The sequence below is a fragment of the Amphiprion ocellaris genome, chromosome 5, assembly GCF_022539595.1.
Source record: "Amphiprion ocellaris isolate individual 3 ecotype Okinawa chromosome 5, ASM2253959v1, whole genome shotgun sequence".
NCBI classification, from domain to species: Eukaryota; Metazoa; Chordata; class Actinopteri; family Pomacentridae; genus Amphiprion; species Amphiprion ocellaris.
In genome coordinates, this window is record NC_072770.1 from 17180326 (window position 1) to 17318749 (window position 138424).

The 138424-nt window shown below is 41.5% G+C and overlaps 12 protein-coding genes and 2 long non-coding RNA genes across 17 annotated transcripts; 6 read left to right on the plus strand and 8 right to left on the minus strand.

The window, feature by feature from the left end:
• Positions 1-417: 417 nt before the first annotated feature.
• Positions 418-4373, minus strand: opn1sw2 (opsin 1 (cone pigments), short-wave-sensitive 2). The gene is made up of 5 exons (XM_023278323.3): positions 3900-4373; positions 3196-3364; positions 2865-3030; positions 2387-2626; positions 418-973 (listed from the first exon to the last, which is right to left on the minus strand). Exons 1-5 carry the CDS (start codon positions 4282-4284, stop codon positions 872-874), a joined length of 1062 nt encoding a protein of 353 aa, XP_023134091.2. The 5' UTR covers positions 4285-4373; the 3' UTR covers positions 418-871.
• Positions 4374-12413: 8040 nt separating this feature from the next.
• LOC129348997 (host cell factor 2-like) lies at positions 12414-14657 on the plus strand. 2 transcript variants are annotated; one of them, XM_055010914.1, is made up of 3 exons: positions 12414-12568; positions 13737-13937; positions 14479-14657. In XM_055010914.1, the coding sequence occupies exons 2-3, from the start codon at positions 13742-13744 to the stop codon at positions 14640-14642; spliced, it is 360 nt and encodes a 119-aa protein (XP_054866889.1). In that variant the 5' UTR covers positions 12414-12568; positions 13737-13741; the 3' UTR covers positions 14643-14657. The 2 variants fall into 2 exon arrangements, with proteins under 2 accessions (XP_054866889.1, XP_054866890.1); XM_055010915.1 differs by lacking the exon at positions 12414-12568 and adding an exon at positions 13261-13409.
• A 5516-nt stretch (positions 14658-20173) lies between these two features.
• hcfc1a (host cell factor C1a) lies at positions 20174-33174 on the plus strand. The gene is made up of 28 exons (XM_023278325.3): positions 20174-20328; positions 21497-21697; positions 22239-22387; positions 23357-23517; positions 23609-23817; positions 24090-24174; positions 24294-24400; positions 24501-24680; positions 24768-25010; positions 25120-25268; positions 25374-25556; positions 25637-25858; positions 26243-26347; positions 26459-26675; positions 26987-27123; positions 27216-27363; positions 27494-27714; positions 27966-28791; positions 29050-29195; positions 29370-29504; positions 29621-29828; positions 30055-30330; positions 30418-30524; positions 30621-30755; positions 30848-31033; positions 31143-31440; positions 31523-31586; positions 31683-33174. The coding sequence occupies exons 2-28, from the start codon at positions 21502-21504 to the stop codon at positions 31720-31722; spliced, it is 5133 nt and encodes a 1710-aa protein (XP_023134093.1). The 5' UTR covers positions 20174-20328; positions 21497-21501; the 3' UTR covers positions 31723-33174.
• A 147-nt stretch (positions 33175-33321) lies between these two features.
• On the minus strand, positions 33322-37786 carry si:dkey-13a21.4 (uncharacterized protein LOC494576 homolog). Its single transcript, XM_023278330.3, has 5 exons — positions 37671-37786; positions 36672-36798; positions 36335-36553; positions 34225-34350; positions 33322-34117 (listed from the first exon to the last, which is right to left on the minus strand). The coding sequence occupies exons 1-5, from the start codon at positions 37775-37777 to the stop codon at positions 34031-34033; spliced, it is 666 nt and encodes a 221-aa protein (XP_023134098.1). The 5' UTR covers positions 37778-37786; the 3' UTR covers positions 33322-34030.
• Positions 37787-41203: 3417 nt separating this feature from the next.
• gata1a (GATA binding protein 1a) lies at positions 41204-45489 on the plus strand. The gene is made up of 6 exons (XM_023278329.3): positions 41204-41351; positions 43060-43287; positions 43373-43870; positions 44336-44481; positions 44580-44705; positions 44794-45489. The coding sequence occupies exons 2-6, from the start codon at positions 43074-43076 to the stop codon at positions 45079-45081; spliced, it is 1272 nt and encodes a 423-aa protein (XP_023134097.1). The 5' UTR covers positions 41204-41351; positions 43060-43073; the 3' UTR covers positions 45082-45489.
• A 4216-nt stretch (positions 45490-49705) lies between these two features.
• On the minus strand, positions 49706-53040 carry LOC111573969 (bcl-2-like protein 1). The gene is made up of 3 exons (XM_023278332.3): positions 52887-53040; positions 51522-52123; positions 49706-50353 (listed from the first exon to the last, which is right to left on the minus strand). Exons 2-3 carry the CDS (start codon positions 52005-52007, stop codon positions 50213-50215), a joined length of 627 nt encoding a protein of 208 aa, XP_023134100.1. The 5' UTR covers positions 52008-52123; positions 52887-53040; the 3' UTR covers positions 49706-50212.
• Positions 53041-53521: 481 nt separating this feature from the next.
• adnpa (activity-dependent neuroprotector homeobox a) lies at positions 53522-58329 on the minus strand. Its single transcript, XM_023278326.3, has 4 exons — positions 57973-58329; positions 57215-57327; positions 56396-56488; positions 53522-56298 (listed from the first exon to the last, which is right to left on the minus strand). Exons 2-4 carry the CDS (start codon positions 57320-57322, stop codon positions 53956-53958), a joined length of 2544 nt encoding a protein of 847 aa, XP_023134094.2. The 5' UTR covers positions 57323-57327; positions 57973-58329; the 3' UTR covers positions 53522-53955.
• A 97-nt stretch (positions 58330-58426) lies between these two features.
• Positions 58427-62233, minus strand: si:dkeyp-97e7.9 (DEP domain-containing mTOR-interacting protein). Its single transcript, XM_023278334.3, has 9 exons — positions 62142-62233; positions 61860-62038; positions 61633-61756; positions 61203-61381; positions 60826-61038; positions 60588-60710; positions 60434-60504; positions 60168-60272; positions 58427-60056 (listed from the first exon to the last, which is right to left on the minus strand). The coding sequence occupies exons 1-9, from the start codon at positions 62222-62224 to the stop codon at positions 59931-59933; spliced, it is 1203 nt and encodes a 400-aa protein (XP_023134102.1). The 5' UTR covers positions 62225-62233; the 3' UTR covers positions 58427-59930.
• Positions 59887-60828, plus strand: LOC111573971 (uncharacterized). The gene is made up of 3 exons (XR_004848040.2): positions 59887-60011; positions 60182-60282; positions 60597-60828. It is a non-coding gene; the product is annotated as an uncharacterized LOC111573971 (long non-coding RNA).
• Positions 62234-64657: 2424 nt separating the features above from the next.
• mafbb (v-maf avian musculoaponeurotic fibrosarcoma oncogene homolog Bb) lies at positions 64658-66517 on the plus strand. The gene has a single exon (XM_023278337.3). It carries the CDS (start codon positions 64957-64959, stop codon positions 65923-65925), a length of 969 nt encoding a protein of 322 aa, XP_023134105.1. The 5' UTR covers positions 64658-64956; the 3' UTR covers positions 65926-66517.
• An 18647-nt stretch (positions 66518-85164) lies between these two features.
• Positions 85165-91568, minus strand: fam83d (family with sequence similarity 83 member D). The gene is made up of 5 exons (XM_023278351.3): positions 91431-91568; positions 88568-89425; positions 86891-87058; positions 86671-86795; positions 85165-86494 (listed from the first exon to the last, which is right to left on the minus strand). Exons 2-5 carry the CDS (start codon positions 89051-89053, stop codon positions 85627-85629), a joined length of 1647 nt encoding a protein of 548 aa, XP_023134119.2. The 5' UTR covers positions 89054-89425; positions 91431-91568; the 3' UTR covers positions 85165-85626.
• On the plus strand, positions 88738-104942 carry zhx3a (zinc fingers and homeoboxes 3a). 3 transcript variants are annotated; one of them, XM_055010500.1, is made up of 3 exons: positions 88738-89022; positions 99945-102852; positions 103376-104942. In XM_055010500.1, exons 2-3 carry the CDS (start codon positions 100142-100144, stop codon positions 103407-103409), a joined length of 2745 nt encoding a protein of 914 aa, XP_054866475.1. In that variant the 5' UTR covers positions 88738-89022; positions 99945-100141; the 3' UTR covers positions 103410-104942. The 3 variants fall into 3 exon arrangements, with proteins under 3 accessions (XP_054866475.1, XP_035807868.2, XP_023134124.2); XM_035951975.2 differs by lacking the exon at positions 88738-89022 and adding an exon at positions 91257-91411; XM_023278356.3 differs by lacking the exon at positions 88738-89022 and adding an exon at positions 91459-91599.
• An 801-nt stretch (positions 104943-105743) lies between these two features.
• top1a (DNA topoisomerase Ia) lies at positions 105744-116174 on the minus strand. The gene is made up of 21 exons (XM_023278352.3): positions 116034-116174; positions 115510-115534; positions 113315-113411; positions 113036-113156; positions 112592-112644; positions 112408-112500; positions 112234-112306; positions 111934-112025; positions 111662-111777; positions 111425-111546; positions 111199-111321; positions 110726-110913; positions 110494-110638; positions 109979-110122; positions 109604-109789; positions 109454-109522; positions 109151-109265; positions 108810-108937; positions 107469-107563; positions 107221-107370; positions 105744-107083 (listed from the first exon to the last, which is right to left on the minus strand). Exons 1-21 carry the CDS (start codon positions 116064-116066, stop codon positions 106981-106983), a joined length of 2271 nt encoding a protein of 756 aa, XP_023134120.2. The 5' UTR covers positions 116067-116174; the 3' UTR covers positions 105744-106980.
• Positions 116175-127067: 10893 nt separating this feature from the next.
• LOC129348995 (uncharacterized) lies at positions 127068-130442 on the minus strand. Its single transcript, XR_008601776.1, has 2 exons — positions 129866-130442; positions 127068-127594 (listed from the first exon to the last, which is right to left on the minus strand). It is a non-coding gene; the product is annotated as an uncharacterized LOC129348995 (long non-coding RNA).
• Between the last annotated feature and the right edge of the window lie 7982 nt (positions 130443-138424).

Consider the following 138424-nt stretch of genomic DNA (forward strand, 5'->3'; position numbering starts at 1 on the left):
GTACCATCAGTTTTGTCCAGGCCTATTTCATGAGTTTATTTTTTTAAATAATTCTGTTAAACCGCAGTTCAAAAGCAATGTCTGATTTTCATTGGTTAATTTTCATAGAATTTTTATTTATTATTACTTTTGTCAGATTCAAATTATTTCTGTGACTATTGTGGGTTTTTCTTTTGTCCACGTGTGTACGAGAGAGAGAGACACACAGGAGACAGACAGATGACAGAAACAGGAAGGAAGGACAAGGAGGGAGAGGAACAGGGGCTGGAACAGGGATCATAACATGTTGTCCTCAAAATACATTTTCACCACAAATTGTCTCTCTGTCTCACTGCTGAAGTTTGGAAACAGAACTGTGATTTGCGTAGCATTTCAAAATATCCACATTTGTCACAAAGCAACATTCTCACGCAGATATTGGCTGTAAAGTTGTTGGCTGTTTATTAATCTTCTAGTAAAACTGCAGGTTATATATACATATACATATATACAGGCACGTATGTGCCCTCACAAAATAACTGGAGTACAACTTGTCAAACTCATACAGAGATGTGATAAGTATTTCCTTGGAAAAGTTGAAGACGATGGGTTTGGTGACCTTTATCTTTATTTCTTTGACAAGAAAAGCAACAATTTAGGACACAATATGAGACTAAAAGAACATGTACCCATTTCATTTTCCTCATCATGGGTAGTAGCCTTTTAAAGACACAAATAATCACTTAATTATTGGAACCATTTATTTATCTCTCCATTTTTTTAAACATTTTTTGTTGCATAAAAATCTCTATTTATAAAAGGATCCAGAGCCATTTGCCATGTGATTTGTATATTCTCGATTCGTAATCCTTCAAAATTAAGTGTGAACAGCCTAAGCAGGTTCAACTTTAGAGACTTCAGTGGTTGATTGACTGGTTGATTCCTCATCGCCGGCTCCACTCATCCCCAACATCTGCTTCATACATGAGCGGAACTAATAAAGAGAACAAAGATAAATACATTAGTAGGTTTACTTTATTCAGTGTACTTCAGCCTTCTTTCTGATAGTGTCTCCTCGAATAAAAAAAAATATATAAACTGTTTTTACCCTTGCACATTCTCTCTGCTTTTATGAGTATGCTCTTTATTTGTTATAGTTCAGGCTAACCAGAACCTGTTTGTGAAGCCAGGAGAAAGATTACAATAAATACAAGCTTGTGCCTGACTATGCAGAGGAGGCGTGAGATCATCATTCTCCAATTAACTGAATTCGCAAGTATAGAAAATGTTATAACGTGTTGTTCTATACCGCATGGATCTCTGAACTTAACATTTTCATTAGCCTGCTTGAAAATGCTTGAATAAGGTGTTGATTGACAGATTTCCACCACTGGTGCAACATATTGTGGAGATGTGGCCTCACAGGGTGTGATACGTAGGATCAGTGAACCTGAGTGAGACCAACTGAGCAACATTCAGTTTAGCATTAGCATGTTAGCTGCAGCTATGTATAAGAGGCACAAACTGGCACAGCCAACAAAAATGTAAAATGTGATTTTGAATACAGCACATAAAAATGACTTAGTCTCTGTTTAAAACAAAGCACTTCTTCTTAACTCTCTTAATTGACTGCTGAAAACCTCCAAGAGCCAAAACTGCATTCCCAAAAAAGCATACAGATTACATATGTGGATGAACCTGCAATTGCAATTGCAGAATTTCCACAAAACACGCAAATTAAGGCAAAGAGGAAAGGTTGAGATCAGTAAATAATCATGTTAATAATAAATTTACTGCAGACTACAGTACAATATACAAATACAGTCTGCCATTAAGCCTCCAGAATCCATGCATCATGAATGTGTGTTCATATTACATGTATACATTCATACTACATAAATTTTGGATTTGGAATGCTACCCATCTATGATTCTTGCTTCTATATGTTGTTGAATGTTGCTATTTGATGGAGTGAAGTCTTGTAATTCATTATCCTCCTATACTATGTGTTAATTGGTTGCAAAGTTGCAGCTACTTCCTATTTAAGATGGCTTCTCTTTGTACTAAACCATTTGCCAGATAAGGGTGTAGCACAGAACAATCTGAAATAAATGTATTTTCACAAGTCAGATAGTGTGATGGAATCTCTGAAACTTCTGGAGTCTTTCTTAAATAGCAGTAACTTATGGTTGATCCATTTGTTCAAATCAATAAAGCATTAAAAAATATTGGGTATGGGCTTAATTGCGTATCAGGTGTTCTGGGTTTTGGAACTTTTGTTTTCCAAAATCCACCACTAGAGGGCATTAGTGGCCTGGTCAGTGCTATGTTGAATTTAGTACAACTTCAGCACAGTTGCATGAATGCAAAGTTAATCTCCTGACTGAGTGCTTGACAGTGAGCCCACCTGTTTATTTAAGAGCACGTAGATAACAGGGTTGTAGACTGTGGAGGCTTTAGAGAGGGCGGAGGGGATGGTGGCCAGTCGTAGGTCAAACTCTTGCCCGCGATTGTTCATAACCCAAAGAGCAAAGGAGGCGTAAGGCATATAGCAAACCAGGAAGCCCAGCACCATGACCACCACCATCCTGGTCACCTCCCGCTCAGCCTTCTGGGTGCTGACAGACTCGGCCTGGGCCTTTGCTACCTGTTGAGCAAAACAACAAATTGTAAATTTGGAACTTTTCTTTCCCTCCCTCTTACTGATAATATTCTTTTTAATATTCTCCTTCTAACTGCTTTTGCTTACTTGCATTCTTTATTTATAAAGAACTAGTAAAAAATACAATACCAAATAAGCTGAGTTATTGCTTCAAATATTTTTCTACACACAAGCAACCTAAACCAAATAGATGACAAAGGATAACTCATGAAATGTTGCTTACCGCTTTCACCGCAAAAAGCAGCTGTGAGTAGCAGAAGACGATGGTCGTGAAAGGGACAGCAAAGCAGAAGCAGAAGAGGAACATCACAAAGGACTCATTGTTAAACTTGTTGTTTGTTGTGTACCAGTCCGGACCACAGGCACATTGCATGCCCTCTGGGATGTACCTGGAGACACACACCACGACAGACCAATCAATATTCTGCATGTATGGTTTCTTTGCAGTGCTTGTATTTGAAAAATGGAACAAGGGAAATGGGGAGCTTATATCCTGGACTCTGCTATATGAAAAACTCTGTTAAAAAATCAATTAAACTGTTTCATGCACTGACCTACTCCATCCAACTAGCGGAGGAACTGCTGCGAACAAAGCAAAGACCCAAGTCAATGCACAGAGGCCGATAGCGTGGTTGGGCTGGAAGGAGAAGTTTCCAAGCGGCTTGCAGACAACCAGCCATCTCTCAACTGCTATTACAGCGAGCGACCACAGGCTAACCATGCCTGCAAAGAGACAAAAATCATAACAATAAAATACTGATAACCAGCAGTGTTTTGAATGACACAATGTTTACATTTTCACAGAAAAAGATGTTTCTAATTGTGTAACATTAAAAATTCTATGACTCTAAATTTAGTATGAAACGTATTTAAAATAAAAAAACAACAGAAACTAGATTTTCAGCTGCATAAAGAGAGAAAAGGGTCACTAACATATCCCTCACCTAGAAAGCAGGCAGTACAAAGGTGATGAACTAAGATTCTTTTTTTTTTTAAACTGCAGTTGCTGAACACAAATCACAGTTCTAAGTAAAGACATAAAAACCTGAAGATTTCTTCTGTTAAAATTACATGTTGGTTAGTTGCCTTCTTAGCAACTATTAGCGCTAATCACTGATTGTGTTTTCCATGCAAATTGTTGTGTATTTTTAAGCTGAAATTTGTTGCAGTTAACATAAGTATATATCTCCCGCATGTAAAAATGTTTTATCTGTATTGTATTGCATGTAATCCAGTTTGGATTTCTCTCTGTCCTTACCACCAAGAGTTGCCGTAAATCCTTCGACCTTGCACCCCACTGGACCCAGAATCATGTATCTGAAGGCGAAGCAGATGAAGCAGGTGGAGGATCCCATAGAGGAGACAATCAGGTTTGCCACAGCCAAGTTCACCAGGATGTAGTTCAGATGAGAGCGGAGCTTCTTGTATTGAATAGTACAGACGATAGTGAGAACGTTGATGGCTGTACCTGCCACAGACAAGAACAACATAAATGCTGACAATGAATAAAAGAGCCCTGTGCTTCCTAAATGGTCCTGAGGAACCAGGTACGGGCTGAGAGATGTGATGTTTTTGGTGTCCAGAGCAATGGGGATCCAGAAGTCCTCTGGAATCTCATTGGAAGTATACCCTCTCATTTTCATCTGGTTGTGTGTCAAATAAAAATTGTCTAAAATTTATTAGGTGATAGTAACTGCAAAGATTGCAAACAGTTACTAAGTCCGGTGGAGTTGTGCATCTCTGAGCTGCATTTATAGGAGCTTTGAATACTGGTCAGGCTCAACTTAACTGGCTCAAGAACAGGATTTAGTGCTTTCCATGAATCACGAACAACTACGTATGCCACCTCCGAGCTAATACAGAGATTAGCGTCGCATTATCAGAGTAGGCAAAGATATCTCATTACATGCCAACGTAAGGCCCCTGTAAGCCACATAATCTGATCCTCAGTGATGTCCTTTAGTTTCATGTTGTGTTTCTTGGCACCATTTCTGCAAAAAGACATGTTTTCTAAAAAGTATCTTGATCTGTTGGAGATGATTAGTAGTAATAGTAGTTCACAGTATATGTAAGATGACAAAAACACTGGCTAACAACATGGTAAAAAGATTCAATAGATAACAACCATATTAACTAAAGGCCAAAATATTAAAATTAACAAAACTAATATTATCAACATTTTCCAACTGAATGCACTCTAAATGACTTGCTTACAGCTAAGTGCTTAACAAAACACATCAGAACAATGCATACAGTATCAGCTTCACAAATGGCTGAATGTTTTCCATGATTAACAATACACGGACTAAATAAAAATGTTTGCACCTTTTTAATCTTTTCATTTTGCAAATTTCTTGCTTGAATTGTGACAATGACAAGACATGTGTACTTCCATTGTTGTTTACAATTCACAAATGATTAATGATAAAGTCAGTAAAAGTGAGCAAGTGTTTTGGTCCCTGGTGATGCTCCACCAGGCCTCTGCTGCTTCAGTTCCTTTCTCTCTCATGGGTTTGATTGGATTTTTCAGCCCAATGATGGCTTGCTTCACTGATAGCGACAGCTCTTTGGACTTCATATTGAGACTTGACCTCATCAGATTCCAAACACAAATACCACACTTGAAACGTAATCAAGACCTTAAGTCTGCTCCTTCTAAATGGAATTGTGAGAGAATAACACACACTTGGCCATGGAACAGCTGAGCAGTCAATTGTCCAATTACTTTTGGTCCCTTAAAAAGGTGGAGGGCACATATAAAATGTGTTGTAATTCCTGGACCGTTCACCTGATTTGGATGTACATACCCTGAAATTAAAGTTGAAAATATGCACTTATTCACATCTTGATTGTTTCATTTTAGACTTATTGTGGTGGTGAAAAGCACCAAAATGCTGTAGCTCCTTATTCAAGATTTATCTTTATCATGTACAAACATACAATGACTGAAAGAATGTTGCACAAATGTAGCTTTAAAGTCAATGTAAAGGAAATTTAGAGATTTGTTTGTAAGCAGTATACATGTCAGAAAATAACTGCTGAAAATGTGTCGTGCTGAGCTGAATGCTTTTCAGCCTTTTTTGGGTGGGCCCACTTGTAAAAACTAGAGTATATAAACATCAGTGGTTTTCATGCTCGACTGCATGTTAATACATCAGGTTATCTGGTACAGATCAGGGGGGCTAATCAATTATCTTCCTCCTTCATCCTCCCAGGAAACTCAGGCGATCAGTGCATACATCCAAGGTGAAAGGACAGCAGGTAAAGCATGGTTAGAATTGAAAACAAGATTACCAAGTGGCTTGCAGATTACCAGTCATTTTTCAGAACCTGTTGCAGCAGGAGACCATGGGATTACCAAATGTGGAACAGCAGACAATTTAATTCCCCTTTTGAATCATAAATTAGTCCAGTAAAAGAACGTTAACCTCAAATTGAATTTGTTTATTGCTTGTGTGAAGCCATCCAACCATAAAAGCCGAAACACTTCACGCTCGTACTGCACATACAAAAACACACACTTAATATAATTTACCACTTCAAACAACACAGTCCTGGTTTATTAAGCATTTGTTGAAGTACTTTAGTTGTATTTGGAATGTCCCCGTTTAGTTAATGTTTGTATGTTCAACATTATGTTTTAAGTTGTACTAGTCTTTTCTTTGTTTTACTGGTTCTTCAGTATTCAGGCTTCTGTTTCTGTGATCATCTGGCAGAATTTGGTCAAAACATGGCTTTAGGTGAGCAGCAGGCTTTAATATCAGAGCTGCCAATCAGGCAATACCAAGAACCTGCAACTTCAAGGGTTTATTTTGCTTAAATATCACATTATTCATTTGACTTGTGTTGGGTGTTTAGATATTTTTTGAGTTGTTTAATAATATATTTTTTGATTAAGTAGACAAATTGTGCTGTTTTGCGGTATTTGTATTTAGTTTAAGTGTTGGTATTCATATAGTGTTCATATAGACTGATCATTCATTTATTCACTATATTTATCCCCTTTGTTCACAACTCGTCAGGTTACTTATGAGTTTCGTCTGGTCACTCATCCCCTTTGCTGTGGGCCCAGAATTTAGTATTTGCTTTTATAACATTGTTGTTGTTTTTGGGGGATGGAATAAAAACTCAATTTTGAATCCACCTGTAAGTCCTCGACCATAACAGCTTCTAATCTACAACTTGAATCTTACCAATAACTGTCTATTGCCATTAAACATCTTTAAGGTCTCGCATGCTCATGGTTCAAAGAGACAATATCTGGATGCAAGGAGCAGAAGGAAGTAAAGGACACAGGACACAAGAAGGTTTTCCAAGATGTAGTGGAGGTGGGGCTGTAGCCTGTTGTACTGGGTGATGCATACAATGATGAGGGCCAATTACAAATATGACAAACATGAATCCTGCCATGTAACTTAAACTACATGTCAAATAGTGATAGACGATCAAAATAAAGTTTGAGGAAGCTGACATGAATTCTACAATGCCAGGATCTCTACCATTTTGCTCTTGTGGTTTATTGATGTTTAAAAGATGCACCAGGATGACACTTATCCAGAAATTCATTGATTCTATAATTGGCTAATTCATTGATGGCATCACTGCTTGTATGACTGATTGAGGACAAGCTGTGTTTTTTTTTCCTGAAAATTGCTAAATATTGTAGATGTTAGTTATAAAACAGATAGCATAGCTGTGTGTTCCAATGACTTGAAAGCACGTGCTGATGACTAACTGCTGCCTCAAAGATAAAGTAGATCTTTGTCAGATGGTAAATTACAATGATGTAAATTATGAACGTAAATAGTAGAAGTTACCCACAACCGCACCAATTACAATTAAGTTATGACCGGAAACTTGATCTGAAAGAGCTGCAGACATCAGACAAGCATGGCTGACGCTTGACAGGAGGAGGAATAAGCACCTCACAAATAATAATGTATGTTGATTGTAGCCTAATCAATTTGCACTCAGCATAATTCTAACAATTCAAAATGATGATAATTTAAGTTATTCTGAAAATATTTCACAACTGTAAAGTCCAGGATGTTATTAAAGTTCAGTGTCCATTCCAATGGACATCAGGTGTTGGGCGATATTAGCCAACTCATTATTTAGTGTCCCTGTGCAAATTTATGGAATATCTGTGAGCATTTCATAGTTAAACTTTGACAGCTTAATTATTTATTTATTTGAAGTGCAGTTTGACATAGATGACCACACGCCAAATTATGATGATGACGGAGAGGCTCTACTGCACGTGAAAAACATGTCTTTTGTGACACATGCAACATCCACCTGTGCTTTGTGCCACAGAGAAACTGCTTCAAGGTTGCTCATCGAAAATGAGTGACTAGATAAAAGCATCCACAAGCTGATGTCAGTTCCATTTGTTTGTGAGATCAGTTGCTACATGTAGCCTGCTATGTTAAGAAAGTAGGGCAATGCGTTCATGATATTCTACAGACAAAGACATCAAAATTGATGTCTTGATTTTATATTACCTAAAATCATACACATGTAAAGTTGTTCATGTTCAGACTTGCACACAGTCATACACACACGCAGACATCCACTTCCATATGTTAAAAGCATATCCTGTTTTTCTTAAGTTTTAATGGCCCTTCATGCCCAGTCAGTCGTGGTGTAAATTGCAATGAACATGTAAAAATACTAGTAAAAAACTGACTTGGCAAAAATGTCTTTTTCCCACTGCATTTCTATATTGGAGAGGAGTAAAAAGCAATTGGATACTTTTTTTTTCACAGCAAAATAATTTAAAAAAAAACACTGGTCTGAAGTCGTTATAGGTTAATCCCAATTTCTCAAGCAGGTTATCGGCAGGTCTTTGCCCACTAATCCAGTTTACAGTAACATTATGCTGGATAATCTCATGCAATGTAGAGTCTAATCCCCTGTACTGATCTAACTCAAGGTTAATGTTAAAACTTTAGCCTTTTGTCTCCTTCATTTAGCTTGTAGGGTTGATGGCGTCAGTGGAATTACAGAAGTTGCTCATTATAACTGTTATTGGAAATACTCAACGGAGAAGTCAACGGAAAAGTGCATTAGTACGGAGGGGGCGAATATATAAAAAAAATTAACATAAAGCTTTTCAAAGTATTTTTTACTTAAACTTTTAAAGTTTGCGGTGCAAAAAAAAACACCCGATACAGGAACAATATGCAGTAACTATGCAATTTATCACAGCGAATGAACCCACTCAAGACCCAAGACGGTTCACCAGGATGTAGTTGAGTGAAGCTTTTTGTGCTGGGTGGAATGTACAGCAGTAAGTGCAGTAATACAAGCACCTACAGAAAAAACAAAAATCATATACATGATCATTGCATAGCAGGTGCCTGAGTCTGCTAAATAGTCTTGAGATATCAGGAAGAGATTAAGAGCTGCGATGTTATCTGCATGTGGGGGAATGAGGATCCACATATCCTCCGGAAGTTCTGTGCCATAGCTATGCTATGCTTTGAGCATCTAATTAAATAATTGAATAATTAATTGCTTAATTTACTCAGCTAAAAGAACTTCCAGCCTCAATAAAGAAAATTAGCACACGACAGCAAGTACACAGTACATAAACAGAAAGCGGTAGATAGTTCATAGGGTATTATCTGCCATATCCTGCTTTTATTTCATTACTGAAACATTATTTTGGATCAAAAGGCATGATACACAGCACACCAAGACACGCATATAGACAAATAATGGAGATGCGCTGGCATAAACATCTGTGCACCAGGTCTGTGAAAGGATTATCCTGTGTGAAGCGTGGGTCTCTGTGCAGAACAGTGACTGCATTTTTTTTTTTTTTTTTTTTAACGTCAGAGTCAAAGATTGTAGGACAGTGTTGTGGGGAAGATCCCTTCAACCAGATAGGCAGGTACTGAAACAGATAAATCAAAGGAGCTGATGAATATTGTCATGAAATCTGCTGAAATGAGGAATAAATAACTTAATATTATGGAGGTGGATCCTCATATATGCCTATAAGTCTGCATTTTCTGTTTAAAAATAGGAAAAGCTTTACATTTTCAGAGCAAAAGCATTTTACATGCTCAATAACAAATCTAAAATGCCATCATTGGTTTCTACATTCCTAACTAAATTTCTATGTGGATTGTAATCACACAGGTGGTACAGGTGTGCTAGGAATTTGCCCAGATGTGGTTATAACAAAACACAGATTCTGGAGCCAAATTATTGTCTTCCACATACAGTTGAATATCTTGCAAAGAGTGGCTCAAGAACTCTTCCAATGAATGTCTGCTTTTAGGAGGGTGATCAGTGAATTAGAATCAGGTGAGCGTGAATGCTGAATGCAGCACAGCTGAGGAACCAGGGAGCCAGAAAGTAGAAACTTCCAATTTGGTTGTGCGTCTTGTTTTTGGTAATGATGCACCTAATGAATGTCCAGTATTTCAGTCTTTAATGAGTCTTATATGACAGCGGTTCTCAAATGGGGGTACGTGAGATTTTAAAAAAAATTTTCAAAACTAGCAACAATTCAAAAATCTTTTAGAAAACATATTTATTCAATAAAACTTCAACAAAATATGAATGAAAGTTCATAAACTGAATTTCATATCAAGTAGGCCATTCCATTTTATTACCATAAGCCCAGAGTCTCCCCCATACCATGATGGTTTGACCCTACCTGGCGCGTGCCACACGGCATCAACTGTCAATGTAGAAAGCAATGGAGTCCTGGTTAAAGCATAGCAGAAATGCAGCTGAAAACATGGAGGAACAGGTACCAAAGAAGGCCAAACCAGAGCCGGCAAAATTAAGACAGTATTCCGAAGAATATGTGTTAATGGGATTTAGGGCTACAAGCTGTACCATTCCCCCCACGCCACCTTGTTCCAGGACACAGACTGGCTTTCTAAGCTGGGTTATCTGGCAGATATTTTTGGCAAACTCAATGAACTGACTATGTCCATACAGGGCAAGGACACCAACATTTTAAACCTTTATGACAAGGTGGGTGGTTTTCAGAAGAAAGCTGAGCTGTGGAAAACGACCTGTGCACGGGGAAATTTCACCTGCTTTCCTCAAGTGGATGATTTTCTCTCAAGGCAGGATGTGGACAGAGCTGGGACATTTGACCGACTTGATTCAAGATTTTCATTCCTACTTTCCGGACCTGGAGGACAAATCTGCACAGCTGGATTGGGTGAGAGATCCATTTCTGTTGCTTGAAGCAAACAGAAGCAAGCTACCTGTCACTTATCAGGAAAAACTCCTGGAAGTGTCATCTGACCGTGGCTTCCAGATGAAGTTTTCCACCTCCACACTCACAGTTCTGGGCGTTTGTGAAGCAGGCGCACCCTGACCTGGGGCAGAAACCTTTGGAGCAGCTGTTGCTCTTTGCCTCCACATATTTATGTGAGACCTCCTTTTCTGCAATGACTGTGATCAAATCAAAACAAAGAAACAGACTGTGCCTGGAGAAGAGCTTGATCACAGCAGTTGCCTCCCTGCCACCAAGACTGACAAAGATCCTCAGTGAAGCACAAGCTCAGGTTTCTCACTAAAATGTCCATAAAAGAACTCACTTAAATGTCTGTGAAGTTTCTCATTCATCCAGGTCATGGATCCTTTAGGATCTTCAACAAACACCAGAGTCCTGTCTTTTTTAAGCCAAATAACACCCTCAGACAAAGACTGGTCCACCCAAAAGACCACACACCACACAGTCAGAAGAGCAACCTGGTGTATGCAGTTAAATGCAGCGAGGAATGCTCAGATCTCTACATAGGGGAAACCAAACAGCCACTTAACAAGCGTATGGCTCAACACAGAAGAGCCAGTTCCTCAGGACAGGATTCGGCGGTCTTCCTTCACCTCAAGGAAGAGGGACACTCATTTCAGGACACCGATGTCCAGATTTTGGACAGGGAGGACAGATGGTCTGAGAGAGGTGTGAAAGAAGCCATCCATGTCAAAGTGGAGAAGCCATCTCTGAATGGGGGGGGGGGGGGGGGGGGGGGGGGGGGGCGCAAATGATTTTAAAAAATGTAATAAAAAATCTTAAAAAGTTCTTTCTTTCCCTCTTAGTATAATATAATTTTATTTCATTTCATTTCATTTTACTAGGGCAGTTGTCTTAGAAATTCAGAGGTATCCTAAAAGATTCTATTTGAATACATGAAAATCCTATAAGAGTTTTTGACTACAGATTTTGCTGTCCTGGAGGTTGCAATTTAAGTTTTATATTTCTGAGCATTTCTCGTCTTTTTCAGTTTACCTCCAGTATTGGATGAGGCTTAGTCAGAAAAAGGGGGACGGTTTTGTTATTGGTGTGGATGTCATTGTAGTAATGCAGTATTTGTATCAGAGGAGGGCGCACTAATGGTGGACGTGGGCGTGTCAACTTTAGTATATGTAAGCGCTAAATCTCTAAATTGGTGCTTCTATACTATTGTTGTGCAAGTATGGGCCCATCTAAGTAAGTTTAGAGACGAATAAAATCAGCATCGCCCACAATATTAAAATAAAAGGGGTTCCACTACGTATGTCGCCATCTTTACTAAGGGACAATAACCCTATTGCTATAACACAACTTGTTTGAATTTGCCAAAACTCGGAATATCGTCACTTTATATTGGTTTCGAGTGTTCATGAAAGCACATTCCTATTCAGAGCATCATATGCCGACTTAAAATGGCAAATATCAAAACCTCCATATACGTTTCTGTCACAAACGGTTAGTGACCGGGTCTCCGTCGCCATGTTTACTTTGGGTGACGCCAACTCTCTTCCATTTTCCTCCGCCTCTGGTTGTCAAGAAGATGGCAGCTTCCAGGCAGGCATGAGAGGAAATACTTCTTCACAAATCGAATGAATTTGGATTATTGCCTCAAGATTAGAGCACATACCGGTGTTTTTGCAATTACTGCATCGAAATAAGTAAGTAAAATTCAGAAGTATTTGTGCCTTTTTCGGTTTGTTGTGTTTTGTTGTAGCAAACCGCCCGGCCATTTTTCTTGTGGGAGCTGTAGAAGTAGGCCGATTGTCGAAAATATGGCTGCTTCCAGAGACGGCATGAAACATAATAACACCGTGTTTATGCTGATTACCTCAGTTTAGCTACGTTTTAAGAGTCTTGTTGCAACTACATTTGTATCAGGTAAACGATGCATTGGAAAAGAATTTGAGATTACGTTGAATTTAATTGTGAAATTAGGCGACGCTTTGACAGAAGCCAACCCTGCAGCTAACGCTGTTAGCTCGAGCAAATTAGGTTGAGCAACTAGCCGCTACCGCTAACGGAGCACAGCTAACGCTAGAACCCTTTTGGATGCTGCGATTGCATTTTAAAATGTAATATATTTCAGTAAATCGTTCGATTCACGTTGAGACGCGTGATTTCCTCAATACACGTGGTTGTTAAAGTAGGCTTGGTTTATGTTTTAAATGTTAATAACTGCGTTTAAGGGGTTGCAAAGAATGCTAAGCTTGCTAGCTACAATATGGCGACTCCCAGAGAAGCATGAAAATAGCCGACTCTTGCTAACGATTCTAACTGTTAATTAAATCTGTGTTGCGGCTGTGTATTGTTCTGCTTGCCCGGCTTACGATTATTCTGTTGAACGTGTGTTTACCGTGGTGTGTTTGTTTGCCGGTACAGTGGGATAGCTCTCGTGTATTTTTCTTTTTCATTCGCTTCCGCCATTTTTCAGACGGGCAGTAGCGTTAGCGGGGGTTTGTTTGGCTGCAAGATGGCTGCTTCCATGGATTGAATTCAATGGTTAGAAACAACTAAGAAAAAACTTGGGTGATGAAAAGATTTTTCATGTATTTCTTAACACAACAGCGACATCAAATCTGTACGAAGGATTTTAAACAAGGAGTTGGTGGAAAGGTGCTGTGCGGATTTAGTTTCTTCGGACTGAGTGTATTCATTAACCGGAGCTAGCCGCTAACGTTTCAGCTGATCTGACCGCAGTAGCACTTGTAGAAGTTAGCCACAGCGCTCGGTCGGATGCCGCTGTTGAATTTCTTTTGTTATTGTTGTAAATATGGCGCCATTCGTTGGGCAGGTAAGACAAATGCTGATTTATCGTTCTCCCGGCAGAAGTCATGTCTGCCCCTGGCTCCGCGGTGTCTGGGACCACGACGTCGGTTCTGCAGCCGCGATGGAAACGGGTCCTCGGATGGTCCGGTCCAGTTCCCCGGCCCAGACATGGACACAGAGCTGTGGCCATAAAGGAGCTTATGGTCGTCTTTGGCGGTGGAAACGAAGGGATTGTGGATGAGTTACATGTATACAACACAGGTAAGATTAACTTTGCATGTGGGACTTTACCGATTATTTTGTACGGAGCGGATAATGTTTCACTTAACAAATATATAAATACGAAAAGTGATGATACGAAGCGGTTTTATACAATTTTTTGCTTAAAACTGCTCCATTTAATATGTATTCGTGATCTGCAAAACTAAATAGCGTGCAGGCCGCAGTAGGCCGAACAGAGCCGTGTCTGATTAAATTTGGCCCCCTCTGCCGGGTAAAGGCTTCTAATGCACGTTAAAAAAGGCGGGCTAAAATAAAATGGATGATGCTGGTTGGTTTAAGCGTATCCTCTGCCCCAGTTTCCTGCACATAAACCAATAAGGACAGACAAACTTAGCAAATGTGGTTTGTGTGTGTTCCCATCCTTAAGTGCCGATATTGGTTTGATAAAAGGGCTGACCACTGCTTACACTGTTTAGAAAAAACAGCTGTGTTTTGATCCTAACCTCCTTCATAATATGAGTGAATTGATAGCGGTTGACTTCCAAAGATAACCCAGTTGTTGTTGTGTTTTCTTTCTCAGCAACAAACCAGTGGTTTATCCCGGCAGTTCGTGGTGATATTCCTCCCGGTTGTGCTGCATATGGTTTTGTCTGCGATGGCACAAGGTTGCTGGTATTTGGTGGAATGGTGGAGTATGGAAAGTACAGCAACGATCTCTATGAACTACAGGTAATCTTTCTATAGAAAATCATTTGATTTCTGAATTAAACTCGCACTTTAAGGTAATAAAAATGCTTTGCAACTAAGTGTTTGATGCATTTAGTTAATTAAAATATTGTTTAATTCAAAATAAAATTTTCCAGACATGTTAGTTATTTAAAATAATTGTTATTCTAGCTCAAGGATGAACGCATGGAAAGGAGATGGTTGGGTTTACGAAACAGTGTTCATATGCAAGGAATCATACTACAACATCACCAACTAGATACCGTGCACATTTCTGCAGCTACATATCAGACTTGTCTGTCTGCATCAGAGACTACTGATGCAGGACAGTCAGAAGAGCAACCTGGTGTATGCAGTTAAATGCAGCGAGGAATGCTCAGATCTCTATATAGGGGAAACCAAACAGCCACTTAACAAGCGTATGGCTCAACACAGAAGAGCCAGTTCCTCAGGACAGGATTCGGCGGTCTTCCTTCACCTCAAGGAAGAGAGATACTCATTTCAGGACACCGATGTTCAGATTTTGGACAGGGAGGACAGATGGTTTGAGAGAGGTGTGAAAGAAGCCATCCATGTCAAAGTGGAGAAGCCATCTCTGAACGGGGGGGGGGGGGGGGGGGGACGACGACAACATCTTTCGCCAATTTACAATCAGGTCCTTTCAAAACTCCCCAAAAGAACTACTCGGCAGAATGACTCAGGTGAGGTGGCTCATGCTAACGACCACTATTAGCATACGAGGGCTCGGTGAAACTTGCATTTCAACGACCCCCTTTGTGTCACTCCCTGGCTCCCAACGACCATCACTGAGGAGCCAGGTGGGCCTTGGCAATGGTCGTCGGAATGTGAATAACACTGACCACACCTCACAGAGGTTATAAGCTGAGGCACCAGAACTGAAGAAACCTCTTGGATGACAGGTGAAACGTCTTCAAGGAACCTTTTTAAAGTCCAGCTGGATTGATTTAAACAACTTTGGATAACTCACCTAAATGCAACAATGCAATATTCAATGTTGACAGTTAGATTTTTTGCAAAGATTTAACAAAAACATTGATGTTAAGGACTTTTTTTGTGAGGAAATGTTTATTGTTCATGAATCCAGATGGAGAGCAGATCTCTATTATAATCCCATAAGAGGACACTTTACGTTGATGATTATTTCTGTGTAGAAATCTTTATTTACAATTGAATCAATTATTTACTTTTCAACAAGTTTTAAATTATTTTTTTCCAAATAGTTGAAGAAAGACCACTACAAATGAGCAAGTTTTTGCACTGTTATAAAATTTAATATATCAGAAACTGATGACATAGTGCTGTATTTTATGTCTTTGTCTCTGTTTTTAGCCAAAAATGCTTTGCCTTTGTTGGGGGGGTACTTGAATGAAAAAATAGTTCACAGGGGGTACGTCACTGAAAAAAGGTTGAGAACCACTGTTATATGACATAATAATGTTCCTGCAGTACACATTACAAACTCCCTGACATGCTTCCACAATCTTACTTTGACTTTTCTCACTTCCTCTTACATCAAAAACTTTTTTTCGGTGAACTTTTCACAGACTCTGTCAGTAGATCAGTTTGTGGTTGAATCCACCTGCTGCAAAAAAAAGAGAAACACTGAAACTAAATGGTGGTACTGAAGTTTGTCTTTTCTTTTTTTTGTCATTTCTACGGTTGCTGCGGGGAGACAGATGGATCGTTTTCTGAAATGAGAAACCAAAGCAGCAGTCCACAAAGGAAAGGTGATAGTTTCATGTGTGTGAATACAGAAAAGTATGTTGCAAAGAACAACACAGAACTATAATTTAAACAGCATGTTCTTAGAGAAAAGGTAAAAATCTGTTTTTTATGGGAAAAAAGAAAAAATTTCAGCTGCTCATCCAGTGCCAAATTCTCATTAAGTTAATCCAAACTGTAGTCAAGTGTGGCTTTAAATGCAAATGACCAGACAGTGTTGGTACACAGACACTCCTTCAACCAGTGACTACAAAACGTCACCCTAAAATTCCAGCTGTTGGAGCACCAAACACTTATGTTTATGCTTTTAAAAAAATATATAGAATTCAAGAAACTATTACAATGTTTGTATTTTTGTTCAGTATACACATCTTAAAGGCCTTTCTGTCCAAAAAGGCATTTAAATCTGCTGGAACAGGCTAATAATAATAAATAATAATGCCTTTAATTTATAATGCACTTTGCATACAAAATCTCAAAGTGCTACAATAGTGAAAGTACAAAATACATCTAAAAGAAACATTTCAAAAACAAATAGAGTTGTTTCAGGCTTCTGACTTTGTATTGTGTGCTTTTTATTTTTGTTGTTTTTGTGATTTGATGTTGATATTTGTGATTATTCTTAGGAGCTTCAGTAAAAAGCACTTGGACCTCTCTTTTTATTAACCTTTTACTATCAAACATACTAACCAAAAATCACATACAAAAAAAACAGTTTAACAATTCTGCCATCTACTGGATCAAAAGTATATTGCAAAAATATTAAGCATCGAAACAGAAGTAAATGTTTGAGCAACACGTACAGTAAAATACGCTGCGTATATTCATTTTATTTGTTTTGAATAGATGCTTTATTTGTTTTTGTTTTTTTCTCTCTGTGTTTTGGAAAATGGTCACAGGTTGGGTTCATCTGAAGCCAAGGTTTAAAGTGTTTGGTGTATAGGAACATCTAAAGCATCCCACATGTTTCAGAAATTAAAACTATGTTAAAGTTACTAACATACTCACAGACTACTCAGAACATCAGTAATACCAAGAAGTTAATAGATCATAAAAAGAAAACCTGATCAAGAGGAAAAACAAATGTATGCAAGCAGACCAGAATTGTAGGGTTTTTTAGCAGCATCCTGGTCTGTAGCTAATTTTAGCCTTGCAAATGTTAATGTAAGACACTGACATGTCCAATTATATAAATCTTTTTGTCTTTATGGTTTTAACCTGCAAGAAATGGTGATCACAGGAAACGCCAGCGAGAAAACTGTCAATCAACTTCATCCACTGTGTCCAGATGAGCTCTGCTGTCATTTTATTTCAGTTCATTCTATTGCAGTCGAGGTGCTTCACATATTCAATAGATGCTACTTTAATGTCCATCCCTTGAATTATTCCCATCAACTGTTCTGTCTTTGTAATTCACTGTAAACTGTCCTGTACCACTACAGACAGCTTCAGTGGGAAATTCAGGATGAACAGGAAGATTGTCAGTGACAGGGTAAGGAAAGACTGCATGTTATGTGAGCTTGAAATACAATAAACTGAAAATAATATGAATTCAAATACTCTTTTAACACCATTAAGATAAATTTGATTTGTTTTTATCTTTGTATATCAGCAAGAAGAGTACAGTCCATAGGCCAGCTGCTTTAATTTTAGAAATATACCTAAAAGACATGAATATTCACTGTGTTCAATAACCTGATGGTGGCCAGTGTCAAATAATTTATTGCGCAAATATTGGTTTGCACATAAATGCCAAAAAGATTGATTCTGTGTCATTTAAGGTCAACACAGACAAACAAATAATGACCAGAAAAGGAGAAATTATTTCATGGGTTGAGGACTTCAAGTACCCGGCATCGTGAATCAGCTCTCCAAAGCAAGACATCAAGGTCAGAACAGCATTAGCATGGAAAGTATGTCACAAATTAAAAAGCATCTGGAAAACAAACATTGATGGAGACAGCAAAATCTGTGTCTTCATTGCATCAGTAAAGTCAGTTCTACTGTATGAATGACACTTACAAATGCTGAGGACAAATCACTCGATGGTACATACACAAGATTGTCATGTATGGCCCTGAACATCTCCTGGAGAGACCACATGACAAACAGCGAGCTGTATGGAAGACTGCAAAAATTCAAGATGAGAAGGCTTCCAAACTGGTCTTATGGGAGTCTACCAGTGGAAAAACTGACAGAGGAAGACGGCCTATAAATTACACAGACTGCCTACGTAAAGACACTGGTGTCCTGACGACAAATGAGATCAAGTCATTAATGACAGACCGCATAGTCCGGGGAGGGATTGTTAATTCTGCTCGGACTAACGTCCATCCAAACTGAAGTTAATTTAGGATTTTTTGTTGTCAGTACCAGCTAATTATTCCTGCTCTTTTACAGTTTCTAAAAACTTCTACAGTTTTTAAAACAACTGCATTAACATGGTGTGTTCTCTAAGCAAAGTATTGTTTGGGTATTTTGCTTCACTCATTGTTTATTTAGCAAGTCAGTGCTGTGATATTCTATATGCAATACAATTAATTAACTAAAATTTTGTGAGCAAAGATTATGTACAAGTTCCCTGATTTTTTGGCGTAAAACTTTTAAAAACTTTTATACACATGTTGACATCAATACAATATTGTAAAAATGTTGTATAAATAAAGAATGTCATTGAAGCTTTCTAGCAGTTATCAGTATGACACCAATATATCAAAAATAAACTAAAACTGAATCATGATGACCTTTTACAACATTGAACTTAATACCGGCTTTCACTTTATTTCCGGTGCTAGGCATTAACATGTAGCTTTGTTATTTCTGCCTGACAATCCTGATTTTATCAAATGTATAAAAATATCACTGCTGCCAATAACTGATGATTGTCATCATTAATCTAATTAATTAATTTGTGATTAATCGGTTAGTTGTTTGGTCTTTAAAATGTCAGAAAATTGCTGTTCAGCTTTTCCTGACATTAAATGCAATGCACAGAAATCCGCAGTTCACACATTTGCACACACATTGTTTACACATTTGAGAGGCTGGAATGATTTTAAAAAATGTAATAAAAAATCTTAAAAAGTTCTTTCTTTCCCTCTTAGTATAATATAATATAATTTTATTTCATTTCATTTCATTTTACTAGGGCGGTTGTCTTAGAAATTCAGAGGTATCCTAAAAGATTCTATTTGAATACATGAAAATCCTATAAGAGTTTTTGACTACAGATTTTGCTGTCCTGGAGGTTGCAATTTAAGTTTTATATTTCTGAGCATTTCTCGTCTTTTTCAGTTTACCTCCAGTATTGGATGAGGCTTAGTCAGAAAAAGGGGGACGGTTTTGTTATTGGTGTGGATGTCATTGTAGTAATGCAGTATTTGTATCAGAGGAGGGCGCACTAATGGTGGACGTGGGCGTGTCAACTTTAGTATATGTAAGCGCTAAATCTCTAAATTGGTGCTTCTATACTATTGTTGTGCAAGTATGGGCCCATCTAAGTAAGTTTAGAGACGAATAAAATCAGCATCGCCCACAATATTAAAATAAAAGGGGTTCCACTACGTATGTCGCCATCTTTACTAAGGGACAATAACCCTATTGCTATAACACAACTTGTTTGAATTTGCCAAAACTCGGAATATCGTTACTTTATATTGGTTTCGAGTGTTCATGAAAGCACATTCCTATTCAGAGCATTATATGCCGACTTAAAATGGCAAATATCAAAACCTCCATATACGTTTCTGTCACAAACGGTTAGTGACCGGGTCTCCGTCGCCATGTTTACTTTGGGTGACGCCAACTCTCTTCCATTTTCCTCCGCCTCTGGTTGTCAAGAAGATGGCAGCTTCCAGGCAGGCATGAGAGGAAATACTTCTTCACAAATCGAATGAATTTGGATTATTGCCTCAAGATTAGAGCACATACCGGTGTTTTTGCAATTACTGCATCGAAATAAGTAAGTAAAATTCAGAAGTATTTGTGCCTTTTTCGGTTTGTTGTGTTTTGTTGTAGCAAACCGCCCGGCCATTTTTCTTGTGGGAGCTGTAGAAGTAGGCCGATTGTCGAAAATATGGCTGCTTCCAGAGACGGCATGAAACATAATAACACCGTGTTTATGCTGATTACCTCAGTTTAGCTACGTTTTAAGAGTCTTGTTGCAACTACATCTGTATCAGGTAAACGATGCATTGGAAAAGAATTTGAGATTACGTTGAATTTAATTGTGAAATTAGGCGACGCTTTGACAGAAGCCAACCCTGCAGCTAACGCTGTTAGCTCGAGCAAATTAGGTTGAGCAACTAGCCGCTACCGCTAACGGAGCACAGCTAACGCTAGAACCCTTTTGGATGCTGCGATTGCATTTTAAAATGTAATATATTTCAGTAAATCGTTCGATTCACGTTGAGACGCGTGATTTCCTCAATACACGTGGTTGTTAAAGTAGGCTTGGGTTATGTTTTAAATGTTAATAACTGCGTTTAAGGGGTTGCAAAGAATGCTAAGCTTGCTAGCTACAATATGGCGACTCCCAGAGAAGCATGAAAATAGCCGACTCTTGCTAACGATTCTAACTGTTAATTAAATCTGTGTTGCGGCTGTGTATTGTTCTGCTTGCCCGGCTTACGATTATTCTGTTGAACGTGTGTTTACCGTGGTGTGTTTGTTTGCCGGTACAGTGGGATAGCGCTCATGTATTTTTCTTTTTCATTCGCTTCCGCCATTTTTCAGACGGGCAGTAGCGTTAGCGGGGGTTTGTTTGGCTGCAAGATGGCTGCTTCCATGGATTGAATTCAATGGTTAGAAACAACTAAGAAAAAACTTGGGTGATGAAAAGATTTTTCATGTATTTCTTAACAAAACAGCGACATCAAATCTGTACGAAGGATTTTAAACAAGGAGTTGGTGGAAAGGTGCTGTGCGGATTTAGTTTCTTCGGACTGAGTGTATTCATTAACCGGAGCTAGCCGCTAACGGTTCAGCTGATCTGACCGCAGTAGCACTTGTAGAAGTTAGCCACAGCGCTCGGTCGGATGCCGCTGTTGAATTTCTTTTGTTATTGTTGTAAATATGGCGCCATTCGTTGGGCAGGTAAGACAAATGCTGATTTATCGTTCTCCCGGCAGAAGTCATGTCTGCCCCTGGCTCCGCGGTGTCTGGGACCACGACGTCGGTTCTGCAGCCGCGATGGAAACGGGTCCTCGGATGGTCCGGTCCAGTTCCCCGGCCCAGACATGGACACAGAGCTGTGGCCATAAAGGAGCTTATGGTCGTCTTTGGCGGTGGAAACGAAGGGATTGTGGATGAGTTACATGTATACAACACAGGTAAGATTAACTTTGCATGTGGGACTTTACCGATTATTTTGTACGGAGCGGATAATGTTTCACTTAACAAATATATAAATACGAAAAGTGATGATACGAAGCGGTTTTATACAATTTTTTGCTTAAAACTGCTCCATTTAATATGTATTCGTGATCTGCAAAACTAAATAGCGTGCAGGCCGCAGTAGGCCGAACAGAGCCGTGTCTGATTAAATTTGGCCCCCTCTGCCGGGTAAAGGCTTCTAATGCACGTTAAAAAAGGCGGGCTAAAATAAAATGGATGATGCTGGTTGGTTTAAGCGTATCCTCTGCCCCAGTTTCCTGCACATAAACCAATAAGGACAGACAAACTTAGCAAATGTGGTTTGTGTGTGTTCCCATCCTTAAGTGCCGATATTGGTTTGATAAAAGGGCTGACCACTGCTTACACTGTTTAGAAAAAACAGCTGTGTTTTGATCCTAACCTCCTTCATAATATGAGTGAATTGATAGCGGTTGACTTCCAAAGATAACCCAGTTGTTGTTGTGTTTTCTTTCTCAGCAACAAACCAGTGGTTTATCCCGGCAGTTCGTGGTGATATTCCTCCCGGTTGTGCTGCATATGGTTTTGTCTGCGATGGCACAAGGTTGCTGGTATTTGGTGGAATGGTGGAGTATGGAAAGTACAGCAACGATCTCTATGAACTACAGGTAATCTTTCTATAGAAAATCATTTGATTTCTGAATTAAACTCGCACTTTAAGGTAATAAAAATGCTTTGCAACTAAGTGTTTGATGCATTTAGTTAATTAAAATATTGTTTAATTCAAAATAAAATTTTCCAGACATGTTAGTTATTTAAAATAATTGTTATTCTAGCTCAAGGATGAACGCATGGAAAGGAGATGGTTGGGTTTACGAAACAGTGTTCATATGCAAGGAATCATACTACAACATCACCAACTAGATACCGTGCACATTTCTGCAGCTACATATCAGACTTGTCTGTCTGCATCAGAGACTACTGATGCAGGAAAAGTTAGTGAAAGTGCAAGGCAAAGCTGAGTCTTCCAGTGTCCATTGCAACTAAGTTATATTTTTTGCATGTATTTTATGCTCAGCTACAGTCAGTCTCTGGTCAGCATGTTTGAAACTGAATTCTCTTTTGTGAACCAAGAGAAGTGCATTGCAATGCCTGCTGATGCCATTGAGTCTGTGAATCCTGACTGCACTTCAGAGGATTAATTGAGAAATGCAGTTCATCCACAGTTTTAACTATATAACTGCTAGGAGTTCGAACAATAATATTAAATAACAGTAATTTTTTGATGCATGTGATTGTTGAATGGTTTAGCTCCATTTTATATTTTTAAAACTACAGTGAAGTCACATTTTTAGGAGGAGTGGGAAGCTAAAGAATTAAGGCCCTCAGTTATGTTTAATTAACCTGACAAGTGCCCACTGTCTTTATTATCAGATTTGCTAAATTAGTTTTCTTAACCAGTTTCCAATTGCATTTATTCACACTGAAAAAATGAAAACAACATAAAATTAATATGCAGCGTACACCTAAGTAAAAATTAATGTCGACATTTAAAATGGGATTAGTAGACGGAACACAATATTACTTATTCTTCAACGTAATTAACTGATGTGTTTTGACCGTTGTTTCTGTTGCAGGCCAGCAGATGGGAGTGGAAAAAGTTGAAAGCAAAAAACCCGAAGAATGGCCCCCCTCCTTGTCCTCGTCTTGGTCACAGCTTTTCACTGGTTGGCAACAAATGCTACCTGTTTGGTGGACTAGCCAATGACAGTGAAGACCCAAAAAACAACATTCCCAGGTACAGACCTTTTCCCACCTTTAGCTGTTTGGGCCCTCTGAGGCTTGTTAATTTGCTATTCTACTTCACCAACAACTGTTTTGTTTCTCAGATACCTGAATGATTTGTACACACTGGAGCTCCGTGCGGGTTCCAGTGTGGTTGGATGGGATATTCCAATCACATACGGAGTTCTGCCTCCTCCTCGTGAGAGCCACACTGCTGTGGTATACACAGAAAAGACGAGCAGGAAGTCTCGCTTGATAATCTATGGAGGAATGAGCGGTTGTCGTCTTGGCGATCTATGGACGCTTGATATCGGTAGGTTTCTAAAGTGTAAATGGATAAATGACAGTGCTAAAATTATAAATGCCCTGCTGTCAGCCCTTAGAGATAGCTGCTATTCACGCCCAGAACAAAGAGAGTCAAATATTTTACCATTAGAGTTCCACACTACCAGGAAGGGATATAAAAAGTTGAGGTTTGACAGTCGTGTGAATTTCCCTTACATGATGTTCTTTGATTCTTCTGGTAGCATTTAATAATACATTGATGCTTTTGTTTAACATCCTGCTGCTTGCCATTGTCTCCAGATACCCTGACATGGAACAAACCATCAGTAAGCGGCACAGCGCCACTTCCCAGAAGTCTTCACTCTGCCACCACCATCACAAACAAGTGAGACAACTGCTGCACATTTGAATAACACTGAATTTTGGTTTCAGGCATTGTTGGATTTCCCTGTAGAAAAGGCTGTGTCTGTCAGCAGGATCTCACTTCATTTTCTCTCTGTGCAGGATGTATGTTTTTGGAGGATGGGTTCCTCTGGTAATGGATGACGTCAAAGTGGCCACACATGAGAAAGAGTGGAAATGCACAAACACTCTTGCCTGCCTAAATCTTGGTTTGTCTAACTCTATATTTTAAATGCCTTAATTTAATATAGGAAATTTTTGAGTAAAATAGACTGCGCCAGTGTTAACTTTTGTGTAATGTTTCTGTAGACACCATGTGTTGGGAAACAGTGTTGATGGATACTCTTGAAGACAACATCCCCAGGGCCCGTGCAGGCCACTGTGCTGTGGCCATCAACTCTAGACTGTATGTTTGGAGTGGCCGTGACGGTTATCGTAAAGCTTGGAACAACCAAGTCTGTTGTAAAGACCTCTGGTACTTGGAAACAGGTAGGAGCTGTGTAACATTGCAGTTTTGAATTTCATCAGTGCCTCACATTGTGTCGGTGTTATTAAATGTGTCATTTTCCAACACAGAGCGGCCACACGCCCCAGCCAGGGTGCAGTTAGTCCGTGCCAACACAAATTCGCTGGAGGTGAGTTGGGGTGCAGTGTCCACAGCTGACACGTACTTACTGCAGCTACAGAAGTATGACATCCCTGCGACTCCAGCTGCAGCGTCACCAGCCATGAGCGCAACCCCGTCGCAGCCCGTTAACTCTCCAAAGAGCCCAGCACCGGCTGCAGCAGCTCCCTCTGCTCAGAGCCTACCACAGACAGGTATTACACGAGTGACAAATGATTTGTACTCATCATGTCTAGCGTTGTCACTACACCAACAACAGCAAAAGCACACAGCTTCTAATTGCGTGGTTCCCTTATTTTACAGCTGTTTTGAAAGTAGCAGCCCAACAGTCTGCCACAGGCGCATCTGTTGTCACAGTTCGTCCCAGCCAGCCAGGGAAGTCCCCCGTCACTGTGACATCCCTTCCTCCAGGTGTTCGAATGGTGGTGCCTGCACAGGCTACCCAAGGATCGGTATGAGCAATTTTTCACACCATTTTAACGTGTTTCAGATTTGGCATGAAGTGTATTGTCATATGAACAAATGTGCTCATTAATATTTTATGTTTTAATTTTTAGCCAATTGGAAGTAGCCCTCAGATGAGTGGCATGGCAGCTTTAGCTGCTGCAGCTGCAGCAACACAGAAGATCCCGCCCTCTTCTGCAGGCACTGTCCTCAATGTTCCTGCAGGTGCCACCATTCTCAAAACAGTTGCAGTTTCTCCTGGCACAACCACAGTGAAAATGGCTTCTCCAGTCATGGTACACATCTCAGTAGTTGTTCTTGTTTCCAACATTCTGACAGTCACAGGTCAGTTTCTAAGATCATTTTCTGCTTCTAGGTCAGTAACCCGGCCACCCGGATGTTGAAGACAGCTGCAGCCCAGGTGGGCACAGCAACCGCATCCTCTCCCACCACCACCAGACCCATCATCACTGTGCACAAGTCTGGCGCAGTCACAGTAGCTCAGCAGGCCCAGGTGGTCACCACTGTGGTGGGAGGAGTCACCAAGACCATCACCCTGGTCAAGAGTCCCCTTACCATGGGCAGCAGTGGCACTCTGGTAAGAAAACAGGAATTCTGTAGCACAATGTTAATACAGAAACACTACTCTACACACCCTTTGGTGCTTTCACTGGCATGCTGTAAATCATGGATTCTGTAAATTGCTTTTTCACACTCGGTGTGTGTTTTAGTCACAAGATGGTGACAACATGAGTTTGAAACAGTAGGAGAGGCTGTAAAAGTTGGCCTGCAGTGACTGTTGGAGAACTCTACTAAGAAAACAGGGAGCATGATGTTAATGATCTGCATGACTGTTGGTCAGTTAGGGCTGGAATGAATCATAGAGCCACAAGTTGAGTGGTCCACCTCGCCACTGACCTCCCTGTGCTGTCCGATGTTTTCTGGTGACTCATGAACTTGAGTCTCTCTCCTATGTCGGCAGATCTCCAACCTTGGCAAGATGATGTCTGTGGTACAAACCAAGCCAGTGCAGACATCAGCTGTCACAGGCCAGGCTTCCACTAACCCTCTCACACAGATCATACAGGTCAGCTATCTGCATGAGTGCAGGAAAAAACAGGAGGTAGCTTAAACTCCTGAGACAGGCACCAGATGTCTTTCTTCAAATGGTTTGCGTAACGTTTGCTTCTTTTCCCAGACAAAGGGTCCCCTCCCAGCCGGCACCATCCTGAAGCTGGTGACTTCTGCAGATGGAAAACCCACAACCATTATCACCACTTCCCAGGCAGGAGGCACAGGAAACAAGCCCACTATCCTCAACATCAGCGGCGTCTCTCCTACCACAACTAAGCAGGGCACCACCATCATTAAGACCATCCCCATGTCAGCCATCATGACCCAACCTGGAGCTACAGGTCAAAACTTATTCAAGTTTACAGTATTGAAGCTACATAACTGGGCAGTCTACACATTAAGATCCGTACTATAAAACAGTACTTACAAGGAATGTTAATGCAGTTTTTGAATTGTTTGTTGTCACCTGATCGATGCATGGAGATTCTGTGCCACAACTGTAATATAAATTTGCCGTTTTTAAAATTGAATTGTGTAGCAATGCATTTTGATAAAAACAATTATTTGCAGGTCTGAATCAATCATTGAGTAGTCAGTAGTGTGTCTTCAGTTGACATTATCAGTTTCAGGCATACATGTTTTGTCCTTATAGGTGTGACAAGCAGTGCTGGCATGAAAACACCGATCACAATCCTTACCACCAAGGTGATGACCACTGGAACTCCTGGTAAAATTATCACTGCAGTGCCCAAGCTTGCCACTGCGGCCGGCCAACAGGGACTGACACAGGTAAGCTGACTCTTCATGTACAAATCTTTGTAGATGGTGTTTTTATTTTACTATATTGTGCCTAAGACTAAACTTGCATCTCCTGTCTCTAGGTGGTTTTGAAGGGTGCTCCTGGGCAACCTGGCACTATTTTGCGCACTGTGCCCATGAGCACGGTGGGTGGGGTTCGTCTCGTTACACCTGTGACAGTGTCTGCTGTTAAGCCCACTGTCACCACTCTGGTTGTCAAGGGGACTACTGGTAAGGATAACTGTTGTTGAGATTTTGTTTTTAAGTGATTAGTTATTGGCTGACATAAATATGTCCTCACAGATTTAGTACTTTGTACAATGTTCTTTGTTTTAATTTTTCAACGTCTTCCCCCTTCCAGGTGTCACCACTCTTGGCACAGTCACTGGTACAGTCTCAACTAGCTTGGCAGGAGGCACAGTTGATAGTTCCAATGCTTCTCTAGTTACCCCCATCACCACACTGGGAACCATCGCCACCCTGTCCAGCCAGGTCATCAACCCAACTGCCATAACTGTGTCAGCTGCTCAGACTAGCCTGACTTCTGCCTCCACACTGCCCTCTTCTACTATCACAGTGCAGGTAAAACCCAGCAGCTGTTGTTTCATCAGTGTTAGTTAATTTGCATTATAGTTGTTAAGCTATGAAGTTATTGCAGGGGTTTGCGTCATTGCTTTAATTAATGTATTACAACCCAAGGAAAAGACTGCAATGAAATATTTTACTGCTTATTCCTCTTATCACAGAACAACCACAGAGCTGCTGCAAAGGAAATAATAAAGCAAACTTACTGTATGCCTTGAAGCTGTCTAAATTAGCTTTCTTCTCTCCAGAACCAGCCCACCCAGGTGACTCTGATCACAACTCCCAGCGGCGTAGAGGCTCAGCCAGTACAGGATCTACCTGTGTCGATCTTGGCTTCACCAACCTCCGAGCAGCCCAGCTCCACCGAGGCTGGAGCAGGCGGAGAAGGATCTGGCACCGTCACCCTGGTCTGCTCTAACCCACCCTGCGAGACCCACGAGACCGGAACAACCAACACAGCCACCACTTCTTCTGCCACCATCGGAGCAGGACAGGTGTGCTCTAACCCTCCCTGCGAGACCCACGAGACCGGAACAACCAACACAGCCACCACCTCTTCTGCCGCAATGGGAGCAGGGCAGGTGTGCTCCAACCCACCATGCGAGACCCATGAAACCGGCACCACCAACACAGCCACAACTGCATCCTCAAACATGTCGACGTTACGCGTGTGCTCCAACCCCCCTTGCGAGACCCACGAAACGGGGACAACTAACACAGCTACCACAGCATCGTCTAACATGGGAGGAGTCCAACAGCTTTGCTCCAACCCGCCCTGCGAGACCCACGTGACGGGCACCACCAACACGGCCACTCAGGCTTCATCTAACATGAACGCAGGCCAGACGGGCACCGTGCAGAGAGTGTGCTCCAATCCACCCTGCGAAACCCACGAGACGGGGACCACCAACACTCCGTCCACAGCCACCTCCAGCATGGGAGGAGACCAGACCAGCACGGCAACGGGAATGGTCCAGAGGGTTTGTTCCAACCCACCCTGTGAAACACACGAGACCGGGACCACCAACACAGCCACCACTGCCACCTGCAGCATGGAGACAGGCGAAGGCACAGGTATACAAACATACTACTTACACTGGAAAATAAACAAATAAGGGATTCAGCTGCTGAACTGTTTGTACATTAAACATCCTTGGAATTCAATTTTTGATGTAATTTCAAGTATGTTCTTGCTTTTTTGTACTTACAGAAAGAGCAAAATTACAGCCAAAATATCCAGTTTGCCATGTGGTTGATGTTTCTGTTGCACCTAACGAGTAAAATAAATGTATTGAGAAGGCAAACTGAAATATTTTTCTTTGTCATGAGCAGCCCAGCAGACAGAGGAAGGAGCAGAAGGTACCAGCAGCACGGAGGTGGCTTCCACTACTGCAGCAACTGGCATGGCCGCCACCACCCAGGGCAGGGCCATCACAACTGTTACTCAGTCTACTCCAGCTCCTGGACCCTCTGTACCTGTAAGAATACCAAACAATTCCTAAGAAACTGGTGATATTCTTCCCAGTAGATGAGTATCTTTATGCTGCATGTCTAAATTTGATACCATAATGGAAGAGAAATGTGTTATTTTCAAAATGTTCTGTTTTTTCTCATTGTGGCTGATGCACACGTTTTATCTTTGTTCCATCTAGTCGATCTCATCAATCACTGAGGGGGCGAGTACTGCTGCCAGCTCCACAGAGGAGCCCATGCAGACAGATGAGGCAGCATCAGCAGAAGCTGCACCTGCTGAGGAGGGAGCCACTGCTATGGAGACACAAGCTGAGGTGAATAATGTATAATGTCACACAAAGCCGATGCTAGGCTTGCATTCTGAGGTTCCATTCAGTCATGCAGTTTTTTTGCAGTAATTTGATGGAACTGCTCTAATGTGTTCCTCCAGGGAGAAGCAGCAGCAGCGACAGCGTTAAACCTGCCTTCAGAGCTGATGTCTGAGGGCCAGGGAGCCACACTAATGGTGACGGGACTGTCGGACGAGGAACTGGCTGTAACTGCAGCAGCAGAGGCAGCTGCTCAGGCAGCAGCGACTGAGGAGGCCCAGGCCCTGGCGATCCAGGCTGTTCTCCAGGCAGCTCAGCAAGCCGTAATGAGTGAGTATAAGCATCGCTTTGTATTCCCTTAGTTAAGATTTACTTTGAACTGTAACATCATAGATCAAGGCCTGGTTCTAGCTATGGGAGGAAAAGACAAGGGAACATGAAAATATTATTTTATTTTTAAACGTTTAACAACAAGATGATGCTTAGCAGACGTTTGCTCTAAGTCTCCAACAACTAAAGCCTCCTTATGGTTGCATTTGCTAATTATTATTAACAGATGAAAGTGATGCTGCTGGAGAGAGCCAGCAAGCGACCAACATCCCCATCATGCTGACCCAGCAAGAGCTTGCAGCGCTGGTCCAACAGCAGCAGCAGCTGCAGGAGGCTCAGGCTGCAGCCCAGCAGGCCGCCGTGGACACAAGCTTACCCACCGAGGGCCTTGCTCCTGCTGACAGCCTCAACGACCCCTCTGTCGAGAGCAATGGACACAATGAAATGGCTACTGCAGTCACTGGTGCTGTGGCTTCTCTTCTGCCACGCACCACTGCTGAGAGTAAGTCTTGGTGCTGTATTTTTTAACGTCATGGGGATGTTGTTTTGTACAGTAGGTTGATCTTTTTGTTTCTTTTTCACTACTCAGCACTCGCTCCATCAAGTACATTTGCACCCTCTGTAGCTGTGGCAAGTCCAGCCAAGCTGCAAGCAGCAGCTGCTCTAGCAGAGGTCGCCAATGGCATCGAGGGGGAGGTCAGTCATTGTCATAATGCTAAGCATCTGGTGGGTTAAATCAGGATGTTTTTTTTTTTTTTTTTATTGACTTTATATTTTTTTGTTTCCACACAGAAACAAGCCCCTCAACCAACTCCAGTGAAGCCTGTTGTAAAAAAAGAAAACCAGTGGTTTGATGTCGGAATTGTTAAAGTGACAAACATGGTTGTCACCCACTTCTATGTGCCAGCAGATGATTCTCAAGGAGATGTAAGTGTCTCAAGGGGCTCCTTTCATGCTTCGCTGGCTATGCGTTATTGTGCTCGGCGCATCTCTAATCGCTTATTATTTTTGTTTGGTAGGATGATTCTGGCATCATGCCAGACTACAGCCAGATGAAGAAAATGGAGCTTCAGCCTGGAACAGCTTACAAGTTCCGTGTTGCTGGAATCAACGCTTGTGGTCGCGGAGCCTTCTCAGAGATATCTGCGTTTAAGACTTGCCTACCAGGTTTCCCAGGGGCACCTTGCGCCATCAAAATCAGCAAGGTAAACACACCTGTGAAACTATTTCCCTTGCTATGCTGTGGATTTTACATTGTGGTGGGAAAACCATGAGCAAGGTATTGAGTAGGTTCTGTTCTTTGTCACTCTCCAGAGCCCAGATGGTGCCCACCTGACCTGGGAGCCCCCCTCGGTGACATCAGGGAAGATCATTGAGTACTCCGTGTACCTGGCCATCCAGAGCAACCAGACAGCTGAGGCCAAGGCCTCCACCCCGGCCCAGCTAGCCTTCATGCGTGTGTATTGTGGACCCAACCCCTCTTGCTTGGTGCAGTCGTCCAGCCTCTCCAACGCCCACATTGACTACACCACCAAGCCAGCCATCATTTTCCGCATCGCCGCCCGCAACGAGAAGGGCTACGGCCCCGCCACCCAAGTTCGATGGCTGCAAGGTGAGCAAGCAGATTCACAAACTCGCTGAGCAATTCATTAATGAATTAATTGACATATTCTAACCATGTTCCTGCTTTGCAGAATCTGGCAAAGATGCGGCCTCTGCAAAACCGGCCCCCAAAAGACCAGGCACCTCTCCTGATACGTAAGTACAGTAAAGATGTTTCACACAGGCAGACATGATCATGGCACCAATGCATAAAACGTGCAATACTTATTCTGGTTTTGTGTCCTCCTGCAGTAAGACTACTGGTCCAAAGAAAGCAAGGACGGACCAGTGAGGTTGCCCAGAGACCCCTCCCAGTCTTTTGTCCTTTTTCCACTCGCTGTCCTTTTTATCAGGAAGACTGACCTTCACCCCTCCTTCACCACCTCATCCTAATCTCATCCTCCACCCCCACCGTCTCAGATCACGGCAGCAATGGAGGCAGAACAACCATATGAAGCCAAGATGAAAGTCAAATCTGAGAGATGTTTCTGTAGATAAAACCCTCCTTCCTCCTCGTTCTGTTGGTCGTACTATTTTTAGAGCAACACAAACCTAGAAGCACATTATCTTTTTCAGTCACATCCCCTTCCATCCTTTAACATCTATTTTTGGCTTGTTTCAGTAGTTGAACAGTATAGAGAAGCATTTACATCTTTCAAACTGGGAGCCAGCCTGAGCGCAATGTTACCTTTTTTTTTTTTTTTTTGGTCTGTGTTTCGTGAATTCTGGGGGGATGTAGAGAGAGACTACATGAAATGATGTACAGTGTTGAAAAAAAAGGCTGTGGAGGCATTAGTTTAGATGAGAGGAAAAATCGGTATGGAAACAAATAAAGCACTTGTCCTCAACCAATGAGGACATCATTTTTTTTTTCCCCTTTCTCATTTTTTTGCTCAAAACAAATTTGCTTCATCGAGAACCAAGTCTGTACAGTCATCGTACTGGACTCCCGTCTCCTGGTAATGTCATCACTGTGCGCTTTTTACCCCAAGATGAGGACCGGTGGCTGACACTTCGAAGTGGACAAAAATGAATGGCAAAGGAAGAGATTTGTAGAGAACGAATGACAGACTTTGCTAGGACTGAGACTTGCAGCACACACACGAAAAAAAAACCTTGCAAAATCTTCCCAAAAAATTAGCAAGCAATGACGCAGAAGATCTTTTGTGTAGTTTATTTTTGTATTTTTTAAGCTTTTTTTCCTCCTGTGTGTATGTGTATGTTGTGTGCATTTTTAAAAACATCACTTTTTTTAACTGTTGTTCATCCCAATAGTTTGTGTTCGTGGGAAGATGGGTGGCTGTGTTGAGGTTGCCACTATATTTTTAAAAAATCTTCTTTCAGTTGGTTGTATGTTCTTGTTGTTAACAGATGGTATTGATGGAGAGAAAGACTTTTGTATCTGTTCCAAGTAGAACCGCAGAGGTTATAGGACTGAAGGGAACTTTGAAGTGGACCCAGGGAGAGGAGAGTTTTTACTTTGTTTACTACTCAATGCTTGTGTTGCTTCGTTTGCCAAACATGGAATTTCACGGGGTATAAGGAAAGTTTAACATCGGATCTTTTCATACCTTTACCCCTGTTAATATCCCGATCAGTTGTCCTACGCTTTTTATGCTCATGAATGTGGTGTCTCACCCTCTTCTTTAATTTTTAGAATGGCAAATTATATTAGTAGACATATTTTCCCTACCCTATTGATGTATGTGAATCCATTTAATAAATTTTAATTTTTTTCCTTCCACGGCTCTGTATTTCAGACTACAGATGGTGTGCAAGCTAACTGTGACATGTTCAACCCATGTGTCTTTGAATGGGGATGTCTTGGGAAAGAAAAGCTTACATAGCCGGAGTGTACTCACTTGTAAATTAGTTCGTTCATAGAGCAAGAATAAAACAAACAAAAAAAAAACATCTTGGCCTTTTATATAATTACCTGTAACAAACTGTTTTTACATGTTGGTCATCTCTTGATTGCCTTTTGTGTCTTTACTTATAAAAGAAACAAATATATATATAAATATATATAGTCTCCCTGATTGTTCTAATTTGCTTCTGTCAAGCTGATTCACTGTAGGAGTCTGAATCACTGCTTAGGTTCATTACAGTACAAACTTGTACAGGGAGGAGGTTTCTGACTGGACATGAGTGTATATCTACTTTGTAAGGGCGGATTCAGTTGTGATGGTAACGGCCAGGAAGAGCAGAGCCAAGGTTTACCGCTTGCCACCTTTTCTCCGGCTCGCACCTCGGCTTCAGTTTGCGATTTCTCCCGAGTTTCTTTCTAGAAATGAACTTTCTCTTCATATGCATTCATAATTTTGTGCGTGTCAGTGTGTCTGTTGAACAAAACTAGACATGCATGCAAAAGCAGTGTATTTTAGTAGTGATGCCTTAAGTTAGACCATAAGCTGAAGGTTCTCAAAAAAAGAAAAAACATTTAATGAGTTTGTTCCTCTCTCCATGTGGTATACAATTGTGTCCTTTCCTTCCACAGTACCTTTGCTGGGTCACTATTTTTGCACCCTCGTTAGATTGGTCATCATCAGCAGTGCCGAGGTCTCTGAACTTTCCCTCCCACACTGGGACAAGTGCTCCTCTCAGCACTCACAGGTGTTGCGAGTTTCTCTCGGCTGTTTGCAGGTTATCTGGAAATGTCCTGTATTTTCCAATGTGTGTTTTTTGTACTGTAGGGAGTAATGTATCTTTTATCATCAAAAAATAAACATGTTAAACATAGAGAGAGATCTTGGTGTCTTTTTTCTCTTAGATGCAAAGAAGCCGACGTAATCACCTGCCGTAAGCCGCTCAGAGCCGCTCTCAGAAACGGTTTCTCCACGTCGAGGTCCTCCTTGGCGCTTCCTTCAAAGTACTCTGCTCCTATTTCTTCACACCACTGCAGGGCTTTTCCACGAGACACCTGCAAGGAAACAAACACATGACAGAACAGAGGATTCACACGCACTAAATCCAACACAATCTCAAGAGGAGATACTACAGGTACTCAAAGAAGTCTACTTCATGTATTAGAGGTTTTCTGAAATTTTATGTTCAAATGTTTGCATACATTTCCAGAATCTGAACATTGGATTAAGTCTAGTTCAAAATTCTTGTTGCATTTTGCTGACCTATTAAGAGTCAAAGGTTTTTACAGAGAAGATTTCTGTAAACCAGGAGCATCGCGGGCCAAAACCAGAGGGTCCAATCTGGCCCACAGGATGGCTTGTGGAAAAATTACAGAGAGCGCATTAACTGCAAATTGTGAATTTGTAAAACTGTAAATTTAAAATAATTTCTAGACCTTGACAAGTTGTTTTGATCATAAAATAAAATAGTATATCTTCATTTCCAGATCCTTGTGACAAAATGTTTTGTGCCTTTGTAGACACACTGAGTTGTAACGCACATGCGTAAACAATAAACTGAGGCGTAATATTGTTCAATTTGCACTTAATTTTCTGAAGAAATTTCATGTCATTTATCATGTTTTATAAAAAGATGATTCATTAAATGTCAACATTTTCAGAATGTACTTTTTTTTTTTTTTTTTTTTTTTTACGAAAACAAAGGTAAAAAGTTGGAGTTGTGGTTATTTGCAGGTTATTATGTTGCGATTTTACTGGTCAATTGAGATCAAATTTGTCCGTATGTGGCCCCTGAACTAAAATGAGTTTGACAGCCCTGCCGTAAACACATCATCTGTCAAACATCTGTCAGTGAGATGGGATGAATCCTGAAGAGTAAAAAGCTTCACGTTTTGCTCAGATTCAGTCAAATGCTAATAGCGCTTCACAGCAGAGATGGATATTCACCCAAAACATACCGTCAAAGCAACTCTAGAACTTCTCAAGGCAAAGAAATTAATTCAATTCAATCCAATTCAGCTGCTTTTATCTTACTAAGATAAAAACTGAGGTAAGAAAACCCCACAAACAAGCAGCAACTGAGGGAAGCTGAAATAAAGACTTACTGTTTGGTCCACAGGTTTCTGACTTCAGACATTTATTGACTGCAAAAGATTTGTATCCAATTATTAAAAATGGTCCTTATTTTTATTATCATTTTTGTCCAATTACTTCTGAGCCTGTAAAAATAGAGGGACAATGTAAAAAAAATGGATGATGCTCCTCAGTGGTTAATGCAATTTTTTTTTATTAACCCCTTGTTTTCAAGCTGACAGTGACTTTAATCACATCTTAATTGCTTCATTTCAAGTCTGCTGATGTGGTGCACAGAGGCAAAACTCTAAAAAACTGTTTCACCGTTCAAATATTTGTAGATGTGACTCTACAGCCACTCGATCTGTGTCAGAATTCTTATATTTTCGTTCACAAAAGAGCCATTTATAAAGTTCAGGGTTTTTTTGTAATTTAGTATACAGTCGTTGTAGCTGTTACAGTCACATTTTAAAACCCTCATATTCATTTAGAAATGATTTCCTCTCACATTTTATTAGTTTACTTATTACTTAATTCTTAAGTAAGAAAAAGAACCATTGATCTAGAGCTGAAATGATTAGTTGATTAGTAAACAGATCAGTTGGTTCGTGGTATGAAATCTGATTAATCATTTAAGTTATTTTTATGCAAAAACACCAATAATCCCTTTTCAAATGTGAATATTTGCCAGTTTTCCTATTGATTTTTTGACTACGCAAAGAAGATACATAACACAACGATTTTCCATGTTGTTGGACATTTGAAACGCTAAAGCCAATATTTTTTTCTGTGTGCATTAACTATTTGATACACACACAAAATTCAAGCTGCAAGAGCAGGACCAAATTATCAACAAACTACCAGTAAATCAAACTATGCAGAACCAAACAATACAAAGAAAAGTAGTTGATTTTCACTGCATCTCTCTTAAAAGCTGCTGGTTGGCAGGAGAAGACTTTGACTGACCTCTCGGTCGCTCAGGTCAGTTTTGTTGCCGACGACAATAAAAGGAAAATCAGCTGGATCCTGGGGTTCAGCCTGGAACAGAAACTCCTTCCTCCAGACATCCAGAGCTGAGAAACTAGCCTTGGACGTGACGTCGAACACCAGCATGCAGCAGTGAGCTTCTCTGTACAGAAGTGGACCCAGAGACTGAAACCTCTCTGAGCCTGCAGTGTCCCAGATCTGACTCACAACAAAAACAATAAAAACCATGATGCTGTGGATTCACTGCCCCATATTAAATCAGTTTCAGTGTTTCTAGCGGCTGTCAGGTTGTGTTTCAGTGCAACAGGTGAGCTACCTGCAGGGTGACGGTGTCTTTGTCTATAGTGACGGTTTTAGAGAGGAAGTCCGTCCCTATCGTGGCCCGGTACATGTTGGTGAAGCGGTGGTTCACATATCTGTTCATGACGGAGGATTTTCCCACCCTAAGTAAACACACAAACACACGCTGTAAAACATCCCAAAGAAATTCAGTCCAATCAACTCATCTTTTCTAGTTTACTGAAAATAAAAATGCGATTTTTACTATTTTCTAGTTATTGAAGCTTAAAAATGTCTCATTATTTTTAATTTTCAGACCACTTCAGAAACATGATTTCTTATAACTTGAAGCGTTTTGATTTAAAATGATGAGTTGAATGAATGAACAGCCGAGAGTTCACTCAATTCAATAAGCTAAATTCAGCTATAAGAAAATAAACTAGAATAAAAGCAGATTTCGCAGGATGCACTGTTAGACAATGAAAAATTCTTTAAACCTAGAAAATGTAAAAGAAAAACATAGTCTGTAATCATTGTCTATGGGACTAGTTGATTCAACATAAAATCTTAAGTTTATTGAACTCTTTTTAAAGTTCAGTTAATTTGGGAATTTTATGAGCAACAAACATGGAAAACTTGCTGTTTTACACTATCTAAGACTAGATGTTGTACACTTTCACCACTCATAAAATACCTTTCAACTAATTAATCAACCAAAGTGCTGTTAATTTACATGTTTAAGGCAGCAGGAGAACTTGTTTCTAAGCAGAATGAACTTAAAATGTTTTACAGTGCTTATTAATCAGCTAAACGTGCAACAACGTCAGTTATCTTCCTCTTATTCTAGATACAGTTAGTCTTCATTTTGTCTTACTCCGCCCTAGACACCAAATTTCACATTTAAATAATAATCTTGAGGAATTGTTAGGCTCAGTCTTGCAGTAAATCAGGAAGCGGCAGTAAATGAAAGTGAAACACTGTCATTGGAGCAGAAAATCAAAACGATCAAACGAGTGAAATAAGATGTTAAAGTTACCCCGAGTCTCCTATGAGGATTATTTTCAGAGTGACTGGCTCCTTTTTGAAACTCATGTTAACGTGTTTGTTCCACCGGAGCTTCACCTGCCGTGATCTACTGTACATATTATTGGATCATTTCTTTGTTCTCCACTAGAGGGTGCTGTAGGCCTCAGGTGATTCACCTTTCCTCCTGGCAGTTGGAGCCATCAGGTAGTTTTATTTACAGTCTACTAATCCTTTGCTTTTCAACTGAATGTGAAGCTTTATCATTTAATTAAATTTAGAATATGCTCAATAGTTTAAGTAAATGCACAGATATGCTGTTATTAAAAATGAAGAAACAGAACACCAGAGGTTAAAATACTGATGTTTACTCACATTTTACATTGCAATGTTTCACTCTTTCTTCTTATTTGAGGAATAAATGGCAGAATTAAGTTAATCTGCCTAAACTACATTTAACTTTATGCATTCAGCACGAGAATTATCACAACCTAATGATAAAATCCTGCTGCAGCCAAATACTTCTAAAACCTGCAGAATTTTATTTTAAAATCCTGTGATGATGCCAAATCTGTACAAAATAATCTATATATCTTATATAGTGTTTCAATTTGTTGTGATGCTGACATAAATAAACAAATACAGTCTTTGGTTTGAGTGTTTTACTTTTTGTAAACTTTAATGGAAAGCAGAAACCAGCAAAAAATACACAATGTGAGGTATGTAATGTTTTCAGCATCAAAGCTACTTAATAACCCTTAAATAGGGCCTAAATTGGAGAGAGTATCTCAAGGGGTTAATATAATTTCATCAGGCATAATAGGGATTCTGCTGACAAACAAATACATGGACACAAACTAATTTTATACATAATAGAAATATTGAATTTCTGTAAGTGGTAACTAAGGAGAAAAGAAAAAAAATCTTCAGTAAAATATTCTGAAGTTTTGCAGCAAATCAGAATAAGCAGCAGAACAACAAACCAATATGAAAGTATAAAAAAAAGAAGTAAATGAGATAATGCCACAATCCTGGCATATCTGCATCCTGTTGAGACTGTCAGAGGTGCAGCAGAACACTGACACAAAATCAGCAATGAAAGAAAACCACGATATCTCAGTTAGTGATACTGGAGTGCCAAACTTTATTAGTCACTGCAGGGAAACATGCACTCATTACACACTGCTGCTGCACTAAAATCACGTGCAGACCTAAAGCCAAGTCACGTGCCAAAAAAGAGCTACTAAAAAAGTAGTTAAACTACTAAAAATGTAACGCCGGAGAGGACAGAGTGTGTTTTATGTGTGTCAGAGAGAAACAGCTCTCTGGGGTTTAGCACTGTTGCTGCAGAGCTGCATTGCAGAGATAAGAACCACCGCCTTCACAGAAGTCTGTTTCTTGGGAATTAGGAGGCTGTCCTCACAGTCCACCGGTGACACATGATGCCATCCGTCACCCGGCTACAACGGGTTCACACTTCCACAAGGAGATGCTGCAGTGGCTTCTGTCGACATATTGCCAGTCTGTCGCTGCATGTGTGTGTCCAGAGGGTTGTGTTAGTTAAGCAGGAGGATGCAACCGCCGACGTGCTGTAGGGTCCTGTAGGTCTGTGTGTCAGTGAGCTCTGCAATTCCTGGCCTCCTCCTTCCATCTTGATAACCTCTTATCAGAGCAGAGCAGCAGCCACGTCCCTGCCCAGCTGTCCACACAGAGACCTCGTCTCACTCTAAAGACGGCACCCATTCACACACACTGGTGTTCCTTCACTTCATTCTCTTTTGATTCTGACATTGTTATCCTTGGAAGGAAATCCAAGGGGGGGAAAAGGAATCAACTGTAGTAGATTACACAATAAACTCCCAATGCTAAGTAGTATTAATGATAAGCTGGAGCCTACCCAGCATGCAGAGGAGAGTTAGCATCCACAAACCAGAACCTCTGTCCCCACATTTTCTGCTGCTAGTTTTAATTAGCAAAAATGCACTGCAGTGTAAAAACAGTACTGCTTACCTACAGTATTTATAAATGCAATCATAGTGGTCATTATGGCCCATAGTTTGTACAGTACTGATGTTGTTTTTATGCTTTTAAGCTCTGCTATTTACTGAAGAGTGTGTGTACATGTATGTGTAGTGTTTTTTTTTAAGTGTGCACAGCAAATCTTGTTGTACTGTTTGGTACAACAAAGCTTTCTGATTCTGAAGAGCCTCTGGGTAACCATATAATCAGTAAGTTAGGGAGAGTTGATAAAGAAATTCCTGGAAGAATCTGAAACCAACGAGAACTGAGTGAATTGAATCCTGTGTGAGACTTTTTCAGTTAAATGTTTGTGGTTTTTTTTGTAAAACTAATTAACAAGTAGCTGATTGTGTCTGTTGGCACATCCTAAAAAGTACGTTTCTTATCTTATCCTGATCTTTTTTCCCCCCACAAAAAACTCAGTTGAACACCTGAAAAATGTTTTTACTTCCTTCTACGTTTCCCCAAAACTGAGACAACATGACCTCAGTATGGCTCAAAACAGGACTCAAAAGTTCTGTGGAATTGATCGTATGTTTATTTCTGTTGGTGCAGGATTTAGTAAGAAGTAACTGTAGCAAGTGTGGGAAATATACGGGGTGTCTCAGTTACAATTTTGCACCAGAATTAATGTATTGATTTGCATCCAGCCTAACTGATGCAGGTCATCTGGTACCACATGACCTCATGAGGATGGATTAACTCCTTTGGCTTCTCTAAAGGCAGAGGAAAAAAATAGTCCCAGTGTTATATAAAATTCTTCTCAACTGTTTTTCTCAACTGATTTCCCTGAAAACTGTAAATGAACAAAGAGAGAGGAAAGTTGGGGAGCTGCTTTGAATATCAAATGACAGGGACAGTGTCGGGCTTGTGCAGCGCCAGGCCGTGTCCAGACCATATCTCATCCGTATGATTGCAGCTACTTTTCCCCGATTTGCATTACTGTGTTCCACTCTAAGCTTTGCTCGGACCACAAAGAAATTGCGTCTTTGCATTTTATATTTGCTTTGTTCAAATGTCTGTCAAACTCTTTTCCATGTGGGCTCGGCCTTATCAGGGGCTGTATGCACATTTCATCAACAGACAAAAAGCACCCATGGAGCTGCTGGATGATGCCTATTATGTTGTATTTATGTGTCTATTGTGTATTAATGAGGACCTATCACATAAACTACTCTTATTTCTGCCCATCAGCTGTGTCAAACTATGTACTAATGGCCTTGGTTTGGTGCTAATGTGCTTTTTCTACGCAGTGCTTCCTCTGTGGAAATCATCAGAGATACACTCATGTTATCAATACTACACAAGCAGCCATAAAGGAAGAGCAGAGGAACTAAGATTTGAAGCCGATACCTTCACCTTGCTCTTCAAACCTCTGATAACACAAACATTGTTTGTGTTTGTAGATAAATGACTCGGTTCAAATATGATTTAGAAATTTATGGCTGTAAATATGTCACACTTGCCCTCATACAACTTTTTTCTCTCTGGACCAAAGAGGTGTGTCTTTGAAATAAGTTGTCCCCGACCCCTCCCACGGACTCTCGTAGCCCTAAACTTTGCTGGTGGTTGGAGAAGTTGTTCTTCTAGCTCCAGCCTACACTGAGGTAGACAGTTTGAGCTGTTCCACCGTCCACCTGTACGACCCTGTTGCTCATCTGTGACCTCCACTCAGGTAGGCGACCTCTCGGCTGCTGGTCACACATCCTTCAGGAGACACCGCTAATATAATCTGCTTGATTTGTTAACAATAACTGATTGATTGGTTGAGTGTAACTATGCATTTGAAAGTCAGTTTAGGCCATTTATTACTGTGACTTGTAGGTAGATGTGAGTTTTGCATTGGGTCGACGGAGTTTCCTTTTTGAACTTTTATTTAGATTTCTCATATTTTTTAAAACCATTTTTCCAACATAATACCACATGTTTATATAATTACATAACTGATTCAGTCATTACATAACTTGGAATTGAATTAATTTACATGCAAATAAAACATTTCTTCTATTTTATGTTTTACATTGTATACTGTAATATAAATAGCTGTACAAAATGCTAATTTGTTAAGTCAGGAGAACTTAATTAACTGTCTTCTTGTGTGTGAGGGATTGTGTTTGAAATAATCATAGCAAACCTCCTGTTTTTACTCTTAGTTTTGATCCACAACATGCCACCTTACATTTTTTTCTCATCTAACAGATTTCTATTAATCAGATTCGATTAGGGGTCACATTGTATCAGTGGAGCTGGATATATTTAGTGTTATAATAATGCCGCGTATCAGATTTTCTCAGACTTTATCAGACACTATCAGCCTCTTCTCTTTCCTCTTCTCTATTCTGTGAAGATACCGAGTGAGAGAGTGGCCTTGGCTGTTATTACTGTTCACACCATTTTGCTGTAACATTGTGCAGTGTCATGGCTGTGTGTTGAGTTGTAGCACTATTCGGAAGCAGAAATTTTCGTTTTCTTTTTTTCATGTCAAGGCTGCAGGCATTGCGATGATAAATTTGAGTTATTATGAATAAAAAATTGTAAATTTGTCAAAAAACAAAACATAACTGAACAGCTACTTAATTAAACCCAGCACTAATTTAGAAGTCTGATGTGAAAATCGCACAAAATCCTGCGAGCAGGCTGTTGCTGTCAACTCTTTCACTTCAAAACCAGCCAGCGAACACATCTGTTTAGCTCGTGTTGTGCTGTTTGTCCACCCAGCAGGGCGTCCCTGAGGGGCTCGTCTTTTGCTTTTGCTTTTTTTACCTTTTCTTCTAACTGGCACACCTTCTGCCGTTCGGTCACTGGCTGCATCGCCACATTTATAGACCCATTTATTTTTAGTTTTTACTTTCAGCCACAGTCAAATGAGGATCCTAGAAAAGGAAGTTTGAAAAACCGGCTGTCGAGAGATCTTGTCCCTGATAACTTAAAGTCACACCGGTTGTTGTGAAGTGAAGAGCTTGGCGATAAAGCATCTGCTTGAATCAAAGCCAGAGATTCTCTCACACTCATCTCTATTAACAGAGCTGAGCTGGCAGAGCTGTTCTCAGAGCACTTAGACACGATTTCAGAGGGCAGTTTTCACAAAGACCAACAAAGACAACAAACCAGAATAGATGCAAATATAACATACATTTAAAAGCAGGAATGAGCACCAACAATAAATGTATACATATAAAGGTCAAACAGTCAGTTTTAAACACAAATAGCTTGAAGGTGTAGAGTGCTAAAAAAAAAAAATTAAGAATGACTTTATATTCATGCCATAATACAAGAACACAGTTCCAGTGTGACAACAACATAAAATAAAAGTTTTTGTAAAATAATCCTGGGAAGATGCAACTATATATTATTCTAACATGTATATTATGGTCTTGTCCCAGCCTCTCCTGTCACTATGGATGATTCTTCAGAGCAGTCCCACTGGGTGTCTCCGTCTCTGCTCAGCTCAGACCCTCTGGCCAGTTTCTCCTCTGATCCTGGCCTGCTGCCTCCAGGAGAGGAGGCCGAGTCCTTCTTCTCCAGCCAAGACACCGACTACAACAGCCTGCCCTCTTTCTTCTCCAACCCCAACCACAGTCGAGCTCCATCCGCCTACAGGCACAGCTCGGGTCGGTGCCTCCGTCCACCAACAAATCCTCCACCTCGCCCTCTAAATTATGATCTGACCTTCTCTTTCTTGCCTCTTTTTTTCAGTTCGGCAGGTGTTCACCTCACCGAGTCTCCTCAGCAACCTCCAGCTGCTGGACACTCCGCCCACCCACTCCCTCAGCTCCCCCTACAACCCTCCGGCCTCCACCTGGAGCCCTCTGACCAAAACCTTGCTGCACTCGCACACCCCGACCTCCCTCTACACCCCCGGACTCTCGTCGTCGTTCACCAACTCCAGAGATGGATACTCGTCTCCGAGCAGGGAGGGCAGGGAGGAGAGTCCACGGCTTCAGGAGGCCCTGAAGGCGGAGCGTCTGAGCCCTCTGGGTGGGTCGGGGGCCAGCAGCAGCTTCCTGAACCTGACTCCTGCAGCCGGAAGTGTGTACACTCCATCATCTCACCCACACATGTTGGGCCCCTACAGCTCATACATGAGCAGTCCGCAGGATTATGGCTCTACTGGCCTTTACTCGAGCCCCGGAGCCTGGATCAGCCCCTCGTACTCCCCGAAACTCCGCAACAAGATGAGGATATCCACTCCAGGTGAGGAAACACTGAGAATCATTTTAACCACATGACACGTACTCTGAAAGCTCATTGTTTATAACAGCTGCTCTGGATCTTTTGATCATGCTGCATGCTGGGAAATTATCACAAAAACTAAATTTCAGACTTAAAAGTCCTACAACAGTCTATCAATGACACCTGGGCATCTGCAAATGAATGCAAAAAAAAATGACTAAAAGTGTGTGTGTGTGTGTGTGTGTGTGTGTGTGTGTGTGTGTGTGTGTGTGTGTGTGTGTGTGTGTGTGTGTGTGTGTGTGGGTGGGTGGGGGTGTTGGTCAAATACAGAATTTAGTTCTGTAATAAAATGTTAACTTTTCCATTATTTAAAGCACTTCAACCCATTTTAAGATTAAATATATCTGACAACAAAATTTGCTTCCATATGCAGCACTTTGTAATGAATGATAACTATTAATAACTGCATCTTTAATAACTGAACAGAGGCCAGAGAGTGTGTAAACTGTGGAGCCACAGCTACCCCTCTGTGGCGTCGGGATGGTACCGGCCACTACCTGTGTAACGCCTGCGGACTGTACCACAAGATGAACGGCCAGAACCGACCCCTGATCCGGCCCAAGAAGAGACTGGTATGACACACAGACATGGCTCTTTATAATAAACCGTTCAGTCAATAGTTTGTCAGAGTAGTTTAGAATCCTTGATTATTTTCTTTTCCTTGCTGTAGATTGTCAGCAAGCGTGCAGGTACATTGTGTGCCAACTGTCACACAAGCACAACAACACTGTGGAGACGCAACGCCAGTGGAGAGCCGGTGTGCAACGCCTGTGGACTCTACTTTAAACTGCACAATGTGAGTGTGGATGAAACTCATGATTATACTTTTGCAGACCATTTTATCCAACATCTTCTAACCTAATTCCCCTCCTGTGTTTTCTCAGGTCAACCGGCCTCTCACCATGAAGAAGGACGGCATTCAAACACGCAACAGGAAGGTCTCCAACAAGAACAAGAAGAGCAAGAAGGCCGCCTTGTTGGAGTCGTACTCGGAGGCGACCCAGCCGACCTCCCTGGACGACAACACCGGGCCCTTTTCCCTCGGCCCCGGGACTCTGCTGACCTACAGCCACATGCCTCACCTCGTCCCTACACCATCCCCCCTCCACCCCTCAGCCAGTCTACCCTACACACACCACCTCAACACCGGCATGGTGCCCACTCTGGTCTGACAGAACAGGCACCTGCTTACACTCAGGAATCTGCATATTTACTTGCTCGTTTGCCATTTTTTTTGTGTTTTTAATATGGATTTGTACATATGGGTCTCTTCACTGGATGTCAGTTTGTGTTTATTCTCACTGTATTTTATTAGAAAACATATTGTGTTCATATTATCCTTGTTTGAAGCCAAATAAAATCACTCCGCTGAGGTTGCCGCACTGATGGGGGAGTTCTTTCAGCTGTAAATACAAACACAAATCAGATGTGACTGTGTGGTGATCCCTCTTTAATGACTGAAAATGTGAAACTTTAGCTTTGTGTTGTGTTTTGCAGGTCTGTTTTGTATTTGCATAAGCGATATTACCGTATTGAAACGCTACAGAGAAAACAATAAAATGTGTTTTGTGACTTCTGAAGGCTTGTATTTCAAGTCATTTGAATTCTCACCTCATGTGTTGGGCTCAGTGACCTGACCACAATGTGTGCTGTTATTGTCGTGCCCTGCTCAGGTAGAATGGTGTCTTTGTGCAGCCAGCGCTCCACTTTGACAGTGTAATTGTACATGGGGGGCATGCAAATCTTCTGTTCCGCAGAGGTGACAAACACAAAGTGCAACACTTAGGCCTGGTTTTGTATTTAAACTAGCTCTGTCTGTTTTTGAACAACTGAGCTGCTCACGCTCACACAAAAGGTCATGTTTGTATCTGTTATTACTCATCTTTGGTTAGAATACTTAGAAGGGTTTTTTCCCCGGCATTAATTTTCCATTTTTACATCATGAATCATCTTTGAATGGAAAATTCAGAGAAAACTGAGGACATATTTTGTAATCATAGTCACAATATGTTTTATGATATTACAGCTCTTCTTCCTGCAAATTGTGTGTATGCAAACGATCAGATTGTAACAGTGAAGTACCTTTACCACAGTACTGTTTCAGTACAATTCTGAGTCCCTATTATTTACTGCGTTGTACTTATGATCCATTATAATTCAGAGGTAAATTTTATACTTTTTATTCTACTACATTTACTTTGACAACTTTATTTCATACTTTTCAGATTTAGCATAATAACACAAAATATAACTAACATACACATTATGATGTAATATTGTAGATCAAAATAAAAGTAGTTCAGTCATAGTAATGCATCAATAATTACAATCCAATAATATACATTATCTGAAATGGTAAATTCCGCATGATAAGCTCTTTCACTTTTGAAATTTTAAGTATATTTTCATGCAAATACTCTTTAACCTGCACTTAAATCAAAATTTAACGACACATATAAATTTAAGTGCAGGACCTTTACTTGTTACACTTTGTTTTTACACTGTGGTATTGGTTCTTTTATTTAAGTACAAGATCTGAGTGCTTCTTCCATGTCAGAGTAGAAGAGGCAAAACCATCACAAAATTTCATACCACACAGTAAAAATACTCCATTACAAATAATAATAAAACTATTCTCAGGCCGTTTTACTTAAAGGGCCAAAAGGAAAAGTTTTAAATAATGAAGGCAATGACCCATGCCAGAGTTAGAGCATTTTATATATACACACACACACACACACACACACACACACACACACACACACACACACACACGTGTATATATATATATATATATATATATATATATATATATATATATATATGTATATATATACATATATATATATATATGTATATATATATATATATATATATATATATATATATATATATATATATATATATATATGTTTGAAAAATCTTTATCTGAAAAGAAATTTTAGCCAAAAATATATACGCTGGATTAAACCGTGCAAGTTTTTCCTATAAATATAGTAAAATAGAAGCACAAAGTAGCAAAAAATAGAAAACTTAAAATACAAATGCATTAAAATTATTATAAGGGACTTGAATAAGTGTATTCACTCAAATAGCATGTGTCTTATTATAATGAAATGTTATATAGATGTAAGCAGCACTGTGTAGGACATATATTGAATTTTCACACATGTTGAGCTACTGTGATTGTTTTTATAGAGGAATCCTGCTCAATAAACCAAAGAAGGCCATTTCATATCGATCACACTTGTGGTCATGTCTTAGTAGATTAGATTAGACTACGCTGGCTAACTTTCTGACTGAAATTTGTTGCCAAAAACAAAGAGAAAATTCACAAATGCAAAGAAACACGTTGAATTTAGCCTCCTCCAATTGCAGCTGTGTATTTAAGATGCCATGCAGTAAACACAGAGCAGTGGCATGCATGTGTAGAATATTTTTTATGCTGAGCAGCAGGGCTGGGGTTGCTCGCTCAGGACTGGTGGATGACTGATAAGTTATCACTGAGGCCACAGACCCCAAACCATCCACCTGCTGCCGGCACCGCCAACTCTCACACTCCCTGTCAGTTAGTCAGCGAAGGCCACAGCCTGCACTTTAGCTAACCAGTATACCACTGGCATCATCCACAAAAGGTCTATTGTGTGCCAGCGTGGCCTTGGGTTTACTAAAAAACTGCTCTGCTTTCAAAACCAGTGTCATGTTGAGGTCAAATGAATCCTGCAATGCTTAATAATCTGTGGGCACAAACAGAAAACCTCCCGTGAGACAGATCTATAAATTATCACTCACACATCGCCCAGTGTGTGTTTTCATAGCTGATTTGTGCATGCTTCGCTGCAGGCGTCAAGGAGAAATAAGACTTTCATTTATGCATTTGGTTTCATGTTGGTGAATACGACCCTGTGAACATCTGGACACGCCACCCACTCATGACACTGCATGACACGCACCGCTGAGTGTATTGCTGATAAAACCAACTCCGAAACAGAAATTTAGATTTTTTAGATTTTGTTGCCTGCTACTTATCAAACGCCAAAGCAGAAAGAAAAAAAATAATAAGATAGTTTTTAGTGCATTAGCAGTCAACCGTTACAACACATCACCTGCCTGATTCCCCGAGGACCTCGGTGATGGGAATGAATAGTGATATAGTATAATAGTTACAGACATGAGGAGGTTTCTATTTGAATCAATTTATCACATCTACTTAAATTTTACCCTAAACCGCACTAGAGTAGAGAAATATCCAGTCTTCCCTTACCAGGAACTATCATGAGTAAAACAAGCACTAGAATGCCAAGAAAGAAGAAAAAAAAAGTGCATAATGTGAAAAAAATTAGGATGATTAGGCAAGCACATCCATAATTTATACTCTTTTCCTCAACTGTCTCTATCTGCTGTTTATCTGCTGCAGCTGTCAGCTCGGCTCTGGGGAAATGGCAGCAAATGACAGGGATAGATTAGCAACCACAGGCCTGCTCCAGCTCACTCACAAGGCCATCCGTTAGTGGCCTTCTCTCTGCTCCTACTTCACTGCTTGTCTGTTACATCCTCCAAAGCTGCACAATGTCCTTGAAGCAGCTATTATAACATGATAGTGACTTATCTGATTAGAAGTTGTGTTGTGCGATCAGTTTTAGAAGACAGATTACACCCATTATCAGGCTAATTTGTGTTTTTTTTTTTTTTTTGACGGTATCTAATTTAGCTTTCAGGAAGGATGAACGGAGTAACATCACCAATATTGTGACAGAATAGCATGCACATGAATAGTACCTAAATGCAGCTACCACAGCTTGATGTGTAGCTGCTGCCTTTGAAGTATGTGGTACACAAGCACCCCCAGATGGTAAAAGCTCAACACTGCTGCATCAGTTTCTTTTTTCGAGGCTGTGCACAGGATGTCAAACCCTGAACACTGCAGTTTAGAGATAACAGTGTGCAGCTCATTTTTCATCTACTTCAGCTGATGCACAATACAGTGGTACTGAACTGAATAACCGAACGGCACGTTCTTCTATAAACTGTGACACCAAGAGGACTGAATAAAAAAGAAAGCCTGTCTTGTAAAGTACCTTAGGTATATGTAGGTGTATATTCCCCATGATAACATAGATACATGTTAGAGAGAATATGATGTAAATTCAGAATTCAGATATTTTCAGTCTAATCAATCATATTTTACTTTCACCTAACTTCAAATTAATAAAAATATTTTATATTCTTCCTATATATCCGTTTAATGCATCTATCAATTTCCTTTGTATGTAAGCCTGTTGGTATATATAGCATACAGGCTTGTTTGCCACTTTTTTGTGTCAGCATCCATGAGTTACTGTTTTTATTGACTGTTGAATATGAACTGATGCATGAGAAAACATAAAAAATAGATAACAGAGGTTTTGAGCCAATCATAATAAAATGCTGAAAAGGATTTACACCTTCTGTTAAAATGTCATAATTTTAAAAAACAATATAAAATCAGCTTCTTCTGTATGTGTTAATAAAGATTTATCAGCATAAGACACAATTTTGATTCAAAACTAAGCTACCGTGGTAAGTCATGACTGCAATTTCATTTCACAATTGTATGAATTTGAATCACTCGGTAAATCTGGGACCCGGGCATTGATTCAAAGGTTTGGAAGAAGGTAAGTAAACAGGAACACAGGACACTGCTGTGCGCCATATGGGAGTCACAACACACAGTTTTTTGGATATGGACTATAGTTGTACGCATATTTTCACATGAATTTTCTGGACGATCTGCAAAAGAAAAAAAAAAGACACAAGAAAAACATAAATATATTTATTCTCGAAGCATGCCTAAAACTCCAGTACAGCCAACAAAAGGAGCTGAGCATTACACAGTGAAAAGGAAATATAACTTATACTCTCTGTAAGCTGTCAGTTTATAAGTCATAAAAATTGGTCCTTGGATAATACACAAAAGGAAAAAACAAAAAAATAAAAATAAGCAGGCTCATCAAACCAGCCGCTTCACTCTTAGCTTATCAGGTTCATGTGAAGCACTTCCAGTCTGGAGAGTAACACCCTTCAACAACTCACATGCTGTGCCGTGTGATAAAAAAATAAAAGACACTGGACAAAGCGGGGTGAGAAGTATAACAGCTCACCAAGCTACATATTATGGATGCTCCCACAAACTGCTTCGGCCTATCCACATTCTGTCAGTGCACAAGCAGACTGGGCTTTTTTTGTAAACATTAACTATTTAGTTTTATTTCTGTTGGCGTAGCATTACACTGGGTGTGCTGCCATGAGCGGGATGCAGCACCTTCACTGTTTCTTAGCAATGAGCACACCAGCCAGAACTCCCATTAGCAGCACCCCTCCGACTAGCAGCCATCTCTTCAGAGTATCCCGAGACCTTCGTGCTTCTGCAGCGGCGTTCTGCCCAAAAATCTCAGCAAAGCACTCCTGGAATTTAAAAAAAAAAAAAGACAGGAATTTTAATATTAAGCATTAGTGGTCAATATCATTTTCAAATATTTGCAAAAATGATTTATCCAAATATTGAAGTAGTTCCTTTCATTATGCTTGTCTGCAGTATGTGTGGCAAATAAGCTGCTGGTACCAACTTTGAAATATACCTTAATTTAATCATGTATGCTGGAGAACACTGTATAACACGCCAGTGAAAACACATCTCTCCCAAAAGTGTTCAGCTGAGTTGAAAACACATCTCTCCCAAAAGTGTTCAGCTGAGTTGAGATCTGGTGACTATGAAGGTCATAGGATATGATTCACATCATTTTCATCAAATCATTTCGTGACCTCTTGTGTCCTGTAGACAGGAGCACTGTCACCCTGAAAAAGACCACTCCCATCATGACAGGATAAAGGTGATCACTCAGAATGACTTTGTATTGATTTGTAGTGAATCTTCCCTCACAGGGGACGAGTGGATCCAAACTACACCAGTAAAACAACCCCACAGTGTAACTGAGCCACCGGAGCCCCTCCATGTAGGGGTCAAGGGTTCAGGATTCTCCATTCATTTGTCTGTAGGCATCTACATATAAGGACATTCATATATGCATAATAATTTCAAAAAGTTGTGAGCTATTTAATTTAGCAGAAATACAGAGCATCAGCAGGAAACTGCACTGTGATGCAGGAGTTACATTTATGTATCAACACTGACTGCAGCTACTCTCCTATGTGAAATTTATCTCCAAATAATTGCAATTTACTTTCAGAACCGCAATTCAAACTCTTTGCAGTGAGTATTTCATTTAAAAAAAATAAAGTCATAATAAAGTAGATCTTCAGCTGCTTCATTTTTATCAAACTTAGGATTATTCCAGTACTTCAACTCAGGATGCCTGAAAGTGCTGCATACTGTTCTGACAGTAGTTCTACTTCACAGCCCCAATATTTACTATCTGTGCAGAATCTCAAGAGGAAAGTTTAATATCAAGTGATGGAAGTCCCATCATAGACATGTATGCATGATATCTGATGACAATCAAATATCAGCTGCATCATTTACAAACACCTGATCTGCTTTATGGGGCAAATACTGGCACAGTTCTGTCTCAGACTGACTGCCATAGCATGTCACAGTCATCGCTTGCTGACTCACCCATCCTCCTTGGCTTTGGATCCACGGACTGATGTGCTCATCCAGGTACATGGTCATCCAGTCAGCGATGCGGGGAACCAGCTCACTCATATTCTTCTCTACGCATTCCACACACAGTACACCGCCAAAGCAAAACAGGCCCACTATACGTCCCCAGTTGACCCCATCCTTGAACACCTCGTCCATCACACTCTTAAAGCTGTGGTAGGCCGTTTCAGGGGTGATGTCAAGCTGTGAAGACAGATCACTAAAAGCCTGCGTGAAGAGAAGTTCAAACTCATCTGCCGCGTCCTTAAGTGCGGATTTTACAGCCTCTATGCCACCTCTGCTGTTCACCAGCAAGCCATTACTGGAAGCTGAGTTGGCCTTGTCCCCATCAGTCCTTCCTCCAGCATCCTCTGGCCTCAGCAGAGACGTCGGATAGTTCCTTTGAGACAGCTTGTCGCTTACAAAGAACTCCACCAGCTCTCTGTTACTGTACGACATTATTTCCACGCTGTGAGCCTCAGCCTAATCAGATGCCATGATTTCTCCTGCCATTCCTCCCAGTCTGCCAGCTGTCACTGTAGAGCTCCTTCACTTGCAAATGCAGACTGGAAAGCCTGAAAACATGCGGGGATGTTACGGTTACACTGATGGCTCTTTCATACAATCAAACAGCGCCTTTTTGGACATCATCCTAAGACAAAAATATACCAAACAAGGCTCCATTATTCATAATTTCTACTAGTAACCCTTTTCTCCCAGCAGTTTTCTAGAAATAAAAAGACCCACTACGTTATTGCCAACACAGGTCACACATGACACATCAATGTTCCAGCTACAACTGCCTGGCAGAATAAACATTCCCTTCCAGGCTTTTCCTACAAATTCTATTTCCACACATGGTATCTAAGTCCAAATGTAAAGTCAGGACAAGATGAAAACACATCAGTCATATTTTTTTCCTCGCAATGTTCAGTGCCTGTTATAGAAACCTGCTTCTAGATTTTCCAACTATACACAGCTGATGAGAAATAGATAGATATAGACATAAAAAACAAAAACGCATTTTAACAGACATCCTAAAATAACATTAAATATGAGCTAGCACACATTAGCGTTAGCCACGGAGCAGCAGTTCGAGCTTAGCATCATGAGGCTCATTAGCATTAATTAATTACGACGTATTTCGTGCAAGATATCTGCGATGCCAGCCTGCCATCGCTGACAGCTCCAGCTACAAGTCCCGTAGTTCAGATACTACCAGTTTTAGCTTCACATGCTAACTAGCTGCTACACAGTCCACAGGAAACGCGTCAAAAACCACTAAAACTACATTCAACGTGCTCACAGGAGGTAACCATCACTAATATTTATACTTACAGCCACCACAAGGTTATTTTCCAGTTGAGAACACAGCTACGGTGCGGATAAAAGATGTAGTTGTGAATGCAAACACAACACCGACATCTTCGCAGCTGCAGACTCGGTGGTCTCAACAGTGATGCACGCTGGCCGTTGGCCAATTGTGCTGCCGTATGATGCAGAAGTCCCGCCCCCTGGTGCTGCTGAGCTAATCAACGAGCGAGACATCCCGGAAGTTGAGGTCCGTAAAATGACAGCTAAATCATTAGACGCAGGTTAACAGCATCTCTCGTCTCTAAACTGACTGCAAGCCTGCCTTCGTTATTTGATTTTTGAAGGAGGTGCTTTATTCGATTTGGTACAAATTTTGTTTTAATTGAACGTCGGCGTAACTAAGCCCGTTATCTTGTTAGTTCAAAGTTTCTAAAAAGTATGAGTCATACATAGGCTTGATGTGAAATGTGGTGTGTATCGTTTGTGACTTTAAAATTATACCTATAAACGGCAAAACCAGACACTTTCTCTCCTTCAGACTGCACCTTATAAAATATCTAGCCAAAAAATGCAATCTTCCATTATCTTCCCTAATAAAGTTAGACACAAATTACTGAAAACCTTTTATTACACCTCACACAAAAAGTAATTAACTCAGATTGATTTCCAATAAAATGTTTTTTTATTAAACAAATGAAATTTATTAAAACGTGTACATAAGCAATGATCATATCCTACAATTTCTAAATGTGAAATGATAGTATGATACAGTTCAATGTCACACTTGAGAAAAAAAAAGTGAGTATTTAGGTTGTGATAACCATTTCTAATATAAGGTGTGACAGGTAACTGGTGAATAACAGATCGTATGAAGAAACTAACAAAGGACAATGGCTAAACTATATACAATGTCACTTACATATGCCAAGTATTTATGCGCCATGATGTAACATTTTTTCTTTCTTTCAAACACTGGTTAGGTTGTCATCATCTGGAAAAGTTTTTGTGAGACATGCCATTTGACCAGTATTTTTTGTACACTCCTTTAAAACTGAACTGTTACTCATCCAAGGCACACTGCTGAGCAGGGACACTAACAAAAAGTCATCCAGGCATTTGCTTTTCCATCTTGCAAGGAGCTCTCCTTCTCTTTAGAATCATTATCCACATATGCAGGTTCTGTATCCTCTGTCGGGTTTATCAGCTCCTCAGATTGTACATTCTCATGTTGGTTTGTGTTAACGTTTCCATTCTCAGCAGGTTTATCCTCCATCTCTGGTTCACTGTCAGAGTCTATGGAAATGGTCTCTGTGCATGTACTGAGTTTCAGGGTACAGTTGAGTGTCTCACACTGCTTGTTTTGGTCTGTGTTTGGAGTACCAGACTTGAAGCCTGTAGACTTCCCTGTTGAGGTGGGATCAAGCTTTCTCTCCTCAAAAATCAAATCATGTTTAACCTTCTTGAGAGCCTGCATGTCAAAGCCGAGCAGCACCGAAACGCTCCTGGTCTCACAACTTCTTTCACACAACCGTTGCTTTGCTGCAAAGTGACTAGAAATGTCAGACTTCCAGAGCCACAAACTTGCAGACAGCTTCTCCTCCTCTCGAGGAGAAAGGTATGGTCGCCGGTTAAAGTATGCTGTCAGGAAATTTTTCCTGGCTTCATAGGTCTTGTGCTCATAGCTTCTGGGATCCAGAGCAAGGCCATCAGATTCGGCCTGATTTCCAAAGGTGGAGGCAGAAATCTTAGTGTCCTTGCCCAGTTTCATCCTCTTGGGGTTGGTCATGACCTGCAGTGGAAGCTGCCTCTTGAGGAAGCCGGCCCCAGATGAGTTGAGTGTCAAGGCAGACTTGAAGCCTTGGCTTGCCTGGTTCCTACCAACAGCCCTGCACTGCACGAGATGCAGAGTGATTGTGGATGCTACCATATTACTAGTGTACACCCCTAAGCAGTGAATGCACTTGTATGTCATCTTTTTTTCAACAGGATGCATTGTTTGGAGCACTTGATGTCGCTCCCTCAAATGCATGGCCAAAGCATCAGTGATGGGACCTTTGAGGATGGTGAAACACAGCGGACATACAGTCTTGCCAACCTCACTCTTGCTAATTACTGAAGGGAAACCTCTAGGAAGCTGTTCGTTTTTCTTCTCAATCATTCTAGGAGCAGGAAGCTTGACAAGAGGAGGAATACTATTCTGAACAGGTGCAGAATGATCTTGCCCATTGATAGGTTCCTTCATGTTAAAAGTGAGAACAGCAAGCTGAACGTTACTGGACTTATCTTGTTTAATGGTGAGATCAAAGGTTAAAGGTGATGCGCCTGGAGGTCCAACAAACTCATCAGGGTGGGCCAAAGCTACATGCTCGATGATTTTCTCAACATTGTGAAAAGCCGAGTGGCACTGTGGACAGGTTAACCCATGGATTAGCATGTGGTTAAGTAGTGTATCACTGGGCAGGTACCGGTTGCAAAGCAAACACTTGCTGGTGAAGTTGTGGATTTTCATGATGTACTTGGCCAGCGCCCACACTTTTTTTGCCTTGTGTGCGCTTTCAAAATGAGCACTATATAGGTTTTCAGGAAAGAGCTCATTACAAACAGTACATATCTTCCACTTTTGTGTTTGGGCTGTGTTTACGCCAACAGCACTATTTTCAGGAACTGTGCTGCTGCCAGGAACCGCAACACGTACCTGACTGGTTGGGCCAGAGGACTGTTTTTTAACGCCAGTGGCCACTGGCTTCAAATAGCCAATTACTGGCTGTGGGACTGGCTCAGGTCTAAGTGTGTGGCCCCTACTCATCATCAGAGAACCCTTCCGAGACATGACTGGCAAAGACTGTGGCCGGGGGACAACAATATTTGCATGTCCAATCATAGTGGTAACTTGAGCACCAATGCGCTCATGGTACTCTATCACATGCTGTACTAGAGCCTCGTAGCTACGAGTGGAAAACTGGCATCGTTTACAGAGGATGTTGTTGCCATTGACAGAATTAGCACCATTTTTAACCGATGATTCAGAAACCATACCAAGATAAGGTGATACAACATGCCGAAAATGTTCCCTGTAGATATGTCTTCTCACAACATTGTACAAAGTGTCCCGGAACGTGCATTTTTTGCAAAAGTACATCGCTTTCTCCATACCATCTCCTTGTCTGGCTCTTTCAAAATACGTTTTGTCCTTCCTTCCCAGTACACTTGCTTGTAAGCTCCCATAATTCTGACGTGCTGAACTGGTTATGTGGAATATTTTAACATGTGTTTCCAAAGTTCTCTTGCTTGCAGTGAAAGCACAGTATGGACAGTTGAGGAGGATTTTGTTGTCAAGAATTTTTCTGTGAACGCTGCGGAAGTGATTCTTGTAGCCTGAGTAGTATTTGGAAGAAAATGGGCACTCTGTGCAGCAAAATGGCTTTGATCGGTATTCCTAAAAGACATCAGTGAAAAAAAAGTAGCAGTAAGAAGAATATGATAATATGTGTATAAATATTTGAAAACGCCCTGGACACACAAATAAAATGTACCTGTGTTTTAGAGTATGATGGATCCCAACCACAGATATCAAGGCAAAGAGTGCTCTTTACATATTGATCGTTGGGACAAAAGTCTTTGAACTCCTGCAAAAAGAATTGAAAAGATTTAAACAAACTTATTACCTTAGTTTGTACACAATCTTATATGTGTAAAAGCACACATCATATTTCAAGAACCCACAATATTTTTTGGTCACTTCTGCTGAGTCAGAATTGAGTTTAGCTGCTATTTCCTTCACATTTGACATCAAATCTTTTCTAAACAGACCTTTGAGGCTGTCACAGAGAATGATAATAACCACCTGCACATGGTTACAACTACACTGCTGAAAAAAATTAAAGGAACACTTAAATCATATATCAGATCTCGAAGAACAAAAGATTTGAGTTGAAAATCATTACTGACAGACATTGCGTAATTTACAGAGAACAAAATGACGTAAGAACAGACGGTGTAAACCAAAATTAATAACACAGTGACGGGTTGCTTCACAACCACGTCAAAAATCAAAGTGAAAATTAAAATCACAAGCTGATCCATCTTGAGTGAATTGCCTCTCCTGTCCTGCAGTTGTCGCTTCCATTTTCACCAAAACCTCTCATCATTTTGTTCTTTTTTTTCCATCACCAAAACAGGTGAAATTGATTCACAATCACTTACACTTCCTAAATGGACAGATCAATGTCAATAAGTTTAGTTGAATTGGTGTTACACTGTGATGATAAAGTGTTCCCTTATTTGTTTGAGCAATGTATGTTTTGAAACATGAGTGATAATAAACAACACAATGCAAGTTAAACTACACTCACCTCTGCTGCCTCCTTACAGAACTCAAGTCCAATGTCTCCAAGTGTTTTTTTCACTTGTTTCCTGGCTCTCCTGATTCTTGCCAGGTTGTTCACTGGGAGCTGATACATCTCTCCTGACAAATAGAAAATAAACCACTGATTTGTGTGAATTGGCTGTACATGGTTTTAACTAAAACACATTGAGCAAATTCTTCATTATAATCCTAAGCGCTCTGGGAAAAAAGCAACTGAACTTGGAAGCGCAGCTGCTTTTTTTCGGATGACCTGGATGACTGAGAATCTACACAGACATCTCCATTATAATGTGTAGAGTCACACTAACGCTCAAACCCCAACATCATAATACACCGACTTCCTAAGAGACGGATGACAACTTTCACCTCGTGTTTTAGTACACCACTGTCAACACAATAATTAATGATAACAGCATCTATGTTAAAATAGGTGTGGTATTGTTTCAGAGATCATGCTTTAGTTTAGCTTTCTGATTGAGTGCAGGTTTGAGCAGAAACCATGAACCACATCATAGATCTGTGACCTTTTACTATCCCAAAATTGCACACTAATTTCTGGAGTTTTACAGAACGTGTTGTTAGCTTTGTGAGCTAACGTTGCAGCATTAGCAACAATTAGCACCGCTGCCCGCTCTCGACGGCTTGGTCACCCACTTAGCTCCGCAGCTAACGTTACATAGCCGGTTAGCGTCTTTTAAAATCATTTCGTTTTACTAAAAGATACGAAGGGCGCGTTTTACTCACCTTGTGGTACGTCTGCAGACTAGCTTTAGACGGGTTGTATCACGACATTAATGGCTGGTAGGGGGGTAAAGTGGCAGGTCGGGACGTGCACACTAGTGGTGATGTTCGCTCTCCTCAGCGCCGGTGCGGATGCTCAGCAGCTCCACAGCTAGCTGGCTAAGCTTGCTAGTTAGCTGTCACATCTGTTTTAGCTGCGGCTGCTAGCTGGAGGGACGAATGGCCGAACAAAGCTGTGCATGTCTCATGGAAACAGTGTACTCACGAAATAAGAACGGCCAGGACCAGCAAGTGTCCTCTGGGTGTCTCTTTGACTTGCACCGGTGGTCAGGCCTGCTCCCTGGCTAACGCTACCTATTCCTAATGATCAACTCTCAATCCAAAATGGCGACTACAAAAAGACGGAAGTCAAAGTGAGGACCCGGGCAGAGCTACAAACCACCAAGTTTGCACTCACTGTGGTCTCATTGTTGTTTTATTTACAGTTATACAAGCTAACATTTATTCTTCTGTAATTCAGATTAATGAAAACACAGCAGGTACAGTTCTTTTCAGTCGAGGCCGCTTATTCTTATTGCAACCAAACAATTTAACATTTTTGAAAAGATTCAGTTTTTTTTGTTTTGCTTTTTTTCTTCTTTACATCAGGTAAGTATTGTTAAAATTGGACACTTAATTGGCAAATAATGTCAGATAAGCTTTGTAATGAAAATCCTTTCAAGAAATACACTGTATAACTCAAAGCAGTGCTTGTGGATTCACACTGGTAACTGAAATGACATAGCTTTGACACTGACAGTGTTAATCACTGTTTTATTACAACTTGTTTTATAATGGGATGTAACTGTGTATCAAAATCACTGAGTCAATTCTTTAAATGTCTTTAACTCTTTGGAAAATTACTAATTTTTTGTGTGTGTCCCACTTTGCCAACTGTGTATTGATAAAATGGGATGCTGCTCTTTGTCACTAGTTTGATTAGAGAAAATGTTTTTGAGGAAAACACCATACATACCGTCTTAAAAGAAATACATTTTATGAATTGGATCAATTTTTTAAAAAAAATATAGCTAGCTAGCTTGCTGTAAACTAAGATGAGCTAGCACAGCTACAACAATAAAAGCTGTAGCTAGCTATTTATAGCTATTTCATTTCTCTTTATAATGTAAGAAAATATATTAAATAGTTATTGTACATATAAATGTTTTGTGATTAGGGCTGCAACTACCTGTTATTTTCATTGTCTATTAATCTGGTGATTTTTTGTCCCGATTAACTAGTTAGTTGTTTGGTCTATAATATGTCACAGAATGGTCAAATGTTGTCTTTTTTTCTTAGAAATTACGTAAACTGATGATGAAAATGTTGGAGATTAATTTTCTAGTTAACAGGTAATTGATGAATTGAATAACCATTGCAGCTATATTTAAAGTAAATGAATAAGCCTATGCATTGTATAAAGTTTGTATGAAATTGTTTTGAAAGCCCTGTTTAATTGTAATTATTTTTAATTTTTTTTTTACAAAGCAGGACAAAAACATGCTCCATGCTTTTTAATGGAACATATTAGCATTTCACTTGCGTTTTATTTTTCTTTGAAGACTTTTAAATGTTGACATTACATATCTTTTTTTGTGTTTGTTTGATTAGTGAAAAATGTGAAGATAGTGTCCCATTTTGCCAACAGCACCAGTTAAAAAGTAGCCTCAGAACATATTGTGTTTGAGCTGGAATCATCAGTTCTGTGTTATTTTTTCTTCTGTATATTGTAGAAACGGAGTTAAAAATTGTAGAGTCATATCAGGTTGGGAGCTGAAGCATTGGAATGATTCAGTAAATTGTTCCAGAATACAAATTTTCAGAAACTGTCCCATTTAAACAATACTTACTGTTGCATTTTCAGCTTTACCAAATGTGGTTGTGTCCAAAACAAGCATTAAACTTTAATCAGACAACCGTGTTCATTCTAGTGGCTCCAAAACTTCCAGTACAACAATTCGAGGACCAGTCATCACCAGTCTGGAGACCGTTCTGTAGTCCAGGTCAAGAACACACTGACCATTCACCTGGCACACAAACTGCTGCACCTAAACACAATTATGTCATGTACATAAGTTCTCTTTGTTTCTCATGCAGTTTACAAAGTCTTAACAAGAAAATATAATTTCCTCTTTCAGTTTGTGTAACATTGATATAACCTTAACTCCAGCAGCTGCTGCAGGGCTTCCAGGGTCAACAGCCTGAACATAACAGGGAGACGCACCTCTGACGACAAAACCCCAGCCCAGAGCGTCTCCTATCACCTAGAATCAGGTGAGATAAATTACACCTCAACTGCAGTTCACACGGAAACACGATGTCAAGAATGTGTGGAGCTTGTCTCTAATAGAAGTGATTTTTGTGCAGGTGAAAATTATGCTGTTAAATTATGATTTTTTTTGGCTAAATCATGATAATTACTCACCGTTAACACATTCTTGATGAAGGGTGCACCTGGTGCCAGTAACTCATCACATGTAAAATTTCTTTTAAGGACTGTAAAACCAATAAAATAGCCTCAACATAGTAAATGCAAAACTTTGATGACATTTTGAAACTGAGATTAATTACACACTTGCCTGATTTAGGATTGCATCTCACCACGGAGGTTGAAGGCAGTGGAGCAAGAGGTGGAAATCCAGAAGAGTGAAGCTGAAGGGAATTCAGGCTGCCTCGACGTCCACTGGTGACCTGTTTTACGTCTTTATTAGACCCCATAGTTGTTAGATTAGTTTTGAAAGGATTAGACAAGATTATCATTCACAACACAGTGCATATCACAAAATGCAGAGTTTTTAGTATTTTTTTTTTTTTTACCAGAATGGAAAGCACTGTTTTGCTCCTGGGGTGGGCTTTTACGTACAACAAACGGACTGTCGTGATGGTTGTCTTCATGTGTCGACACCACGACACCTTCATCGTTGTCTTGCTCGTTTTCATTCAACAGTTCAGAAAGACGCCTGCGCCGTCGAAAATTGATGCAGAACTGATAGAGTAGCCCGCTGTCAAAGAAGTCATGCTTCTTTCCCACTGGTGGCGAAGTGAGGGAAAGAACAACAGTGGAGCTTGTTTTAGATGGTTTTATTTTTTGCAAAGACTCTATTTGCTTTTGATTGCAGAAGTCCCAGATGGCCACCCTCTGCTGGCAGCCGCTGACAGCTGTACATCAAAGGGCAAATGAGGACTCTCCTCACCGTGCTGAATGATGCCATTCTCCTGCAATGCACGGCACAGCTCCAGGCCCTGACGCCGGCTCTCTGCCTCTCCATTCTGAAGGAGCCAGTCGATAAACTGGCAGCCAGGGAAGGAGCGCTGATATGTAACACCGTGCTCCTCTCTCAGCTGCAGAATGGAGTTCTTATCCATTATGAGACTGAAGAAACAGACAAAATCACACGCCAGATTCCTCATATCACACAGTTTAGTTAAAGAAAAGCATGGATGAAATATTCAGACCTACAAAACTACCAATATACAGTGAGAAACAAGAGATCATTGCATTGCCGAGTGTGTGATTTGATCTCAAGCCTATTAGTCGTATTATAGTATGATTGACTGTGCACTTCAAGGTCATCCTATCCAACTCTTTGAAAAGATTTCCAGTGCAAACACAGCAGCTCTTACTGTTCGTACAGTCGCTGTCCTCGAATGAAGATTTTCACTTCTGTATTGAAGGGAAATGTGCCATCATCCTTGCGGAAACGATACAGCAGCTTGGCATCCTTGAACATTGACCTTTTGTCGCAGACTGAGGAGAGGCAGATCAAAATGAGTCGTTAATGCTACAATAGTGCTTCTTTTTTTGCACAAGATACCTCTCAGTGAGGCTTTCCTTGGCGCTTCCCTCTTACCGTGGTGAACAATGTCATGGTCCATGAGGTGCTGCATGAGACAGACAGCTGTTGCTCGGTCTGAAGCTTCCTTATGGCTCACCAGCCAGTCTATAAGCTCCTGGGCCACGAAGCAGTTGGGATACGTGCGCAGATGGTAACGTCGGTCCTTAATCAGTTTGCCGTCGTGAAGTCTCAACCTTGAAGTGATGTTCGAATCAGCCGTTTACATTAGTCATATACCCCACCTTTACTACTAAATAGCTGCAGTCATTTCACATCACACCACATCTGTTTCCTCACCTGAGTTGTTCTCCTGCAATCATGACTTCAGCCTTATGTTGTCTGGCCATGGCCTTCCTCCTCATGCTGTTTGTTCGCTGCATGTTTCTTATCTCTGGGCTACGAAGCAAGTGGAGCTCACTTTAAGTTATGGCCCTTTGTGTTTACAAAATAGCCATTGAAACACACAGAACCCAATAACCATGTGGGAGAGATGTTGTGTATACAGACTGAAAGAGAAGCAAACACACGGTGCACATCAGGCAGGAATATATCCTGACTGAAGTGCTGAAATTCATGTTCTTCTCTTTTTGTTTTATTCATAGTGAAATTCCCACTGTTGGCTGTTTTGATAAAACATGCTGGAGTACATCCTTCACTTGTCCCCTATTATACAGTACTTGCATTTCCAGTTATTTTGAGAGAATCAAATGACTTATGCTAATTGGCTTCATGGTGCTAATCGGCCCATTGCAGCCAGTTAATGGATGTTTTGATGTAGGTTGTGTTTTCTGACATTGGTTTTGGAGTGTTTGCTCATTTTACTGTCGTTAAATGTGTCATTTTTCTGTCCAAAATCTACAACATGAAAAATGCAAGAACACCAGGACTGTCTCAAATTCACTGGTACGTTGATCGATGTGGTGCCGTTATGCATCGTCCTGCCAGCATTGGATGAGCTTGGATTCGGCCTTATTTTAAAGGTCGTCACATAGTTTGTCTGGCAACAGAAATCCAGAAAATCTTGCTCTTGACACTACTTGTCTTCTGTTGCATGCAGTGTGTAATGAATAATAATACAGGTCATGCAAGGTGGTCTTTGGGAGATGAAAGCGTCTTTGAGTTGATTCTCAGAGACAGCTCTTCCTCTCAGGCTGCATATTAAAGGTGCCTACTTTGGCAGATCTTAACCCAAAACTTTATCACCTATAAAGCAGCTATTTGATCGGTGCAAATTGTAAAAGGTTTTTATCTGTGTCTGCATAAAAGTCTCAGTTCTTGGGTACACATAAAGTGAAGACTAAGGTTACTGAGAGCTGTTTGTATGATGGTGGATATACGTGATGTTGCAGTGTATGGAAATTAATTTTTTGTATATAAGAGTTGGCTGTTTAAAGCATCTGCTGGTGTTGTGCATTTAGGCTGTTAGCATCCTGTCATTAGCATAAGTTAAAGCACACACAGCGTCACTCTGCCCTGCTGGCATAAATCCTATTATGTGTCCCTGAGAAATCCTTGCTCAGGCACACTGTCTCCTCTTTTCCTCTCTTCCCAGCAAATAAAACTGACTGAAACAATGCCTGGCCCTTCTCGGACAGAAATTTCTATTGGTTTTGGCTTGAGCCCTTTTATCTTGTCAGTGAGGCTTTCACTATCTTTAGAGTAAGCACTGCATGCGAGGGTCACCTCAGGGCTGGAACATCATTTAACCCTTTGATAGCCTTTGCTCTGGACACCCAGGGATGTCAGAACTGTTTGTTGCCACAGGGCCGACAGTTTCTAGCGGGATGTTTATTTGAAGCCTTCAGGAGCTTCTCTGTGAAGAGCTTTGCATCTGTAATCCAGTCCCAGCGCCATGCATCCCTGATACCTGCAGTGAAGTTAGCTTCTGGGGGTTTTCCTACAATAGTTTCAACACCTTTTTAAACATTTTACACATGTGCACAACCCAGACTGTATAATGAAGCCGGAACTCACAGTACAGTAACCTGAAGACACAAACAGCAATGGAAGGAGCTGGAAAAACAAATCTGTACACTGGAGAAGGTGCTCTATGTTACTGTTTTGCTTATGAAATTAACAATTCTTAACTGTACATTTGCAGCTAATGTATGAACCTCTGGCCTCATTTGTTTCTTCTTGTGCTTAAACAAGCTTGTGCAGACTTTTCCTGCAGTGCACACGTTTGTCCACAAGATATCAGTATTTACTGGTGTTTCACACAGCAGCCACTGTGATTTTAGAGGAATCGTCTTCCAGCTTCCTTTTTGTTGTTTAGGTGAAATCAGGCAGTTATGTGGGTTAAAAGAAAGACCACTAATTTTGAAATTATTATAAACCAATATTCACCAAGTTAAGACTGAAAAAAGAAAAGTTGCAGATCAAATTTGTTAAGATAAATTAATATAGGTTTGAAGTACCATAATGCTATATGTTTTTCTTCTTAATTTTAGTGAAAAGTAATACCAGTATTGCCCATATTAGTCTGTATTTATGCACATTTTATTTTCTCTGGGTTCTCTTCTACATTGTGAAGCATCTCAACAGTCCTTTGGAATAAATTGGCTTAAATATAAATCAGATGACCAGCCAAACAAGAAAAAAAACACACTGCAGAAGAGAATAAGCAGACAGACAGGGGAGTCTATAGGTTTTAGTCAAATGATAATCACGAACGGCTCGTGGGGACAGACTCAGAGCAGCTTTTATGCAAATCGTCCTCCTCAGCGCGTTTTCATTGGAGAGCAGCGTGGAGGTGTAGTCTGGAAGGCGTGACATCGTGCCAATGCAGCTTTATGAAGAAAGTGCGCTTCTCCTAACAGGCAGAGGTGCGTCCAGTCCTTCGGCAGCAGCGGACTTTTAGTTTGTGGCTCCTGAAGCCAAACAAGCTGCGCGGTGTACAGTCACAACTCTGTGAGTTTCGGAAGCTGGGAGCTTCTTTTCCAGTGATTTTTTCCCCTCTACGATTGTTTTTATTGTCTTTGTGAGCTGAAATCAAACTTTGGAAATATCTTTTTTTTTTTGTCTTTTTTGCAACTGAGCGCGAGCTCACTGACTGCATGAAATATCAGCGGACATTTGGAGCTCTTTGAAGAGACCAGTTTTGCCATTGAAGATGACCGCCGAGGCGCATTCACATTTGGGACTGCAGAAAGCCTCCATGGATTTCGTCAGCGACTTTGACTTGATGAAGTTCGGCGTGAAGAAGGAGGCGATGCCGGGCTTGGATCGCTCCTTCATCGGGCCGTGCAGCCAGCTCCAGAGACCAGACTCCGTCTCCTCCACTCCTGGCAGCACACCTTGCAACTCGGTGCCCTCATCGCCAAATCTGAACCCAAACGAGCAGAGAAATAATCCTGGGGGCGATCAGTTCTGGATAGCCAACAACGGGGGTTACCCTCAGCAGATGTACCCTCAAGCTTTCGGCCTGACACCCGAAGACGCAGTGGAGGCCCTCATTGGAGCCACGGCGCAGCAGGGGCACCCATCTGCGCCCCACGGCCACCACCCGCCACCTTTCCAGGCTGACTACGAGGGCTACGGCCACCTGAACGAGCCTGTCCAGCATTACCTTCACCCCGACATGCAGGGGATCCCCACCGCTCACTGCCAGGACCCCTATCTGAAAGATGACAGCGCGTCTCCGGAGTCGCCAGAGGCACAGCAGGTCCTCGGTGCGCACCACCACCTCCAGCAGCAGCACAGCCGCCACGACAGGCGATCCAACGCCGAGATGCACTTCTCAGACGACCAGCTGGTGTCCATGTCCGTCAGGGAGCTCAACCGGCTTCTCCGAGGCCTGGGCAAGGACGAGGTGATGCGTCTGAAGCAGAAGCGCCGGACCCTGAAAAACAGAGGTTACGCACAGTCCTGCCGCTACAAGCGCGTCCAGCAGAAACACATTTTGGAGCACGAAAAGACGAGCCTGGTGTCACAGGTCGAGCAGCTCAAGCATGAACTCAACAGACTGATGCGGGAGAGGGATGCATACAAACTTAAATGCGAGAAACTGTCCGGTGCAAACTGTTACCACGAAACTGGGTCCACCAGTGACAACCCTTCCTCACCCGAGTATTTAATGTGAGTTTGTTGATTTCCCGCAGAACTGATTCTTTTCCATACGGAGACATTCGTGTTGACAGCTCGCCTTGCTGTTTAGCAAACAATCCCACGGGTTCATCCAGTTTTGAATAATCTCGGGCATAAGGACATGACTCAGACAATTCTAATAGATACATTTAGGCAGCAACATATGAATGGAATTTTGCAATGAAGCATGCATGCAGGACATGTATGAGATGTTTTTATTTTATACAGGCATATCTGTATTTTGTCTGACAGGAGATACTTGAAATCAGAGGGTATTTGCTTCTATCAATATACGACTTTAATCTTCCTGCTTCAGTTACTGCTCAGTCTTCATTTTGGTGATTTTGCTTTGCTTAGTTTTTGTAGCTCAAATTATATTTTGTGTTTGTGCTTTCTTTGAATAGAAAACATATTGAAATTAATGCTAGAAATGACATTATTTTTATGAAGCTGATTCTGCTGGACAGATGTGTTTGTTATTTGCGTTTCTTTTTGAGATAATTATGCAAAAAAATATGCAAATTGTTTTTCATCTACAATGTTTTTCATTTACTATGGATCAATAAACCTATTGTGACTTTTTAAAACTGTGTCTCATCTGCTGACGAATTACTATTCTGCAAACAAACAAAAAACAAAAAACAACTGTCCCTACAGCCAAACATTTATCTCAGATGCACAATTCTACCATGATAGTGTAATTTAATTGTAGTTATGGGAGCCATTCCACCATTTGTTTTTACAACATAATAGGAAAAATATGTTTTTAAATTCCTAAATCCATTAAAAGGGGTACATTCATTATAATATTTGTGCACACTACATAAAACTGCAGCATTGCAATGTGTCAATTAGTGCAAATATGAAGCCATAACAAATATGTAGCTATAAAAACTTCAATTTAAAAAAAAAAAACAGCATCTTCACTACAAATTTAGAGTGTAATAAAATTTTAAAGACACTCAAATTCACAGTGTGACTTTCAAGAAGTCCACGGTACTTCATTACTGTGTTAAAAGTAGTTTGTTATTCAGCCAAAAAAAAAGGAAGGGAGATCAGGAACAATCCGAGTGTTGTGTATTAGTTAGTTTAGTGGTGACTGAAAGGACGAGTGGTTCTCTCTCCTTCCCTGACCTTTGGCCTTCATGGAGAGCTGCTTCCTGTGGGACCCCAGCATGTGAAAGCACAGGGGGCCGACTGGCAGAGGCTGTGAGGCTCAGATAAAATGGAGTGGAAATCAGGCTTCCCCTCTGCTCTCTTCCTCAGACAAACAGATCACCTCTGCATTCATTAACAGAGGAAGAGAGAAACAACAACCACAGCACACTGCTCCGCGTTGCTTTGGCCGACTCCGAAGGAATTTTTTCACTCGATCTGTTTTTTTTTTTTTTTTTTTGAGATCCTCAACCAAATTTCCTGAACACAGATCATTCTCAGTTCAAGACTACAATAATATTTGGATGACCGTTAGAGTTCCAAGGCCAGCATGATAATGTGTGATAAGTGGTCACATTGTAAATTGAGTTTATAACCTCGGTGACGGCCTCTGAACAGAACATCTTAGAGAGCATTTGACTGTCAGAGGAGATTCTGTCACAGTTCGAACATTTGCGAGAGTTTAACCGGGCAGGTGGTTCGGTTAATGGCACCTCGCTTTAGCCTGAAAACCAGCTTCTCTTTTCATGTGTGACCCTTGGCAGTTTTGACCTCGGCCCTCTGTTGAGGGAAAGCAGCTCTCAGTCACACCACAGGTGCAAAAGCACTTTCCTTCTGAGAACAGGCTAAATCCCTGAAGGTGACCACTGTGCTGGGAGCATGTGACGTAGATGACTGCGTCTGTGAACATCGAGGATGTAGCAGGAAATATCCAGATGGTTATGGCACTGAGGATTGCACTTTTGTGTTTTAATGCTGCTGACGAGGGTTTGTTAATCTGTTGCTGTCACATGTGGCACATGACTGCAATTACAGGTCCAGTTTAATATTAAAAAGAGATTTCCTCTGGTTAAAATGTGTATTAACAGCAATCCTACTTAAATTACTGTTGTCCAGAAAGTAAAACTCGCCATCAGTGTTTATTTTATCAAATTAGTTTAATTAAATTGTTTGGTCATTAGCTGTTTGTCACAAAACAGTATTTGAAATGCCACGATGTCAGATGTAAATTACATAATCAGTTGAAATGAGTGTTTAACATCAGCTAAAACATACATAATTGTATAACATTTCGGCTGAACTATCATGCATAAGTGTCTATTTGCATGTACAATACTGGAGAAAATTTAGCACAAGGTTTCTTGTAGATTTGCTCATACTTTACATTGCTGTTGTGTTTTTATGGGTGTGGTTTTTCAAACAGAACGTTTCTGTATCTACGGCCGTGTGTGTTTGCGCACTTGCACACATCACATGTGGATTTCTAAGCAATAGCGGAATAATACAGTAGAAGTGTTGGCGAGGAGAGCGGTTTGTGGTACTGTGTGACAGTGTGCAGGGTGCCATTGTAGAAACGATTAGCCAGCTCTTTTCCCTCGCATGTGATAGGCTGGTGGGCCTGATGTGGGAGCCTCGCACTTCCCCCCTCCCCGCCACCAACACCCCGAGCCCACAGCGCCTGAGGCTGGCTACTGAGTCAGCAGGAGGGAAAGGTGTCTGCACGGCTGTGGCATCAGAACAGGAGAGAAAGCAAAATAGCTGGAGAAGGTTAAAGAGCGGTGAAAACGGTTTAGAATAGACACGCTTGCATTTTTTAAAAACAGACAGCGAGAAGGAACGATGGCACGAATAAAATCAGAGCAAGATGATGAAGCAGGTTAAAGAGGAAGCATCATCATTTCTTGTGTTGTTTCAAAACCTCCTCTGCAGAAAGCTTTTTGTTTCGTAGAGACTAATAAGATGAGATATACACTCTGGATTTTACTACTCATATGTTGAATTATGCCTCTGAATGGCTGGTGTTCAGTGGAAACACTCAGACGTGTTCATCAGAATCAGTTGAATGTGGTGCCAACCTCTTGGCTGAGTGCTGAGGTTTGCCAAGCCCTGGCTGCTTCTCAGACAGCGGACACAGACAGAGGAATGCTGCAGATACTCACCATTGTGTGGGGAGAGGCAGAGGAATGCAGGCTGCCAGGCTACGTACACTAACACCAATGAACACAGCCAGAGGCCTCGAGCCATGAGGGAAGGCCAGGCCAAAAGACCCCACAGTCAAACATCAATTACCACTTCCATCTGTGATATCATACCCATCTCCCCTTTGACAGTGTTGGTTTGGATTAGCTCGACTGTCCAAACTCTGAGTGTCTTGCTGAAGAGCTCCTGACTGTGTGTCACAAAAGCAGTTGGAGATTAGAAATGGATGTTTCAGTTCGTCAAATAATAATTATTTGATCAGCTGAGTTAATATTCTTTAGTTTCAAACAAGCACCGCTAATCAGTCCGTGATTGCGTCTAATCTTATGTGGCTAAATGTCAACTGACCAGACATTTGACCCCCAGTAGCAAACCGTTTCCAGCCCCAGCCAGTTCTCTCACCGTTGTTTTGCAACACCACAGTTGATCGTCTATAAGAGCAACTTCACGTGAAGTGCAGGGCAGAGATTGGGATGGAAGACAGGATGGACGAGGGGCTTCCTCTTTCAGTTCCTATATGAAGGTCCAGTCAAGTGACTCTTTGTGAGAGTGTTATGTTGTATGTCGCAGGAAAACGCAGCTTCGATGGCTGTGGTTTCCGCTCAGGATGTCCAGTCGTTTCTGCGCACAGTTGTGACACTGTGAATCATGCAGTGATCACACACGTACACAGACGTCTCCATGGACATGGCACACACACACACACACACACACACACACACACAGACATGCATATGCAAATACAGGCTTTCTCACTCTTTTACACACACACACACACACACACACACACACGCACACACACGCACACACATTTTTATAAAATCATGTGAATGTGACAAATGATTCTTGTGGTTACAAATGAATCTTTAATCCACAGATTGCCTCCTGCATGGATTATGACAACATGACTTTTGTCTGTTGCCACATCCTGAAAGATTTCACAGTAATTATGATTGTACTACTGGTAATGACTGAAGTTATCACATGATGGGCTGCACAGGTTCCAACAGAGTGGATTAATGTGTAGCTTCAGAACTACAATAAAGCTTGCGCTGCTATCTTATTGGCCATAACCAGGAATCTGGCTTCCTGGGGATGTCGTGTTCAGCGTGTTTGTGCACGAACTCCTGAGGATCTGATAGGAAGACCTTCTGATAAAGTGCTTGTCACGTTTCAGTGGGCACCACTGAGAGAGGTGTGACAAAGTCCTTTCACATTACAGACCCTGGACTTTGGTTTCCGAGCAAAGGGTCATCCACTGTATGTAATAATTATACAGGTTCCTCTCAGCGTGACAGAACCATTATAAAACAGCTTTAGCGTGTTAACAAAGGTGAAAAACAGAGTTCACTGGAAGGCATGGGGAGGGTAAATGAACGGTGCAAGTGATTAAAAATGTCTCATCAGTTCATATACATTGCAGTAATCTCAACACCTTAACTCTCCTTCCTGCAGTGGATATATTATTGTGTTTCTGAGTGTGACTGCAAGTTTTACAGTAGGTGAAGAGAAGAGAAGAGAAGAGAAGAGAAGAGAAGAGAAGAGAAGAGAAGAGAAGAGAAGAGAAGAGAAGAGAAGAGAAGAGAAGAGAAGAGAAGAGAAGAGAAGAGAAGAGAAGAGAAGAGAAGAGAAGAGAAGAGAAGAGAAGAGAAGAGAAGAGAAGAGAAGAGAAGAGAAGAGAAGAGAGTCTTTCCCTTTCATTCCCTGCTAGGATTTCCTGTTCTGTTTTATGGGGGTCATGCAGCTGGCAGGCGCCCTCCTGTTTCTGTCCATAATGATGACAGGCGTCCATTAGTGCACAGTAGAAACACGAGCCACAGAGGTTATGTCAGGCTCTTCCCCCTCTTGACAGCCTCTTCCCTTTCCACAGCCCCCAGACCCCAGTACACAACCTACCTATCTATAGGAAAGATAATTGTGGCTCTCAGTTGCTGTTGACAAAGCTTGGCTGATTCAGGGTCAGCTCACCAGTATGTGAGCTCCGGTGACTTTAACACAACCTGGAAAGCAGATCCGGTCCCCGGTGACAAGACTGGGTCTCTGGTCTATAACATACTTGCATCCGGGAAAAGTAACACGGTTGGACTGTTTTTTTGGAAGAGCGCAGCAGATGAGAAAATAAACAGATCTGGCTGCTGTTAGGAAATGAAAGACAAGAAAGCACATTTTTATTGGTTTAAAATCTGACTGCATGTCGGGGAGAGAGAGAGATGGTGTCGTGTTTTTGAGTTAATGTTACTGTGAGTTTGAATAAATGGTGGCTCAAAAAGGGAATACAGCAAAATGTGTCCCTGTCTGGATTAGATTTAGCTGAGAAATCCAGAATAAAAACAGTAGTATGTGAGCTGGTGATGGGTTTTAAAATTGAAACTCCAGCTGTCACTGCACATGTAGCATTCAATACCCATCCTCACGAGTTTCTGCGGGTGTTGCTTACATGAAAATATGGCAGCCGCGTCGTACGTTTTGGTGAAGTCTAGCAGGCCTCCTTGGAATTGGGTGTGTCACTCTCCCACTAATGTGTCATGTTAACATCTCCCTTGTGTCATAACTCTTCCTCCATGTTTCTCAGAAGCCCTCAGCTGGACTTAACGCCATATTATTTTTCCTTCCAGCTGATTTTAGCACCACTCTCTGCCCTATATGCAGCTGGAGGACTTGGCAGAAGACTGTTCACACACCCATTCTTTGATTCTTTGGCCATCTTTGTCATCATATTCGACGTTAAGCGTTCTCTAAAATAACTGAGGAACAACCGACTGTGCACTGTGGTCGGACTGTCAGGGAGACGAGCTTGTGATTGGCCAAGAAGTAGCTTATAAGGGATCTATTTAAGGGGATGCAGGCCTTTATCCTACAGTGAACCCATGTTGTTTGCTCTTCTTGCGGACAAGATACAGGAAGTGCTTTGTTCTGGGTTCTTTAATGGAAGAAAAAAATCAAACCCTAACTTCTCAAAAAAATTAAATGAAAGGTTACAAGTAAACAACCGAGTTTATTGAGGGTGTGATAAGAATTCCCACTGAATTTAAGGTGGAGTTCACTTGTAAGACAAACTGTCATGAGAGACTGCCAGCAGTCGCATAAATCTTATTCCTTCACCTTCATCATTGCAAGAGAGAAATAAAAATCTCATGACTACTGGCAAGTAATGAACTTAGACAAATGCAATAAATTTAAAGATAATATATGAAGATAAACCTCTATAAAGGGTTTTTTTTGGATCCTAGGAAAAGCAGAAACAATCTGAGAACACAACACTGACACATTACCATTAGATGAATGTTAGCAATCTGTTGCCGATTTAGCTAAAGATTCAGGAAATATTGAGCAACATTCGTGTTTATTTAGTCATGCCATCAAGCTTATGTAAGCCAGTATTCAATCTTTTTATTTAAACCTTTTTTGACCCGATAAACCAATTAGCTGCTACACTGTTAAAAAAAGAAATGTGTATTTAAGCTGTAAGTTTCAGATAAATCTCATTTATCTTTCTGCTTTGGTGCAAACAGTTGACTTTTGTGGATTTTATGAAATCGAAATTCACTTTACACTGTTACTCAGCAAATTGCATAATTCAAGCGCAAAAACTAGGGCTAGTCCTCCATTTGCATTGTGCATCTGATATCTTCGTGACATCCAGTTATATCAGTGTGCTAATATCTCACAATGACAAGGTTTACATGCTCATAATTAGTGAGAATGTCCACAGACAGGATGTTTTATTATTTAGTGACAAATTACGCTTCTGATCTGATGATGGTACTTGATGAAAGATTAGAGGATTGGCAAAGTTTTTACAGTTCATCCTGAGAAGGACTTTTCAATTTCACAACCTGAAGTTGAATTCAGAACAATGAAATGTCACAGTCAGTAGGATTCTGCGACAGGAGAAGATCCGTCTGTCCATTGATTAGCTAAACCTGCTTTATACTGTAGAGGGCCGCAGGGGGCTCAGCAGACGCTGAGCAAGAGGTGGGTCACTCTGGACAGTTTGTCAATTTACTGGCACACTTGGATATCTATACAAAGTTTAAGTCGATCTAATAATTGTTGAGATATTTCCATCTGGACTGAAGAGACGAGCTAGACTGCACATATCTTGCCTTTTATTAGCAACTATCATGCACTGCAGCTGATTGTTAACTGACTTTACGAGGCAATAAAAAAAAAGCATACGAACACATTGGTGTAAAACTACAGATGACTTTTTTTAAAAAGCAGCAGGCCAGTGACGAGGAAGAAGAGAAAGTGAATTGTGTAAAGGAACACATCGCCCACACGTGGCTGAGGAGTGGCCTGCAGCACCAACAAGCTGTACAACAACAGGCCTCTGACTTGTAACCTGGCAAAATGAATCAGGTGTTCAGAAGCGTTCAACTGTCCAGTTGTTGTGGGAATGTCGCATCTGCCGGCTCCCCGTGCAGTCTTCCTCAGACTAAATTAGACAAATGAGATATCATGACGAACTATCAGACTGCACACTGGTCGCATCAAAAACTCTGAAAAGATGATCTTTAACTGTCTGTCTGCATGTGTTTGCTGCAGCAGCGCACAGCATTCGGAGCGAATATGTCAGCTTCAAGTCTCTTTTGTACAGGCGAGGGCAAAAGGTCACCATAAGTCTGTGAGTGACAGCAGTAATGGTGAGTGTTGCTATATTTAAATCCCGAGGAGAGGAACAGCCTTGACTCATGTGTGGACCCTACGCATCCTTTTTCCACACAAAAAAATCGAAACTGCTCTTTTTTTGGTTAGGTCGGCTTAAATAAAAGCCAGCATCCTTATGACCCAAGGACTGTAATTATTTTAAGATGCCAGTTGTGTAATTGTTTGCTGAATTAGCAAGCAGTTGTGCTGGAAGTGAAGTGGAAACTAAATGTGACCACCTTTTAATAAAGAAACAGAAAGAAGAGTCATGCTTTTGAAAATGATCTCATTTTCCACAGAGAAAATAGGTTACATATCATTGGAAAGAGTAAAGTATCGCTGCCTGGTGAATAGATTTTATTGATCCGTGTGATAAACTGAACCCTTTCTTTAAAGATTCTTTCGTAATATCCCACTGAGGAGTTCAGTAGCTTTGTTGTCTGGATGGATCTGGAGGTTGACGGTGTTGATTTGTCAGCGGCGGCTGAGGTGTTTGGTAAAGTCGGCTGTGGTTGATTGGTAGGAGTGGAAAGCGTGAGCATTGGGCTTTCCCACAGAACCAGGGGGAGCAGACTTTGAAATAGGAGAAGCTTTGTCAAACCCTGATTACCTGATAAATCTGTCAGAAGCTGCAGTCTCTCTATAGGAACCTGTTATTCATAGTATGTGCTAGTAAAACAAATCTTTGAAGGACTAATCCTTTAATCCTGATTCAGTGTTCCATCAGCGGCAGCAGCAGCAGAAGAAGAAACACTCGTGTTTGCTGCAAGTTGTTCTCAAGGAGAAGCTTCCCAAATTGTCACATAAATGTGCGAGATTAATGAGAGAAATGTGGCATGTTATCCTTTCAGTCTCTGTTGTCAGACCGGCTCACACCCGCGGCTACTTTGACATGCACATGCATACCTATCTGAGCTGTTATCTCTCTCTACAGTATATCTGTGTCAGCAGAGGGCTGAGGCAGGGCCATGAGAAATGGAGGCGAGCTCGGTCCTCAGTCCCACACATAGGGGCTGTGCACTCAGCTGTAAACAGTTCCTGCGTGTGTGTGTCTGTGTGTGTGTTGTGAGTCTTTATTTCCATCTGTTTTCATCACCTCTGGAAAGGTGGCATGACGAGTCTTCCCACAGGAGTGGCGACAGCAGAGCGTTGCCATCCCGCACCTTCGTCCTATCCTCACCTCGCTCGGTGACATGGGCCTTATCGCTGCATCTGCAGAGCCAGTTAGTCCTTCTCCTTTGTCTAAGGATTAAGAGAAGCTTCTGCATCCATTGCAGAGAAACACAACGCTAAATAGGGAGCTTTTCCTGACGTGCACGCACATCTCTTCCTCTGTGCAGGAGATGGCAGGAATATAAAGCAAATTCTGTTAATTGAATCACCTCTTTGACTGCTGTGATGAACACTGTCTGACTGCTAAATATGCAAATATCTTCTTTTTACTCCATGCTGCATTAAATCATCTTACTGTTTGGCCTCTAGCTGTGAGGAAAAGAAGCGGCTTGTTATATCCACAAGTTAAAAAAAATCCATTATAATATCAAACTTTTCCCTTATAATAAACTAAAATAGGAGTCGTCCGTGATATTTCATGCCAACTTAAAGGCAGAATGTCGTACATTGCATTCAGTTTTACTGTAAGGGGAATCAGAAATGTTTCACAAAAGCGTTGACAGCATCAAAGAGGTGATGCCTTCACTCCATAGTGAGTCACTATTACAAAGAGAGGTTGACCTTGCCTTTGGCCTCTTGGCTGTCTGACAAAGCAATCCCCATGCTCTAGTGCAGTACGGCTGTCCTCTAAATGAAAGTAGCTGAGAGGCGAAGGGCAAAGAGGCCTATGGAATATCAATGTGCGATGCTCTCAATTAAGATTAAAGCTTCGAATGGAATCCTATGGAGCTGCTTCCCTAAGAAATGCTTGACATTTTACCCTTGCTGACTCTGGATAAAAAAGTGTCCTGCGCCACCAGTACCACCACCACCACTAACTAGCTGCCCCTCCTCAGCTAGCCCTCCTTTCGCTGAATTCATTCTGTAGATATTGACTTAGGCTACAGTCACACTTCTAAGAAATAAGTGAAATGGATCATCTTACTGCCTGTGGATGATAAGACTACTGAAATATGAAAAAGCGTCTGGATCAGCAAAATGACAAACCAGGGGGGGAAATATGAGGCAGTCATGATAAACCCTTAGAGACAAATTCCCTACAGCTAGACGGAGAAATGAGGAGAGGAACGAGTGGGACAGAGAGGGGAAGGAGAAAAGAAAATATACATCTCCAACATGCCCATTTTAAATAGATGTTTAAAGGAGAGCCTCATTAATTTAAAATACATCCATCCTCTCTGTGCCAAAAACACATAGATGAGTTAAAACACCAGAAGTAGGATTTTTGTTCAGATGTGACCCGAAACAGATTAATTACATGGACACAGCGTATCTTTGTCCTGCATGTTTTCAGCTACTAAATACTCCTCATTTATACAAAAAGCTGCCTATTTGTTCCCTCTAATTAACACAATGTTAGAGATTTACTTTGCACTTTGTTAAGATTCAGCAGATGTCGTTTCTGGGCCAGCGGCTTCAGTTTCAATATGAAACACATCGGTATTTACTGCGAATGCGCCGCTCATTTCCTGGTGATTTACAAAAACATGATGTCAGTTGTTTGCATCTGATCTTGTAGATTAATACAGATTACGATGATGTTTACAGTGTGTATCTGCCAGCGTTGTCGAGTCTGAGCAGCATTTCTAGTGATGTTGTTGGTGTAAAGGGGAGAACACAGCAAGTACGCCACACGGCCGTTTAATTCAAGACATTAAATTAGGGAGAAAATGCATATCTGCTCGTTTTATTAACATGCAACTCCAGGTAGAGCCGTGCACGTGAGCCTGCTCTCATGTTTCACTGCTGCAAGCGAGGGAGCAGCGGCTGATTATGAATACAATGTAGAAAATAAGATCAAAATGGAGCCTATCGTGTAAACTCCACCCTTGATAAACAGAATTCCACATCACGCTCCAACTCTGCAGTTAACTGAATCAATGCAATTCCACTTGTGCTGATCTTGCAGACTGAGGCCCTTCCCCCATCCTCCCCCATCCTCCCTTCCTCCCTCCCTGCCTCCCTCACTCTCTTTTACTTTCTCTCTCCCTCTCTCTCTCTCTCACACACACACACACACACATACACACACACACACACACACACACACACACACACACACATCTGTCTCCCTCCCCATGCAGGTCTGCCCATCGTAACACATTAGCAGTAGAAGCCATCACACAATCAAGACAAGGCAGCGTATGAGACGTCAGGCCAATTTGTTTCCTTCTCGGAGCTACATCACATTAGCAGGGTGGCTATACCCTTGAGCTAAATCCAAGTTCACACAGAGGGAGCGGGCGGCCGGACAGGAGGCCAGCGGTGTCAGCACTTTTCAGACGGCTGCTGACATGTATCCAGCAGACTGACATGTATGGAAAAAAAAGCTTGATAGTTTGAAATATTGCCGTTTTTTTTTTTTTTTTTTGTGAGCTTAATGTGGTGTTTTCCTGAGGCCTGGAAGAGAAAGAGTGCACAGTCAGAAGATTTGACAAAAAGTCAGAGGTCAGGACATCAAATGAAGCCATCAGATAAATGAAAGGAGATGATCGCCGTCCATCTCAGCTGAAATCATGCCCTTAAACAAATCTGATATGACTTCCTCGGTGCAGTCGCCAGATCACAAGACAAATGGCACTCAGAGAGGCCAGTCAATAGTTCAATTATCTCCTGTCTGTCTTGCTTAATTAAACATATAATTGACCATCCAAGGACTAATGATAGCCATCCCATTACCCATGAATCCAATAGATTTGGCATAACCACCACTTGACCCTGGCGTGGATTGACTGGCCTCAGTTAGAGGGTCAGAGTGTATCCATTGTTCGCCACCGTGACACTCGTCGCCGCTCCCGTTCCCCGTCGCACGTCTCAGGATGTGGCTCTCAGCTCTGCCAAAAACAGTTGGAGGGAAAAATGCAATTACTGCAAGATTATCATACTGCTTCCGTTTGACTTTTCTGACTGAATTCATGAATATATATGAATCCATCTTGCATCTCAATCTGAATCCCCCCTTCTTCTCTGTCCCACAGCTTTTTCACATTTCTGTTTGGCTGGTGGCATTTCCTTTGTTTCTTCAAAGTGTGTTCTTTACTGGAAGATTAGTGTTACCCCTGAAAAACTCAGACCGTAATTACAAAAAAAAAGAAAAAAGAAAAAAAGGAACATCAGAAATCTCAGCATATCTTCCTTGATGTATAAAAAACAGATCCCTGTTAAATAGATTGCCAGAACTTTGAAGCAGAGTGCTGTGTGAGGGATGTGTTTTTTCCTAAATACTGCTGTTGTCAGGTGAAAAGCTCCAAAATGTCAGAAGAAACGCAACCTGATTTTAGCTTGATGACCAAGCATTTTAAAGTTTACTCAAATGAGTTCTTTTTCTCAGCTTTTTTTGTTTGTTTTGTAAACAGTTTTTATTGCCATGACTGAATTAGTTTTGCTCAATTTACAGTGAAACAATTATGTGTTAATAAAACTAAATGACAGATAATTTGAAATATATACACTACCGTTCTGAAGTTTGGGACCACCCAGACAATTTCATGTTTTCCATGAAAACTCACACTTTTATTCATGCGCTAACATTAACTGCACAAGGGTTTTCTAATCATCAATTAGCCTTTCAACACCATTAACTAACACAATGTAGCATTAGAACACAGGAGTGATGGTTGCTGGAAATGTTCCTCTGTACCCCTATGGAGATATTCCATTAAAAATCTAAGTGACCCCAAACTTTTGAATGGTAGTGTATATACAAACATAAGAAAAGGAATATAAATGAGACTAAATAAAAAATTAAAAAAGACATACAAGGTCACGTGTTATGTTTTAAACATCCACTCACTAAAAGGGACATCTACCGCTAGACCTTTGATTTAAAAGGGAGCACATTGGACTTGGAGTCTTCTTTACCCGATAGTTTTGAATTATATTATCTTGGTTTTATATGCTAGTTTATGTACAGGTTAAATAAATGATGTACATCTGAATGTATTTTATTTTAAGGGCAACTGTTCACTTTCTAGCTAAAACTTCACCCTCAACAGAATAATATTAGAGTGCATCTAACTTCTTCTTTAACTCTCGGCATAAAAACAAATACTGTTGTCAAGTATTAGTGTCAAACTCTTCTAATTAAATTCGGTTAAATAAGGCAAATGCAATTACCTTTGAACTGGGGCAAGCTCAGTAGAATTGTTGATACAGTTTCTGAGTTTTGGCACCAATTCTGTAGTCCATCTCATACTTTTTTCAATACCCTACTTCAAGAAATTGAAAAAAAAAAAGGTTTTCTAAAAAATCTCTTTTTATTCAACAAAAGAAGTTTAAAAATGCTTTTAAAAAATGGGCACAAATTAGGTTTAAATGAGGAGCTATTAACATTACGAATCTGAGCAAATATCTGTTGCCACTCTTTGTTTTTGATATGTTTATTGTTGTTTTTTTTAAACTATATGCAACTATACAAGGATGGTAGAACTAATACAAACATGAGCATGATTCAATTAACTCACAAATTCAAAGCTTTTGATGCTCTGTCTTGGTTGGTGCCAAAAACGGATCGAGGACTGACACCAAGCTGTACAGATTTTGGATTCAATCCTGCACTTAGACGTTTTTGATTGATAATCAGCACTCAGTCCCACAGTTGTGTAAATCTCACAGCATTGTGTAGCTTCCAAATGTGTGACAGCACCTGTACCCAACCCCCAAACACACTGAGAGAGCACCCCTCTCTCCCTGAATGTATCACCAACCTTTGGACTTCACCACTACTCCCCTTAATAGCTCAATCTGATGGATCATTTAAAAGCCCGCTGAAACAGACAGATGGGTAATGGATTGCATGGCAAATCAATGCCGGGATCAATGGAGGACATACATCAATAAATGGATAGAGAGCTGCTGAAACAGACACCAGAGTTAATGTGGAACAGCGTAGAACATCACTGTGTTGTGCACACAGTGGAGGAGGCTAATACGAGTCGCCCCCAGCTGATAAGGTGTCCTTTTGAATAATGCAGACAACAAACTGACAGTGATAAGCTAAACTTAAGCTCAGCTGCTACAGTGGGGCTGAGGGAGGTGTGTGTTTAGTGCCCACTCCCCAGCACACAAACACACACACACACACACACACACCAGGACAGCTCATGACAATTTATATGACTATGAACATGTTTTTGCCTTAAAGTGTCAAGGGAAAAGTAACTAAGAAAATGACACATCTGTATGTTTTGTTGTACAAAACACAGAGTTCAGAGAATCCTTTTTCTGCTCTAACAGAACGCTTTGAGTCAGAACAGGAAGTATTTTCCTTGTGATAAACAAAATATATTGTTACTGTTCAGATGTAGACAGCATGTATGCTGAGCTAACATGTCGGGACACATGGTGTTGTGGGGGAGCTGCTCGCCACAAGTGCTGAACTTGTGTTGGACTCAGGTGGCGCTGTGACTGTACTCTGACTCATCGCTGCAGCACCGGACGCTCTACACTTGTGGTTTTTAACGTCCAACAGTGTGTGGCATCCCACTTACTGATAACTGCACTTAGCACTGATGTCAGCTGATGTGAGGGGGCATCACATTAGACCAAAAAATATACACAATTCCTGATACGGCTCAGCTTCTGCACTTTCTTGGACACCCAAGTGGCAAAAACACTACAGCTGTTTCTCATGGGCTTGTGTCATAAATCAGCGGTGAATGGCTGGTTTAAGGGTGGGTGCTAAGGAGCAGATGTACCCGGCTAAAAATAGCAGGAAAGGCTGCTGCCGGACAGCAACGCTAAAGCTCAACATTGCAGTTTAGCACAAAGAGCTTATCAACAATACCGTCCACCTGCATAAGCCTGAGTGCGGCCTGGCATCAGCATTACTGCACGGGAAGTGACTGAGTGTTGTGCAAACTGAACGTCCGCGCATGTCGCTGCGTCTGACTCACACACCCAAACAACGGCCAGAACCTGACCACATAATCCAGACACGCTTCATTTTCCAATGAGCTGAACGTTCATTATCAGTGTGTCGTGGCCTGAGGCAGAACGCTCCCTCCTCGGTGCAGTGACAGCCGCCGGCCGCCCTGATGGAAAAACAAAAACCAAGATGGCACAGCAAACATGAAGTCATTATGACAGGCGCGAGTTCAACAAACTAGGACTCAGCACACTAAGCAGATTTTATCAGTGTTTTCTTTTAGTCAGGATCTTCCTCCAAATTAAAGAACACGCTGAAATTCCTGCGTTCAGCCTGATAAAGAGCAGGAGTGCGTGTACGGGACGCTGTTTGTGTGTGTGCACACCTGTTTGGGTGTACTGTAGGGTCAATGTAATTGCTTAACGCAGAGGCTGGCAGTGTTTAGAGATGCCAAATTGGGCCTCTGGGAGTCACTATAGCTCACAATCTGACTAATGAAGGCCAAGTAATCAAGCTTCAAACTCATCAACCATGTTTGCAGTAATTAAAAGGTTTATGTTCAGCATCAGGAGAGCCGTTCCACTCTGTCCGTCAGTGTCACAAGCCAGAGCTGATGCTTGCTACTTCCAGGGGCCAGAGCCAAAGTAGGAACATTTGACACAAATTCCACCAGTCTAATTGTCCATTCAGTGTATATAATAATAAAATGCCACAATAAAGACCCTGAGTTACAGTTAGAGGTCCGGTCGGTGCATTCATACTCCGGCGTTGAGCCTACAAAGATGTACACAATGACGGATATAAATCCAATAATCAATTGTGTGGCAGGTTCTGTCTGCCTGCATCATCCTGATCTATTCTGTCCTGTGGGACTCTGAGGAGGAAAAGAGGGAGGGCTGTTAAAGGGAAAAAAAAGCACACATGCTCTGGCCTTCAAATCTGCATTTTTATACACCGAAATCACAGGATTTTCCAAAGAAACACGTAATATTACACACCAAAGAGCTCCAGATTTGCATGCTTTTGGCATTCAGCAGGAGCTGCAACCTTCTGAAAACACACCTGCCGTATAAAAGACATTTTACATGTGGACGGACGTGATTTGTGATGATGCACAATAGCATGCGCGTGCTGACTAACTGGATTAGAGCTTAACACAATATTTGGTGGGATATAGTGTTACACCCTCTGTCAGACATGCTGACATCCACAAGGATTTTACCCAGCATGCAGCGGGAGAGGTTCTGCCACTACAGTTCTCCTGGGATCATAAGTGACCTGATGAGGACATCAGACTGTGGCTGTTTATCTGTTTATGCGACGTCCACCTTTATTTAAAAACGAGCGTTGAACCAGCGTGAGAGAGCCACTAGAACTGAATTAAAAATCTGCAAAAGTGTTTATAATTCAGATCCATTCGTGATTATTCTTTAAAGTCTTCTGGCTATGAAAGACTTTGGTGTATCTCATTATAAACCAGTGGTGTTTCCAGAGTACCAACACATCTCTGTGAGAGGAATAAAGGAGGACACACAATGAACCAGAGAGCGTGTTATATCTAAGGACGGGGCTCTCTCTGGTGGCCGAGCCTTGCTAGTGTTACAGCTCATCGCAAGTGGGATCTCGTGTTAAAATAAGCACTTTAATTAAAGGGGAGGAAAAAAAAGACAATTAAAAAGTAAATCATAGCTATAGTTTTTTAATCGTCCTGTGTGAGGTGGAACACGCGAGCTTCTGTGTTTCCCAGTGAGCCGAGCCTAATGCTGTGGGTGCAGACTGTGGTGCTGAGGATCCCCCACTGCTTCCTTGATTACAGCCAGTGGTTGCTTTGCAGCAGACAGTTAAAATCAAATGCCACTCTCTCACATATTACCACCATTGTATTTAGTTGTAGATCAATTCCCTTCAGCTGTGCCATTTTACATAATGAATGCAGCGGCTTTTGATGTGTTTGCCTGGTAGGAGACTGAGGCACGGCAGGAGGAGCCGCTGGAGGGCCTGCTGTTCTTACCTTATTGCACTGTAATAGTTTGAAGACTGCATTTAGTGGGAATAATGCGGCTTGTTGTGCACAGAAAGCATTTGCAGCACTGATTGTTTGTTCTGTAATTCATTACTGAAATTGTATTTAAGTGAAATAATAAATTTTTTGTGACATTTTACATTTTTTTTCTTTGTAAGCCAAGCCTAGAGGTAGCTCTTCTTACACGATATCAAACAGTACCAATTTCTGGTAACAGCCATTTGATTCATTATTTGCTATTAGTGGGTGAGGCATCTCTGTAATGAACAAATACATTATTTAACAATCTGGTGAAATCTAAAATTTCATAGCGGAATGTAGTCAAAATATCAAATATACTCGTTTCAAGTAGGGGGTCATGAGATACTTATATAGGCGATAATTGACATTTTAAAATTTAAACTTTGATATAATGTGAATAATGATATAATGTGAATAATGCATATGCAATCATATGATAACTATTCAGTGCACACTCCCACATAGCAAGTGGATTGCACCTTAATTTCATCATAACATAGGGAAACACTCGACCAACATCAAGAAAAGAATTATAATTTATGTGTATTTTATAGATATAACATCTTTATTATGACATATTATACAGACATGTTGCACATGTATTTATATATATTTTTTAAAAATGTTATTAGTTTTTATTAAGTTTGCATAGATATCACCATAATATTGTTATCGTCAGTTTTTTAGTCACAATAATCATGTAAGCAAAATCTACTATCAATGTAATTTTATTTATACATACCAGTGACTTGGTGTCACTTTTGCATTAAGACCATTTTATTGCATCTGCTTGAGATTTAACAGCTTCATACACACATGAGACGTTTATGTAACAGTGCATCACATTAATATAATTTATTTTAATAGAACCTTAGCTAATTTATTGGCAGAAAATTAATTGTCAAAGTATTTTCACAACTGAATAATTGAATTGAGCTTTGTTTGGCCTCAATTTATAAGACTGTAAATTAAACATTAGTGCTTGGACGGCTGGTCAGGCAAAGACAGATATTTAAAAATGTCACTTTGGACTCTGGGAAACTGCTGTTTTTGCTTTGTTTTTGGATGTTAAATAGACCAAACAATTAAAATTTATTGACTAAATACATCATCATCAGATTAATTAGCATTTTGTAAATTATAGCTGTAAGATAAATGCTGTGGAGTTATAAGTACAGTGCAAGAAAATGTACTAGCTTTACTTTTCACCACAAAATAATAGTAAATTTCCAATACGTTATCACAAAAATAATGACTGACTAGATTTTGAGAATTAAAAACACATACTTTACATGCTCTATATGGAAATGTTTCATCACTTAGTTAATCTGCAGTACAACATTTTATAATGTGACCCTTTATCTTTGAATTTTAACTATCTGTAAAAATCTGCATTTCTACTGTACAATAAACGGTAAAGAACATGAACTTTGTGTTACAGCATGATACCAGGAAGTTTGTTTACTTTATTTAAAACTAGGAGACTGTAGGAAAGACATTTACTGAAGTTAATTGATGTCTTAGACAATCACTTACTGACTCCAGCTGTGCATCCTGGACTGAAACCACATCCAGAAGCCACTTGTAAATCTAGTGACAGAATAGTTGCACCTCACCTCTCCGATGCAGTTAAACTTTAGTCACATAAAGCTCAGAGTGAGTAATACATTTATAACTGAGGGCGTTCCTCACACCGGAGCCAAGACATCGACATGTTGTGATATTTACTGTAGGACCTTTGTGCTTAAGTGAGAGATATGAAGACTGAGACGGTGTTTGTGGCCGGATCAGCGGCGCATTGCGCTCGTGTGCAGCCGTGATTCAACTGATAACAGAATAACTTTGTTAACTCTTGCCAATATGGAGTGTTGCACAAATGCCAAATCCTGTTTGACTGATGCATAAAAAAGCCATTTTTCTCACTTAAGCTATTACTTGTTGAATCTCTGTGGAAAACGAATATAAATAGTAATAGAGTCAGCAGTTATGAAATCCCATCTGTGTGTGTGTATGGGCAAAGAAGTGTGTATTTAGCATTCATACTAATCTATGCTTGTAATCTGTGACAGAGCTCCTTCTCCAAATTCACCCTGGACAGCGACTGTGATTGGCGGCGCAATCAGAAAAGGTGCCAGTATCACAGATGCTGCCTCTCGACTAATTGCATGAAGGCGCTGCGGTGCTGAAGCGCAGGTGCTCGTTCTCTTTGTGAAGTCACTTTGCTGTGGTTGGTTTCCTTGTGTGACTTCTGAGCAAATACTTTCGGAGCTCTTCTTGGTGGGATTTTGACAGCAATTTTAAATACAGTGAGGATAAACAGGCAAACAAAGGGTGCGTAATTAGGGAATGTGAAAACAAGGCAGTAATATAGCAAAATACTACTTTATTTATTTGCAAGGCACAGTGAGAGCCAGCTGCTCTCCAGGACGATGCTCCCCCGTAGCTACAGCAGCCACATTTGATTTAAATCACCAAAACAGCACTTCAATGCATTTTCACTCGCACTTCAGCAGGTATTATCCAGTCTTAACCACCTCAGCTAATGATATTCATTACACTGACATGGTCAAAACATGATTATTGCACCGTGTCTTTGGTTGAAATTTCTACAAGACGTGAACGTCAATTGCAATTCTGTTCCCTCTTCACCAAACATTGTTTCGACATGGATAGGACACAACATGAAAAGGACAAAAGTGGGCGCTGCAGAAAATTAGACGAAGAGAAAAAAAGCCGGAATTGTACTGCTTAAGCCAAAAACATGTATTTGGAGCAGAGAAACAGCTCTTCCCTCTCTACCCTACATCACTAAAATCCCTGAAGACAAGCTAGTGTACACATCTGGCTCTTGGCCACGTGCCCATGCCCGCACTTTCAACAGGCAGTCTGGGATTTGGTTCCTGCTCACAGTCCTTGTGTACCCTCTGCCTGCTGCGAGCGCCAAGCCCCTGAGTCATGTTGGTGACGTCCGCTAGCTCGCGCCGCTCGGACAGGGCGGTCACCATGTGTTCCAGCTTGGAGCGGATGGTTGAGTAGTGGTACTGGCGCTCTTTGGTCAGCTTATGGAAGCAGTCCTTTAAAGTGGTGTCTGGAACCGCCTGGGTGGGCCAGATCTGCCTGGAGGACGCCAAGGAGGGCGACGTGTCCTGGTTTGGCAATGAGCTCGTCGGTGTAACGAGGCTGGGATGTTGCGTGAGCTGGAGGTCAGTCTGGGTGTCACCGTCTGCCACCGAGCGGCTGGTCTGAGTTGAGGCGTGGCAGGAGACGGCACTGGAGGTCACCGCCTGTTTCTCTGCAGGGAGATGTTGAGCCGTGCTGCCAGCCAGGATCTCCTCCTGCTGCTCCATCCAGTCCCCTTTAACGGTGGAGGAGTCGGACAGTGGACCGGCTATGTGACGATCCGGAGACGAGGGTTCACGTGGAAGCTGCACCGCTAATATCTGAGGCTTCCGGCTGGGTGTGCTGGTCAGACACGCCGGCTCCACAGGCCTCTCTCTGGCCAGGTGAGGGGAGGAGGAGTGTTTGATGAGGAGGTGCTCATAGATGCCACTGTTGCGGACGCTGGAGGGTCCACGAGTGTTTAGAGGGAGCGACTGTGCGTAGAGGATGCGGAATTCCTCATCAAATTTCTCTGTTATCTGACCAGAAAGCTCAATAAGGTTGCTGCTGTTCAGTTTACCATCAGTCCAGTTGAACCTGAAAGAACCAGAAAGGATTTAACAACATGTATGACTGAAAGTAAGCAGCTACCACTGCCCAAATCCAGCAAGAAAACCGGATTTCTTTAGTCTGATAAATCTGGGGGAGATACAGGCCTCATAATACGTAGTACAGGTATTTGACATTAGAGGAAATGGTTAGCAGGCTTTTACCTGTAGGAGCCTGTAGCCACTCTGTTTCCATCAATCAGCATGAACCTCTCATGAACTTCCCCAGTGATCCTCGCTCCGGATCGCATGTAATAAGTCGTGCCAGTTACGGTTCGCACTCTCATTTGCTGTCGAAATTGAAAGCATGTTTTAATATGATGCCGTGCGATGTTCATGTTGAGCACACAGAGCCACACCCAGCTCAACCGTACCAACCACATACCTGAAGGTCATCTAGACCAACGTTGACATTTCTGCACATCTTGAGGAAAGCGGGAGCGCATGATTGGTCCAGCAGGATGTAGACGGGGACTCTGCGGTGGGAGCATGCCTCCTGGAGATCCTTAAAGATATCCAGGTCTGTGAGGGAGTCAGTAACTATGGCAATCACCTGCAGTGGAAAATTACAGAGGTAATATAATAGAATTCCTTTTAGGGCGGCAGCCGTGCTCTTCCAGATGTAGCACATGATTGTGTTTTCATTATTATCAAATACAAGGCCTTATTCAAACAGAGCTGCGAATCTCTGTCAGACACACTCCCCGTAATGTGTGTGCTGATGAGCTTTCTATTGACTGTGGTCTGTTACCATGGCAATCAGCGGTAACGCTTGGTCAGCAAACAAATGACTTTTATACAGGAGATAAGTAGGTGCACTGTAGGGTTTGCCTCCATTTTCCTGAGCTTTGTTTTGCACTACGAATTCTCTCTTTTTTTTTTTGTGAGGAGGAATAGAATTTCACATGCTGCGGTGAAGGTTGCGTGTCGAGGATTAGACACGGATGTTTACATATCTTTGATTTATTGCCTCAAACTGGTGCTATCCACATGCTGCTTTGTCATAAGCACCCCGCCTTATTTGGATGGCAGTGTGTGGATGCTATTTTTTTTTTTTTTTTAGGAGGGTGTAAAACAGTTAAAATTCACAGAAATACAGGACACAGGCTGTTCTTGTGAGCTGGCGTACGTGCGTGCTGTGTGGTTACAGTCAGTGGCTCCTTTGTACAATAAAGACTGAGTGCACTGATGGTTTAACATTACAAAAGAACAACGATCCTACAGTCAGATTTGGATTAGACTGTTTTTCTAAGGTTTCAACCAGTAACCAGCACATGATATGTACACAGCGCCACCTTTTAGCTATAAGCCAGAGAGGAAATCCAGCGTTTAAAGATTTCTAATGAACGTGAGAAAGCAAATTTTCGTGGAGGGGAGCTAAAGCAAGTCGAGGCACATCTGGTACGCAGGTTCTATGCAGGCCTGAGGTGCTGCTGAAGCTGCAAATTCCCTCCATACTGGAATGTCTCTTTTCAAAAACCAGAAGCTGGACTGACAGCTCCTGTCAGGAACATCACAATAAATATTCATGCTCTGCTTTTTTTTTTTTTTCTTCTAATCTGCGTGGTCAGTGATTTATTCTAATCAAGATTCAAAAAAAAAAAAAACTGAACTTCTAATATTCACACTGATCAAAGAAATTCCACTGGGACAATGTGCTGTGTATTCAAAGAAGATTTTGAGTTTTCCCTCCAGGAACGTTTCAGAAAGTGACTTCAAACACACACTGGCTCATTTTGGGCTGGATGATAAAATGTCAAATATTTTTGCTGCCAAAACCAACCACCCCAAAGAAAACTCCTATTTATTCCTATGTATCATCTTTAAGTGTGGAAATTCCATGAGAGCTATAGGACAGTTACACAAGAGTAGTGCAATAATGTGAAATAATGGTGGAATACAAAATAGAACACAAATAAATATATGTAATATTTTTAAAAAAAAAAAAGGGGGGGGATATGGCAGCAGGATATAACATTTTAAGAAAATATTAGAATTAGTTAGTAAATTATAATGACTTATAACAGAATTTTTTGGTAAGTTGTTTTTTCTTAAAGTTTACCTCTTTGGCACTTTTAATCATGCGCCTAACAGCCTCCTTGCAGCTGTAGATACACTCCCCGTAGCTGGGCTGGAAGTGCGCCACGGCCCGGGTCACTCCCCGGTAGGACCCCGCGGTGAAGGCGGGCCACCCCATCTCCAGCAGCGGCGGCTCCACGTCCGACACTTCGGGGAAATAGGTGACGGTGGAGCAGTCCACGGAGCTGCTGAGCGACTGCTCCAGCCCCGGGTCGTCCCCGTGGACGGACGCGCACCGCGGGGGTACCGCTGCGCTCCGGATCCGCTGGATCTCATCGTCCGACAGAAAGTTGGAGATCTTCTCTCTGCGGAGGAAGTCCAGAAAGTTATCCAGCCCCCCGGACAGCAGCTCCTCCAGAGCCAGCCGGTGCCTCTCGTTGTACACCTCCTGCAGGTTCAGCTCTCCGGCCCCGGTGAGTCTGGGAGCCGCCCTCAGAGGTGAGTCCTCCAGGCACTGCGACAGGGCCATTCCCGCTTCTCTTCCAGTCTGATAAACTTCACCGTAACGCAGCGAGCAGTTAACGTCTTTACCTGCAGCAGTAAAAAATTCGTATTTTGTTGTTTCCCTCCGTTCCTGTCTGTCGTGGCTCCGTATTGGCTGCCGGACGTTTGTCAAACCGGAAAGTCGTCCCCGGGCTCGTCGAGTCGCGCTGTCAGTCTAATGTAAAGCGGGTCTCATTGGCTCGTTTGGAGGCAAACAAGCTGCTGTTCGTCCCTCTGCTCTGCCCTGATCCGGTTACACCACAGAGCAGGCCGAGCAGGAGCTCCCACTCCGACGGGTTTTCCTGATCTCACGGATCCCAGAGTGGATCCAAACAATCTGACCTGCTGCTTTCTGGCACTTTAGGGTGGAAATACACACATAGAAAGCAGTTTTTCCAACTTGCTTATCTGGTGCAAAGGAGCAGCATTTTTAATTTTATGCCCTTAAATTTTTAATATGCTGGTCGCTCATCAGTGGTGCTGTTGGTTTACAGAAAACAGTGTTGCATAACTGTTGACATTCAGTTTTTTTATTGTGTAAAGGGCTTAGAGACAAGTCAACACAATGAATGTTTCCGTCCAAATTTTCAGAAAACAATAAAAATCAGATTTTTTAAAATAGATTTCACAGAAAAGTGGGAGTTTTCATTTTATACCTGCAAATGCCAAGTTTATAGTTGAGCACCTTTGTCAGTTTTCAAGGGAGGAAATTAGGGTGAGTTTAGTGACAAACTTAGATTGAGGTCAAAGTCAAGAGAAACACACTTCAAAAAGGCCCAGTTCTCCCACTGCATACCTCCAAACAGTCCAACTAATTACACAGAATGCAAATAATATACAGCTCAAAATCTTCTACTGCACTCAGGCATTAGAACTCAGCATAGATCTCTCATCTCAGTGCTTGAACAGATCATGCACGACTACACGTCTCCCTCCTGCACACCGGAGCCACAAGGTGGGTTTTTGTTTTACTGCTGGGTGATTCATCTTCCCGATGGATAATCTTTGTGTTCCTGACTGTACACTGCTACAGGCAACGTCTGAACCCTGTCAGGACAAACTGGGAGGGAAGAGCAAATCCATGTTCTGTAAATACTACAGGCATGTTTCCACCCTACACCCTGCATTATAGCAGACATTGACATTACATTTAAATTGCATTTAGTAGTGTGATTTTCAGTATAGCCTCCAGCTACAGTCTCCCTACCTGTTACACATACATTGAGTCTAATGTATACATGTATAAAACCGTTATGTTGCTAGAATAATCTTAAGTAGACATAAAATTTGTCCATAATACTCAGTGGCATTAGAGTGACCTAATCATACATAATGTGAATTCTGTATTCCTGTAATATAAAAGATTCATCTTATACAGCTGTGACTTCTGGATGTACTTTTTTCATATGATTCTACATTTTTGGAACCTATAGTTATTCGTTGTTTACCTTTTTTTTCTATCAGACTTTTATTCTAAGCTCATTCCTGTCTGCTTTGGGCTCGTGCGCATTTCTCTGTGCGCTTTTACGCACATAAGGCCAACAAGGTCATGAGGGTCGCAGTCGCACAAACGTTATTTTACACAACAACGCGTGAGTAGCACTGGTAATCTGAATCGGGGAAAATGTCTTAATGTGTTTTTACTGTATAAACGGACAGCAACAACTAGGCTACAGTTACTGTGTGTGTGCGTAAATTGGTCTGCCACTGTTACGCGTGTGCGTAAATGTCTATTTTGAGCTGGTAGGCTAATAGGCCTGTGCTTTAAATGACAATTCCCCACACGATTAATATTCATAGTAGCCCATCAAGAGATTTTTTTTTTGTGAAGACGACAGCCATCTATTGAAAAAAAAAAAAAGCATGTGACCTAATTAAAAGGACCTTTTGGGTGATGAAGCTCAGTGAAACTGCAAATCACGGAGCTCCTGTCAAATTCCAAATTCACACAATACAATCCATTTGCTCGGCCTGCTCCCCGGCGCCATTGTAGCTATGTATAACCCGGTGCACCCCTATAACGATGTACCCAAATGTGCACCGGACTGAGTATACGTACCCTCCTCCCCCTTCCACAGGCACACACACACACACACACACACACACACACACACACACACACACACACACACACACACACACACACACACACACACACATCCCCATCTCCTCCCCGCCCCTCTCCAAAATTTTAGATGAAAGGGCTTTTGGATTTTGGATGACGCTCCGTATCACGTGTTCATAGGAAATACACTCGCTATAATTTTTTTGGAGCTGCCTCGTCCTGCACCGCCGACCATAGTTGTTTTGCCGTCTTCATACAGTGTAGCGGAGAGGTGGAAAGGTAATGTAATGTAATGTACCTTGCCGTGGTCACTGACGGGTTCACGCCAGTTCACCGGGTTCACTTGAGGAGAGCTCCCACCCCCTGCTCGCCTCCTCTTCTTCTCAAAGCGCAACGATCGGAGCTAATCCAATATTATTCATTTATATATTAATGTCGGATTCCATTTTTTCCTAGCGACTGCTGAGGTAAGGACCCATCTACTCTTACAAAACACGAATACGTCTCATTACGGACGAGGTGCGATCTCCAAAGTTGTTTACTGAATTATGTGTCGCTATTGAATATTGAATTTTCATCTGGTGCTGTAGTGAAGGCAGTTTATATGAAGTCGCCAATGTATAAAATGGCGACAGTAGGTGGAGGAGGGGGGTGGAGGATTTTTGGGAATATTCATAAGGTTATATAGAGTGCCAGATCGCCTTTGGCAAGTCGGCTCCGAGGCGGTGTGTTGCCCCACAGCCTTGTGAATGGAGCTAAACGGGTTAACTCGTCAGTTTGTTACAGTTACAACAACGTCTGGCTCAATTTGCGCTCCTTCTCGCGCTATACAATGTGGCGTATCTGCTTATTTTATTGCACAACGCGCTGTGTTTCCCCACTGTGCTGCGAGTGTGAGTGCTCTTAGTTGTGAAAGACTTCTGAACGCAGCGCTATAGCAGCCGTATCGACTGGTTTTTATTGGAAAAAAAGCCTCCGAGTTCATAGATGTTCAAACTGTACGCCAAGTATCAATTTACATGTATTGATCGCTCACTCTCTACAAATTTCCTCCTTGTGCCAGAGCTGAAATGTAGGCCTGTGTTTCTATGCATAGGACTCTTTTTCTTTCATTTCCTTCTCTTCCTCCTACCAACATGTGCTGCTGCCCTACACGCACACACACACGCGCGCGCGCGCGCACACACACACACACACACACACAAACACACATTATTCGTATGGCAACCTCTGTGAGGACATTGATTGACATAATGCATTCTCTAACCCCTTCAGCCAAACATACCATTCAAGTGCCGAACCTCAACTCTTCACTTAATCTAAACCTAACTCTAACATTAACCCCTGAAGCCCTCAAAGGGCTGTGACACAGAGAGCACAGGTTCAAAATGTCCTCACTCCAATGGTCTAAAACTCAAACTGCCTCTTCTAAACCCATTCAAGTTCTCCCCTCCTCCCGATACACACACTGGAATATGTACAGTAGGCAGAGCTGCTCATTTCAGGAGATATTTTGCAAACTGTGGATGATCGGTGAGGCGTCGTATTGGAAAAATATCAGTTCCTGTAGGTCACATTTTCTGTCTGTACATAAATATTGACCCAGGTTTGAATGCCATGTGTCTCCCTCTGCCTTTAGGGGAGGGACCTCTGCACTGACTAATGTTGCCTCTGTGAATCATGTGTGGGTCCAGTGTCCATAACACAAGAGACAACCCCAAATTATTCGAGCAGACAGCTAGACAAGCATGATTCACCGGTAATTTTTGGAATGTATTTTTAATTATTTAAGCGTGTAAGCCGGTTACATATAATGTAGGTCATGGAAATGACTGCGCAACTCTTTTGCCATTGAGGTTTTCCTGAGAGTGTAGGTGTTTCTGTGGGGAGTGACTCCAGTGGACATTGCTGCACTCCGATAGTTAATTTTGCAGGCGTCTGTGATGACGGGCAAAACAAAGGTAAATGAGCTCTTGCTGTGCAGCTCCGGCAGACTGGGTTCAGCTTGGCCCGGTGAGTTCACTGTGTGTGGAGGTTTTCACTCCAGCAGGACGCTTACACTGGGGGAATGTCAATTCCCTTTTGTGGATCCCTGGGAACGGTCTTCCATCTCCCTTCTCGGAACTGCTCTAATGAGGCCAGGCATATTGCCTTTCATCCCGCACTCCCTGCAATTAGGCACAGCTCATAGTTTTCGTTATGGCCACAGCGGAGTGTTTGTATACACAGGCACAATGTAGTGGGCCAAGAGTGCCCACTCCCCTCTGAAAAACAGCATCTCCTCACATGCCACCCCCCCCCCCGTATACCTGCAGTACTGTACTTTTCGGGATTTGGTGCTCTGATTTCTAACTGCAGTCACTGTGGATGTTATGTTTGTGTGTGCCTCCCACAGCTCTAAATGAATCCTGTGCCAGAGAATACCAAGGAAGGTCATATGGTCATGATTTGCAGATTTAGCAGACATGGAGTGTATAACATTCCTTGAGTTCAGGAAAGAAAATCAACTATCTAATGCCAACCAGATCTATTTTGCAGCCGTTTTTATACAAACAAGCATTCATGATAGCGGCATACCTCATGATCCTCACAGCAAAGTCTCCGAAACACAATGCTGACTCCTATTTTTCCCAACAGAAAGGACGGCGTTCTATACAGGTTCACTTTTATTTGGGTCTTTCATCCTTTTTGGTATTGCTTTTGTCATCGGACCAATGCCGTATCGAAGCCCAGACCGCTCAAAAGCCCCACTAAAACAGCATGTTTGCACAGTTCCAACCAAAAGAAACGTCCATGCAGTGTTGGGGGGGGGAACCTTGGGGCTAGTGGGGGAAAGAGCCCCTGCCACTTTCTCTGTCCCATGCAAGAAAGGTTTGGTCAGCAGGAGCTGGCATTTGCCAGGCTTTGGCAGTTAGAAGAGGCTGTGATGTCAGCCATTTTAGGACGGACAGTACAATGTGCGGTATGCCGCCATCTTTCTTCCTTTTCTTCTTAAGTTGCCAAATGAATGCCTGTAGTCTTGGCTACAGAACTGAAGAAGTTATTCATCAAAAGTGATGTAAAAGGATGCATGACTCAGAATTTTTTTCTCTGCGCACCATGGTTTATTTGTCTGTCATTCATCTGGGCCACAGATAGAAGGGTTGGGAGAACAATGTGAGATTTCAACAGTGAGCGCTCATATTAACACTAAACAGGGCCATCCAGCAAAGATGCTCAGACGGGCAGAGTGCAGTGGGTATGTACTGTACCGCCTCAGTCTGCAGGCCTCGGCACTCATTTAGCAAGACAATAACACTGACAGCAGGTCATTTGTAGCCTGTTCAGCTGCGATATTCCTTTCATCAGTCCCTGTCATCTGCAGAAGAACGGTGCAGCAGAGATTTTTGCGCCTACACGCCCCGAACGAGGAAGAAAAGGGCGAAGTCGTTATCGCAGACCTCACCCAAAGTTATCTGAAAGAGACTTAAACCATGAATGGACTTTTCAAACATGGCTGGCAGGGCATGTGGATTAAGTTTGTCCTGCACCGGATGCAGTCCAAGCAATTCAGTGTGTATGTGTGCGTCTTGAGGTTGGTGGGTGTGGGCGAGTGACTCCGCTGTGTGTGTGGCGTGGTGGGCAAGGGGAAGAGAGGGGTTGCCATGGCAATGTTAACACATGAGTGGCACCACCGACCGGTCTCCCAGTGGACGAGGCTGCAGTCATGGAGGTAAAGGGGGGTAGAGCGAGTGTGTACGAGGTGGAGGAGAAGGACGCGGACGAGCTGGCTGGCAACACCTGCGTCTCAGACATTCAGACACTAATACAAACACATCCATGTAAAGGAGAAAAAAAAAATAGGAGCCCACAATGGAGACCACACACTGAAACGCATATATCTTCAGCTGGACGGGCGGTGAAGATGCTGATCACTTGTGCGCCGTATTAGCACCATGCTAATGACCCTGATGACTCTGAATTGTTTTTCAGTACACGTAACATTGTAGCTCGACTCTTATTCATGCCGGCAAGCGTACAGTGGCATTCAGACACAAATATGTCCCCAAAACCGAAACCTGTACCACCTTACTGTCAGGGAGAACCTCACATTGGTCCACACCGGCAGCATGATGGACAGAGCAGATACTCAGACACGCAGGAAACAAAACAATTCGACAGTCAGCCGTCTAAAGTCTCCCAGCACTGGATCACGTTTCCCTTATAAATGAGGCGCCATTGTTCCCCATCTCTTCTCTGTGCAAGACAGTAATTGCTCTCTGTCTCTGGCTTATATTTGGGTGTCCAGCTGATCCACTCACATGACGTTAATCTATTTAATGGACATTTGGCAGAAAATCTTCCCACTAAACAGATTTTTTGATCATTCAAATGTATCTGCCAGGAGTTTCCCCCCTCTCTGAACCCAACCCCCAGCGGACTGCAGGTCATTTTTTTTTAAGGGGGAATGGGAGCTGGTTTTCGAAGCAAGACTCTCAAGACAGCGGCGGATCACTGTCAGAGCAAATTACACACTAAACAAATGTTGTCATAAGTGAGAGAATTTATGCTTCTTCTTCTTTTTTTTTTTCCTTTTTTCCCCCCTCTTAGCTCTTCTGCGACTGTCTCACCGAGAGACTCCTTGCCAGTTATTCGGTTCAAAGAGAAAGATTTTCAGAACGGTGCAGGTGCTAAATGTTGTGGAGGTGAGGAGGGAGTGTGTGAGGAGTGCGTGTGGAGATGTGTGCCTACGAGGTGTCAGCGGGGAGGAATATTGAAACAGCACAGCCTGTCATCATCATCAGTCATCCTCTCACTTCACTCCCAAATGTCTGAGTTTTGTCTTCCTTTGTCCTTCTTCCTCCTCCAGCCTTCACATTCTCATTCATGTGACAGGCGGCACAACAAAAACACCAATCTCTGTTTGTTAATGTCAACTGTAGGTGACCCAACGATCTGGGAGTGTCTGAATCAGTGGACTGTTTTGAATTAAATTTTAATGTCTAGCAGCCACTTTGCAGCCTCGCCTCCCTTTCCCGTTGGTAGCAGCTCGCTGTAGATTGGGCATGTTTTTCGTGTTGTAATATTGTAATTACTGCAGCAGTTTATGAGGTGATGAAAGGGAAAACATGCTGCTTTCTTTCAACTGGTTTGCTGAAATGGGAGCAGCGCACTCAGCTGTTTGCCATTTAAAAGTGTAGAGAATATAATTAAATATTAATGAGATGTAAATATAATATTGTCATGGAAATGGCAGCGTAAGAGAGCGTAAGGGAGGCCCTCCTGTAAATCTTAAGGCTGCTATTAAATCAGGCGGAACGTATAAACCCCATCAGAATTTAAACCTAGCCTAATCCCATTTGTTTGGAAACGCTTATTTTCGAAAAGTTGAATGGTTCAAACGTGGTTTTAGTCCGGCGAACAAGGCCTCTCTCGTGGGTGTTCAGAAAGCGAGTCTGAGAGCTCTGCCACTTTCCCTCACTTCAGATACGACTCCCCTGGTCCGCTGAGATGAAAAGAGTTTCCTCCCCCTGTTCCACGGAGCCAGTGCCAGTGCGAGGACATACGACACACCGGGGACAGTGATCGTCTGAGCGTTGTCTACCTTCGCCGCTGAAACACAAGGCCGGGCTTTTCAGAGGGAACCATTCAGTGGCTCCCTGTCTGGGAAGCCCTTGTCTTGTGTCTGATTGCACGTCTCGCTCGCCAGATAAAGCAGCCCATTCTTTTGATAGGTGACCTGATTCTTTATGTAACCTTTCTCAACTTTTGCCTCGTCTTAGGTTTTCTCTTGCAGGAAGTGGAGTGTTTTTTCGGGGAGGGGAGCTTCTGTTCTAGGCCAGCGTTTGTGTCGTCACAGACCGCCGTCCCCTGCGGGGGCTGCCACACCAGCCACAGCCCATAGCAAATTACCTCCTCCGTCGGTTTATTTCTGGAACATATAGCGCACTGTCTGTCAGACAAACAACGTAATCAAATCAGATGCCAAACTGAGCCAACACTGGTTTTTCACAAACTTCTATAGTGACATCTCTCACACAGATGTTTCGGATGTGCATGACTACATCCCTCTGTTGCGTGAAAGCTGACTTCTAAATCCCTCATTCAGTGGAACAAACTCAATGAACGCCGTGTCCTCACCAGGGGTTAATCGAGTGTGCCGTCAGAGGATATCATGACCTCTCTGGCGGCAAAACATACAGCACATGCCCGCGTCTGGATGCAGTGAACCGGGATTACTGCATAAGATGCCGGTGACCTAGTTTTTTTGTCGTTTGTTTTGTTTTGTTTTAGGTTGTTTTAAGAAAAATTCTGTCAGAAAGCAGCAGCCGTCGGTAGAAATGAAAAAGGGGTAGTTAGAAGGAGGACGTCACAGCCTGTCTGGGATCAGTGTGTACTGTTATGCAGTCATTTGAGGGTTTTAATTCTGGAACAGGTTCATCTTTTATTTACCATCCAGCCGGCCATGGTGAGCGTGCATGTGGATGCAGTAAAATGAAAGTCTGTGAAAGTGCTTTTGACTGTGTACAAACACAGAAATCTGCTGAAAGTATGTGAAATGATTTTCTTTGTAACCAGCAGGCTGCAGTACAAGGTGTCGAGGTATGCTGGGTTTGGACAGAAAGCAGGTTGCAGCTCTTGAGTTTTTGTTTTTAGCAGAGTAATGAGCTTGCAGGGGAAGGTAAAGCCTGACTGATATGGATAGATGATGATAGGATGAGACCAGTTTTTCAGCAGCATGTCACACATCAACACTTCTCCAGCGTCGGATATGAAGATGAGAGTGTATGCAGACACTCTGTGTGTGTGTGTGTGTGTGTGTGTGTGTGTGTGTGTGTGTGTGTGTGTGTGTGTGTGTGTGTGTGTGTGTCAAAAGTTCATGCAGAGGGCAGAAGGCTGCAGAGCTGCGCTTCTACTTTGATATTTTCTTTCATTTATCTCACATGCTTTGTACTTTACAGTGTCAAAAACGGCTGCTAAATCCAGCCGCACCACTGATGAAACACTGACTACCATGCATCCATTGTCTTGTCCAACAAACAGTGTTGAATATTTGTGGTTTTGTGACAAAACAGAGGAATGTTTTAGAGTAATGCAGATGAGCAACGTTGAAGACTGCAGTGACAATCCAAATCCATCCTTATGGCTGGAGAATTACAGGAAGGGAAAGCCAGTGGAAGTGGTTTGCTAATGGGTTTGTGCACGCAGGGATCTGTGTATTGTGTTTGTATGCATGCGTGCATCGCCGTGCCGCTGGCTGAACAAATGTAGGATGAGACAGATCGAGCCGGCAGCTTGTACGTGGCTTCAGATGTATTTGTAGTAACCTTAGGAGAATATTTCAAGTCCTCCGCTGTGCTGTTTGTTGGCTGGCTGCTGCGACACACACATCAGACACGCTAGTCACCTTATTTCCATCTTGACACTACATTATGTCTCTAAGGTGCATTGTAAGTTGCAATGTAAAACACATGGCTCTCATCCAAGTGTGGCAGTGAAATGCTCAAAGGGAAAGTCATTTAACCTTCATATGTGTCCTTTACAATATCAAAGCAAGGGACGACCACATGCATGTGACAAATGTGGAGCAGGAAATAAATGTATCCCCCTCAATTTAAAATAATCATGTACACTCAAACACAATGCAAACAGATTTATTTTTGTCAGATACAAACCTGTGTGCATATTTTGCATATTTGCAGTAACTGAGACAATGTGACAGAGTTGCGAAGGTTAGACACATTCGACACTATCAATTTGGAGTGAAGTGCATCCCACTCAATAGGTGCAAAATCCCCAGGGTGGTCTGTGGACGGTGTTTATTTACTGAGATTAACCCTTTCCTGGTGGGAGGCAACAAACCCAGCTCATCATATTTATGTTTGTGATATTAGCTTCAGTATTTAGCTGCGTTTTTTTATGCCACATTTTGTTAATATCATTAAGCTCCACTAAAAATATTCCTAAGGTCACATAGCATTACTGTCTAAAAGAGCCGATCCCGTGGAAGCAGGGAGAAAAAAAAACAAGAAATATCACTGAGATTAGTCCGTCATTTCTGGCTTTGTCGATTGTTATGGCCTTCTTTCTGAATTCATAAAAAGTGACAGCTAGACAGAAGTCTGTAAATCCAAGTAAATAACCAAAACACACTGACAGGCTGCATTGTTCGAAGCCGTGTGTGTGTCTTTGTGTGTCTGTGTGTGCAAGTTGAGTGCTAAATTATTTTTATCGTTGCAAATCTTTTTCTATTTAGATTACCTTGATATACTTAAGAGTAAACATTTTCACAGTATTGAAGAAATCAGCCCAATGCAATTTTTAAAATGTGAATAAATTATCTTGATGCCATTTTTTTGCACAATGTCAAGTGAGTGAGATTCACGCTGCCTCTTTCTGTAAAGTCATTAAATGCGACCTTCCCTTTTAATTATGAGCATAATGTGAAATAACGTTTTTAAATAAAGCCCAACACTCTTTTATTTTGGTGCTGTAATTGTTGATAAACACTACCTACACTAATCACACTGTATTTCCACCTACACGTATTACCCTGCGTGGAGCTACCAGCTTCCTCTGCATCCAGCTCACTGTAATATGTCATGTATAAATATTTCAGACTACAAATCTGCTTTTCCTGTTTGTCAGGTTTTTATTTCTTATTTGCATCGTGTTCACGGTGAATGATCAAATTCCCAGTTCTCACATTACACTCCTCTGTTTTCTATCTTCTCGCTGTGCCTGACTGCCATTTCTCTCTTTCTGTAGCTGCTATGTTAAAGACGGGCTGAAAGAGTCACATGTCTTTCTCTTTTGTCCTCTTTCCTCGCAGGTTCCCGGGGAACTGTTAAACTTGTCCATGTGACAGCAGTCCTAAAGTGGCAGAAGGCATGAAGCAACACTGTGATATTATAGTGGCTGGTCCATGACACTAAACTCCATTCAACCCTCTCCACTATCCACCTGCCCTCTGTTCTCATCACACCGGACAACCAATCACTCACTCTCCCATTTACACAAAGCTGCACTATGGCCAGCAAGAGGAAATCCACTGTACCCTGCATGATACCATCCAAATCCAAACATGTGCGTGAGGAAATCATACTGGGCTCGCTACCAGAACTCCTACCAACAATCCCAGAAGATAGCATACTCAGCATCTCTGGAGAAGAGTCTGGCCATTTCTCTCACAGCTCCTCCAAATCTGAAAGTGGCAGTGAGATGCAGAAAGGAGGCACATACAGCTGTCAGACTTGCTGTTTCGAGTCCAGAGATCTCAACTACTTTTTGGATCACATGCACAACTGCCACTTAGACTTCAGGGCCCAGCCCACCTTCTACTGCCTGAACTGTGGGGTGTCTGTCGTCCGCTTCGAGGCTCTCGCACTGCATAATGCCACGGCCCACCCTAAGATAATGGAGGGCTTGGCTACTGCCTCTCTAGCCGTCAACAAGAGGGATGGAGTAACAGCTGTGGAGCAAAGCCTCTTCACGGACAGCAGAGAAGAGTCCAGAGAATCTGGGATCTCCCTCACCAAAACACCAATCGCAAAGATGATGAAAGCCAAGGGAGAGCACAAAAAGATTGTGGTTTCTCACACCGTGGAGGTACGGAAGATAGACACTGGAAAGGATGTAGACCCCAGTATGCTGACAAATGTGCCTGAACTCCAAAACGGGGCTCTCAGTGTTTCTGCTGCTGCCCCAGCTATGCCGAGGACCACTGTCACTCATGTGATTACGACGACAGTGTCCAACCAAGTCTTTCACCAGCACACTCCCTCCCTTTACTCTCCCCCTTCCTCCAATTCCAATAAAGACCTTCCAAAGGTGATGATCCCCCTCAGCAGCATCCCCACCTACGATGCTGCCATGGACACCAGCAGCTTTCTCAAAACATCCTTTGGCAAGTTCCCCTACCCGACCAAAGCCGAGCTCTGCTACCTAACGGTGGTTTCAGAGTTCCCCGAAGAGCAGATCAAACTGTGGTTTACTGCCCAAAGGCTCAAGCAGGGCATAAGCTGGTCTCCTGAAGAGATTGAAGAGGCCAGAAGGAAAATGTTCAACACCGTGTTCCAAGGTGGAGCACCCCAAAAGCAACCCACTACACCACGGCATGTCAATCACTTTGTAACCCACCACACTGTCACTGCCCATCCAGGCTCAAAAGGACCAAACTTTCAGATGGCCAGACTTCCATACGGCAGTTTAAAGCCCAGGCCTCTCGGAGTCATGGCCACCCAGGCCAACATGTCAACCAACCCTCATGTCACCAGGGTCTCGTATTCTACTCCAATTGCCCCCCCACGGTTTCCATCTGTAGTCAGAACAGCACAGGTACTGACCAAGAATTCTGAACCCACTGTGGAGCCAGACAAGAGCAATGGCCTGGACATGCCTGGAAGCAGCGGTTGTGTCAGTAGCACCAGCAGCAGTCAAAGCAGCAGTAGCAGCAGCAGTTGCAGTAGTAGCAGCAGCATCAGCAGCTATTCCAGCAGTAGTAATGGTGTTGACACTATCACCAGGAAACCTGTGCACAGCAGCAGCCCAACCAACAGCATCAACAGCATTGCTGCATGCTCTACTAACATTAGCAATAATGATGAGCACTGTGTTACTGACACTAACGACAAACCAAATGTCAAAAGCACCAGTTTACCAATCGGATTGGAAGGTTCCAATGGTACCAACAGTCAAGTGATCATCGACAACACCAGCAAATCCAACGTCACCTGTAACAATCACAACAGCAGCACCATCAGTGCACAAGAGCCAGCCCCCACCGCGAAGCCCGACAATGAACACAACAGTTACATTCACAAGACCAACAACAGCAGTATTAGCAGTGAATACCCCAGTTCTACCTGTAATGACAGTGTCCCTAACCTGAATCATGCCAGCAGATCCCCAACTGAAAGCACCAGCACCACTGTCATTACAAAAAGCAGTTCAACCATTTTAGATGAGGATAAATGCAACAAAGACTTTCCCATAAAAGGCATGTCAATCCTACAGCAGCTCATTAAGGAGGAGGACCCGTTTTGCGGCGACAAAAGCCGCCCAGAGCTCAAAGTTGACCCTATCAAGATCAACTTCAAGAGGCTGAAGATGAATGAAGCAGAGACTACATCTGAGATTGTACATCACGAGCACAGGTCTGAGATTGCCGAGGTGTCGGCTTGTCAGCCGTCTTTCTCACCCCCGTGGGGCAACAAGACACCGCAGCAGCTGCACATCCTCCGACAGGTTTTCTCCAACACCCGCTGGCCCAGCAGTCAGCAGTACGAGGAGTTAAGCGTCCAGACAGGCCTTCCTAAGTCCGAGGTGGTGCGCTGGTTCAGTGACAGCCGGTACAGCCACAAGAACGGGCAGCTGAAGTGGCTGGAGACCTATCAGCGACCGCCTGCAGAGTCAGAGGACGCGAGGGGCCCCGGAGACGCAGGGGCCGAGTCACCGAAGGAGACTCCAGTGGTCCAAAAGAAACTTGTTGAGCAAGACATGAACAAGCACCTTGAAGGAGCAGCAGGACTGAACTCAGGGCAGCGGGCTGTGTGGCAGGATTCATACTCACCGCTGCTGGGTCTGATGGGATCCGAGGGGAGCGACGAGCGAGGCCAAGCTGAGCAGTCAGCGCAGCCGGGAGACCTGCAGGACACCTGGTCAGAGCGAGGAGAGGACCACCAGCAGCCAGTGGCCAGCCAGGCACTCATTGAACAACAGACTGATGCCAATCAGGCCAGGTACTTGAGTCATAACAATCCATTTACAAACTACTGAAGTAAGATACACTCTTCATTCACAGTGTCTTGTGATATTTTACAAGCTTAGTGCTATTTATCAGTCAAGAAAGCAAAAACAATGTAAGACAGATGGAATGATGAAAGCATGACAGCTTGTTGTTTGTTGCGGCTGCTGCGTGATGTACAGTAGAAAAGAAGCAGGAGAAGTGTGTACAGGTACTCATGCTGAGTAGCTTATTCAGGCAATCAAAGGTCTGTGTTTAAGAAGCTATTTTTAGATAAGGAGGAGTCCCGGTTGCTGAATTATAGATTGAGAGCGCATGCTAATATATGTGAATAAATCATGACAATTGTCTTTGGTGAGATGGATTTCCGAAAGGCAAGTTAACCCGTACACAGGCCTCTTTTTACCCCTTGCTAACAATACCGCAGTAAATGCAATGCAACTAGAACTTTCCAATGGCGTCCTCACGATTTGTGCATGTTGTGTTTGCCTGTTTGTGTGCGTGTGTGTTGCTGATAGGGATCGCCTGAGGATGGAGCTGCTGGAAGTGTGATGAAGCGGCCCAGTCTCGCCAGAGGAACGTGATGTTTAAAGGCTGGCTTGCTCCCCTTGCCGTAGTCTGAAATAAAGAAAAAAGTAAAGAAAAGAAAAAAAACAAAACAAAAATGAGTGTTCATAATGACAGCAGATGTGATTGTAGCTGGACCGTTGGACTCTGACTGTAACTGTGAATACCCCCCACCCCTCCTCCTCCTCCTCCTCCTCCTCCTCCTCCTCTTTTTCCATCTGCCATCACTTCCTGCCATCGTCAAAAGAAAAGAACTTCTCACCTTTGAGTCCTGTGATGTTTAAGCCTTTCATGCTTCTTTGTGGTTGTGTGGGGAGGGTGCACAATGAGGTCAGTACGAGGGATCAAAGAAAAGAAAGAAAAGACGCACACTGACTGGAAAACTGACTTGAATGAGCGAAGATAGGGTAGGATATGGGCCGAGAGATATTGTTTTTGGGTCAGAGGGAGAAATATATATATGATTGAAACTGCACTATAAAAGAGGGTTTGTACTGACTGGACAAACAAAAGATGTGTCAAGGAAATGTTATTGTTGGCTTTGTGATATTTTTTACTTTTTTAGCAACCAGTACTTCAGCACTGCCTTGAATTTTACTTTTTCCGTTATTCGGTTTTTTCAATTCTACTTACTCTTCTATAGTCACTGTAAGTCCAGATGCAATCAAACATGTTTTATTTAGATCTGTATAAATGTTGGTGATCACTTTGCAGTTCAGCTACACGCAAGAGACTATATACAATGCACTAATGAAGACAGCAATGCTAAAAATCACACTGCTCCACAGTAAAGGTATTGACAGCTCTGTCAAGATCAATACACTACACTGCCCTGCAAAATGAACAGAGAGAAGCCTGTCACGCTAACGTTGCCTTACTCAGCTCTGTCCATGTGTTTATATGACCTGTCTGTCCATCACCTTGCTTTCCAGCTACCGTGCTGTCCAGAAAAAGAAAAAAAAAAAACAGGAAAGAAAAAAAAACACGCCAGTGCATTGATGGTCACTGTTGGTCTATATCTGTGAAAAAATCTTGTGCTGCTTTCTGTACACTTGGAGATGTTTAACTTTAAGCTGTAATTGTATGAAATATTGTTACTGGCAAAATGTTGATAAAAGCAAAATTATCAATTTGATCCCTAGACACTGACAGAGTGAGATATTGTGCTAGCTAGAGAGCCAAATGAGGAGACCTTTGCTCTCCTCTGAATTTTCTTGTGTTTATATAAACATACAGTCACTACATGAATCCTACTAAGCTGCATCTTTGTTAAGCTGCTAATAGCTAAGAACGGTGCTATACCATCCAAAGTGAAATTGGAGGTTGATCTCCTACCAGCAGTGTATGCACTTGTGTCGAATGTTACAAATTTATTTTGGTTTGAGATAATGGAATCTGGACTTACGGTGTTATGATCACTTAAAAACTTTTATGAAATAGTCTGATCATAAAGCACTGTTGTATCATCCTTTCTACACTTCTGAATCTTTACAGAATAAACTGAATACTCACCAAGCAGTCAAGCCTCATTATGTGTTCAGCACCTTGCACCAGGTTTGAATGTGAAATCCAACGTGGATACCAAATTATTCAGTGTGATGACTGTGAAAGCAGCATGTGCAACACAACGCCGGGTTTGGAGGAAAAGCTCACAGCCTCACCTGCTGGTAAGAATCTGAAAGTGCACTTAGAGCTGATTTAAAAACACTGGTGTTTCCATGGCAAGCAACTGTTGCAGAGGCAGAGTAACCTATTCATTTAGTCTGTGAGGAGTAAAGCGAGTTATGCAGACTTAGGTATGCAGATGGTGGATTTAATGAAGGATGTGCACTGTGGGCAAAGTAAAGGGGGCTTCCAGATGTTTCCAAAGAAAGGAACAGCACTTCTCAGGAATGCACATGGTTGCATTAAATCCAGTCGCACCACAGTTTGTTTTTCCAACTCACGACAAAGTGTTTATTGGACAGCCATTTGATTTTAAGGATTATTCAGTTCTTGGAAGTGTTGCTCTTTAAATTTAGTTAAATCTTTCATAAAATGTACTACGCTTTTTGAGCAAGTCCAGGCCCATCTTGCCATTTCAAGACACTAAAGATGTTTTTTGATGATGTAAATATTAGGACTGTAACTCTGGCAAAACCCTTCTCCATGAATCCTCCTCCAAAAGCAACAGGCAGCTGTGCCACATGGGGGCCCTTTGCTCAGGGAGAAAGTCTGTTTTGACAATTCAGTCAAAAGGAACCCTGGTGTTTCGGAAAGTGCTAAAGATGAGAAACTGACATGAATTAGAAGAAAAATAAATGACAAGTACACTGCATATTTACCTGTAGGGTTTTATTCATTTTTCCAACCTACAATGAGCTTAAAACTCAAAAACATGATCAAAGGGTATGACAAAAAGGTAAAACAGGAATAGGATGTTGACTTTACAGCTACTTACATCAACTTTCCTATCATAAAAGTGGAACAGAGTGGAATAAAATGAGCTGATAATTCACATTAAATGTTACATTACTTTATCCTCAATCAATACACAATTAAAAACCTGCCTAAATTGTAACAGTTTGGTGAATTTTTTTTGGCAAAATTGATATCCCTCACATCCCGTTGGGAGGAAAAACACCATCCATTTACTGACTTTAAATACATTATCATAGCATTATCTTCAAGTAACAGATATGGGAGTTTTTTTTTCCTTGGAAGAATTCTTAAATTAAGTTAAAATCAGATGTAGACAGGGCTATGCAGAGAGATTCAGAGGATGCTTGCAACTCAAGAGGATAAAAATGATTGGTTCACATTTACACTGAAAAAGAAGTCCCTGATAGAGGATGTAAAACAAAATATTCACATTCTGCTTGCTTAAGTAAATATTGACATGGTTGCAGTATCCCCCCCCTTGCCTGCCCAGACATCCTCTTTCATGCTCAACAGTTCAACATAGTCCAGTTTAAAATATTCCCCAAACAGACAGCTATCGTGGTCGAGCCCCTCACACACACATACACGCGCAGACACACAAACGCTCACATTTCCATTTCCTCGAAAGGCGCGTGGGTGTAGTTAAGGAATTCATTTGATTTTACTCTGTCTATCAAAATATAGAATTCATTAATAATACATGAGAGGGCTAAAATACAGAGTGAGTGAACAAAGAAAATAAAATGATACAAAGCATTTTTTGTTTTTGCTTAATACAGTAGCTATAGGACCACAGAGTTCAAAGTTCAGGCATTGTCAGGTTTAGTCCCTGAGGAGGGACGGAGACAAAAGGAAAAAGGGTCTTCAAATTACACGGACCGTGCCTCGATTCTCAGTTGTGGATGTAGTTCAGCCTTTTGCCTGATCTCAGATCAGATGTTTAGACCATCCACAACACCCTCCTGTCACTTCAAAATGGCCTCATCTTACCTTACCATGTCGCCGGTGTTTTCCTGCTAAAATTGTTTTAAAACTCCTTGTCACGTCTGGCCATCGAGCAAAATTCTGTTAAGCTAAAAAAAAACAAGTATCCAATAAAAAAACGTGTATCATAGTTAAAACCACAAACTGGGATTTAAAATTCAAAGTCTTCGTCTGCCATGTCGATGGCCCAAGCAAACTTCTCACGTTGGGTTTTGTTGTAGATCTTCTCAACGGGAATGCCCCATTTCTTACACCTACAAAACAAAAGCAGACAAATTAAGATAGGATGGAGGACAACATTTTAGTGCAGTCATGTCCAGCTAGAAGACTTAGGGCAGTGATTCTTAAGCAGCACCATCATTTTTCAAAACAGTGAAGAACGTCATCTTACCAAGCCACAGAAATGCGAGGGTCCAGATAGTTGAGTTTGGACGTGCCCAGAGCAATCTGCTTGTTCTCTTCACGATCGGTCGCTTGCACTTCCAGCTTCATCAGTTGTTCCTCTATTCTCTGAACAGCCTTCTTCTTGGTCTCTACCGCTCTACCAAGCAGACAAGTCATGCAAATGATTAAACGTGTGGTGAACAGACCAGTGGACAAACGATACATCTGGATTAAATCTCCACTGGAAGTACTTACTTTTTGGATTTTTCATCTTTCCGTACTTTGGCATCAGCCTTGGCGCTCTTCAGCTCTCTCTTGGCATCAGAAAGCTGGTCCCTTTTAGCATCAATCTAAGAATGACAGTAAACAGTTTCAGAGATTGTCCAGAATATATAATAATGGGGCAAATTATCTGGAAATTAGGTTACAAAAAGTGAGAATCTTCTTGTTTTGGGACCAAACATCTCTAAAAAATTCCTCGCTCATGACATAAGATAATCTTGAAAGGACCAGTCTAACAGTGTTTTGTATAGTGTTGGACATAATGTCAAATATCACAGAAAATGATTCCCAGAGACAAATGAGAGAGGAACCAGATCGCTACAGTGAATCAGTCAGCTGGTTAGTGGCTACACCCACTGAGAAACAGACGTCCAGCACAACAGAAATTTTGTGACGTAGCCAAACACACATTTGAATGCATATGGTGGGATGGAAAAACCTTTACTTCAAACCACAACAGGTGTTGTTTTTTTCATAAATACGCCAATGCAAAAAAATGACGTAAAAATCACTTGGGTTTTAATTCCTTCAGCAGTGAAGAACAGCATCACTGGTGCAACTCTACTACCACGAAAATCCAATGTTATCCAAATGGCTTTTTCAGACAAAATAGACTATGAACAAAGTAATGGGAGCTGGGTGAAGTAATGTCAAAGTGTCGCAGTGTGGGCTGGTCAGCTGGTTTCATTTTGCAGGCTGTGACGTAGAGGCAGCTTTGTACAGAAGTACGCATTCATTCATTTCATGTGATGTCCCCCCCCCCCCCAATCTTTCATTTATGCCAATACAATTTTTGTGAAACTTAAGAAATTAAAAATGACAAGGCAAGATGAGACATCTACAAATTTGGAAGTCTGTGCTCATTAAAACATTCGTGCCAAATTACTGCTACATTAATCATCAAATCCTCACAGAATAAAAAGACCATCCATCCTCTTCAAACATTTCCATAATACAACAAAATTTGTGTTTGAGTGTAGTTTCAACATAACATTGTGCCACAATTTCTGTATTTGCAGCACCTTTGTTAATGAGGTCATTAGGAAATTATTTTGATACTGTAATGAAGAAAGCAATTACTGATTCCCCTTTGAGCATACTGTCAAAATGAACAAGATTCAAGCATTAGGAGGAATAAAAATCTGACTGTAGCAGCAAGATACATATTTTACTGACAATTCAAGGTCAATGTTACAAGTTTCACATTTCAATAAAATTTTCAAAGGAAAAGTGTGATATAAACTCAGGTCAATCTCAGGATGATTCAAAAAAGTGAGACTTCCTATTGCCCAGAGAATTAAAACAAATCTTCACCTTAGTCTGCAGGTTCTGCATAGACTTCTCAAATGTCTTCGGTGGAGCCCTCTGATGGTTGCACAGGATGGCCACAGCCCTGTTGGCCCTGTTATAGGACAAGATCTTGGCTGGAATGTTCTCCTCCGCTAGAGAGACCATGATCAATTTTCAGTATGCAGAATAACTCCAAACAGTAGTCAAGACAAAACCCACATGAAAAGCTTATTAGCAATTCAAAACAAGCATATCGGAGGCAACACTGGCTGTTTTTAAAGATGAGAATAATCAATGAGGATTTCAGTGTAAAATTTGGTTTGAGAGCATTCTACAGCAAATAGTGAACTTAGGTAGAGACGTACAGTTTGTGAGCTCCTTCAGCTGCTGCTGCAGGGTGATTGAGGCGTTGTATGTACGGAAAACTTTGGCTGTCAGTCCGTCCATCAACTCCTGAAGGTGCTTGTTCAGGATAGAAGTCTGAAGGAAAACAGTGTAATCAATATACAAAAGTTTTGAGTATTAAAAAATTGGATGCTGTGCTCTGAGGCCATCAGTTTAGAAACCATTATTCCAAATAAGCATGTACTTAATACTTTCTGTCAAAATAAATGTATAAACTAATTAAGGATATTCTAGATTTCTTCCACAGGTTAAATTCTGCTTACATTCAGGCGATCAAACAGGTCATCATCAGGCTCTTTGTTCTCCATGAACAACTGAAGATTTTTAAATACCTGGAAAAGAAAAATTCCATGAATACAGAGGCAGAGTTTATATACTTAAAGACTGCATTGCAGGAAGGTGATCATCCTTACCCTTTTCTCCACAGGGACTTTGTTGTAGTAGCGAATCGAGTCTTTACCCAGGAAGTCAAACTCTACCACATACTCCTGACCATCATTCTCTGGATAGAGTTTGATGTGTTCAACTCTCAGGGAGCAGCAGCCCACTGTGTCTGCAGTTTCTCCTTCTTCCTTCTCATTACCCGCTCTCAGAGCCAGCTAGTGCACATCACAACAGTTGGATTAAAGACGGCTTATAAAGACATTACCCTCACTGAAGCCAGTGTTTAAACACCCGCTAAACCCAACGTCCAACTTACAGTCATTAAAAAGCAGTTACACTACATTAAAGTCCCTCAAGCTCTAACCACACTCAAGGCAATGTCAATAGCAATCATGGATCCTCACCTTGTCAATGAAATAGAGAGCCACAGCTCTCTGTCTGATTCTCATCTCTTTGGACTTCCAGTCTTCACGGTACTGGGCTCTGATGCGGTCCACACACTTCTTCAGTCGTCGAGCCGTTTCATACTTCTGCCAATCCTTCTCTCCCTGTAAACAAACAACATCAACGAATGAGGAAAGACTAACTAATAACTTAAGGGACAGAGTTTGTGTGTCAACCTTACACAAACATGGCACAATTTGAGTCAAAGTAACCAGAAGGACGTTGCACAAAAGAGCAACATGTAGGTAACTTCTTTTTATAGAAGCATTGGGAAATGACAAAACGCACGCTTTCAATGCCTCAGTTTCTACATTCTAGTGAAGCAAAGAATCACATTATAAAAAGGTCTGAGCTCCCAATGAAACCCACAAACAAACTCTGTACAGATGATGCTGTGTAATCGTTAGTTCCAGACAGAAGACTGACTAAAGACCCATTCTGAACAATGTCTAAACATTCATGTCCATCAGCCTACCTTGATTCTAGAGCTGGGGTTCAGCATGATGTACTTGATGGAGCCTTGAATGTTCTCCGTCCATGACACCAGCCAAGTCACCTTGTTGTCATGACGAACTTCTTTCCATTTGGTGCCTGGAGGAGGCTCGGGGTACTTGGAGTCCCTGTGTGGAGGAGATTCCTTGTTAAACTCAGGGAATGCAGAAGTTAATCAGCATTGGCAAAAAAAAAAAAAACAACCCGTCATTCACTTGCTGCAGTTGACGATGATGTCTTGAGGCCTGATGCGACGTTTGAGCATGCCCATCTTAGGATGGTCTCCACGACCACGAAACAGACCCGGGGGCTCAATTCTGAAGTTAGCAATACGCTCCCTGTGGTTGTCCATGATACAGAAGCCATATTCCTGCAAGATGCGCTCGTTTTCTTCCTTTATTTTCTACAAAGAGTAAGAAAGAACACATTTCTTCATGTTGTTGGCTTCAATAATTTAAACTGTGGGAAATTATGCATTCACTGTGATTAAAATATTACAAAAAAGGAAATTGTGGACATTTTTCACAATCACCAACTAAAATTGTGAACGTTCTTCAAGCACACTGCTTACTGCTGCATGTTTACAACATGTATGTGATTTTTAAAAAAGTCACAAAGCAGGAGAGGAGCAGCCCTTTTTAAGGTTAGCATACTGTTTGGCCCACTACATACACATGTAACAACTGACCAGTTTGTCCTCCTTTGTCATGGCTTTCCTGGCTTCAGACTGCGCCTTGAAGTATTCACTCATCTCAGTGAAGTTGCACTTCTTCAGGTCAGTGATCTTACCCTTTTCTTCTGAAGTCATTTCCTGTATTAACAAAGCATAGCATATTCAAATACACAAACTTGAGTTAATTACAAGACCCAACAGATTTTTAAAAAGGTGACAACTGTTATTCACATTTCCCTACCTTTCTCCAATCTTTAAAGAAATTTTTACGGAAGATATCCTTTGTGGTGTACTCATGGTCCAGCATTTTGGCAAAGAATGTTGCCACCTCCTCTGCTTCTGGGCTGAGCTTCATATGTTTACCTGAAATTTAGGGGAGGGGGCGTTAAAATGCAGCATCACTCACTGACATTTACACCTGCCCTCAAGGAGCCTTGATGATATTAAAGGTGAGCACTTCTGTGCAAAACAGTCTTACCATCATAGTAAAATTTAACATTGCTAGGAAGAGGCTCATAAGGAGGTGCAAACACCGGCCCTTTGTGTTCCAGGAACCTCCATTTGACTCCATCTGTGTATCTCTCCTCTTCCCACCTGGAACCAACCAAATAATGCAATTCCATTAAGAGACTGAATACACCAGTAAAAGAAAAGACATTCTAAAATCCAGTAACAACATGCAAATAATTATCACCACATTGTGCACACTGTGTATTATAGGTATGGTATAGCTGGCTGACATTAACTTACCATTTCCACTTCTCCTCTGGCTCTTTCTTTGCTTTCTTTTTTCCATCAGCTACTTCTCCTTTTTTGTTTTTTGTCTTTTTGGACTTAATGTCCTAAAAAAGGAAGAGAAAGTATTTAAGTTCTTTTACACCCAAACTAGCAGAAGAATAATGTTCAGTATCAACATTCAGATGAAACCAAGTTATTCAGGTTTGTCTTTATAAATACATTAGAGATAAGTACTAATAAAATCCCCCCAAAATTGCAACCATTTGTCCACAGAAAACCAAAAATTGAAGTCCAAACTTGCTCTCTGCTTACCTCATTATCCTGTTTCCTTTTCTTGGCCTTCTTGTCATTTTCAGTCTTTATTTTCTTAGGCTTGAATTCAGAGCTGAAACAAACACCTGATGTTACAAGTCTGATAGATCAAACCTTGGTTACAGATGCTACAACTCCAGGAAACACACAAGTCTAATGGCATAAACCGCTTACTCATAGTCATCATCTCGTTCTCTTTTTAGAGACTTCTCATGTTTAGGAGAGTGGTAAAAATCTTCCTCAGGCTCAGACTTCACATATGGAGGGCTGACAAAGAAAAGGTATAAAATTTAGACCGAGCGTCATATGAAAATGCATCTGTGTAGCACTCAAAAAGAAATGTGAAGCTGTGGCATACCTGGCAAAGCCATTCTCTTTTTCTTTTTTGACTTTACCATCGAGGGACTTCATCTGAAATGTTCACACAATGATGTTAAGAGAGAAAACCTTTCAGTGTAAATGGAAGAGAACCATGTCACATAAAAGCTTAACTACAAATTGGCACAAACACAGATTTTATGTACAAACATTCCTTAACTTCCTGTATAAAACATAGTTGGTTGGTAATAAGCGGTGGAGGGTACAACATGTAGCCCATTTAAATACTGCAGTTACTTCTACCACAATTTAATGCTATAAAATACAAAAATATGCACAAACAGTGATGTCAGATCTGGCATAATCTCACTGGTCCCAACACTTGTGCCACCCGTTTCACAGAACTTAATACTGTAGAAGTCATAAATATTAAATACACCAACACACGTGCATACTTCCATGAGTTATTGGCATGGTATTTCACCTTCTCCTCTTTCCTCTTCTCCTTGTGCTTATCCTTGTATTTGTCTGTGCTGCCATCTTTGTGCTTCATCTTTTCCTTCTCCTTGTCTCTGTGTTTTTTATCGGAGAAGTCCTTGTGATCGCTAGAGTTTGAGAAACGCACAACTATTAATTTGGCTGGTTTCAGCATCCACTATTCAATCCTGAAAATACTGCAGTAATCAACCACGTTGTGTCTATACTAAACAGACTTCTCCAGAAACATGTATTTATAAAGAGCCTGGAAGCACCCACACAATACCTGTTGCCATGCTTAGATTTTTCCCGTTCCTTATCCTTCTTGTGGTCCTTATGTTTGTGTTCCTTGTCCTTATATTTATCTTTATGCTTGTGAAAGTCTGAGAAGAAAAGAGCAATGCATTTAAAAGTGAACAAGACACTGAATCAACAATTGGCTGAAAAACAGATAATTGTTGTAAACCTACATTCAGACTGTATACACAAGTGGCAAAGAAAGAATTCCCCTCAACCTGGGGCTACGGTAGACAAATCAAGAAAGACAATACTCTTATCAACTGACAAACATATAAAGCACTGTAAAGTCTACACATGTAAGTCTTCAAAAACATAAATTAAATAATTACATGTAAAGGTCTATACATGCACCATAATCTGGATGTTTAATCAGGACGTTTATTAGACAATAGCACAGCACCTCCTACTGCTTGAATGAGCCTCATGTTTTTTAGACAATATGAAAGAGGATGACAAGCTGAAACATGCAAGAGAACAACATAGGCTTTCACCCATCTTTAATGTCTATGCCAAGGCAGAAAAAAAAATCATCCTGGTGTAATAAAAAGAGGCAATTGTCAAAATTAAAGAGCTGACACCCTAACATTGCCATAAACAAACACAAAATCAAGCCTACATGTTTTAGCAGACTCAAAGCTTCAGACCCAGACACGAGTGGAGCTGACAGCTACAGCCCAGCAGAAGCTGTTTATGTTCCTCTGGTATGCCAGTATACGACAAACAAGCAGCTCACGTGTACCAAGCAGACAACTTTGATGACTGACCTGAGCTTAAAGAAATCCCTAAACAGACTTACATCTAGGTCCCGATTGCTCAATTTAATTACTTATAACTAGGTGTCTTTGTTCAGCCATTATTCCAAGGTGACACATTGGATTGGTGCTACTACTATATTTATGCCAAAGTACTGTGTGATTGAACCCACTGCAAGAGCACTTTGGCCCTGAAAAATGTGGAAAGTAATATAGTACATAATGTGCCAGTAAACAGATAGGCATTGAACCTTTGAAAATTGTGATTATTTTTTAACCAGGTCAATGTGTGAATGCTTAAAAGTCAACCTTGTTTGAAATTATATGTAGTTGAATCCATTTAGGCCAGTCTGAGAGGAACACACACATAATTATTTAACTTTCATTAAAAGCAAAAGTTAAGGCCCTTAAAGTACCACAAATCATCGTGGTCTTACTGCAGATTAATTAAAACCTAAAAAGTGGTGTCACAACGGGCTAAATTATATTTAAAAATAATAAAACTGTAGATAAGATGAATAATGCTCCAGGCTACAATCGCTAGCGTAAACAATCCAAACAGTCTAGACAGAATTGAGATTATTCAGGGGTTTAAACAATGTATAACAAAAACTTTCTGACTTAAAAAAAAACACAAAAAAATGCCTGTTCCTAGTTATCAGTATGTTTTATGTCTAATCTGCTGCATCTTCCTGAAGCTTAAACAAGTTATAACAGTTAAAAAGGGGTCTAAAACTGACATTGTTTTACTTTAAAGACATTACAAAGATCACCTAATAACCAATACGTTGCATACATTGCAATGGGACAGGCAATCAAAGTTACTGACTTGAGGTGTTGACTGCTGAAATGTGGATCCAACTTAAAATGATCCTTCTCCCAACATGTGGGAATGTGAAGTCTCTGCGGCCACAATAAAAATAAACCTAATCTATGAATACCGCGTATGAAAATCTATAGCATTCTTGGCTACCACTTGATATTAATGAAGCACAGTGCCTTCGCGTCTCCTTCATACAGCCATCTCCACTTCACAGCCTGGGTTCAGCTTGCAGTACAGTCAGGCCGCTACACCGAAAAAGAAAATGGCGCAGAGACTAAGTCCTCAACCCCCAAACCCTCACTTTCAGGTGGGAAATGTGCCATTAAAAGCTAACCAACAAGATATTCTAATACGATAAACTGACAAAACACCTCCCGCTGTGTGGAAATACCGACTCCAATCGACAAAATAATGCAAGAAAAAGCTTTAACAAGACCTCCCTTTTGAACAATAGGCGCTTGTGAGTGAGACAGAGGACTTAGTCTCTGGACGCCATTTCTGTCCTCTACTGACAACTAACGTAGCATTGCATTTAATCAGTTAAAACATGTCAGAATTAGAGGAAAATCCTCATTTTTATTTAATAGCTTAAGGTAACAAACTTACCATTAACCCGAGAGCCACAGTCAATCTGAAAACCAAAGACAAATCAGTGTTAAATTCCGTAGTAGGTTAGCTAACTAGCCGGCTAACTAACTTTGAACTTGCTTGATGGCAAAGCGACAGTTTGTTAGCTTCCCCGCTAGCTAGACTTGCCTGCTACGCTGGCTGGTAATATGGCTTAGCGGCTACGTCCGAATCCGCTACAGCTAACGTAGGTTATAGCTAATGCTAACACAAATGTAGCGTTGCCCCACTTTGTGTTTGAGTTTATGCCCACATATATAAACCTAAATACCAACTAGGGAGCCAGTTTTCTCAGTCTCCCAAATGATAATGTGGCCAAACTCGTCAAGACGCTGGTAACAACAAAATTAGTTGGCTTTCAAACACAGTCGGCTAACGCGCGCTAGCAGGTAGTGTTGACTGTTAGCTGAGTTACCCTCTTCAAACCAAGCAAATTAAACGGCAGCAAGAAGCGGCACCCGGTAACCACCGGGGATGACATTACAAAATACACTTAACATCACCTGGTCCTCGCTGTGGGAATGGTCCCCACTCATTTCCTAAGCGGTGTTGGACTGTGGAATTAAAAACGAGAAGCGTGTAGGTGACCACACACCGGCGACGAGGTGCAGGCAGAATGAAGAAAAGGCTCGGTTGTGTAAGCGATATTCGAAGTCCCAAATGTTCAGCACTACGCATGCGTGTCAATTTAAATGGCAGCGTGTCTCCTCCTCCTCTGAAAACGTGCTGCTCCTCAGGCCCACGCAGAGATCTGGTTAAATGTTGAAGTACTTTGGCCCAAGGATAAAGCCCTTTGATTGTTGTCCCATCAAAAAACAGACTACAGTAACGTAGATCACGTAAATCCCATCACTGCCAGACTTAAACTGCCCCCCAGAAAACTTCCCAAAGTCTTAATTGTTTGGTCCACAACCCAATGATGTTCAGCTTACTGTCCAGAGGAGTGAACAAAGTAGGACATGTTCTCATTTTAGGAGCTGGAATCGCAGTGGTTGCAATTATATATTAGTTGACAACTAATCACTAAACCGATTAACTGTTGCAGCTCTAATTGGCAATAATCAAACCGTTTCTCAAGAATGACAAAAAAAAAAAAATCTTCTGTGTATTAAGTAACATATATGTTAGCAGTTAAAGTCAGAGCAACATCATCATTTTTCAAAAGAAAATGAATCTTATAAGTTACAAGTCTGTGCCAGTCAAAATGACTCATAATTATGCCTCACATTACATTGGGTTTTATTACAGCAAAGTTGTAGTCTGATCAAATTTAATAAACTTCTACATCTGTTCACATAAGCATAAATATTATCTACATATTCACTATATATAACTTTGATTTTGTTTCAGATTTTCTGCTACTGCTTTCAAATTCAGCTGCTTTCATCCGGTGGTTATAGAGTGCAACAGATCCGCTGTTTAAAGCAGGATTTTGGGATTGGAATTAAAGGTTTGAATGACAAATGGTCCACTCAGCAGGGAAAACTTTCAGTTTCTACAGGGGATGACTCACATTTTACTCATGAATTTTAATTCATGTCTTTCTAATGTCCTATTACAGCTGTAATTTTCTCCTTCTTTGGAATAATCAGTTTCGTAATGGATTCTTCTGAATTTGAAATGTTAATTAATAGGGTAAATGAAAGGAGTATTATGTGTGTAGTTTCACAGATTAGTAGACGACTTGGAGAAGGAGATCAAACTGGAATATGATCGTACTATGAACTCCATGATCTTTGAAAAAGTAGTGATGAGCCACCCTGAGGAGTTTCCACACATCACCCTGCCACAGAAGGACTCTGAGTGTGTTCCACAAACCGGTAGGACAATTGGCCTTGTGCACATTTGCTTACATTTATCATGCAGTATGTGGAGTCACGTACACAATCTAAGCCCTGATTTGTTTTTCCTGTCCAGGCTGCGTTCTAGTTCCTCATTTTGACTATAAGAAGAGGCGAGATGCCTTTGTGTTCAGCTCCATGCTAACAAAGCCAGAGGTGATCTGTGTGTTATCCAAAATATGGTCTGAGTGCAACAAAGTAGTAACAATGACATTGTTCAACGTCACCTTGGCCAAACCTCTTCAACTAGACGAATTTGTAGACATCCAGTCTCATGCTGAGGTACAGTAGCGGAGACAAAGTATTTAGGTAACTTTTTCTTTTTATAACCAAATAAATTCCACTTCGACAGCAAAGTTCATACACAAATAAGTGTACAATAGAAAAGTAGATGAAAAATACAATAAAATAGGATCAACATTTAAGTAAAAAGACAGGCTAAAAGAAGATATAATAACTGTTGGAAGGAGAAGGCAGCAGTAAAAAGACAGACGTAAAGATTTTGTCAAACAGTGCCAGCAGATTTAGAGTTTGGGATGAATTAACAAAAATTAACTCTCTATAGTTTTTAGTTCTGACTTTGGGTTTTAGATCAAAGGGATCAAAGAAATACATGTCATAACCATGTCAGATAAGATGGGGCATTTGATTATTCAAAAAACAAAGCAAAAAAAAAAAAAGATTTTGTAGTACAGAGGTAACAGATTTACACATTTTTAATATATTGGACTGCTACTTTAAAATATCATTAAATACCTTAAAATAACAATTTGCATGCATAGTTTGCCATCATCATCAAGCTAAAACATCAATCACTGGGGCAAATTTGACTAATTTGTGGTCGAACTAATTCTAGATGACTAACAGCACCGACTTTTCTTTTATTCTCAATCACTGTGGTACTGTGGAAGGGCCTCTACACTTGTGATTTATTTGAATTTAACTGTGCATATAATTTGTTACTGATGTTGTGAGTGACCAGAAACACAACCCTTAAAGACAAAGAAGGGTTTCACATAAGTCAAGAAGCATCCAATCTTTTCATCCTTGTTTCTTGGGGAGACTCAGATTATCATATCAATTCAAATACTCTTTTTTTCCCCACTAATTCAAAGTGATAATGAGACATATTTAGAGGTTCAGGTTACAAGCAATGAAATTCCTGTTAGGAAAGTAACAGCAACTCCACTGACTTTGTTTGCTTTGTTTACTCCATGTCAGAGTGTGAAAATCTGCACTACAACAGGTGATAGATGTTATCACACCTTCTCACTCAGAGAAGCTGACAAAAGAGTGATTAACTGTCCTTGAGGTATTGCCCTAGTGTAGAGTGTACAGCGTACAACAAAACCAAGCAGCAATCCTGTCAGTGCGTTTTCACATTTTTAAAAGTACAATAAGAAATGTGCTAATAATTGATATAAACATCTCGTAGAAAAAAAATTATATGTGCAAGTGCATCTTTGAAAACAGTGGGATAGCTTATTTTCTTTAACATAGCTTATTTGTATATTAGGAACAATCGTAAGTGCTTCAGTAGAAATCAACTGGACTTCTCATGTAGGTTCTCGAACTTACAAGAGAAGCTCTTACAATTGCCATGCCCTGGATGACTGAGAATCTACACAGACATATATTCAGAAGAGTAAAAACAGTAGTTTAATGATGTTGTACTTCTGTATATCGCACATTGCTGAACATACACGAAAAAGTAATGGCTTAAAGTGGAGCAAAACCACATAAGAGGTGCAGTTGCATGGAAACGTATGTAAACATATGTAAAGCGTCCCATTTGCTGAATGACCACATTGTCATGATGCAGAGCATGTTTTTCTTGTCCCTTATAAAAGGCTTTTGAGGCCTGTATGAACACCTGGAAGGGCGAGCTCATGATGACTCAGGCACACACACATACACTTAAGGCCTTGTGTCTTGTAAAGTTGTCGTGGAGTGTCTTATATTGTGTTACTGCCCTCTTGTGGTACATACAGGGTGTGACTACACCTGTAGACCATCTTCAGTTCTGATGATATCAACCAGCATGGAGCAAATGTGGAAGACAGTCATGAAAAGTGCTAAAAGTTCAGAGATTTCTCCACATTGTATGTATTAGGCCAGTAGTTTAGAGCTTTGTGTATTATCTTTGAACTATATGATAAGGGTGCTCGGGTGTTTCTCTGTTTATTCGAAGGTGACTGTGTGTCCCGATGCGACTAGATCTACTCGACAAACTTAAGATGTGCAACGTATCTCTCAAGTTTTGCTGAAATACGAAAAGTCCAGAAGGATCTCTGGGAGTACTTGGAAAAAAAACAAAACAAACAAGGTTCCTTCTTCAGGTAAACCAACCGAATGTGTCCTTAAAACATTTTTGGCATTCAGCTTCTGATGATGTGATTTTTTTTAATCATTTGATTTTCCTAAAATTTCACTATTACATCACTTTTTCACTTTTCACTTGCAAAGAGAGCGACCAAGCACGTGCCTTTTAGCTGTTATAAATATGCATAGGTTTGATACCAAGAGACAAAACAAATACAAATCTTGAAACACACATACACACATGTATAATGCACTACACAGTTATTTGTTGATGATAAGCTCCTGGAGATTCTGTTCCAGAGCAAAGATCCCACTGCTGTTCCACAACACCTGCGCAAATCCTTCAACAACATTGCATAGGTTTGCCTGGCTGGTTGTTGTTGTTGTTGTTCTTAATTACACTGCTTATATATTACAGGACATGCATATCACATGACAATGAGACATCTGCTGATTCTTAGCTTCAGTTTCAGTCAGACCTACAGATCACAAATATGTTCTCTGGAGGAGGTGAAACTGTTCTTGTCAGTGTGGCCAACTTGATGTGGAGAATCTTTTAAGGCCACTTTAAGAGATAACATCCACGGCTCACAAAAAGTCTAGCCCGAGGTAAGTGAGCCTGACTTTTAATGTTTATTGATATGTTTTACATTACTGGGAAGCTTTCTTTAACAATTTGAAGTGGAGGCATTTTAGAAAGATGCTTGTGTGCCCTCTTGACCTTTCAGCAGCCTCATGTAGAGTAGATTTTATAATGGCCTGGTCAACTGAATATAGATAGCTGTCAGGTTTTCTGGACTACTGTGGTGTCTGAAGCTTTGGCTAATCCCCTTTATCCCCAGCTACAGACAGCTGTGGACTTGGTATTAGACTGATCAATATGCAAACTAAATAACTCATTGAAATATGTACAAAGATGAATATATTCAAATTATTTATTGCCCACATTTATTCTGAACATTGTGCACTCTGTAATATACTATGCATTGATATGTTGCCTGTTTATTAAGCTTTTATCTTTAACGTTTTCTGATATATTGATGTACTAATGTAGCTTTGATTACAATGCCTGAAATCACATGTTGAAAGTGGCTGGCAAGTTTTTAAAAACAAATAGCTTGGAAAGCATTTCATATATCAATCTAACATTTCACACATAGCATTTAACATATCCATAGTTTATTATAAAAATAACTCAGACAAATCAGAAATGGCTGAGCAGAAACTTTTTGAAAAAACTGATGATATGAGATGAAAATATCCACTAGGTTTTCACCTAAGATGCATCTTCTTTGAAAAAATAATAAACAAAATTGCAGAAATTATTCACACTGTCACATTTCAATGCTTATCTTCAGAGATTTTTCTCCACAGTCTCTGAGGAAAAAACAAATGTACAGAAAACCCTAAATAAACAGCCTCAGTAGCTTTTGTAAACAAGCTTTTTCCTCAAAAATTCACAAAAGCCTTTCTCTGAAGAAAAATATATGAATTCCAATTTTCAAAGACTTTATTACAGAGGAGCTTTTGGGTCAACTGACAATAAACTTTTCCAGCTATTTTTCCCAACAGTTTATTTGTCAGTTTAATTACTAAAACGTTTCTACTATTTTCCCATGTTTCACCAGGTGTATTCTCACACTGATAATGCCAAGGTATAAACTGATGGATTAGTCAGAACATAAAGTATATTAAACATGTCATGTGATAGCTGTGTTAAATCAATTTCAGCCACCAGAGGTCAGCATTACTGTTTAAGTGGTCATATGGTGATTTATGAATCTCACAGCCTACACTTTGTTGTGCAATGTTCAAGTCTGGCTTTCATATCTTCTTAACTGTTGAGGCTGAAATCACTGAAACTAAAGGAAAAACTTTTATTTGCTCATAAGTATAGAAAAGATAAATAACAATGTAAGAGTTAGGTGATAACATTGCAATCTGTACTGTCTAAAACATGTTTGGAATAACAATTTGATAAAGGGTTTGGACCAAGAGTGATTCAAAGCAACCCAGTCACTATGAAAACCACTGACCCCATGCTGAATGAGGCGTGGTGTGCCTTCGTCCGGCATAGCGCCAGTAGGAGGACATTCAAAAAGTCCTAGATCAGTGTCACTGTATGACTTAGAGGAATGGCCTGACAGATCCGAACTGTGTTCTGTTATTGGACTTGTCTGCTAGACATGGATTGGCCATAATGAGCACCATGTGCAGCACTGGGTTGCTCATAAGTGCACTTGGCACCATGGCATGTTTAGCCATAGGTTGATGATCAACTTGTATCTTCCAACATGCAGTCACATGTCTTGGACACTTGGATGAAGACAGGAGGAGAGCTGTGACCTGATCAAATCCTGGTGGTGAGTTGGATGAAATGGCAGACAAGACTGGTGGACAGAACTGGTAAATTTAAAAAAAACAAAGCATGTGATGGTCAACTGGGAACGTCTGATAGAGGCGTCCTGTGGGAGGTCCATGACACAAATTATCTCATGTATATAGCACAGATGTGGAGGATATCTGAAAACTACAAATCCGGACCAGAGCTTGTGAAGATACTGATTACACCATTTTCATGTTACTTCTCACTTACGTCCCAATGCTTTTCATGAGGACCAGCCAGTAACACAGCCACTGAATAAAACTTCTCTTCCATTATTTCCCAGTTTCTGCCAACTCCAGCCAATTCCCATCTCACTTTCAGCCTCAGAGACTAGTCCAAGGTCTTCCAGGGCAGCATAGATGTAGTCACACGCAACATAAGCAAAATATTATACAACAGTCACATCACTAATATGAAACAAATTGTGATAATATCCTCAAATCAGCTTAGTTACTTGATCCATTATGCATTTAAACTGTGTGCCATAGTGGAATAACATTTAGATTCCTTTTAAAGATCTTCACAACCATTAATAGCAGTGATACTGTATGGCTTCAGTCTGCAAAACCCAGACAACAGGTGTGACAGATATTCTTGGGTCCCTGGACTAATAATGCTTGAAGGAATTCGAATTGAAGAGACAAGATTTAAAGTATGTTTGTACATCTGACAATCCACAGTGTAAAAGCAGCATTGCTTTGGTTGTTTTTAAAATAAATTACAGCTGCTGCAGCTGTGGTGTTACGAAAGCTGCCACAGTTTCCAGGATCTATCTGAGGATAGACACTGATTCAACAGGCTCCAGAAGGATTACATCCAGGAGCATGACTGCTGCTTTGAAGGTTGTACCTTTCCATCCTGTTTTGGATATACTGTAAGCATTTTAGGCATGTTAAGGAAGGTTTTTATATAGCAAACAGTTAACATTCTATGGATTTTTTTTTTAAAATTTCATAGGTGCCATTGCAGCAGATGTCCAGAGAAATTTAAATGAGGCTCTGCCAGTCCTGCATGCTGCATCCTCAAGTCACATAAATGATGTCAGTGATTTTCAGGATTTTGATAATGATTGAACAAAATATTCTTCAAATATTGTCAGCTAATAAGTAGAATGTAACCTCCTGACTGGAGGAATGTAAAGGAAGATCTGACTGAGAATGCTGCCTAATTCATTAGGGTCCGAGCACCGAATGGTGCGAAGACCCTATTGAAACCCGTGGGTTTATTATTATTAGGGTCCGAGCACCGACTGGTGCGAAGACCCTATTGGAATGCAAGGAATTATTATTATTAGGGTCCGAGCACCGACTGGTGCGAAGACCCTATTGGAATGCAAGGAATTATTATTATTATTATTATTTTACCGTCTTTTGAATTGCATTTTTGGCGGCCTTATCATACCCCAAAATGCGTGAAACGCGGCATGCTCATCAGGACTGGTGAAAAATTTGATATTTTATGGGAGTTGCACATGTGTGTGGCAAAATGGCTCCATAGCGCCCCCTGCAAAATTGAAAAAGTGGTCATTAGGCCAACTGCCAAGATATTTCATCTACAGGTACAGTATTTGGTGGGGATGTGCAGCACATCAGGACACATGAAAAAGTCAATCATGACCACGCCCTAAACCCAACAGGAAGTCGGCCATCTTGAATTAACTCTGATATATTTTGAGATTAATAATTTAGTGGGGGTCAGTCCGAGAGACCCCAAATTTGGCAAATCTATGCAACGCTGCTTCCTGATGAAAAGTTATCAAAATGCTCTGCAAAAGTCAAAGGGCGTGGCCATGGTGACCCCCAGAAATATTGATCTTTCTTTTTTTTTAAGAAATGGGACCAATAATTGAAAACATGCTAAATATCAGATGGGATCATTGGTGTCACAGGACATCTGCAGACACAGGTCAAAGATTACAAGGAGTTTATTTAACGAATGAAACTAAAACAAACACAGAAAGGATAACTAAACCAAGGTGAAAACAAAAAGGGGAAACCAGACTAATTGTAGGAGAAAGGTTCTGGTTTCAAAGTCTCTGGTCTGGCAGAGAGCGGAAGAATGAAGAACCGGGCCTTCGTGGATTAAGGTGATTGAGAACAGGTGAATCAACCCCCACACCTGTGACAGAGATGGATGGATGGATGGATGGATGGATGGATAGATAGGTAGGGAGGTAGATGGACCATAGATAGATGGATGGATAGGTAGATTCTGCAGTGGGGAAATTTTCAGTGTGGCAGTAGCAGATAGGAAAAAAAGTAAAAAGAAAAGCAGCACTCAGTGCACAGATATAAATAGATGCTTTCTCCTTAGAGAAGAAATAGAAATGCTTGTAAAAAAAAAAAAACCCCGTGAAATTGCACATATTGACTTATTTACATTTTATTGCAGTTACTTCATGGGTGATCTGAACTACTGGGAGCAGGTTTGATTGAACACAGTCTGACTGCTGCAGGAAGGAAGGACCTCCTTCAAACATCGTGGGTGAAGCAGTCTGTCCCTGAAGGAGCTGCCGGTGATGGTCCTGTTTCCTGCAGGGGGTGGGAGATGTCCTCCATGATAGACAACAGCTTTGTCATCATCCTCCTGTCTACCACCAGCCCAGGACAGAGCTTGCTTTCTTAACCAGTTTCTTTAGTCTCTTCCTGTCTGCAGCCGTGATGCTGCTGCTCCAGCAGACCACTCCATACAGGATGGCTGATACCACCACACAACCATAAAAGGTCCTCAGAATTGCTCCCTGCACCCCGAAGGACCTCAGTTTCCTGAGCAGGTGAAGTCTGTTCTGACCTTTCTTACACCGTGCGTTGGTGTTCTATCTCTAGACATGTTTGAATGTCTTTATCAATAAATGGTCAAACACATGTTGAGTGTCAGTTCAGCTCTTTGTTCCACACATGTATATGTTCCTGTGTGATTGGTGTCTTGCAGTCAGAGTGTAAAGAATTGAAGCTGTCAGAGGCTTTCTGTGGTGAAGAGGCTGCAGGACATCAGCTGCTCCAACAGGTGATGCCTTTGTTCTTTGGCTCCAACCAGAACTAGCAATAAATCAGCATGAGCTGCAGCTTATCCACCTCATAGAGTGTATAATAAAGAAACCAAGAGGTTTTAGTTGATAGCTGTCTCTAGTGAATGACCAGCAGTGTCTTGTTCAGGTTGTGAGGAGAAGTAAAAAGCTTACAGCAGCTGGTATTCCCAGGTAGTCTCCCATCCAAATACTAACCAGGCCCAACCCTGCTTAGCTTTGCAGATCAGACGAGATTGGGTGTATTCAGTCTCAGAAACAAACCTGCAATGTAAGTTCTGTACCTCACATGATTCAAATCTCCACTCACACCTTTTATTTGTCCTTTGATTGCTCCAGTACTGATTGATGCCATCATTTAAGCCAATTTACAACAACACCTTGTAGGAAATGTGGTGCAGAGGTAAGTTCTGTGCCTCACATGTTGAAGGTCCATGGTTCAAATCCCCACTCACACTTTTTATGTGTCCTTTGGATGCTCCAGTACTAATTGCTAGCATCATTTAAGCAAAGTTAGAGCAGCATCTTGTAGGACAGGTGGTGTAGAGGTAAGTTTTTTGCCTGGCATGTTGAAGGTCCCCGGTTGAAATCCACCTTAGTACCTTTATTATCTTCACCTCCTTAATAGTTTTGTGTACCATCATTTACGAAAACTAACAGTTACACCCAGTAGGAAGGATAGCACAGTGGTAAGTTATCTGCCTCTCATCCAGGAGGTTTTTGGTTCGAATCCAGCCCAGGGCTCTTTTGACACTTTTTAAGATAAGATAAGATAAGATAAAGTTCTTTATTTCTCCCCACTCCAGGGGAAATTTACATTGTTACAGCAGCTTTATTTACAATATATACATACTTTGGCTGTATGACAACCTCTTTCAACCATCATTACAACAAAGTCCACGAAGGACCTTGTGTGAAAGATAGCTCACACATAGGTTGTGTGTCTGTCATGTGGAGGGTCACGGTTCGAATCCCCACTGGGAACATTGCGGAGGATGATAGTGGAGTGGAAAGGTTGTGGTCTGTGGTGTGGAGTGTCAGTGGATTGGAGTTGAAGGGTGGTTCCTGCAAAACTAAGAAGTTGCTGGAAAAGGCAAAGAGCGCAAAGAGCGCAAAGAGCGCAAAGAGCGCAAAGAGCGCAAAGAGCGCAAAGAGCGCAAAGAGCGCAAAGAGCGCAAAGAGCGCAAAGAGCGCAAAGAGCGCAAAGAGCGCAAAGAGCGCAAAGAGCGCAAAGAGCGCAAAGAGCGCAAAGAGCGCAAAGAGCGCAAAGAGCGCAAAGAGCGCAAAGAGCGCAAAGAGCGCAAAGAGCGCAAAGAGCGCAAAGAGCGCAAAGAGCGCAAAGAGCGCGTCACACTCTTCTCCTCATCTTCTCCTCATCACTCATTTTTACATTTTAACACAATTTCAAAGCCACACAAATCACATTCTTCATGTCAAATCACTTCTCTTTACTACAAATGGGAGAGAACAGCAAACAAATAAAATACAACTTATGGCTTAAATATCTTCAAAATCTCTTTGCTATTCCTCTACATTCAAATTCCTCAACACCACTCAACAATCACCTGCAGGATCTCTTACTTCTTTCTTAGCTCTGACAAAACATCTTCAAGACTCTGAGAAGACAACTCATTTTCAACACATTTGCTGCTTCGTCTAAGTGTCCACACACATCTCCAGTCATCCACAGGCCTCACCACTGATCAGCTGCACAAACTTACATGTTAAACTTCTCCAAAGATAAAATACAGGCCCTTCTGTCTGATCACAACTTTTACTGGTGGCTCATATTTCAAGTTAATTTCCTTGCAAAGTCTTTATTTTGGATTAAAGTGGGATCTGTGACCAGGCAGATCACTTGTTTATTCTTAGCATTTGGATTTCACTGACATTCCTGTCATGTAGAAAAATAGAAATATCTTTGCATTGATTCAGCTAAACTAACTGCAGACACTGAGAGGCGTAAAGTTCAACAAATGCTGTTTTTATTTACTTCACTGGTGACATCAGTAGATGCTTGCAGTGAAACCACCACTGCAAATATTTATGCATTAAAGTATCACAACTGAAAACTCCCTACAAACGTCCACTTCTAACACCACAAACATTGTCCAGAGGAAATGATATTAGCTGAACATAAAAACATGTAAAACAGCTCTGATGCTTTCATCCTGAGCTCCACTCAAACATTTCACTGTGCAGCAGCTCAGCAGTTTGTTTAAGAAAAGCATTTAGGTTCAATCTGTGAAGCCCAAAACCCACCAGCTTTGAAAAATGACACCATTTACCAGAGTCATAAACTGTAAAAACAGAAGGAATTGTTGGATTTTCTATGTGAATGTGTCGCCTCTCTAGTTAACTCACCCGGTTACGTCTCCATCCTGACGCTGCTCTGCTGGACCGGAGCTTCTGGACCAGCCGGGTGGACCTTCCTTCACAGATCTTCCCGGTGGGAGTGATTCTGAGTCGGCCTTGGTTGACTGCAAACTCCTTAAAATGGACACATGAGAGGAAATCGTGGACAAATCGATACAACAGCTTGTTCGGTTTGTCCTGTTCTTAAATGGGTAGAAAACTGCTGAGAGCTCTCAGTTCAATTCAATTTTCAATTCAATTTTATTTATATAGGGCCAATTACAGTCAAATTGTCTCGAGACGCTTTACAGAACCCATATGCCTGACCCCCAGAGCAAGCCAAAAGGCGACAGTGGCAAGGAAAACACCCTTTTAACAGGGAAAAAACCTCGAGCAGAACCCAGCTCTAATGTGGGGGGACCCATCTGCCTGCTGGCCGGGCGGGTTGAGAGGGACAGAAGAGGTAGAAAGGTAGAGATAGAGGGGTAGAGGTGGGGGGGTGGGACACAAGGACCATAAAACACAGCCACACATCTGAAGCATCCAGCATCCAGCTCTGGGACCAGGGACACTCGGAGAAAGGACACAGAAAGAAACAGAGTGAATGTAATGCAATAATGGTATATGTAGTAAATACATAGGTAGTTAGAGAAGGGCTCAGTGCATCAAGAGAGGTTCCCCAGCAGTCTAGGCCTATAGCAGCATAACTAGGGGCAAACTAAAGGGACGTCAAGAGGGGAAGTCAGTTGTGCAAATGAAAACACCAGCATACCCCGTCAGGGTCCCCCAGTCAGCCCTAACTATAAGCTTTGTCGAAAAGGAAGGTTTTAAGCCTGGTCTTAAAAATAGAGAGGGTGTCCACCTCCTGAACCCAAACTGGGAGCTGGTTCCACAGGAGAGGCGCCTGATAACTGAAGGCTCTGCCTCCCATTCTACTTTTAGAGATTCTAGGAACAACAAGTAAGCCTGCAGTCTGAGAGCGAAGAGTTCTGCTAGGATAATATGGTACTATCAGGTCTTTAAGATATGATGGAGATTGGTTGTTAAGAGCTTTATATGTCAGAAGAAGGATTTTGAATTCTATTCTAGATTTAACAGGAAGCCAATGAAGAGAAACCAATATAGGAGAAATATGATCTCTCTTGCTAACTCCCGTTAGTACTCTGGCTGCAGCATTTTGGATCAGCTGTAGATATTTCAGAGAGCTATTGGGACAACCTGATAATAAGGAATTACAGTAGTCAAGCCTAGAAGTAACAAATGCATGGACTAGTTTTTCTGCATCACTCTGAGACAGGATGTTCCTGATTTTCACAATATTTCTCAGGTGGAAAAAGGAAGTCCTACAGATTTGTTTTATGTGCGAGTTAAAGGACATGTCCTGGTCAAAGATAACACCGAGGTTCCTCACAGTAGTACTGGAGGCCAATGTAATGCCATCCAGAGTAACTATATGCTTTGAAAGCAATTCTCTAAGATGTTTGGGGCCAAATACAATGACTTCAGTCTTGTCTGAATTTAGTAGTAAGAAATTATAGGTCATCCAGGTCTTTATGTCCTTAAGACAATCTTGCAGTCTAGCTAGCTGATTAGTTTCATTTGGCTTCATAGATAAATACAATTGAGTGTCGTCAGCATAACAATGGAAATTAATACAGTGCTTCCTAATAATGTTGCCTAAGGGAAGCATGTATAATGTGAACAGTATTGGTCCTAAGACAGAACCCTGAGGAACTCCATGATTAACCCTAGTATGCTCAGAAGAGTCATTGTTGACATGCACAAACTGGAACCTGTCTGATAAGTAGGATTTAAACCAGTCCAGTGCTGTCCCTTTAATGCCAATAGAATGTTCTAGTCGCTGTAATAAAAGTTTGTGGTCGATTGTATCGAATGCTGCACTAAGGTCCAATAAAATAAGTATAGAGACCAGTCCATTATCTGACGCTATGAGAAGGTCATTAGTAACTTTCACCAGAGCTGTTTCTGTGCTATGATGCACTCTGAAGCCTGACTGAAACTCTTCAAACAAGCTATTCCTTTGTAAATGTTCACATAATTGATTTGCAACTGTTCTTTCCAGAATTTTGGAGAGAAATGGGAGGTTGGAAACTGGTCTATAGTTGGCTAAAACATCTGGATCTAGAGTGGGCTTTTTAAGTAAAGGTTTGATTACAGCAACCTTAAAAGCCTGTGGTACATAACCTGTTACTAGAGAGAGATTAATCAGATCTAACATTGAGGAATCAGCTCTGACAGAGTGTTGCTCTGACTCCATGTGTGACTGAGGCTGGAGTGAACAGAGCTGCTGCTGCTCAGCTGCAGCTTCTTATTAGCACAACAACAGACGCTGCGTTCACTACGTCTGTGGGTGTGGAGCTGATAAAGAGGATCTTCACCACTGACCTGAGCTGCTGCCACACGGTGAGACGTCCAACAGAGTCACTGAGCAGCTGATGATGAAGAAGATGAAGGCTTCAGGAGGAGGTGGAGGAGGAGAAGCTGCAGGGCCACATGAGACACTGAAGAGACAAACCAGAAATGATTCACACACTAGACATGAAGAAAAGAAAACATCAGAGAGTGTAAAATACAAGAATGAGTCCTGAACATCACTGGTGATGAAGCTCGAGGCAGAAAAACTCAAACACAAACTGCCTCAACAACAAGTTCATTTCTATGGTCAAACTGAGAGCAAGAATTCCTGGAATATTTAGTAAATCTAAACTGTATTTCTGAAATTTAATCCAGACAGGAGAAATATTGTGCATTTTAATATTCGTGTGTGCTGTCCCGATAAGCGGCTGGTGAAGGACTTTCTAAGTCTTATTGCCTCTTTTAATGTGGTTCAGTGTGTGTCGGGTCCCACACATGAACACGGACACACATTAGACCTGATTCTGTCTTATGGATTGTCTGTGTCGAATATTGAGATCGGTGATAACGTATTCTCTGATCATAAGCCTGTGATTTTTAATGTCAGCTTTCCGTGTGCTGGTCTTAAATCCAGCGCTCCTGCTCGGTACTGTCGGGTTTTTGAACTCTCTCTCTGCCGGTCGCTTCTCCGCTGCTTTTAATCAGCTCTGCATCCCCTCTAGTTTATCCTCTATGGATACAGAGGAACTCAGCTCATGGTTCCATTCTATTCTGTCAAGGTGTTCTGAACTCCGTGGCTCCTTTAAAGACTGCACATCGTAGAGCAAAACTGGAGCCCTGGTTCAACGACGCAACTGGAGCAGTGAGGAGGGAGTGTGGTAGAGCTGAGCGCAGCTGGAAGAAGGACAAGCTGCAAGTGTCGTTTTTAATTTTAAAAGACCGCTGGAGAGACTATCAGACTGTGGTTAAGGAAGCCAAAAGGGCTCACTTAGCTGGAGTCATTGAGTCAAACCGCCACAACCCTCGAGTTTTATTTAATACCACTGACTCAGTTTTAAATGCTCCCAAGCCGGTTTGCCAGGAAGCATCCATCGAACTGTGCGTCAACTTTCAGGAGTTTTTTATTGATAAAGTTGTTAGTACAAGGGCTCTGATCTCAGCTCCTGCCGTCGACCCCTCTGCCTCTGTCTGCTGCCGGGCTGGGCTCCATAAATTTCAGCCCGTTACTCTGTCGTTTTTCATAGACACTGTCGGCCACATAAAGGGTCCCTCACGACTCCATCCCGCCTCACTTTTTAAAAGAGGTTTTTCCATGTATTGGGCAGTCAGTTTTAACCGTCATTAACAGCTGTCTGTCCACTGGCGTGGTCCCCCACTAGTTTTAAACACGCTGCAGTCCAAACACTGCTGAAGAAACCTGGCCTCGACACCACAGTTTTATCTAACTTCAGAACAATCTCCAAGCTGCCCTTTCTTTCCAGAATTTTAGAGACAGTTGTTCATGCCCATCTGAAGTCCTCTTTAGATGAGCACAACGTACTGGAGGTTTTTCAGTCTGGTTTTCAGACTCTGCATAGCACGGAGTCAGCACTGCTACGGGTTTTTAATGATGTTCTCCTGGCAAACGACTCTGGGGATGATGCGGTTCTTGTTCTTAGCCAGTCTGCTCTAGCGCGTCTCCAGTTGGCTCAGAATGCTGCTGCTGCCCTCCAAAATATGAGCACATTACGCCTGTTTTAGCCTCCCTCCATTGGCTCCCCGTGTTGCTTTGAAGGTTCTTTTATTTGTTCTTAAAGCCTTAAATGGTCTGGCCCCTCCCTACCTCTCTGAGCTGCTCCATCCTCATCCATCCTCATCCCTCCTCACCAACCCTCAGATCAGCTGTTCAGCTGCTTCTGGAGGTTCCGAGGTCTAGGAGGAAGCTCAGAGGAGATAGAGCCTTCTCTGTTGCTGCTCCCAGATTGTGGAATAATCTCCCTATGCACATCAGAGAGGCTCCCTCACTGGCGGTTTTGAAAACCAAACTTAAAACCTATTTTTATTCACTGGCTTTTAACACAGCATGAGACTCTGCTTCTGTTTTATTGTGCTGCTGTCTTAATATGTGTATGTTTTATTTATTGTTTTAATGTTTTATTTCGTTGTTTATTGTACAGCACTCTGTTTCAGCGGCTGCTGTTTTAAAGCGCTTTAGAAATAAAGTTGAGTTGATTTGAGTTGACTTGCATTTAACTGTTAAAGTCAGTGTTTCTAGTTATTTTTAGATTTTTCTCCCGTCTTTTGAATTGCCTTTTTGGTGGCCTTATCATACCCCAAAACTTGAAAGTGCAGCTTGTTTTGAAATTGACATAGTGAGCAGCAGTGGAGATGAGATAAATTAGATTTCGGGAAATTAAAAAATGAAAAAATTAAGTCTGTTCGATAAACCCATCCTGCTTTAGACTGGTGACCTGTCCTGGGTATTCCCTGCCTTTGCACCAAGTCAGCTGGGATAGACTCCAGTCCCCCCGCAACCTTAATGAGGATTAAGTGGTATATAGACAAGGATGGATGGATGGATGGATGGATGGATGGATGGATGGATGGATGGATGGATGGATGGATGGATGATAAACCCATGTTATCTCTCTGTGGTGGTAAGGTGCTACCTTCTATCTGGAGGAAAGCCCATCGAAGAGCTGACAGAGCCAGATATAAACTGGCTGCAGGGCTTCAAGAGAAGTTTATGTGAGCAAACAGCCTCATAGGCATGAAAAGATAACCACTATGGTAACACATGTACACTTCTTTCTTTCATTTCTACTTTGCAGAAGCTATCAGTCTCTTACAACTTGTATTTTTGAGTCTGTGTTTGCTTAAAGAGAGCACCTCCCAGGAGAGTGTGACGCTGGACTTACTCCAGAAGCTGTTTCGTTCTACGTTGTCTGAGGGCCTGCAGGACTTTTTCTCAGCATTCACAGAGCCCTCAGGTAGAGTCCCTCTCCTCCCTATTGCTTTCAAGTTAATGTTAAAACCAAAAAGCTATTTTCATTGTGGTAATATTCACATGCTAATAATGGCTTGTTCTGTTGTGGTTGGGTCTGCAGAAGTTCTGATATCAGCTGATGATTGTGTTACAGAAGCAGCTCTGTTAATACGTCTGTGCAGATTCAGTCATCCAGGCCATGGTAATTCTAGGAGGTGTGGCAGAAACTATATTTTAGGTTCTTGAAGACTTTACAGAACTGAAGAAGCCTCTTGGATGAGAGGTGAAACAGCTTCAAAAACCTAAAAGACAATTCCAGCTGCTTTCCGTTGAAGCTCCTAGGGCCACTCTGTTAACCACATTGGTAAATGACTTTTTTTGGACATTTATATGACAGCAGTAGTTGTGGCTTGTTTCTCTCTCCACATTTCTACAGACATCAGACCTGCATAGAGTTTTTCCCTCCACTCCCCTGGCATTTGTTCTTTCCCCGGACGCTGACTCTGCTGATGACCTCGCCATGTTTATTGGTGTCGTGCACTTCTTTCACTAAATGTGCCGTTTCTGTGGGCCGAGGCCTGGGAACTCTCTCTGACTCCTTCTGACACTGCAATTGTAAATCACCGTGCCACTGAACCAGGCCACTTTCATTTGTCTTGTTAAGAATGGGCACCTAGGTGCTAATTGTTTTCTCCATTTCCCACCAACAGCCCAAATAATGTACCATTCCACTCGAACAGATGCCAGATTCCAAGGGCCATAAAAGAGTTTAAGAAACAACCATAAAAACCTTGTGCAGGTTTTTAAGATAAATGCTAATTCAAAACCTTGCGGGCAACATTTTCCAAGCAAGACACTCTTCCTGTGACTGTTCAGTAGGTGTTAGCATGTGTTTATTACATTATTGGCCATTTTGTGAGTCTCAATCCTGGCTGATGATGGATTGTTGTATCTCCATGTCTGTCTGCATCCAACTGAGGGCTCCTAAACCTTCCTGAAAGACTGTGAAGGTGCCGTAGAAAGATGTGCCATGTTCCATAGTCAAATTATTCCCTATGTTCCTTAAATAAGAACCTTTAGGAAAAGGTGAAATTTATAATTAAAAGCTCATGCTTACTGTTCTGCACACAGCTGTTGTTGTCTTCACATCGGTTTTTCTTCTGCTGCTGTGTGATTCAGGGCCACTGAGATCAGTGGGTCTTTCAACAGAACTATCACCTGGTACCCAGCTGGATGTTTGTTATTGAAAACATCAGCCCAGTAAAGGTTTATGCACATACATATACAAAAGAGCAGAGGTGTACGCCATCTACAGTTACAAAAACAGAGTTGCAGTTTGACAAACAAAAAACAAAGAGCTTCCTCATCAATTTTACAGTGTTAAGTGCTTCTTTTACTGTCCATTGGAACCACAGGTGCACAAAGACTTCTGCTAATGACTCACAAGTCTTCCCTGCAAAACACTTCCAGCGTCCATTCTCCAAAAAAGTGACCATTGAAGGGGCATCAAGGCCAAACTTACAAAAAACCTACTTCAGGCTCACCAGTTATTTTATTCCACACAGGCTGGCCTCTACCTCAGTCACCCTCCCAATGAGTCAGCTTTGCTTTTTAGATTTTCCACCTGAACACTTAAATATAGATTTCAAAATGTGCATCTTTCACTTACTGTTCTCGTACGAATGAAGAAGCCTAGTTATTCGTTATCGCATTTTGTTAAAACGTTCCATTTAATGTATATCGGTTCCCAAAAACGGTTAAACAACAACAACAAAACACAGCCATAGGAGCAGATGCCTTGATTTTAGCATTGCTATGAATGGTGTAGTATTTCCTTCTCTTCTTTCATCTCTTGACAAAAAAACTTTAGATCTGTCTCTCTGTCTGTTCCATGGAGTTTCTTTGGAGTAAAGAAACTTTCGGTGTTTGTGCTTCAATAGTCCCTGTAGGTTCACCGACTGCGACCTGAACATCTGCATGAACCAACTCTAAATGTTCCTGGATGAGTACCAGGACATCTTGTACAAGGTGGTGGAGCAAAGGCATTGTCTGCATTTAATTACCTGTTATAAGGACAGACTACTAAGAACATTACACATCTCCACTGTGCACAGGTTAGTGCTTTTGTGAAATGTTTCTTATATTGTGGATGGTTAAGGTATAACTCTAAGCAAAAATGCAGCACCTTTATCAAGCAAACCCAACTTTTGTTCTCAGACAGAGAATATGTGTGTTTGTATGTGTGTGTCGAGCTTGTTCATCTGTCTGTCTCCCCGTTTTGTCCTCCACCTGTCCAAGTTCTAAAATACATTGCAGGGAAGATTCATTATGGCGGCAGATGACGGGGACAGATGATATCTGTTCGGTGTGTTGAAGGACTTCTATTGTCCTGCTGTTCTTACTGGTGATCATGTCGAGTCTTCATCTGCAGTCTGCCAGCAAATAGACACAAATCTGGACATCAAGGTTAGATAAACACAGGAACATTTAAAAGAATGTGGGCACTAGCCTTGACCTTGTCTGCATCAGTCACTATACAAAACTGCATATGTTTTCTAGGGTTGGGAATAAAAAGGTAACTCACTGTTCAGTTTACATAATGATGAGTCGGTAACAGGAGATCCATTGTAAGAGAGGTGTCTAAGAAACTTCACAATATTGTTGTCACTAAAGCAGTAAGCAGTCATATTTATCATTTAGAATAGAATAGAATAGAATAGAATGTGCTTTATTGTCATTACACAGTGTACAACAAGATTGGAGAGCTTCTCCTTTTCAGTGCATAGCAGAAGGTGCTAGATAAAAGTCTTAAAAATCTTAAAGGTAGTGCAAACAGTCTGTATTTACAAATATACAATATAAATGTCACAAACAAAGAGTGAATATTGAGTTAGTATAGAGCAGCAGCAGCAGAGACAGTGATGTATATTGCACATTTTACATTATATTGTTGGCTGGATTGTTACATGTGAGAGTTCAGGGTTGTGATGGCTTTTGGAAAGAAGCTGTTTTTTTGTTCTGTTTGTCAGATCAAAAAGCTGAGAACTCGGATGTGAACTGTCCCTGATGATGTTCTGAGCTCTGCTGAGGCACCGGGTGGACTAGATGTCCATGAGGGAGGGAAAAGGACAGCCAACAATCCTCTGTGCTGCTTTGACTGTCCTCTGAAGCCTCACTCTGTCTGCCTCAGTGCAGCTTCTGTACCAGGTGGAAACACAGTACGTCAGCAGGCTCTCTATGGATGAGTGGTAGAAGGCCAGCAGCAGCTTCCTGTCCAGGTTGTTCTTCCTGAGGACTCTCAGGAAGTGTAGCCGTTGCTGAGCCTTCTTTATGACAGCCGTGATGTTGTCTGTCCAGGAGAGGTCATCGGAGATCTGGACTCCCAGGAACCTGAATGTGTGGACTCTCTCCACACACTCGCCGTTGATGTGGGGGGGTCGGTTCTGTTCCTCCTGAAGTCCATGATGATCTCCTTTGTCTTTGAGGTGTTTAGTGTCAGGTTGTTTACTGAACACCAGGTTGTGAGTTTCTGGACCTCCTCTCTGTAGGCTGTCTCATCACCTTTTGAGATCAGACCGACCACTGTGGTGTCGTCAGCAAATTTGACGATGATGTTGTGTCTGTGGGCCGGTCTGCAGTCATAGGTGTAGAGACAGTACAGGAGGGGGCTCAGCACACAGCCCTGTGGTGTACCAAGTGCTCAGTGTGCAGGTGGAGGAAAGGTGAGGACCAAGTCTCACAGACTGGGGTCTGTTGGTTAAAAAGTCCTTGATCCAGGTGCATGTGAGAGGGGGGAGGCCCAGAGTGTCCAGTTTGTTGATCAGGATGTCCGGGATCATTGTATTGAATGCCGAGCTATAATCCACAAAGAGCATCCTGGCATAGCTCTGTGGTTGTTCCAAGTGACTCAGCACAGCATGCATTTATTGCATTAAAGGTCATTTCACCAAGACTGGTTGAAAAAACGATTTGCTAAAACACGGTAACACTGATCTTTCACACATTATTAAAACATAAATCAACTGTAATGTGCTAAAAAGCTGCCCAAGATTAGAGCAGTTCAAATATCACAAAATCACAACACTTTCTGCGATATGTGACTCCATTCACAGTGACAAAATGTGTTCTATGTTCTTGCTGTCTTTCACAAACAAGGAAAAGTAAGACGTGAGATTGACACTGTACATGCTGAGCCACGATGTATGTGTGTAAAAACTTGTGTTCTAAAATGAAGCCAGTTTAAAATCCAATCCAGTCGTGATACTTGTCAATCTGTTCTTCAACTTTCAAATCAGATCATGTCAAATTTGGATCCGTTGACTACCTGAGTGGCCAATTGTCATGGCAACTCTGACCCTGGGGTTATTTGGCATACTCCATGGTTTGCCCATCAAGAATACACCTGAGAGCTTTGGTCTCCATGACAACAGCAGCCTCAGCTTTGCCCAGAGTAAGACCTTCACCCTGTTGGGAGCTGAGGGTCGTCTCTGAGCTGCATCTGCTGGGGGCAAAAAGTCAGGAGACAGTTGAGATATATAGATTGTTTTGATTTTTTTTTCCTCTTATATTGTCCTCATCTAGGATGTCATCAGGTAACAAACCACACTGATGGTCTGCTTGCTATAATAATAGCAATGCCATTCCAGTCTGCTGCTGTCTATACACGATCACGACTGCAAAGACATGACAGAAAGCAAGCAAACTGAACCATTACCATTTATCGGAAAAGTAAATTTTTGTGTTGGTAACGTGACATAGTTGCATCTTTACGTGCACATCTATATTCATATTGTACCTTGTGTATTTAAGTGTATTGGAATTTCTCAGCCTAAATAAAAATAATCCCCCAGCAAAAGGACAAATGTCTTCAGGGAAAGAAACTCACAATATTTACATCAAGGTATCCAGTGAAGCCTAGTATCCAGAATAGATCAGTGATTCCTTTCAGTATAAATATAACAAAACTAAAAATAATAATTAAACATGTAACCGGTACTGTAATATCTCTATTTGTGAGTAGGATGTGAAATTGCAGCCTTCAAACATCACAGCCACACACCATAATTATATGGCTTTGAAATCCTACAGTACTAACTGCAGCTTTTTCGTTTGGTCAATTGAACTGATGTAGTTTGAGGTTTAGTGAGTTTGGAGGCCAGAAATCTCAGAATCTGACACATTTGCTGAGTCACTGTAAAACAGACCAAGCAATCTATTGCAAATATTTCCCCTTCCCTTTTTTTTCCCACTATGGGCTAATAAGAAATGTTTGTTATATGAAAAACATAGAAGGAGAAATGAAATAAGCACAGTATATTAATCCATCTGTCAAGGTGTTTGCTTCTTTGTTCAGTTCGTTATTCTGCCAGCAATCACTATGAAAAGATTCAGTGAGTCATTTGTATGTGAACGGAAAAAAATACATGACTTTTATTTACATTTCATACATTTATTGGTGATTTTCTAAATCAAAACCCATCCAGAAAACCATACTTAGTTGATCTCTGACTGAAGCAAAATGCTGTAGTTGCTGTCAGTTATTACTAAAATTTTACATAAATTATGAACTGTCATATATTTGTGTTTGCACAACTTGGTCAAGGGAATAAACATGATCAGTGCAT

What these genes read in the sequence shown, in the direction of transcription:
- opn1sw2 (XM_023278323.3), bottom strand. Translation starts at nt 4,284, where the DNA reads ATGAAAATGAGAGGGTATACTTCCAATGAGATTCCAGAGGACTTCTGG. An exon ending in ATTTACGGCAACTCTTGGTG is followed by an intron (nt 3,365 to 3,899) that starts GTAAGGACAGAG and finishes GTCTCTTTGCAG; the next exon opens with GCATGGTTAGCCTGTGGTCG. An exon ending in ACGTGCTCTTAAATAAACAG is followed by an intron (nt 974 to 2,386) that starts GTGGGCTCACTG and finishes TCTCTTTATTAG; the next exon opens with TTCCGCTCATGTATGAAGCA.
- LOC129348997 (XM_055010914.1), top strand. Translation starts at nt 13,742, where the DNA reads ATGTCTGCCCCTGGCTCCGCGGTGTCTGGGACCACGACGTCGGTTCTG. An exon ending in GTTACATGTATACAACACAG is followed by an intron (nt 13,938 to 14,478) that starts GTAAGATTAACT and finishes TTTCTTTCTCAG; the next exon opens with CAACAAACCAGTGGTTTATC.
- hcfc1a (XM_023278325.3), top strand. Translation starts at nt 21,502, where the DNA reads ATGTCTGCCCCTGGCTCCGCGGTGTCTGGGACCACGACGTCGGTTCTG. An exon ending in CACAGGCTACCCAAGGATCG is followed by an intron (nt 25,269 to 25,373) that starts GTATGAGCAATT and finishes TTTAATTTTTAG; the next exon opens with CCAATTGGAAGTAGCCCTCA. An exon ending in TGGGCAGCAGTGGCACTCTG is followed by an intron (nt 25,859 to 26,242) that starts GTAAGAAAACAG and finishes CTATGTCGGCAG; the next exon opens with ATCTCCAACCTTGGCAAGAT.
- si:dkey-13a21.4 (XM_023278330.3), bottom strand. Translation starts at nt 37,777, where the DNA reads ATGTACAGTAGATCACGGCAGGTGAAGCTCCGGTGGAACAAACACGTT. An exon ending in ATCCTCATAGGAGACTCGGG is followed by an intron (nt 36,799 to 37,670) that starts GTAACTTTAACA and finishes GTGTTTACTTAG; the next exon opens with GGTGGGAAAATCCTCCGTCA. An exon ending in CTGACCTGAGCGACCGAGAG is followed by an intron (nt 34,351 to 36,334) that starts GTCAGTCAAAGT and finishes GTTTCCTTGCAG; the next exon opens with GTGTCTCGTGGAAAAGCCCT.
- gata1a (XM_023278329.3), top strand. Translation starts at nt 43,074, where the DNA reads ATGGATGATTCTTCAGAGCAGTCCCACTGGGTGTCTCCGTCTCTGCTC. An exon ending in GATGAGGATATCCACTCCAG is followed by an intron (nt 43,871 to 44,335) that starts GTGAGGAAACAC and finishes ATAACTGAACAG; the next exon opens with AGGCCAGAGAGTGTGTAAAC. An exon ending in TCTACTTTAAACTGCACAAT is followed by an intron (nt 44,706 to 44,793) that starts GTGAGTGTGGAT and finishes GTGTTTTCTCAG; the next exon opens with GTCAACCGGCCTCTCACCAT.
- LOC111573969 (XM_023278332.3), bottom strand. Translation starts at nt 52,007, where the DNA reads ATGTCGTACAGTAACAGAGAGCTGGTGGAGTTCTTTGTAAGCGACAAG. An exon ending in TCCAAAGCCAAGGAGGATGG is followed by an intron (nt 50,354 to 51,521) that starts GTGAGTCAGCAA and finishes TTTAAATTCCAG; the next exon opens with GAGTGCTTTGCTGAGATTTT.
- adnpa (XM_023278326.3), bottom strand. Translation starts at nt 57,322, where the DNA reads ATGTATCAGCTCCCAGTGAACAACCTGGCAAGAATCAGGAGAGCCAGG. An exon ending in TCTGTAAGGAGGCAGCAGAG is followed by an intron (nt 56,489 to 57,214) that starts GTGAGTGTAGTT and finishes TTCTTTTTGCAG; the next exon opens with GAGTTCAAAGACTTTTGTCC. An exon ending in CATCATACTCTAAAACACAG is followed by an intron (nt 56,299 to 56,395) that starts GTACATTTTATT and finishes GATGTCTTTTAG; the next exon opens with GAATACCGATCAAAGCCATT.
- si:dkeyp-97e7.9 (XM_023278334.3), bottom strand. Translation starts at nt 62,224, where the DNA reads ATGCAGCGAACAAACAGCATGAGGAGGAAGGCCATGGCCAGACAACAT. An exon ending in CCATGACATTGTTCACCACG is followed by an intron (nt 61,757 to 61,859) that starts GTAAGAGGGAAG and finishes GCCTCTCCTCAG; the next exon opens with TCTGCGACAAAAGGTCAATG. An exon ending in GAGATGCAATCCTAAATCAG is followed by an intron (nt 60,505 to 60,587) that starts GCAAGTGTGTAA and finishes TTGGTTTTACAG; the next exon opens with TCCTTAAAAGAAATTTTACA.
- mafbb (XM_023278337.3), top strand. Translation starts at nt 64,957, where the DNA reads ATGACCGCCGAGGCGCATTCACATTTGGGACTGCAGAAAGCCTCCATG.
- fam83d (XM_023278351.3), bottom strand. Translation starts at nt 89,053, where the DNA reads ATGGCCCTGTCGCAGTGCCTGGAGGACTCACCTCTGAGGGCGGCTCCC. An exon ending in TGATTAAAAGTGCCAAAGAG is followed by an intron (nt 87,059 to 88,567) that starts GTAAACTTTAAG and finishes TTTCCACTGCAG; the next exon opens with GTGATTGCCATAGTTACTGA. An exon ending in GTGGCTACAGGCTCCTACAG is followed by an intron (nt 86,495 to 86,670) that starts GTAAAAGCCTGC and finishes TGGTTCTTTCAG; the next exon opens with GTTCAACTGGACTGATGGTA.
- zhx3a (XM_055010500.1), top strand. Translation starts at nt 100,142, where the DNA reads ATGGCCAGCAAGAGGAAATCCACTGTACCCTGCATGATACCATCCAAA. An exon ending in ACTGATGCCAATCAGGCCAG is followed by an intron (nt 102,853 to 103,375) that starts GTACTTGAGTCA and finishes TGTTGCTGATAG; the next exon opens with GGATCGCCTGAGGATGGAGC.
- top1a (XM_023278352.3), bottom strand. Translation starts at nt 116,066, where the DNA reads ATGAGTGGGGACCATTCCCACAGCGAGGACCAG. An exon ending in ATTCCCACAGCGAGGACCAG is followed by an intron (nt 115,535 to 116,033) that starts GTGATGTTAAGT and finishes TTTGGTTTTCAG; the next exon opens with ATTGACTGTGGCTCTCGGGT. An exon ending in AAAGATGAAAAATCCAAAAA is followed by an intron (nt 107,371 to 107,468) that starts GTAAGTACTTCC and finishes TCTGCTTGGTAG; the next exon opens with AGCGGTAGAGACCAAGAAGA.